This window comes from Muscardinus avellanarius (genome assembly GCF_963383645.1).
Source record: "Muscardinus avellanarius genome assembly, chromosome: 21".
NCBI classification, from domain to species: domain Eukaryota; kingdom Metazoa; phylum Chordata; class Mammalia; order Rodentia; family Gliridae; genus Muscardinus; species Muscardinus avellanarius.
In genome coordinates this window covers 22,147,890-22,287,852 of record NC_137807.1, presented here as the reverse complement: position 1 = coordinate 22,287,852, position 139,963 = coordinate 22,147,890, and the positions used below count along the sequence as shown (strand labels likewise).

Genomic DNA, 139,963 nt, shown 5'->3' with positions numbered 1-139,963 from the left:
AGAATGAGGGGCCTTGTTTGGGCAGGACGCTGCTGCTGTGTGCGTGGGTGTGTGGGGCGCTGTGTCCTCTCCTGGGCGAGGTTGCCTTTAGTGTTTGGGTTATGTAACTATTAATTACTTATGTTTAGATTAACATTGCTTGGGCGTTCGATCTCCCAAAAAAATGACCATTCTGAGCTATATAATCACAGGACTTTTAAAATTTATTTTTTGTGTGTGTGTGAGTCTGGGGATAGAACCCAGGGGCATTCTACCTCCAAGCTACACCCCTTGCCCTATTTTTTATTCTTTATTTTGAAACAGGGTCTCACTTAGGTGCACAAAGGGCCTCACTAAGTAGCTGAGGCTGGCTGCAAACCATGATCCTCCTGTCTCGGCCTCCCAAATGCTGGGATTACAAGCGTGCGCCACCACGCCCGACTCTATAATCATAGAATTTTATACCTTGCAATGAGATAGTACTACTTTCTGAAGTTACAGGGCACTCAAGGAAACTGTGTGTGTGTGTGTGTGTGTGTGTGTGTGTGTGTGTGTGTGTGTGTGTGTTACTGGGAGTGTTACTGGGAGTGTTACTGGGAGTGGAACCCAGGGACTTTTCTACCTCCAGGCTATACTCCCAGACCTATTTTATACTTTATTAGGAAACAGGGTCTCACTAAGTTGCTGAGAGCCTCACTCAGTAGCTGAGGCTGGCCTCGAACCTGTGTGATCCTCTTGTCTCAGCCTCCCAAGCGCTGGGATGACAAGCGTGCGCCACCACGCCCAGGAAACTGATGTTTCTTAATTAGAAAAACCTCATTTGTCGCCACTCTCTGGTGGTCTGGTGCAGCATGGCTGGGCGGGGAGCGGACCCTTGTGATACTACGAGCGCTCACTTGCTGGGCGGAGTTTGCAGCTGAGCGTTTGGCTGAGGTGTGGACTTTTTGCTCTGACTCTGACCTCACTTCTCGGCTCGGGAGTAAAGAGAGCCCTTGGAAGGAGGTTGAGACCGGCCCTTCAGAGGGCATGCCAAAGAGGCTATTCTTCAAGGAAAAGAAACGTGTGATATTTTCGGCAGGCCTCTTTTGAGGATGGAAAGGTCAGCCTGGGCAGCCGGGCTCCCGAGAGTCCTCGAGTCCGACAGGAGGGACACCCACGTGAACCGGAAGTCTCGGCGAACATTAAACACGCCTGTCTCTGATTCCTTGTAGGGTGACAGCAGTATCCGCTACTTCGAGATCACGGACGAATCTCCATACGTCCATTACCTCAACACGTTCAGCAGCAAGGAGCCGCAGAGGGGGATGGGCTACATGCCCAAGAGGGGGCTGGACGTCAACAAGTGCGAGATCGCCAGGTAGGCGCGGCGGGGCCCACCCGTGGCCTTCCCCACGGCGGGCGGGCTTCTGTGCGTCCTCCTCCTTCCCCGCGTGTGGTGTGGAACCAGTTGCTGTCCTGTTTCCTGCCACGCTGGAAGCCTAGCGGTCAGCAGCTAAGCTGACGTGTGCACACGCCTGGGGCGGTGCGCTTCCTCGGTGGGCGAGCGCTGGGGGCCGGCCCCGGGTGGGAAAGCTGGGTGCTGCCCTGGGCTGCGGCTCCGCCGGTCCTCGAGAAGCCGAAGGTCCTTCAGCGCGGGGGCTTAGCTGGACGTAGGGGTTCGACAGTCTTCCACAATGCTTGCTGCTTTCCCCTGCTGACGAATTTAAGTTCTTCCCTGCAAAGCTGGCGGCTCGCCAGGGGCAGGCTTGGTCCCACCCCGGGCAGCAGGAGGTGCTCATTGAGACTCAGGCCCGCACTGCCCAGGCTAGATCGCACCGCTGCTGGGGACGGCGTCTAGCGGACGTGAAGAGGCTCACAGCTCAGCCCCAGCACCCCAAAACCAGCACGAGAGAGCAGTGTCTGCTGCTCTGCTCCCAGGATGAGAATTGAGACGCAGAGCCCGGCGCGGTGACTGAGCCAAGAGGGGCACAGGGCTGAGAGGTAGAATGCCCCGTGGTCCATGCCCAGTACTACCAAAAAAAATTGATACCTAAATCTTTAAAAATCATAGGAAAAGAATTTTTATAAACCCCTTTTGATATTAACCGTCATTTCTAATAGCTGGAGTGATGGAAGAACACGGCCACAGAGCATTTTAAATCGTGGTTGGTCCAGCCTCATCAGAATATGGTCACAGTAGATTGAACTTAGAGTGGTATCCAGTATTTAAGAACATTTATCTGACTGTCATCCGTTGAAAAGCTCGTGAGCGCAGCTGTTCGGGGCGCCTCCTGTTTCTCATTCACTACCTACTGGGCGCCGTGCTCAACACCCGGGTTGACCCTTGTGCTCCTAACAACCCGCGTGGCAGCGTTGTTTATCCCCTTTGTGGGTGAGAGACTGAGGCTGAGCGCGCTGCGCCCCCAGAAATCAGGCCCGGCCCCGCCTTCACCACAGTGCTGCCCGCAGGGGTTTGTTAAGTCTTTGAAAATTAAGTCTTTGAAAGCGGGTTTGCTTTGTCTGTGGCCCTTTTCTGCTGAAAGAGTAAACGGCTGGGCTTGCCGTCAGGATCTCAAAGGATGGCGGTGGATTCACAAATGCTCTGCCGCCCTGGCACGCGGGCTCTGGCTGCCGCAGTGCTGACACCTGCTGGGCCCTCCCGCACCCGGCGCTCCGGGGCGTCCTCGCGCGGGTACCTTTCCTGCCAAGACCTGCAGAAGGAACCTTGCTGAGCCCCATCCTGGCTGGGAGAAAACTATTGGCTTCCTCAGCGCTTTCAAGACAAATGTTTCTGGTTTTGTTTGTTGTAAGATGTGAGGAAAGTCCTGTGCCCTTTTGCCCAGGTAGAAGCTCTTGCGTCTCCACGGGTGCCAAGCCGCTTCACTTTCCCACTCTTCCCACATCTTGGACGACTTCACATTTTACTTGATGTGGTTTGTTTGAATGGGAAAATCGTTCTTCCTAGGATTGTTTTACTTTTCATTTGGTTTTATTTTTATTTAATTTATTTATTTTTGTGGTACTGGGGCTGGAACCCAGGAGCATTCGACCTCCGAGCTACACCCCCTGCCCTATTTTTTATTCTTTATTTTGAAGCCAGGTCTCACTGAGTTGCAGAGGGCCTCACTAAGTAGCTGAGGCTGTCCGCAAACTGCCATCCTCCTGTCTCAGCCTCCCAAATGCTGGGATTACAAGCGTGCGCCACCAGGCCCAGCTCTGTTTTCCATTTTAAAATCCTATTTATATTTAATAAATGTTCGGCCACTTCAAGCTGGAAGCAGTTCTGGCACTCTCGGGGCGTAGGCACCAACGAGTGGGCGTCCACTTCTGTGTGGGAGCGCGCAGACTTCTCCCGAGTGAGCCGCTGTCGGCGTGGCACTCTCCACTGCAGACCGCCGCTTGGGGCTCTCTTCTCCAGCCTGCGTTGTCTGGCAGAGACACCTGGGGCCCTGGTATTTTCTCCTGGTTCCTGTCACCAGGATGGCTCAAGAGGTGCCTGATCCAGATGGCGGGGAGGCAGGGCGCTGTTGATGCTGCTGTCCAGACACACCTTCACCTTGTGCGCCTGTCTTCCGTCCCGTGCAGGTTCTTTAAGCTCCATGAGAGGAAGTGTGAGCCGATCATCATGACTGTCCCCAGGAAGGTGAGTGTCCCGCTCCCGCACCTGTGTGTCCAACTCGAGGCTTCCTCCTCACGGACGCGCCCCCCAAATGCCTCTTGCAGTCTGACCTCTTCCAAGACGACCTGTACCCTGACACCGCCGGGCCGGACGCCGCTCTGGAGGCGGAAGAGTGGTTTGAAGGGAAGGACGCCGACCCGATCCTCATCTCCTTGAAGCACGGCTATGTCCCAGGCAAGAACAGGGACCTCAAGGTGGTCCGGAAGAACATTCTAGACAGCAAGCCCGCTGCAAGCAAGAAGTGCGACCCCAGCGTCCCCAGGACAGCCACAGGCGGGGCCGGCGGGGTGAGCAGCCCCGGTGGAGGGCGGCGGGAGGTCCAGAGCGCCGTTGAGGCCGCCCCAACTGTGGCCATGTTGACTGCAAAATGAGAAAGCCCTTGGGCCCTCGGCTGGAGAGGGTTATGGTCACACGGCTCCCAACCTCAGCCTCGGGGATGCCTGGGGCAGGTGTTGGGCTTAGGACCTCTGCGGGGTTTTCTTGACTGATTCACCCCAGATCCATCTGCTTCGGGAGTGTGGGGTCACGGGACCCAGTAAGAGGAGGCCTCTGGAGAGAGTGTGCTGGTGCTTTGAGTGGCCTGGCCGTGTGTGTGTGTGTGTGTGTGTGTGTGTGTGTGTGTGTGTGTGTGTGTGTAGCTAGCAACGGGCCACCTTGGCAGAGCCCCGGGGGCCATTCTGCCGCTGCCGGAGCACTGCCATCCCCACCTCTGCTGCAGGGAGCCAGGGCCTGGGAGGAGAGGGGCAGTGTGTGGCAGTGTGTGGGCTGTGGAATGGAGTCCCAGGCCAGACGGGAAAGAGGGAATTGTCGCTGAGCAGGTAAGGGGAACGAAGAGGCAGGGTGCCTTGGAGGACCAGCACGCCCAAGCGTGTGCCCCATCGGCAGAAGGAAAGGTCCTTTGTGGAAAGCGAGGGCTTTCCCTCAGAGACCTTCCAGAGGGCCAGGAGCTAGAGACCTCGCCCTGGAGGGATGGGGTGCGGAGTGCCTGGAGGACCCCCTCGCCCTCCTGTGTGCCGGCCGTGTCCTCGGCAGGCCCGGGGCCTATGGCTCCTCTGTACAGTTTGGCGTCTGTATGGCCTGCCATTTGCAAAGTCTGAAATGACATCTTAAGTGCTAAGTGAATTGTGCTGGCTTATCTAATGCTTTCTAAGCACTGCCTCCTTTTGTTTGACTTTTGTTTTTAGCAAAATGAAGCCAAGTTGGATGAAATTTTGAAAGAGATCAAATCTATAAAAGACACGATCTGCAGTCAAGACGAGCGCATCTCCAAGCTAGAACAGCAGGTGGCTAAGATGGCAGCCTGAAGGTCCCGCCCACCGGCCAGGGACCCGGGAGGAGGGCGGAGGGCGAGAGCGGCAGCCCAGATGGCGCAGGTTTGCCCGCAGGACGTGGGCCACGTTCCAGTCGGGACTCAATTCGTCTCCCACATTTGCAAAAAAGAAAAGAAAACAGAAAAAGCTGAGCTTTTTATCAGAAAGCCTTTTGGAGTCCTAAGTGTTATGTGACTTGTTGAACTCTTGAAGACAAGAGTGCTACTTTTAAAATCCCAGATATTCTGAATTTTAGAAAACAAACCAATTCTGATTCAGTGTCATGCCCAAGTATCTTTTTTTTTTATCGAATAGGGACCAATGCCACATTGCTTTTTATATTTCTTTCTTTTTTAATGTTGCCAAAACCCAAAGTAGCTTTTTTCCTTTGTATTTTGCTACTTTGCAGTATTTGTGTGTGGTTTTTTTTCCCCTTAATTTGAAAGGGACAGCACTGTGTATGTTTATAAACTAAATGAAGATATTATTTTGTATAAACATTCATCGAAGAACAATCAGAGCAGCGGCCCGGGTGCTGGCTCGCGGCACAGCCTGGTCGCGGTCGTGCACGCGGGGCGCGCGGCCCCGTGCCACTGAGCCTCCTGACGGAGGCGCCCGCTCGGATCGCGTCCTTTCTCTCCTCTCTCTCTTCTAGAAGTTGGGTGGTGGTGCCAGAATGGAATCTTGCTTCTTGGTCCTGTGCTTCAGACGATTATACTCCAACCCAAACTAGCACGCGCTTCTGCGGTCCTGTTACACGCGCAGTGTCACCATCGTCACTTAAATGCCGTGGTCCAGGCTGCGGCCAGCCCCCGACGGGGCCTGGGGCAGGAGGACGCTGCCGTGAGGGGCCGAGAGCAGAACCTGGAGGGGAGTCTGCTCGCGGGGGCTCGCTGTCCGAGCCCTCCGTCCTGTGCTGTCCGTACACCCACAGAGCTGCCCTTCCCGCCTCTGCTCGGCTCGGTCCCTCCCAGGTCCCCGGCCAGCTCTGCCCCGCTTTCCATCACACCTGCAAGGTGAGCTCAGACAGTGCTGCCGGCCGCGGCCGCAAGGCTGAGGGGAGTGTCTAGAAGGAAGCGGGGATGGGACAGCGCGGGGGTGGGGGGCCCCTGCTCCCCTGCAGCTTACCTGGCCAGAGCGGGCCAGAGGCCCTGCTGGCCACCTGTCCGTGCTTAGGTTGGCTGGGCCGCGTTCCTCTTGCATTTCTCACAGTGCGTGTTCGCAGAGCCAGACCTGAAGAGCCCGCTCTGACGTGGGAGCCCGGGGGGCCACGCGGGCTCGTGCTGTGGGGAGCCGGCTGCGGGCTGGGGGTGTGGGGCAGGGAGCGGGAAGGAGGCGGGTTGTGGCCGCAGCCCGCGGGAACGCACCACCTCGCAGGGCTGCCAAGGAGGAAGGGCACACGCTCTTTACCAACCAGGTTGGGGTTGCTGTCCCCGCAATTTCAGGGCAACTGAATGTTTGGTTTGGTTTTGTGTGGGGTGTATGTGTGTGTTTTTAATATTGCTGTGGATAATGAGATGTAAAGAAAATAATTACAGCGGCTTACAGTCAAGCCTACATTGTTTCTTTTTATCAATGTAATCTGCTGAGAACCTTTGTAAGACTCAGAAATGTTTGAAGGTTCTGATGTCAAATTAAACAGAATTGCATGGTCTGCAGGATACCACCCGGAACCTGGACCAGAGGAGAGGGAGGCCAAGGAGGAGTACTGGGACTTAGTGGGTAGCTTCTGAGTATGTAATGAGCGGATGCCCGGCAGGCTGGAGTAGGTGCCTGACGCTTGTAGACTATTTTTCCTGTTTTGTCATCTTCTTCTTTTCAAAGCCATGCCATCTGGAGGAGAACAGTGGATCGCTCCTAGATCCGCTCTTATAGAGCGGCCATTGTGTTCTGTCAAAACACTGCTTCCATTTTCAAAGATAAAAGTCATTGGTTACAAATTGGTGTCCCGTGTCTCTTTCGCACCTCAGCCGTCGTCTGTCTCAGAGGCAGCCTACCTACCCCTCAGTGCCCGACACAGCTTCTCTGAGCTCCGAACCAGCCAGGTGGCCGTCCTCTCTGAGCGCGGGCTGGGGCGTGGGGCGGCGGCTGAGCCGGGAGATGCGGTGGGGTCTCTCAGAAGGCAAGCTTGCCGGGTGTGGCTGCACACGCTCGTCATCCCAGCATTTGTGAGGCTGAGACAGGAGGACCATGGTTCGTGGACAGCCTCAGCTACTTAGGCCCTTTGCAACTTAGCGAAACCCTGTTTCAAAATAAGCAATAAAAAAAATAGGGCTGGGGGTGTTCTTCGAGGTCAAATGCCCCTGGGTTCCACCCCCAGACCCACAAAACAGAAAGAGAAGGTAAGTGCGCCCTCAGAGCCCTCCAGCCCCGTGTCCCTGGCCAGCGCCCCTCCTTGCGTGTTTTTCTTACCTTGGAGGAATACTGCCTATGTCCGCCACGAAGCCGCCACGGCCACCACAAGCCGCGGGCTGGAGAGCGCGTGTCCTCAGAAGCTTCTCCTGGCTCGGCTGTGGCTTGTGTCCCAGCAGCAGGTTCTTGGGGGCAGCTGGATTGCACAACCCTCTGCCTTCCCTGTGTACATGCTGCCATTGTCTCCTGGCATTTCAGGGTTTCTAGCAAAGGATTTCCCACCGTTTACCTTTTCTAAGTCTTTGTATGTTTGTTTGTTTGTTTGTTTGTTTTGCAGTACTAGGGAACTCAGGGGCTTTCTACCTCCGAGCTACACCCCAGCCCTATTTTTTATTTATTTTGAAACAGGATCTCACTGAGTTGCAAAGGGCCTCACTAAGGAGCTGAGGCTGGAACCACAGCCCTCCTGTCTCAGCCTCCCCATGCTGGGGTTACAAGTGAGCGCCGCCACGCCCAGCTCCTTCTAAGTGTTTGAGTGGGATGGAGAATTAACAGAAAAGCCCCTCCTTGGGCGCCTGATCCTGAAGTTGCCTTGGTCTGCGAGCGGGACAGCGGCCAGTTTCTTGGTCAGCCCCAGGCTGCAGGAAGGAGAAGCTGGCAGACGCTGTGCAGACCATGGTCAGCAGGGAGACGCATGGAGGCCCGGCCTTCTGGCCTCGGCCGCCTTGATTCTCTGCCAGGAGACCTAAGGACCATCGTGTTATCCCCAGACGACCAGCGCAACCTTGTCTGGAGAGAACTTCCATTTTTTAAAGGTTACTTCCCTTGCTGTGCTTAGCGTTCTGTGTCCAAAAAAACTTTGTTGGTGCTTAAGAAGCTGTTAACTCTAAGTGGCCCTGGCATGCGAAAACGTCCTAAAGTCATAACTGGCTCACAGGCGTGGGTCACGGAACACCCTGCCTTCAGGTGGGCAGGCCGGGTGCCCAAGCTGGATTGTGTCCCACACACAAGCCTTTGCCTTCAAGAGAACGCTGGGTGGTGGGTCCTCTTCTCCAGGGCCGGAGGGCTGGTGTGCGACATGGTACTGCCTCTCTGGAGGGCAGCAGGACAGGTGTATTCAGAGTCTTAAGAGTGCTGGGCATGGTGGCGCACACTTATAATCCCAGTACTTGGGAAGCTGAAACAGGAGGATCCAGGCTCACAGCCAGCCTCAGCTACTTGGGGCCTCTGCAACTTAGACCCTGTTTCAAAATAAGGAATAAAAAATGGGGCTGGAGATGTAGCTTGGAGGTAGAATGCCCTGGGTTCGACCTCCAGTACCACAAAAAATAAAAGAAAGAAAGAAAAAGAAAAAAAGAGTGTTTTTTTTTTTTTTTTTTTTTTTGTGGTACTGAGGATGGAACCCAGGGGCATTCTACCTCCAAGCTACATCCCCAGTCCTTTTTTTATTCTTTATTTTGAAACAGGGTTTCATTGAGTTGCAAAGGCCGTCCTCGTATCGCAATTCTCCTGTTTCAGCCTCACGAATGCTGGGATTTCAAGCATACACCACCACACCTGGCAAAAAGAGAGATTTAAAAAAAAAAAGTCTTAAGTGCTTTTACCTTTGGCCCAAGATTTGTTCACCTCTGAGAATTTTGACCTGAGAAACCAGTAGAAGATTCCGGAAATTAAGGAGTGAGACGTTCTGTAGACAGGAGGTGGAGTTACTGGTTACGTTCAGATAATACTGTGTGGTTATTTAAAATCACTTAAAAAGAATATCGAATAGGAAATGTGGAAAAATAGATGGTCAAATACAGTGAATTCTAACTTTTGTTTTAAATACATATCTGGTTTGGCCAAAGGATGAAAGCATATCCTTTCTGGGTGTTGATGTCCACCACCAACTGTTTGGGGGTATCCGGAAGTCTCCCACCGTAAGCTATATTACTGATGTCATTAGAAAAAATTAATTTTGTGTTTAAAAATTCTCACCAGTCGTCTCTCCTATGAAGACACTTTGCAGCCAATGGCCTTGGCTAGCTTATCTGCTCCAACTCGGAGTGGAGAAGGGTGTGCTCTTCTTGAGGTGGTATGAGGCCACAAGAGCCCCGGCCTCTCAGGCAGGCGACAGTGCGCCCAGGAGGGCTGTTTTGGGCAAAACCCTTTAAGGACGTTTGCAGGTGTCATGGATATTTCGAATTTTCTGAATTTTTAGATTTCCTATACATTTCTTCAGTCCCAGAAAGGAATTGTTAAATTAATGGGTTAGAGCGGGGCTTGGTGGCCCACGTTTGTGATCCCAGTACTGGGGAGGCTGAGACAGGAGGAGGCAGGTTCACAGCTAGCCTCTACTAGGGAGACCCTGTTTTAAAATAAAGAATAGAAAATAAGGCTCAGAGGTAGAATGTCCCTGGGTTCAACCCCCAGTACCACCACCACCAAAAAAAAAAGGCAAATTAATAAAGTAATTCTTAAAATGAGCATCGTTAAGTCACTGGAAACGTGTGAAATAAACGGTGCCAAGACGTTACGTTACCTGGGGCAAGAGTTTAAACCCCAAGGCATAGTCCAGTGGTAGGGCGTGGCCAAGGCTTTGGGTGTTTATATGGGGGACATATTGAAAATGGCACATTCGGACTCTGCTTGGTACCCTCCCCCGACTTCCCCTTCCCAGCACTGCGTGTCCAGGTTGACCAAGCTACATTGATACTTTTACACATATTCGAATCTAGCTCCTCTATTAATCAACCTCAGCCTTCTTCCTCTCCTACCCCTCCTTTCTGGCTTTGCTGAGGCTTCCCTCCATTATCTGGAGTCCCTCTGGTATCCCCAATGCTCCCTAGTTTGGGCACATTAGAGGAAACATGTCCCTTCTCTTTCTGTGCTCGGCTGATCTCACTTAACAATGTTCTCCAGGTCTTTCCATCTTCTTGCGAATGACATGACTTTGTTCTTCTTTATTGCTGAGTAGAATTCCATTGTGTGTATTTCCTATAATTTTGCAATCCGTTCATCTATTGATGGAGACCTAGGTTGGTTCCATACTTTGGCTATTACGAATTGTGCAGCTGTGAACACGGGCATGCATGTGTTACTGTGGTTCTCTGATTTAAACCCCTTTGGGAAGATACCAAGGAGTGGTAGAGCTGGATCAAATGGTGGATCTGTTCCCAGTTTTCTAAGGAATCTCCACACTGATCTCCACAGCGGCTGAACTAGTTTGCACTCCCACCAACAGTGTAAAAGAGTTTATTAGGAAACTTAAAAAAAATGCCTTGTACTAATTTAAGCTTGAATAAAACTTCATGTTTTAGATGAAAAATTATACGTGCATGCGTTATGCTCTATTTGACATATAAAATATATCCAGGCACAGTTCCAGGCAAGTCTAAGCAAATTATCACAACTCTCAGCAACTTAGCGAGACCGTTTTCCAAAAAGGGGTCCAGGGGAAGACTGGAGGTAGAATGTACTTGGATTCAGTCCCCAGTACTAAAATAAGATAATGTAAAATTAAAAAATGAAATATAGCCTAAGAAAGTAAACCCCAAAGCAAGGAAATCAGAAGTCACATGACAATTATATCCGACCAGTATTGGGAAAGGGCTTCAAAATGTATTTAAAAATAGCTTTGGTATTGCTGGGCGTGATAGCGCACGCTTGTAATCCCCGCGCTTGGGAGGCTGAGACAGGAGGATCGTGCAGGTTCAAAGCCAGCCTCAGCTACTTAGTGAGGCTCTCAGCACCTTAGTGAGACCCTGTTTCCAAATGTTTCTAAATAAAGTATAAGATAGGTCTGGGAGTATAGCCCGGAGGTAGAAAGCCCCCTGGGTTCTACCCCCAGTACCACACACACACACACACACACACACACACACACACACAAATAGCTTTGGTATTAATGTGCCGGTATTGGGAAATGGCTTCCAAATGTATTTGAAAATAGCTTTGGTATCAGGCAACCAGAGCGTGGGTGCAGCAGCACCCAGACAGGGAAGGGACCCTGCAGAGTCCAGGCACCAAGGGTGGCCAGCAAGAAAATAAGAAAATAGAGGGAGCCCAGGGCCTTTTACATTTCTAAGACAAGAAACATTCCCAAGGATGTGGGGCGGGGGGGTGCCACAGCCTCCAGGAGATCCCAGACTCTGATAACACATTTTGGGGCGGAACCAAAGGCTTGGCGTCTGTCCTGGACAGGGCAGGCCTACAGGAAGGAATCCCCACATCAAAAGACCTGTTCTGGGGAAGGGGTGGAGCCAGCCGGGTCACAAGACTATTGGTATTAAACTGTTCTGTATCCAGAAACCTTCAATGGCTTCTCTTCAAGTCGCCCCACTGTGTCACCCTCTATGGCACAGTGCTTCAATCTAAGTTATGTCCTTTCCATCTTTGTTATAATAAAATCCCTTAGCTTATAGGAGTTCTGGCTAGCTAGTGTTTTCTACACATAGCTAAGAGCAAGAACCTGCATCACAGGTCTCACTGTTACAGATTCGGAGCCCGACAGGGCCCCGTAACCGTCTCCCACCATTACGTATATGACTGGGCTGGGCGTGGAGGCTAAGACGGGAGGATCACAGGTTGGAGAACAGCCTCGGCAGTTTACCAGACTCGGCCACTTAGCAAGACCCTTTTTCTGAACAAAAATAAGAAAAATAAGGCTGGGGATGTAGCTTGGCGGTAGAATGCCTCTGGGTTCAAGCCCAGTGTGTACACACACACGCACACACATGGGCGTCCCAACTAAAGCTTCAAACCCTGAGGGCTGAGGATCAACCCAGGATTTCAGCAGCAACAAAACCCAAGCGTTTGGTCCGCGGTGACGAGAGCTGGGAGGTTGTTGCCCGTAACAGGAAGTTGTTGCAGGTCCGTTTCCGTGCCGAGATGCTGTTTGGGTTGGAGAAGGAAAACTGGTCTCATCGTCTGCAAGCCCCAGGCTGCTGTAGCCCGCCAGACACAGTCCCCGGAGCAGCACGCGGGCTGTTAATGCCCTTGCCCGGTTTCTTCCAGCAGCAGGGGCTCAGAATGTCCCCAAAGGCAGCACGGTGGAGGTTGACGTGGGCACCCGGGCACCTGCCTGTCACACCCGCAGAGAAGCCAGGCTGTAGCATCTGAGCCTCGTGCTGGTTTCTCTACCTCTTATTGGTTTCCCTATTTTTGCTTGCAGAATGATGTTTTTTTAGAACAAAATCTGTCAAGGTCTCCGAAGAAGAAACATTTCCTCTTGTCTAGGGGAAGAAATCCACACTTAACAATCTTTGGCGTAAAACCTGGGCACCCGTTGCCCAATCACGTTGATAGACAAGCCTGTGGTTTTCTAGCCAAGAACGCCCTCCTTGCTTCAGCGTGTGGAAGCCGGGCCAGGCTGACAGGTGTGAAGGTGGGCCAGGTGTGGCGCACATCTGTAGCCCCAGTAGTTGGGAGGCTGAGTGAAACGGGTGGCCTCCTCAGATAGAAAGCCCCTGGTCCAGTCCCCAGTAACACACACACACACACACACACACACACACACACACACACACACACACACGATTGGTCAAATGACTGAGTCCTTGAGAATTGAGACTGTGTTTGGGACAGGGCACCTGTTGCACTGTCTGTTCAGCAGGGCTTTGCTTCCAGAACACCACCCTCTCTGGCCAAGTCAGCCCCAGGCCGGGTGGCGAGCCCCTCAGCCCACCTCCAGGGAGCCTGCCTTTGCAGGGCCTAGGAGTTGGAGGCGCCAGGGACTGCAGCAGGGCAGCTGTACAGTCATGGGCAGGAAGGGCATCTGGGTCCCGTGGGCTCCCTAAGTTTGTGCTTGAAGTAAAGCTACATTTCCTTTTTTTTTTTTTTTTTTTGGTGGTACTGGAAGCCCTTCTACCTCCGGGCTACACTCCCAGACCTGTTTTTACATTTTTATTTGGAAACAGGGTCTCCTAAGCCAGCGCGCGCGGCTGGCTTCGAACCTGCGCGATCCTCCTGTCTCCGCCTCCCAAGAGTGGGGATTACAAGCGTGTGCCACCACGCCCGGCTCTGGACTGTTTTAAGAATTATTTATTTTGAAACTGGATCCTGCTGAATTGTTGGGGGTCTCAAGTTGTTGAAGACACCACGCCCGGCAGTAAAGCTACATTTCTGACCGAAAGTTCTGTGAGATACCCCAGGATTCCTGTTGCCCCTCAAGCCGCTTTGAGTGCGTTTGCAGCCAAGACTCCTTCTCTTGCATCCTGTGAAAAGTCTGTCCCCTCCCTGGGGCCCGTGCGCCCTTGGTGGCCTGAGGTCTGCAGGTCTCTGGGTCTGGGCTGCCAAGTGCCACCACCACACAGCACGACTCAAGCCAGGATTCCTCCCACAGCCATCCTCGGGGACAGTCAGAGTGGAACACGTTTCTCCGTTTCTTTGCCCTGTGGTCTTCTAGGTCTGGTCCAGCCTGGTGCTGGCCGCCCTTTGGTGCCTGGGCTGCCCAGTGAGTCGGGGGACCCTTGGCCCTTTCATCCCCAAGGAATAGCTTTCCACACTAGTCTCCAACCCCGACACCAGCTCCTGGTGCTGCCCAGATGGGCTGCCAGATCTGGGGCTGAAAGTGAACCCCTGAAATCGATCTGTTCCTGTTTGAGGAGGGGAAATGAATCCTAGTCAGGACGGTCCCCAAGTATACATTTCCTCTTTGGATGGCTCAAATCAGCAAGCCCCCGCCAGCCCCTTATAAAGGACAAGGCTGGTGGGGCGGCAGGCAGTTGGACCTCTTTCTCCCTTCCCTCCCAGGCCTGGGCCTTTGCAAACAGAGCAGTTCTGTTTCCCTTACTCTATGAGACCTTTGTTTTCTTTTTTTTTGGGGGGGGGGTGTCTGGGGATGGAACCCAGGGGCATTCGACCTCCGAGCTATACCCACTGCCCTTTTTTTTTTTTTTTTTTTTTTTTTGGTGGTACTGGGGTTCCTGGAAGCCCTTCTACCTCCGGGCTACACTCCCAGACCTGTTTTTACATTTTTATTTGGAAACAGGGTCTCCTAAGCCAGTGCGCGCGGCTGGCTTCGAACCTGCGCGATCCTCCTGTCTCTGCCTCCCAAGCGCGGGGATTACAAGCGTGCGCCACCACGCCCGGCTATTTTTTATTCTTTAATCTTGAAATAGGGCCTCACAAAGTAGCCGAGGCTGTCCGTGAACTGTGATCCTCCGGTTTCAGCCCCCCGACTGCTGGGATTACAAGCGTGCGCCACCTCGCCTGGCTGGGACCTTTTCTTTCATTTGAACGCAGGATTCTACAGCGGGTTATTTAACAATAACTACAAGGCTGCTTTGTAGCCCAGGAGGAAGCTGTGGGCCTTAGGTCCAGCTGACCTGGTCTCAGGTCCACCTGCTCCCTTCCCAGAGACTCTGCTTTCTCGGAGAGGTAGCGACCGCTTGGGAAGGCAGGCGGCATTCTCTTCACCCAAGATCGGGGTCCGAAGAGAAAGCAGACCTGGCCCACACACGTACTTCCAGAATGGCACCGATGTTCAATGTCCTAATTTTCTTTAACAGCTGACACACGGTTGGCCATCGTAAGCCGGGGTTGGGGGTACAGGTTGAGCTGAGCTTTACTGATTGTGCCCGCACCATGCTGCCTCGGTCCGGCAGTCCAATTGGGTTTTTATTAGAGCCCCGCCTGTCACTGACGTGAACAGTTGGCCACTCCAGTTGCCACCTAGAAATAAGCGGAGCCATCGCAGACAGCTGGACCACTTGTACAAAAGCAGCCGTGTGGGCTGGAGGGACGCCCTCGGGGACGCGGTGCCCACTGCTTGGCTGTAGGCATTGCAGCTAAATAAGGAACCTGGGTTTAGTACCGGGACAGTCAGAACTGTAGGTGGTTGAAAAGCGAGCTTATGCGGGTTCCACTTGTAGAGAGACCCAATGAGAACCCTTCGTTGTAGGACAAGGCTGTTCCCCAAAGTTCAGGCCTTTAGTTAACACCTAGGAACACATTTTCCCCAGAAGGCTTCTATGCAACCCTTGGCTCCCAAGCTAGCCCACTACTGAAGTCCTGGCCCAGGCCTTGGAATTATTCTTAGTTAGAAACCTAGAAATAGCCGGACGTGGTGGCGCACGCTTGTAATCCCCGCGCTTGGGAGGCAGAGACAGGAGGATCGCGCAGGTTCGAAGCGAGCCGTGCGCGCTGGCTTAGGAGACCCTGTTTCCAAATAAAAACATAAATAGGTCTGGGAGTGTAGCCCGGAGGTAGAAGGGCTTCCAGGAACCCCAGTACTACCAAAAAAAAAAAAAAAAAAAAAAAAAAGAAAAGAAAAAAAAGAAAGCTAGAAATAGATGGAAAGAATTCCTCCACAGCCCCACAGCCCTCCCTCCGCCCCCTTCGTCGTTAGGGCCCTCTGTGAGATTAGACACAAGACATAGAGATAATCCACAAGTTAACATCCATTTCTGTCTTTGCATCCTGTTTGCCCTAGGTGCAGTAAATCTTGAGATTACCTCTCCCCTTCCCCTCCACAATTAAGTGAACAAATGTACCAGAAAGTTGGAGCATCTCTGTTCAGGGCTCAAACCCGAAGCTGTCGTTTTCTGAGCCTTCGCTAGCTGTAAAGAAGCCTGCTCTTCCCGCTCCGGGAGCAGCATCCGGCAGCGCTCACAGCCATCGGCTTTGAGGATTGCAAGTCCTGCTTACACCCCAACTAGCTCGCACCCTTCACACACCAGACCCAGGAGGACGGTGCGGGCTCCGTCATGGGTGCCCTGGGGTCAGATCCTGCCGGAGCCGCTTACAGGCTGGGTCTCTCCATGCGAATTACTTATAACCCCTCTGGGTGTTAGTTTTGTTTTTCAGTCTATTAAGTATTGATACTAATAGTACCTACTTTGTGAGGCAGCTGTGATGATCAGATTAGTATACGTCACAGAGCTGGTGGCCCCCGCCTGCAATTTCAGTACTTGGGAGGCTGAGACAGGAGGATCACAGGTTCAAGGACAAGCCTCAGCAAGTAGTGACACTCTATTAACCTAGCAAGACCCTGTTTCGAAATAAAAATATAAGCCGGGCGTGGTGACGCACGCTTGCGATCCCAACATCTGGGAGACTGAGACAGGAGGATCGCAGTTTGTGGCCAGCCTTAGGTACTTAGTGAGGCCCTTTGCAACTCGGTGAGACCCTGTTTCAAAATAAAGAATAAAATAGGGGCCGGGGATGTAGCTTGGAGGTAGAATGCTGCTGGGTTCCATCCCTAGTACCACAAAATAAATAAATAAATAAATAAATAAATAAATAAATAAATAAATAGCTGGGCGTGGTGGCGCACACTTGTAATCCCAGCATTCGGGAGGCTGAGACCGGAGGATCACGGTTCGCAGACAGCCTCGGCTACTTAGGCCCTCTGCAACTTAGTGAGACCCTGTTTCAAAATAAAGAACAAAAAATAGGACAGGGGTGTAGCTCAGAGGTCAAATGCCCCTGGGTTCCATCCCCAAACCCAGAAAGAGAGAAAGAGAGAAAGAAAGAAAGAAGGAAGGAAGGAAGGAAGGAAGGAAGGAAGGAAATAAAAAATAGGGCTGGGGTTATATAGCTCAGAGGTAGAATGCTCCTGGGTTCAATCCTCAGAGAAAAGCGTTTTTGACTGGAGACAGACTCAGGGAGTGGGAGGGGAGGCCGTTGGGCTGGGGCCGCATCTGCAGCCCAACCTACTCTCAGCTCTCAGATCTCTACTTGGTTTCTTGGGCTGTTTCTTCACGCTGAGAATTCCAAGCTTTAGGCTCCAGATAACGCAAGCTCAGAGAACGCAGGTGAACCCCCCAAGGTCACACAGCTCAAAGCAAGGACCTGGGACGACTGAACACACCGGTCCACGTGCAGCAGCCTCGCTGTGGCTTCTGGCCCGCTAGTGCGAGTCTCTACCAGGGCAGGGCGGCGTCGGCCGAGTGTGTGTCTCATCCTACTCCGTGCGCCGGTCAGGGCTCAGGAGACGTGTGCTGTCCCAAGAAGTCCGGAGATGTGACCTGGAGCCGCTACGCATGTTGTATCCTGGGCAGGCTCGGAGAGAAAGCAAAAGAAAGATTATGTGATTAGTTATGGTTCCTAGTTACAGGTTTCTCGGCTGCCTCAGCTGAGCTCCAGTTCTGTTTTTCTTATTCCAGGCATTTTCAAGCAGTAAGTTTTGCTTGCATTTGCAAGTCAGCCAAGGCAGAGGTTGCTCAGGAAGCCCAGCTGCTCTGGGCTGTTCAGGAATTTTGCAGTCCGGGTCTCCATTCTAATTGGCTTTAAAAACATCAAGATGCAGCCGGGCGTGGTGGCCCCGCTCTCGGGAGGGAGGCTGAGACAGGAGGATCGCGCAGGTTCGAAGCCAGCCTCCGCTGCTTAGTGAGGCTCTCAGCAACTTAGTGAGACCCTGTTTCCAAATAAAGTATAAAAAATAGGTCCGGGCTGTAGCCCAGAGGTGGAAGGCCCCTGGGTTCCATCCCCAGTACCACATACACACACACACACACACACACACAAAACATACTTTTTTTTTTTTTTGGTGGTACTTGGGTTCCTGGAAGCCCTTCTACCTCTGAGCTATACTCCCAGACCTATTTTATTTTTGGAAACAGGGTCTCTTACGCCAGCGCGGCTGGCTTCGAACCTGCACGGTCCTCCTGTCTCCGCCTCCCAAGCGCGGGGATTACAAGCGTGCGCCACCACCCCTGGCACAAACAAAACGTAATTTTTATGCCTGCAACATATTCCATCAAGGGACAAAGTTGCATAGTATGGGACTTCTGGGGTTTTCCTCAATATTTCTCTTATTTTTAAATATCATTGCTTTGGTGGGTCTGGTGGCCTGTGCTTGTAATCCTAGTACCTGGGAGGCTGAGACAGGAGGATTGCAGGTTTGAGGCCAGCCTTAGCAACTTAGTGAGACCCTGTTTCAAAATAGAAAGTATCAGGGGTGGAAATCAGCAGTAGAATGTCCCTGGGTTCAATCCCCAGTACCAAAAATGGAAAAAAAAAAAAAAAAAAAAAAAGGCCAGGCGTGGTGGCCCGCACCTGTAATCCCAGTACTTGGGAGACTGAGACAGGAGGCTCGCAGGTTCGCAGCCAGCCTCAGTGACTTAGTGAGACTCTGTTTCAAAATAAAAATAAAATAGGGCTGGGGGTGTAGCTCAGGGATCGAATGCCCCTGGGTTGTATCCCCAGTAACACACACACACACACACACACACACACACACACACACACACACACACTGGTCTTACCTTGAAACGGCTGGCTGTGCGTACAGAGCTGGTAACCAGAGCGCTACCAGCTGGGACTAAGATCCAGGACTTTGTGCTGCCTCTGGGATCTGAGCGGCATCGGCTGCTTACTCTTTGTGACTCTGGACAAGGCAGATCCTTTTCTGCCTGCCTCAGTTTCCTCATCTCATTCTCGAAGGATTATACAAACTGGTACGGGCAAAGCCCTCGCGCCCGCTCTCGGCTGCGGCAGTGTGAAATGTGTATTTTAAAGTGTGAGTTTTAAAGACTCGATTCTGCTCCTGTGGCCTGAAAGCGGCCACAGATAACACTCACAGAACCTTATCAAAACTGAACACTAGCCGGGCGTGGGGGCGCACAACCGTAATCCCAACTGCTCCGGAGGCTGAGGCCGGAGGATTGGAAGCTGGAGGCCAGGCTCGGCAGTTTAGCGAGATCCTGTTTCAAACTGAAATAAAAAAAGGGGTGGGGAGCCGGGAGTGGTGGCGCACGCTTGTCATCCCAGCATTCGGGAGGCTGAGACAGGAGGATCACGGTTCGCAGGCAGCCTCAGCTACTTAGTGAGGCCCTCTGCAACTTAGTGAGACCTGGTTTCAAAATAAAGAATTAAAAAATAGGGCAGGGGGTGTAGCTCGGAGGTTGAATGACCCTGGGTTCCATCCCCAGACCCACAAATAAATAAATAAATAAATTAAGCCGGGCGTGGTGGCGCACGCTTGTAATCCCCGCGCTTGGGAGGCAGAGACAGGAGGATCGCGCAGGTTCGAAGCCAGCTGCGCATGCTGGCTTAGGAGACCCTGTTTCCAAATAAAAATGTAAAAATAGGTCTGGGAGTGTAGCCCGGAGGTAGAAGGGCTTCCAGGAACCCCAGTACCACACAAAAAAAAAATAATAATAAATAAATAAATTAATTAATTAAAAAGGGGTGGGGATACGGCTCAAAGCTAAAGCACGCTGGGGTCCAATCCCCGGGGCTGAAAAGCAGCAACGGCAAAAACCCAAACCTTGAATTTCACAAAGTGTTTGTGTCACAAAACATCCTCCAGCCATTTAAAAAGGAAAAGCCGTTTTTAGCTTGGGGGTGGCACAAAGCCAGGCGGCGGATCGAAGGCAGCCTGCCACCCGTCCCTCTGCCGGCCGAGGGCGTCCAGAGCGTCTCGGTTACTCAAGGGCCCATCTTTCTTTTCCTTCCTTCTTTCCTTCCTCCCTTGTACTGAGGATCGAACCCTCAGGCATTCTGTCGCGGAGCTATACCCCTAGCCCTATTTTATTATTCCCGTTTTGAAACAGGGTCTTGCCACGTTGCTGAAAATTCTTGCTAAGTTGCTGAGGCTGACCTTGAACCTATGATCCTCCCGTCTCAGTACTGGGATTACGGGCTGGTGCCACAACACCCAGCTAATGGCTGGCAATTTCTTTCTTTCTTTCTTTTTCTTTTCTTTTCTTTTCTTTTTTTTTTTTCTTCTTTTCTGGTGGTACTGGGAATGGAACCCAGGGTCCTTGTACCTCTGGGCTACACTCCCAGACCTATTTTTTTGTTTGTTTTTGTGGGTTTGGGGATGGAGCCCAGAGGCATTTGACTTCCAAGATACTCCCCCTGCCCAATTTCTTATTCTTTATTTTGAAACCGGGTCTCACTGAGTAGCTGAGGCTGGCCGAGAAGGTCTCAGCCTCCCAAATGCTGGAATTACAAGTGTGCGCCACCACGCCCATCCATGGCTGGCAATTTCTAAACTTGCTGGGGAGAGTGAGAGCCTGTCTCAACCCCCACTTTGGGGCCTCAGTTTCCCTGTCTTTCCAGGTGAGGTGGGTTTGAGGCCTCTCCACCTGTTAAGATTCGGTCATTGGAGCCGGGCATGGAGCATACGCTTGTAATCCCAGCATTCGGGAGGCTGAGACCGGAGGATCGCGGTTTGCGGACAGCCTCCGTGACTTAGTGAGGCCCTCTGTAACTCAGTGAGATCCTGTTTCAAAATAAAGAATAAAAAATAGGGCAGGAGGTGTAGCTCAGAGGTCAAATGCACCTGGGTTCCATCCCCAAAACCCCGCAAAAATAAATAAATAAATAAATAAATAAAAATAAAAATAGGGCCAGAGATGTAGAATGACTCTGGGTTTCATCCCCAGAGGCTTTCTACCTCTGGGCTATACTCCCAGACCTATTTTATATTTTTATTTGGAAACAGGGTCTCACTAAGTTGCTGAGAGCCTCACTAAGTAGCTGAGGCTGGCTTCGAACCTGTGCGATCCTCCTGTCTCAGCCTCCCAAGCGTGGGGATTACAAGCGTGAGCCACCGCGCCCGGCTACTTTTTTTTTTTTTTTTAATGCAGTACTGGGAACTGAACCCAGGCCACTCTATCACTTAGCTACATGCCCTGCTATTTTATTTTATTCTTTTTCTTTTTTTTTTTTTTTTTTTGCAGGTCTGGGGATGGAACCCAGGAGCATTCGACCTCTGAGCTACACCTCCTGCCCTATTTTGTATTCTTTAAGCTGTGGAGCGCCTTACTAAGTAGCTGAGGCTGTCTGCAAACCGTGATCCTCCCGCCTCAGCCTCCCGAATGCTGGGATTTACAAGCATCCACCACCATGCCTGGCAATTTTATTTTATCTTGAGACAGGGTCTTGCTAAGTTGCCCAGGCTGGTCTCCAACTTGCAATCCTCCTGCCTCAGCCTCCTGAGCAAGCTGGGACCACCACACCCAGACAGTGTCTGAATTTTTTTTTTTTTTTTAACCAGGGATGGAACCCAAGGGCATTGTACCTCTGAGCTACACCCCCAGTCCTATTTTTTTAGTACTTTTATTTTTTGAAACCGGGTCTCATTGAGTTGCGAAGGGCCTCGCTAAGTAGCTGAGGCTGTCCACAAACCACAATCCTCCTGTCTCTGCCTTCTGAATGCCGGGATTACCAGTGTTTGCTGCCACGCCCGGCTCAGTGTTTGAATCTTGAAGAAAGAAATGAGCCGGGTGTGGTGGCACAGGCTTGTAATCCCAGTACTTGGGAGGCTGAGACAGGAGGATCGTGGTTTGTGGACAGCCTCAGCTACTTAGCGAGGCCCTTCGCAACTCAGTGAGACCCGGTTTCAAACCAAAGAATAAAAAATAGGGCTGGAGGTGTGCCCAGAGGTAGATGCCCTGGGTGCCTTCCCTGGTACCACAAAAAAAAAAAAAGAAAAGAAAAGAAAAAAGGAAGGAAGGAAGGAAAAGGAAGGAAGGAAGGAAGGGAGGGAGGGACACTCTACCATTGAGCTACCTCCCCAGCTATTTATTTTATTTTCAGACAAGGTCTTACTAAATAACTCAGACTGGCTTTCAACTTGCCATCCTCCTGCCCCAGCCTTCTGAGCAAGCTGGGACCACACCCACCCAGTATTTGAATCTTGAAAGAAGAAAGGCAAACCCGTAGGATCTATATTCTGTTCCTCCTTTGCCCCAGGTAAGACCCAAGAGTGGCCCTCCATTTCATCCATCCGGCTACGCCCTTCGGGACGGACACCCTCTTGTACCCACCCATCACCCATAGCTCAGGATGGGTCCTGGGTCCCTGTCCTACCCCCACCCCAACACGGGGCTTTGGAGTGCTCGCGGTTATGGAAATCTGCGGCCTGATATCTGGCGCAGCAGGTGCCTGTCGCTGCCCACCCCGTCCTGATCAGCCCTGTCACCCAAGCTGGTACAAACAAGGGGGTGTGGGCGGTCACGTGGCGCGGCCGGTAACCACATTTTCGCTTCCTTCTTCCACGGTCTGTTGTTGGGGGTTGGCGGGGCCCTGGACCGAGGCGGGGGAGCCCGGCAGAGCCCGGCAGTGTGGGCCTGGGCGTCGTCACTTAAGCAGAGAAGTCACTTCTGAGCCCACAGAGCGGCTGTCCCATGCTCTGCTGAGCGCGGTAAGTGTCGGGTCGAAAAACCACAGGGAGTGGCCTAGGGGGCCCAGGGGGCAGACGGCCTGGCAGGCCCAAAGCCAGGGCCTCCGAGCCCTTCCTGAGCTGGGGAGGGCAGGCCAAGGCCCAGTGGACCGGGACGGGGTCTTCCTGCAGTCTGTGGCCCTGTCTCCTCCGTGCCTGTCCCGCTAACTTCTAACCCTCTCTCAGCCAGCAGTGCTTGTAGCCGCTGCCCCTGGGACGGTCAGGGTGGGTGGAGCACGACTCTAATCTCAGTACTTGGGAGGCTGCTTGGGGCAGGAGGATCACGGGTTTGAGGCCGGCCTCAGCTGCTTAGTGAGGCCCTCTGCAACTTCACAAGACTCTGTTTCAAAATTTAAAAAAAATAAAATAGGGCTGGGGTGGGGAATGTAGCTCAGAGGTAGAATGTCCCTGGGTGGTTGGTACCACTAAAAAAGAAAAAAAAAATTTCGAGAGACCATTGGCCTTTTCCTGGAAGGTCTCCAACCCCCTTTCTGGGTGGGAAACTGCAGTCCAGAAGGAGGGGAATTTGCCTGGGAGCAGAGATGAGGTCTGGAAGATTTTGGAAAGCAGGAAGGGAGTGTGGGATTCTCTTGAAGTTAGGAAGCTGCTCAAATGTTGTTCTACATTTTTAAAAATTTTTTATCGGTGCACTGTAGTCATAATCTTAACGGAGCACAAGATGTTAGAGGCACACATCACTCAGCCCTTCCCCAATTCCCACCCCATCTTCTACGTCTTTTATAGGATTGAGAAAATGGCACTCACTGGCGGCCAACTACTAAAATACTAAAATTCCGCACTTGGGAGGCTGAGACAGGAGGATCGCGCGGGTTCGAAGCCAGCCTCGGCTACTTAGTGAGGCTCTCAGCAACTTAGTGAGACCCTGTTTCCAAATAAAATAGAAAATAGGTCTGGGAGTATAGCCCGGAGGTAGAAGGCCCCTGGGTTCCGCCCCCAGTACCACCAAAAAATAAATAAATACAAAACAAAAATAATAATAAAATAAAATATTAAAATTTGAACACTATTGCTAATAAAAGAAAAAAAAAAACCCAGCCCAAATCCTAATTAGAATATTCTTAACTAATTTGTAGTTGGGGTACATCTTTTGTGGTACTGAGGACTGAACCCAGTACATATTTCATTGTATTTATTTCTTTTGTTTTGAAACAAGTTCTCACTAAGCTGTTGAGGGCCTTGATAAGTTGCTGGCGGCTGGGCCTCGAACCTGCAATCCTCCTGTCTCAGCCTCCTACGTATTAAGATGACAGGCGTGTGCCACGAGCCCAGCTTGTATTTGGGGGTACTTTGGGAGCATCAAAGGAGACTGTTAAGGCCTGAGAGCCTGAGCGGAGATCCCCTACACACGCACGCGCACACACGCACGCGCACATACACTGATCAGGAATCCTGTTGCCTGTGATTCTGTTTTCTCTCTGGACTTCAGTCCTGGGTCTGAACCATGGGTGGGTGTTCTGCCACTGAGCTCCCTCTCACACACCCAGGCCTGGCTGCCTGCTGTGGCCCGCGGGTCCCTTCGCAGGGGCTGGGAATCAGCCCGGTCACCCGGGCAGGTGGGCAGGGCCTCCTTTTACAGCTGAGAAAGTTGAGCTCAGAGCAGAGAAGTCACTCCCGGCAGCGGTGTGGCAAGTGTACCAGTATTGGGAAATGGCCTCAGAATGTATTTGAAAACAGCTCGTGGTATGAATGTGCCAGTACTGGAAAATAACTTTGATATTCATGTTTTGGAAAATAAATTTGGTAGTACGGAAACTTGGTTTCAAATGTAAAAAGCAAGCCGGGCGTGGTGGCGCACGCTTGTAATCCCCGCGCTTGGGAGGCAGAGACAGGAGGATCGCGCAGGTTCAAAGCCAGCCGCGCGCGCTGGCTTAGGAGACCCTGTTTCCAAATAAAAATGTAAAAATAGGTCTGGGAGTGTAGCCCGGAGGTAGAAGGGCTTCCAGGAACCCCAGTACCACCAAAAAAATAAAAAAAAAGTAAAAAGCGGGGCCTGGTTACTGCCAGGCACTCAGGCAGCTGTTATAATGCAGAGTCCCAACATTAAAAGTAATGAATTAGCAAGTAGATAGAAGAGATACCCCAACAATAGGTTTACATAATAAATGACATTTAGGTGGGGTGTGGTGGTGCACCTTGGTAATCCCGAGGCTGAGACATAAGGATCCGGTTCGAAGCCACCCTCAGCTACTTAGTGAGGCTCTCAGCAACTTAGTGAGACCCTGTTTCTAAATAAAATATATAAAAAAAATAGTTCTGAGAGTATAGCCCAGAGGAAGAAAGCCCCTGGGTTCCACCCCCAGTACCACCAAAAAATTTTTTAATTAAAAATAAATAAATAAATAAATGACATCTAGCAGAAGAGCTAAGAATTCCCCAAGAGGAGGGTGCAGAGGGTGGGAGGAGGGTGCTGGCCTCTGTGAAAGGGGAGCAGATACCACGTGGCCCCTGACTTTGCTAATCATTCTGGTCCTAACAAAGAAACCTAGGCTTAGCCGGGCGTGGTGGCGCACGCTTGTAACCCCTGCACTTGGGAGGCTGAGACGGGAGGATCGCACAGGTTCGAAGCCAGCCTCAGCTACTTAGTGAGGCTCTCAGCAACTTAGTGAGATCCTGTTCCCAAATAAAGTATAAAATAGGTCTGGGAGTACAGCCCGGAGGTAGAAAGCCTCTGGGTTCCACCCCCAGTACCACCAAAATAAATAAATAAATAAAAATAAAGAATCAAAAATAGGGCTGGGGGTGTAGCTCGGAGGTAGAATGCCCCCTGGGTTCCATCTCCAGTACACAAAAAAGAAAAAGAAAGAAAGAAAGAAAAAAAGAAAGAAAGAAAGACCTAGCCTTACACCTGCAGTAAGGCAGGAAGGTGTTTTTTTTTGGCTGAGCTGGAAATCCCCATAATAATAATCCCCATAATCATAAAAAGGGGCTTGCACAGAGTTAATGGGCAGACTTACACTGAGGTCAGAAGACTACTTGGTAGAGTAAGATGAAGGACTGTGTAGCTATAAAATGCTCTAGATAAAAACATGTTGTTGGGTGACTTCTTCTCAAGTCACCCCCATACTACCTCTGGTGCAGGGCTTTATTAAATCTGTCCTAGCTTTCTGTCTTTGTTTAATAAAACTGTTTAAAGCTTATAGGAGTTTGGGTTATTGTTTTCTACACACAGCTGAGAACAAGAATCCGTGGTTACATACCTCATGGTAACAGTTCAGGAGCCCAACAGGGTCCCCAAAGCAGTTTCCTTCCTGTAACAGCAAGGAGGTGGCAGAGCCCAGACTTTCCCTTCTAGGCCTGCGGGTCCCTGGGAGCCCACGGGGCCAGGCCCGGGTCTCGGTGCCCTCTGGGGCCTGGAGCAAGAGTCTGGCGGAGGTTGGTGGGGGTGTGGGCAGCGTGTTGGGAGCTAGGAGGGCTGGGATGTGTGCATGGGCACGCACAAGTGTGTGCGTCCCTCCGTCTGTCTACACCAGCATCTTCAGAAAACTGTCACGTGTTAAATGCTACAGCGAGAGGTGTTACGGGGCCCCGTTGGGCTCCCGAACTGTGACAGTGGTCCCTCATTACAAAGGCGCCAAAACTGTAACAGGGAGATGTCGCGGCGGGTTCTTGTTCTCAGCTGTGTGTAGAAAACACTAGCCAGAACCCCTCTATTTTGCTGTAAGCTTAAGCGATTTTATTATTACAAAGATGGAAAGATTGCCGGGCGTGGTGGCGCACGCTGAAACCGGAGGATCACAGTTCACGGACAGCCTCGGCTACTTTGTGAGGCCCTGTTTCAAGATAAAGAATAAAAAATAGCCGGGCGTGGTGGCGCAGGCTCGCAATCCCCGCGCTTGGGAGGCGGAGACAGGAGGATCGCGCAGGTTCGAAGCCAGCCGCGCGCGCTGGCTTAGGAGACCCTGTTTCCAAACATAAAGTATAAAATAGGTCTGGGAGTGTAGCCCGGAGGTAGAAGGGCTTCCAGGAACCCCAGTGCCACACACACACACACACACAAAGATGGAAAGATAGAGACAGATATTAAAGTCCTACACCCAAAAGGGGGGTGTAGAGGAGTGACTTGAAACTAAGTCACTGAACTCTCTGGATTCAGAACAGTTTTATACCGAGAGTCTTGTGACCCAGCTAGCTCCACCCCTTCTGGGGCAGATCTTTATTTATTTATTTAGGTGGTACTGGGGGTGGAACCCAGAGGCTTTCTACCTCTGGGCTATACTCCCAGATATATATATATATATATTTGGAAACAGGGTCTCACTAAGTTGCTGAGAGCCTCACTAAGTAGCTGAGGCTGGCTTCGAACCCGTGCGATCCTCCTGTCTCAGCCTCCCAAGCGCAGGGATTACAAGTGTGCGCCACCACGCCCGGCAGGGGCAGGTCTTTTGATGTGGGGATTCCTTCCTGTAGGCCTGCCCTGTCCAGGACAGACCCCAAGCCTTTTGTTCCACCCCAAAATGTGTTATCAGAGTCTGGGATCTCCTGGAGGCTGTGGCACCCCCCCCCCACATCCTTGGGAATGTTTCTTGTCTTAGAAATGTAAAAGGCCCTGGGCTCCCTCTATTTTCTTATTTTCTTGCTGGCCACCCTTGGTGCCTGGACTCTGCAGGGTCCCTTCCCTGTCTGGGTCCTGCTGTACCCAAGCTCTGGTTGCCTAATACCAAAGCTATTTTTTTTTTTTTTTTGGTGGTACTGGGGATGGAACCCAGGGGCCTTCTACCTCCGGGCTACACTCCCAGACCTATTTTATATTTTATTTGGAAACAGGGTCTCTTAAACCAGCTGAAGCTGGCTTCGAACCTGCGCGATCCTCCTGCCTCAGCCTCCCAAGCACGAGGATTACAAGCGTGCGCCACCACGCCCGGCTACCAAAGCTATTTTTAAATACATTTTTCAGCCATTCCCCAATACCGGCACATTAATACCAAAGCTACTTTTTTTGTGTGTGGGTCTGGGGATGGAACCCAGGGGCATTCGACCTCCAAGCTACACTCCCTGCCCTACTTTTTTTTTATTTCTTTATTTGGAAACAGAGTCACACTAAATTGTGGAGGGCCTCACTAAGTAACTGAGGCTTGGTTTCAGCCTCCCAAGCGCGGGGATTACAAGCGTGTGCCACCACGCCCGGCTCAAAGCTATTTTTAAATACATTTTGAAGCACTTTCCCAATACCAACACATTAAAGTAAAATGAAATGCATGTCTTATCGAATTCATGTGTGCGCCGGGCTAGCACACTGGAACTCCAACAAATAGAATGGTTTCTTGGGGAGAAGGGCATCCCCCCCAGAGTCTCCTAATGCTGCCGTCTGTGGCCTTGCAGAGGGTCCCTGGACGGGATGAAGGCCCACAGCGTATCTGAGGCATTAAATATCATTGGGGGCGGGGACCGGGGAACAATGGGAATCCCGGATAGGGTGGAGCTCGTGATGAAAGCCAGTCAGCAAGCGTCAGCCGTCACGGGAATTCTGCCCTGATCCACCGGGGTGACGTGCCCACACCAGCCACAGGTGAAGGCTGCGGGGTCCAGCAGGGTAGCTCGGGGCTGATAGCCACAGCGCCGCCCATTAGTAGACATTAGAAAAAGCTTAAACAATGGAAGAGGACCCCCGTTCCTGCCTTCTTTGGCTAAAGAGGTCAGAGTATGTCGGAGGGGTACGGTGAGGGGTTTTCCCAGAACAAGGCGATGATAAACAGAGAGCGCCTTTTCTAAATGCAAAGACACAGCTGGCCAGGCGTGGTGCTGTATGCTTGTAATCCCAGCATTCGGGAGGCTGAGACTAGAGGATCCAGGGTTCGTGGACAGCCTCAGCTACTTGGCGAGGCCCTTCACAACTCAGTGAGACCCCGTTTCAAAAATAAAATGACTAAAAACTAGGGCTGGGGGTGTAGCTTGGAGGTACAGTGCCCTTGGGTTCCATCCCTGGTACCGCCAAAAAAAAAAAAAAAAAAAAAAAAAAAAGACACAGTGGCCCTTGAACCAGATTTGGGGGTTTAATAGCCAAGCTACACTCTAGCCATTTTTATTTTAAAACAGAGTCGCACCAAGTTGCTGAGAGTTCCCTAAGTTGCCAGAGCTGGCCTCGAACCCGGATCCTACTGTCTCTGCCTCCCAAGTACTGGGATTACAGGTGTGCGCCACCATGCCCAACTTCAATATATTTTTTCAGTTGTGATATTTTCAGTTTAGGTTTTAGGGGGATGTAACCCCATTGTAAATCAGGGGAATGTGTATTCTTGATGAGATATCGTGGCTCAGAGAGGGGAGCTGAGTTGCCCGAGGTCACACCGTGGTCCGCATCTGCACCTGGAGAGGCTGCTATCACCTCATTCCTGACAGGGGCTGCCCTGCCCACCAGCACTTAGACCTGCAGTGGGGCCTGGGGGACCCGCACCTTGGTCCAACCTACTGTGGCTGTTGTTTACTCGAACCAAGGTAAGCAGAGGCCTCTGGGGCCCAAGCTTCTAAGCTCTTGTGTGCTGGGACGCAGAAAAGGACATTCCAGGCTTCTCCAAATCTTTGTCACATCTTTCCTTTCTCTTTCTTTCTTTCTTTCTTTCTTTCTTTCTTTCTTTCTCTCTCTCTTTCTTTCTCTCCCTCTTTCTTTCTTTCTTTCTTTCTTTCTTTCTTTCTTTCTTTCTTTCTTTCTTTCTTTCTTTCTTTCTTTCTTTCTTTCTTTCGCAGTACTGGGGATGGGACCTGGAGAATTCTACACCGAGCTACACCTCCAGCCCTAGTATTTATTTATTTATTTATTTATTTATTTATTTATTTACTTACTTACTTACTTATTTATTTTTGCAGTACTGAGGATGAAACTCAGGGGCATTTTACCTCTCAGCTACACCCCCAGCCCTATTTTTTATTCTTTATTTGGAAACAGGGTTTCACGGAGTTGCAAAGCGCCCCACTAAGTAGTAGCTGAGGCTGTCCACGAACCACGATCCTCCTGTCTCAGCCTCTCAAGTGCTGGGATCACAAGCGTGTGCCACCACGCCTGGCTCCAGCCCTAGTTTTTTTTTTTTTTTTTAATTGTTTGTTTGTTTATTTTCAGTAGTACTGGGGGTGGAACCCAGGGGCTTTTCTACCTCTGGGCTATATTCCCAGACCTATTTTATACTTTATTTGGAAACAGGGTCTCACTAAGTTGCTGAGAGCCTCACTAAGTAGCTGAGGCTGGCTTTGAACCTGTGCTATCTGTTACAGTTTTGTAACTGTTACGGTCTGGGGGTGGGGGAACTGTCCCCGGGGACCTCTGTTAGGCTCCTGGAGACTGTTCCCGTAGCCACAGGCCCTTGTCCAGAACTAGGATCAATGTAACACTAGTCGGGACTCTTGCTGAAAACTTACATGAGTTTATTATTGCAAAGATAGAAATACAGGAGGCAGGTACAGCCCCAGACTATCTAGGAATAGTTTTGCAGAGTGACCTGAAACAAAGTCACTGACAATTTTGTTACGGTTGTAACTGTTATGATGCCATTAGAAAGAGGAAAAGCTGGAGCTTAGAGTAAAGCACTATGCCACAGAGTGACACAGTGGGATGACCCGAAAGGAAGTCACCCACGATTCCTGGATACAGAGTATTTTATAACCAGGCTTCTGACCCAACTAGATCTGTCATTTCTCTGGGGGCAGGTCTTTTGATGTGTAGACTACCTGCTCTGTCTCCAGCCCAGACCTCAAGCCTTTTGTTGCACTCCAAAATGTGTTAAGTTGCTTGTCGGGAGTCTGGGATTTCCCCCACATCCTTGAGGAAGTGGGCTTCTCTTAGAAATGTAAAAAGACCCTAGACTTTTGGGTTCCTTCTATTCTCTTGCTAATTACCCTTGGTGCCTGGAAATCTGCAGCCCTTTCCTTGAAGCTCCTGGCTTTTTTCTTTTTCTTTTTCTTTACTACCAAAGATATATTTTGAAAATTGAAAATTTTCCCCAATACTGGTACATTAATACATTTTGATGCCTCTTCCCAATACTGGTACACCATCCTCTTATCTCAGCCTCCCAAGCGCTGGCATTACAAGTGTGTGCCACCAAGCCAAGCTCTAGCCCTATTTTTTATTCTTTATTTTGAAACGGGGTCTCACTGAGTTGCAAAGGGCCTCACTAAGTAGCTGAGGCTGCCCGCAAACTGCGATCCTCCAGTTTCAGCCTCCTGAATGCTGGGATTACAAGCATGCGCCACCATACCTGGATCCATGGGCATCTTTCCCATGTGGCCCAGGGCGGCCACATGGCTTGGCCTCCAGAGCTGGGGTGTGGCTCTCCCGAAGACAGTTCCTGCACACGGGCTGGGTGGGGCTGCGGCAGAAACAACTGGGTTTTGGGTGAAAGACAGGAAACGGGCGTTCTCTGACCTGCTCTGGGGTGTGATGAATAGGATGTGGCCTGTCCAGCCCCATCACAGAGCCCCGCCTGCCCTGCTCTGCTTTTTTGGCGAGAGGAGGCTGAGGTGGAGCTGGAGGAGACCCTGAGCCTCGCTTTCTCATCCGTGTTTAGGGCAGTGAGGGAATGAAGTCACCCAGGAACGAGACACGAAATCATCTACCCACAGTGGGGACTTTATAACCCACCATTTCCATTCTAATACAACTATGCTCTGATTTAGGAGATACCAGTTAGTTTCCTTCCTGGTCGGTGCAGTCATCTCTGTACCTCTCCTCCAGTCTAGCTGTGTGGTTGCCATGGAGACAGCATCTTGTGGAGCCCTGCAAGGTTTTCCTTCCTGTCCAATGGGCTGATGCTGCCCACCTGTAATTCCCGTACTTGGGAGGCTGAGAGAGGAGGCTCGCAGGTTCAAAGCCAGCCTCACCAACTGAACAAAGCCCTTAGCGACTTAGTGAGGCCCGGTTTCCAAATGAAAACACGAAATAGGGCTAGGTTTGTAGCTCAGAGGTGGAAAGCTCCTGGGTTCAATCCCCAGCACCAGAAAACATAACAATCAGGGGGCTGATTTGCCACTGTGATGTCCCAGCTTCTCAGATTTCTTCCTCTTTTTTGTTTGTTTATTGCTACTGGGGATTGAACCCAGGGGCATCTGCCTAGAGGTATACTCTCAGCCCTTTTACTTTATTTATTTATTTATTTATTTATTTATTTATTTATTTTTGTGTGTGGTACTAGGGATGGAACCCAGAGGCATTCTACTTCCGAGCTACACTCTCAGCCCTATTTTTCATTCTTTATTTTATTTTATTTTTTTTGCGGGTCAGGGGATGGAACCCCAGGGGCATTTGACCTCCGAGTTACACCCCCTGCCCTATTTTTTTTTTATTCTTTATTTTGAAACCGGGTCTCACTGAGTTGCGGAGGGCCTCACTAAGTAGCTGAGGCTGTCCGCAAACTGCGATCCTCCAGGTCTCAGCCTCCCAAATGCTGGGATTACAAGCATGTGCCACCATGCCCAGCTCATTCTTTATTTTGAAACAGGGTCTCACTGAGTTGCAGAGGGCCTTACTAAGTAGTAGCTGAGGCTGTCTGCGAACCGCGATCCTCCGGCCTCAGCCTCCCAAATGCTGGGATTACAAGTGTGCACCACCACGCCCGGCTCTAATTTTTTTTTTTTTTTTTTTTGGTGGTACTGGGGTTCCTGGAAGCCCTTCTACCTCCGGGCTACACTCCCAGACCTATTTTTACATTTTTATTTGGAAACAGGGTCTCCTAAGCCAGCGCGCGCGGCTGGCTTCGAACCTGCACGATCCTCCTGTCTGCCTCCCAAGCGCGGGGATTACAAGCGTGCGCCACCACGCCCGGCTCTAATTTTTTTTAAAATTTATTTTGAAACAGGGTCTCAGTAAGTAGCTGAGGCTGGCCTCAAACCTGTGATCCTCCTATCTCCACCTCCCAAATACTGAGATACAGGCCTGCGCCACCCTGCCCGGATGGGTCCCTTCCTCTCGAAGCCCACGAGGTGGTGGCAGGGGCCAAAGCTGGGGTTGACAAGTGGCCCTGGTTGGTCTGAAACTCAAGGCTTTCTGGGAACAAGGACTTCCAGTCCTAACACTGTGAATAGACAGGCCCTGGTCATCCTAACACTGTGAATAGACAGGCCCTGGCCAGAGAGAGCTGGGCTTTCCCAGCCTCACATCTGATCTCAACCAAGGAGGTCTCTGCCTTTACAGGGCCTCCTCCACCTGCCTGTGGTGGAGGTGGTGAGGTTGCATCTCTGTGCCCTCCCTTTCCCCTCTTCCGTGGCCGGCAGCCCCAATAAAATCTGCAGCCCCAGATAAAATACCCCCTGCAGAGGGTAGCTGGTGTGACTGTCCATCCCGAAGACCCACCTGGCCCCTTCAGCCTTGCTGGGATCTCTGAGTTGCAGAGAGCTGGGGCCCAGAGTCTCCGGGGGCCTCTCCCACCCAGGAGCTGGGGGCCGAGCCTGGCGGGCCCGCCCCTCTCTCTCTGCTTCTAGGAAGCAGCTGAAGCCCCCCCCCCCTGGTTGTGGCAGAGAATTTGGCAGTGTTAGGGGTGGTGTCTTCTTGTTTTGTTTTTGTTTTTTGCGGTACTGTGGGTGGAACCTGTTGCGGAGTGAAAATGTGCGTGGTGTGTGTGTGTGTGAGAAGTAATCCCCCCCCCACCACACAAACAGGCAAACAGAAAAAACCGTGGATTCTTGTCCTAAGCTAAGAATAAGTATTCATCGCTTGGACAGCTGCTGATTTAAAGAAGTTTATTAAAAAGATAGAAATATAGAGATAGTTACAGCCCTGTGCCGGAGCGGGGCACAGGGGGGCAATTCGAATGAAAATGCCATAGAACCCCAGTATGCTGAGTTCTTATCCTAAGTCCGGCAGGTCCTTTGATCTGGAGATAATGCTACCCCTTATCTCCAGCCCCTGCTTCTGTTATCTCTCTAGCAGGATTTGGGGCGGGAGGGGGGAGCAGTCCTGTCTCCAAACACAGGCCTCTACCTTTTGTCTTATCCCCCAGAATGTGTGAAATTGTAAAGAAACCTTCTTTCCTGGCTCCAGCCTTCTTTCCTTTAAAATGTAAATTACAAGTCCCCTTCTTCCTGCTAGCTAGCCCTAGCTTTCTTAGTAAAGAAGATATATTTTTAAAATTGGAAATCTTTCCCAATACTGATACATTAATACATTTTAAAACCTCTTCCCAATACTAGTGCAGAACCCAGGGGCATTCTACCTCCGAGCTACGCCCCCAGCCCTATTTTTTATTCTTTATTTTGAAACAGGGTCTCACTGAGTTGCAAAGGGCCTCACTAAGTAGCTGAGGTTGTCCACAAACCGCAATCCTCTTGTCTCAGCCTCCCAAATGCTGGGATTACAGGCGCGGGCCACCACACCCAGCTAATTTTTACAAAGTTGAAACAGAGTCTTGCTGAGTTGCTAAGGCTGGCCCCAAACCTGCGATCCTCCTATCTCAGCCTCAGAAGTTGTGGAATTATAGGTGTGTATCACTGTGCCTGGTTGAGGCAAATAAGTATTCTCTGTGCCTTGTGGGAAGAGGTGAGGGCCCCTGGATGGTTTTATTCCTGTTACTGAACAATGGTAACAGCTGCTACCTGTGGACTGTCTGCTCTGTCCTGGGTGTGTGCTGAGGCCACAGAGCCTGCCCCAAGCTAGACCAGGGACAGGGATGTGTAAGGTGTAATTCAGGCGTGCACAGTGCAAAAGTGCGGGGGTCCAATGTGAATGCTATCAACCTTTATTAACACGGCCCCTCCCCGGGTATGGAGCTGAAGAGTTCCAGGGGCCGCGCCCATCCGAGGCTAGGAGAGGTGGGCTCTTCCTTTAAGGTATGCGTCTCGGGGGAGGGGTTTACTCGTGGGAAGCACAATTTTCGCAGGTACGTCTTGGGAGGCAGGCTCTTCCTGCCTCTGGGCTTCTGGCCCCTCCCCCGGCACTCTCCACAGGACCTCGATTTATCAGGATGGGTCTTGATGTCCCTCCTCTGTCTGTCTCCCCAGGTACCATGCCGCTGCACCTCCTCTTGCTGCTAATCCTCCTGGGCCCTGGCAGCAGCCTCCAGCTATGGGGTGCCTGGGAGGATGGGGCCAAAGGAGCCCCAGTTTCCCCCCTTGCCCGGGGACGAAGACAGGCGGCTACGGATGACGACCTTGATGAAGATTATGTCCCTGAAGGCACAGACCCTCCAGAAATACTTGAAAATAACACCAAGGTTGTTGCGTTTCTGACCACGGAGGACATGTTGGGACGGAGAGCTTCTATGGGACCTGGAGCCCTCTCTATGGGGGCTACCACGAGGGCTGCTGCTGGCCTGGAGGCGGGAGGGACAGCTTTGGGAGAGCCGAGCACAGGCCTGGCCTCACAGTGGCCACCGGCCACCATGGAGCTGGCCACCAGGGAAGCTCCACCCGCAGAGAAGCCGCTGTCCATAGGGCTGGCCACCACCCAGGCCCTGTCTCTAGGGCCAGTAGCCACAGAGGCGGAGGCCACGCCCCCAGCGGCCACAGAGGCGGAGACCACGCCCCCAGCGACCACAGAGGCGGAGACAACATCCCCAGTGGCTACAGAGGCGGAGACCACGCCCCCAGCGACCACAGAGGCGGAGACCACGCCCCCAGCGGCCACAGAGGCGGAGACAACATCCCCAGTGGCTACAGAGGCGGAGACCACGCCCCCAGCGGCCACAGAAGCAGAGACCACGCCCCCAGTGGCCACAGAGACGGAGACCACGCCCCCAGGCCCCACAAAAGAGGCCTCGCCACCAGCGGCCACGGAAGAGGCGGCCACGGAGGCTCTGCCCATGGGTCCCAGGGCCACAGTGGCCCTGTCCATCATACCTACGACCGTCGCGGACTTTCTTGTCTCCTCTGTTACTTACAAGGATGCCACTGGGACAGCCAGCAACTTAGCAGATATCGGTGCAAAGAAAGGACAGCTTGTCCCCACAGGGGGCTCCGTGAGCCCCAGCCCCACGGGCGTCCCAGACAGCATCCCCGTGAGGCAGTGCCTGCTGGCCATCCTCATCCTGGCCCTGGTGGCCACCATCTTCCTCGTGTGCACCGTGGTGCTGGCCGTCCGCCTCTCCCGCAAAAGCCACATGTACCCAGTGCGGAACTACTCCCCCACGGAGATGGTCTGCATCTCAGCCCTGCTGCCCGATGGGGGCGAGGGGGCCCCCGGCACGGCCAACGGGGGCCTGCCCAAGCACCAGGGCCCCAAGGCCGAGCCCGGGGACCACCATGACGGGGACGACCTCACCCTGCACAGCTTCCTTCCTTAGACGCCGCCATCGCCGAGCAAGGCCCCAGCCCCGTGTGTCCTCTGAGAAGTCACAGGCGGACTTCCCGGGACCCCTGGCCATTGGGGTCTTTAGGGAAGAGACCTTGGCTGCTCCGTAGGACAACCAAGGGAACCAGCCCTTCTTCCCTTCCTCCTGGGAGGAGCCAGGCTGCCTCCTGGCCAAAATCAAGACTGGCGGCCATTTGGCCACCTCTGTGTCCTTCGTCCATTCTGGGACCCCCAAACGCCTCCGCCTTCTCTCCTCCTTAGCCACTGAAGTCTCCTCCTCTCCTACCCAAGGAATACCAGCCCCTGGCATGTTCTCTCGGTGCCGGGGACATTTCAAAAAGGGTTACTGAAGAAACCCCACGAGGACCAGCTTGGGTTTCCTCGAGCATCTTTCTGGGGAAACCAGGGTGAGCTCCCAGCCTGAGGGCTGGGGAGGGTGTGGGACTGTGTGGACCCTTGAGTCTGGTGACAGGGTAACCCTTCTCTGCCCCTGTTGCCTCCCCCTGTGGTCACTTTTTCGAGGGGGCATCTGTCTCATCAACTACAGTATCCTGCGCCCAGCTCAGGCTCTGGGTACTCAATAAACGTGTAAGAAACGAGTGTGAGCTGATTCCTCCCGGCATCATGGCCACCGCCTTCAGCAAGCCCTGCCTGCGTCCCCATCACTCAGCACCAGTGGCTGCTGGTCCTCTGTTTGCCTTGGGACCAGGTCCTCGAGGAAGCCCCTTCCTGGGCTCTTGGGTTGACCTCTGTATCCGCTCCTGGGCAGTGGGGGACCCTTGGTACATCCATGTCCAGTCTCAGGCCGTGTATCCACCAGCTTTCTCTCTTTCTTTCTTTCTTTCTTTCTTTCTTTTTTTTAAGTACTGGGGATAGAACCCCAGGGGCATTGTACGTCCGAGCTACACCCCCAGCCCTATTTTTTTTAGTGTATATATATTTATTATTATTCTAAAACAAGGTCTTACTGAGTTGCAAAGGGTCTCACTAAGTAGCTGAGGCTATCCACGAACCGCCATCCTCCGGTCTCAGCCTCACAAATGCTGGGATGACAAGTGTGCGCCACCACGCCCGGCTCACATCTCTGTTTTCTAAGAGAGTAAAACTTCACCTTAGGGGAGAATTGGTGTTCTCCTAGAAAATATTAGCCGGGCGTGGTGGCGCATGCTTGTAATCCCAGCTTTCGGGAGGCTGAGACAGGGGGATCGGGGTTCGAGACAGTCTCAGCTACTTAGCGAGGCCCTCTGCAACTCAGTGAGACCCTGTTTCAAAATAAAGAATAAAAAATAGGGCAGGGGGTGTAGCTCGGAGGTAGAATGCCCCTGGGTTCTATCCCCAGACCTGCAAAAAAAATAAAAATAAAAATAGAAAATATTCAGAAATCTCTTTGGGAGTGAAGGATCTGTCAGCTCTGCCCTACCACGGGGTGTAGCCCATGATATGGAGTTTATTTATTTATTATTTTTTTTGGTGGTACTGGGGGTGGAACCCAGAGGCTTTCTACCTCCGGGCTATACTCCCAGACCTGTTTTATACTTTCTTTGGAAAAAGGGTCTCACTAAGTTGCTGAGAGCCTCACTAAGTAGCTGAGGCTGGCTTCGCACCTGTGCGATCCTCCTGTCTCAGCCTCCCAAGCGCGAGGATTGCAGGTGTGCGCCACCAGCCCGGCGTGATATGGGGTTTAAAGAGGTAGGGCATAGGAGAGTTGGCTGCCGCTTAGGAGAAAGGGGTGGGGAGGAGCAGGGCCAGGGATGGCGGAGTCTAAGGAGGGAAGTGCCCGGGCGTGTCTGCCCCCTCCCTGAAAGAGTCTGAGAGACACAGAAGACCCGTCCTCGGTGCTCTGGGCTGCTGCAGGCAGGGACTGGGGTCTCTGCCTCGAGCCAGGGCTGTGGCCCCAGAAAGGCAGTGATTCGCCTCTGCTCTTTCAATCGAGAAAAGCTTCAGGCTGTACACCACGGAGCACAGACTCCGGGGCTAAGGACTTGGGGGCATCTGAGCGGTGCCCCAGGGGTCTTGCCACTGCGTCCTCCTGGGGCCTTCGAGAAGGCTGTGGCTTGAGGGTGCCCGCTTCCGCACAGGTTTGGAGAGCCAGTGTCCGCAGTTCCCGCCCAAGGTGCGGGATTTAATTCAGCTTCGCCAACGACGGGTGCACAGAGCAGCCACCAGGGGGCGCGCGCTGCCCGCTCCTGCAGCCTGACCTAGGATGAGGGACCCGTGCCCCGCCAGGCGGGGGCTCCAAGCGCTGGTCAATGTTTAGCAACTGGCTTCTTCCAGGAGAAAAAAAGCAAAAAAAAAAAAGCAAAAAAAAAAAAAAAAAAAAAAGCCCCGATTCGCAGCACTGGCCGTTCCCCTCTGTGCAAACACCCTCACAGCCCATTTTGCTATTGGGTGGTAACAATGGATGTAAAACCCTCCAGTGCAGCCGGGCGTGGTGGCGCACGCTTGTAATCCCCGCGTTTGGGAGGCGGAGACAGGAGGATGGCACAGGTTCAAAGCCAGCCTCAGCTACTTAGTGAGGCTCTCAGCAACTTAGTGAGACCCTGTTTCCAAATAAAATATAAAATAGGTCTGGGAGTATAGCCCGGAGGTAGAAAGCCCCTGGGCTCCACCCCAGTACCACAAAAAATAAAAACATAAAAACCCTCCAGCACATAGCTAACAGTGGGATGTAGTGAAATGACTGGAAATGGTGAGGGTGTTTTCGTGTGTGTGTGTGTGTGTGTGTGTGTGTGTGTGTGTGTGTGTGTGTGTGAGTCTAGGGATGGAACCCAGGGGCATTTGACCTCTGAGCTACAAGCCCTGCCCTATTTTTGATTCTTTATTTTGAAACAGGGTCTCACTAAGTTTAAGAGGACCTTGCTAAGTAGCTGAGGCTGGCCACAAACCTGCGATCCTCCTGTCTTAGGCTCCCAAGTTTTTTATAACTAGGATTACAAGTGTGAGCCACCACACCCTGCTTGATGTTATTATAATTTTTTTTTTTTTTGCGGGTCTGGGGATGGAACGCAGGGGCATTCTACCTCCGAGCTACACCCCCTGCCCTATTTTTTATTCTTTATTTTGAAACCAGGTCTCACTGAGTTGCAGAGGGCCTCACTAAGTAGCTGAGGCTGTCCATGAACCGCGATCCTCCAGGTCTCGGCCTCCGGAATGCCGGGATTACAAGTGTGTGTCACCACGCCCGGCTTTTATAATGTATTTATTAAACAACTGACTCTGGAAACTGAAACCTGGCTCTTGGATAGATACAGGCTGTCTCTGTACACTGCAGAGCCCTTCCTCTGTATGACTGCCCTGTGCCACTGGACATCTTCAGTGTGAATAGATGATCCAGCCTCAGTCACTCGGTCCGTCCATTCCACAGTAGACCCTGAACCCGCAGCCATCTGCAACTATCTCCATGGACCCCTCAGACAGCCTTTGAAGGGCATACTCAGATTGTCTGCTTTTTATAGAAGAGGAGACTGAAAGCCGGGCGTGGTGGCGCACGCTTGTAATCCCAGCATTCGGGAGGCTGAGACCAGAGGATTGTAGTTTGCGGACAGCCTCAGCTACTTAGTGAGGCCCTCTGCAACTTAGCAAGACCCAGTTTCAAAATAAAGAATAAAAAATAGGGCAGGGGCTGCAGCTCCGAGGTCGAATGCCCCTGGGTTCCATCTCCAGACCTGCAAAAAAAAAAAAAAAAAAAAAAAAAAGGAAAAAAAAGAGGAGACCGAGGGTTCAGGCAGGCTTGTAATCCCAAGACTTGGGAGGCTGAGACGGGAAAATTGCAGGTTCAAAGCCAGCCTCAGCAACTCAGTGAGGCTCTCTACAACTTAGCAAGACCCTGTTTCCAAATAAAAAATAAAAAAGGTCTGGGGGTGTGTTCTGGTGGTAGAAAGCCCCTGGGTTTTATCCCCAGTGCCACGAAGAAGAAGAAGAAGGAGAAGGAGAAGGAGAAGGAGAAGGAGAAGGAGAAGGAAAAGGAAAAGGAGGAGGAGGAGGAGAAGGAGAAGAAGAAGGAGGAGGAGGAGGAGGAGGAAGGAGGAGGAGGAGGAGGAAGGGAGGGGGAGGGGAGGGGAGGGGAGGAGACTGAGGGTCAAGAAGTCAGTGTCTTCAGGTCATGTCTGAGGATCTGGGATAGGAACTCAAACCTGAAAGCCGGGTCCTTGCTGCAGGGTTCTACCATCCTTGGGATCACAGTGGGGTTCTGGGGGAATCCCAAGCCCCAAAGCCTTGCCCCTGCTGGCCTGCCCTGGGCCCTGGAAGTCCCCTCTGCGTCGCCTTTGGTAGCCCCTTGAGGCTGAGAGAAGCCACTGTTCCCTGGGAGAGTGACAGAGTCAGGCCCAGCCCCTTTGCCAAGAACAGGACACAACAAGGCTGGCACTTACTGAGCACTGACTGTATACTCAGCCCCTCACAAACACTCCATCTCTCGCACGATCTCAGGCAAGTCTTACAATGACGCCCCAGCCTGGGGTGCAGCGACAAGCCCCTGCCATTGCTGGGGAAAATGGAGGCTGGGCGAGTGGAGCCCCTTGCTCCAGAGGGCCATGCTACCAGCAAACCTGACCCTGCTGACCACCGCTCCCCAGGGCAGGAAGGAAGCGCCGTGGGCCAGGAGCGGCCGTGGTGGGCGGGCTAAGTTTACTCCACGCCATCCGGCTGAGGATCTGGGTGGGGGTCCCGGGTTGCTTCTCCTCGACCCTGTCCCCGTCTGTGAGTTGGCCCTGGGGTGCTATGTTAGCAGGGCGGGCCTAGAGATGCCCTTGGGGGTGGAGGAAGGCGCAGCCCACTGAGGGATCGCCCAGGATCCGGGAGAGATGCAGGGGGCTTGAGCACGGGCAATGGCCCCAGACCTGGCTGAGGCCTGGAGGTCGCTGGGTTGTTGGCTTCGGAGGAAAATGTGTTCCGGGCACCAGGCGGGGAAGGCGGCTGGAAGAAGTAGCGTGGAGGGAGGGAGGAACCGAGGCTGTTGTGTAAGGACCAGGGGTTCCTGGACTGGAGCAAGGGCATAAATCAGCAGAGAGACCTCAGGGGTGAAGGAAGGGGCGGCGATAAGAGGGCAAGATGGGAGGAGGAGGTGAAGGCTCAGAGCAGGCGACTTGGGCAGCTGTCCTGGGGTGAGGGAGGCTGGTGGACAGGGCAGGTCCGGGTGGGGTGCAGAGATGGCTTCGGCCATGTGTGGTGTCCAGGGTCTGGTCGGCCTCCAGGTGGGTGTCCCGAGGGCTGATGCAAAAGCCGCTCAACAGCCGGGCGTGGTGGCGCACGCTTGAAATCCCCGCGCTTGGGAGGCTGAGACAGGACGGTCGCGCAGGTTCGAAGCCAGCCTCAGCTACTAGGTGAGGCTCTGGGCAACTTAGTGAGAACCTGTTTCCAAATAAAGTATAAAATGGGTCTGGGAGTATAGCCCGGAGGTAGAAAAGCTCCTGGGTTCCACCCCCAGTACCACCAAAAAAAAAAAAAAAAAAAAACCTCAATATCATTGCTATTGGGGAAATGCAAAGAAAACCACAATGAGATGCCCCACTGCACCCACTAGAAAGATGGCAATTAGAAACACTGAGGCTGGCCGGGGGCAGAGGAACGGTGCTGCTGCATAGAAAGCAGCTGGCTGGCAAAACTTAGACGCAAGGCCGGGCACGGTGGCGCACGCCTGTCATCCCAGTACTGGGGAGGCTGCGAGAGGAGGATCGCGGGTTCGAGGACAGCCTCAGCAAGTAATGAGACTCTCATCAACCTAGTGAGACCCTGTTTCAAATAAAAAATAAAGTAGGGCTGGGGGTGTAGCTCGGAGGTACGGAGGTAGGATGCCTCTGGGTTCAATTCCCACTACTACACACACACACACACACGCACACACACACACACACACACACACACACACACACAAGCCGGGCGTGGTGGCACACACTTGTAATCCCAGCATTTGGGAGGCTGAGACAGGAGGACCTCGCTTCAAGGACAGCCCCAGCTACTTAGCAAGGCTGTTTGCAACTCAGTGAGACCCTGTTTCAAAATAAAGAATACAAATAGGGCTCAAAGGTAGAATGGCCCTGGTGCCCCTGGTTCCGTTCCCAGTACTGAAAAAAAAAAAAAGTTAGACATAAGGTTCCCTGGCAGCTCAAAAACCACACTCCTGGGTTTTTCCCAAGAAAATGAAAACATGCCCTGATGCCCGATGTTTTATTGTTTTTGTACATGTGTGGATTTGTCGTTTCCAGAAGCCATAGGAAGGAAACCGAAGTCCGTCTGGTTCTCGGTCTCTGCCTGCCCCGTGCCTCTCAGAGCTCACCTCTAACTCGGTGTGGCCACAGGGGCCAGGGCGCCGGCAGCAATGGGGCTCCATTCTCCTTGATGAGCACAGGAATGGTCACAGGTGCACCTCGCCCTCCAGCGCCAGGCACGGCCCACTGTGCTCAGTTCACTGTTGGTCCTTCTTTAACCCACTTCTTTGATGAGCAAACTGAGGGTCGAGAGAGTTTCAGAGTCAGTGTAGGCTCGTAATCCCTGTACTTGGGAGGCCGAGACAGGAGGATGGCAGGTTTGAGGACAGCCTCAGCAACTAGTGAGACTCTCATCAACCCAGAGAGATCCTGTTTCAAAGTAAAAATAAAATAGGGCTGGCATATAGCTCAGAGGCAGAATACCCCTGGGTTTAATCCCCAGGGCCACACATACACACAAAAAGAGAGGTTTGGAGATTTACCTAAAACTACACATATTTTTTTTTTTTTTTGCAGTACTGTTGATGGAATCCAAGGGTGTTCTGCCTTTGCGATAAACCCCCAGCTCTATTTTTTATTCTTTATTTTGAAATAGGGTCTCACTGAGTTGCAAAGGGCCTCACAAAGTAGCTGAGGCTGTCCGCGAACCGCGATCCTCCTGTCTCGGCCTCCTGAATTCTGGGATGACAAGCGTGCGCCACCGCGCCCAGTAAAAAAATTACACATCTTGAACGTTACAGATCCGGGATTAAACGGTTCATTTCTCCTTTCTCTCCCTCCCTTCCTTTCATACTAGGGATTGAACCCAGGGGAATTTTACCTCTGACCAACACCCTCCACCGTATTTTACTTTTTTATTTGGAAACAGGGTCTCAGTTACTGAAGGTTGCACTAAGTTGCTTAGCCTGGCCTCAAATTTGCCATCCTCCACATACTGGGGTAACAGGTGCACGCCACTGCAGCCCAGCTTAAACTCTTCATTTCTGGGGTCAACAGCAACCAGAGCCTGGCCCTCTGAGGAGCAGCTGGGAACCCCCCAAATCTCCAAGCCGGCCAGGCCCTGGGCCTGACTTCCCATCCGCTGCAGAGTTCTTCCCCAGAGGCCGCTCTGAGCTCACGCCCTCACCATCGGGGGTGGGAGGCAGCTACTGGGCACTGCCCGTCTCTGGCGCCCCCATGGTCAGAGCACAGGTGGGCCAGAGGGAGCCGAGGGGACATTTAATCCCGCAGGCCCTGAGCATGGGCATGCAGCCACCTTCCATTAAATGGGATTCTTCTCATCGGATGCCTCCTGGAGGGACAGCTCCAGGGAGCAGGAAACAGATCTGAGGGTTGTGGACCGGGTTGACATGGTGGGCTGTGATCTCAGGAGACAGCAGTCTGGGAGAGCAAGAAGGCCTGGAGGTGGGACCTGCAGCTGTACGGAGGGGGATTGCCCAGAAGGCGTGAGCCGCTGCAGTTTCAGTGTGTCCCCCAAAGCCCATGTGTTAGGAATAGTCCCTAGATTCAACATGCACCACTCAGAGAAAAGATAGAGATTTAATTTTTTTTTTTTTTTTTTTTGGTCCTAGGGATGGAACCCAGGGCCATTCTACCTTCCAGCTACATACACAGCCCTATTTTTTATTCTTTATTTTGAAACAAGTTCTCACTGAGTTGCAAAGGGCCTCGTTAAGGAGCTGAAGCTGTCCACGAACTGCAATCCTCCTGTCTCAGCCTCTCGAATGCTGGGATTATAAGTGTGTGCCACCACGCCCGGCTTGAGGTTTAATTTTAAGAACAGTAAAGACACACATTCCGGAGAAATGCGGGCCATCGAGAGAGAGAGAGAGAGAGAGAGAGAGAGAGAGAGAGAGAGAGGGAGAGAGAGTCTGGAATCTTTCAATCTGTTGTGTTTTTTTTTTTTTGTTTGTTTGTTTTTGGTGGTACTGGGGATTGAACTCAGAGGCTTTCTACCTCCAGGCTATACTCCCAGACCTAATTTTTATTCTTTATTTTGAAACCGGGTCTCACTAAGTTGCAGAGGGCCTTGCTAAGTAGCTGAGGCTGGCCGCGAACCACGATCCTCGGGTCTCAGCCTCCCGAATGCTGGGATGACAAGCGTGAGCCATCGCGCTCATTCAGGCCTCGCCTTGAACGTGGCCCTCTCAGAGGCCGCTCTGCTCCGGAGCGCTGCCCCCGGGGGTTTATGGGGCATCCCCCAATTCACTGTCTGGAATGGCGTCATGGGAGGGCGAGACCTCTGTCCCCATACGCAATTTCCTTCTATCATGGCGGGTGCGTGGCACACAGTTGGAAGGCAGGAAACACCTGTGGGACGGAGGAACCAGCAGAGGACGTATTGCAAATGGTTTGGGACCCAGACTGAGACCCGGGAGCCTGATCCTTCTGGCTTGGGGTTGGGCCAACCTGGTTCGAATCCCAGTGTGGTCGCTCAGGAGAGTCACAGTGCCGGGCGCTCCCTGGCCCCCGGGCGCCTCCCCTCCTCACCTGTGAAATGGGGGTGCATGTCTTTCTCTTCCTGGGACTGAGGGAGGGAGTTGTCACCAAGTAGCACCCTTCGAGAGAGAGAGAGAGAGAGAGAGAGAGAGTGTCCCCAGCTGCGGGGACCGTCCGAGGGGCACCGCGGAGCCTCCGTCCTCGGGCCCTGCCTCTGCGGCTAGGGAGCGAGCCCCCGCCCTGCTGCGTGCTCCTATTCTGGCCTAAAATTAGCGCGCACATTCCTTGGCTGCCTGGCCTGGTGCTTCCAGCGACAATTCAAACCAGATGTTTCCAGCTGTCGGGGGCCCATCCCCCTTGGCCAGCGCCCCACGTGTGGCCCTGTTCACAGAGGTCGGATTGAACCCCAGGGAGGTCAGGCCGCCACGCGCGCGAGCCAGGCGGGAGCTGCCGGGCTACCTAGGAGTCTGGGGGCTGCTTGCCTGGCCGGCCTTCCCGTGCCCCAGGCTCCTGGAGCGCCTGCCGGGGCCAAGTCTACTCAGCTGCTGCCTGGATGGTGTAGGGGGTCCGGGCTTCCGGTGTCTTTAGTAGGTGCCAGGTGCCCGGGGCTCATTCTGTTCTCGTAAGAACTCACAGGCATGGCGTGGTTACTACCCTTGTTTATAGACAAGAACCTGAGGTCCGGAGTGGTCGGCTGACTTAGCCCCTGGAGGCTCGAAAAGATGTAGGGAAGAAGTAAGTAGAAAGAAGACAGATAGGAAGGAGAAGTAAAGTATAACTTGAAGCCGGGTGTGGGGGCGCACACCTGGCATCCCAGCACTTGGGAGGCTGAGACAGGAGGACTGCAGGTCGAGGCCAGCTTCAGCAAGCAGTGAGACTCTCATCAACTTAGCAAGACCCTGTTTCCAAATAAGTAAAATCGGGCTGAGGATGTAGCTTGAAGGTAGTGTGCCTCTGGGTTCAGTCCTTAGAACCACACGAATATATATATATATATATATATATATGGATAGACGGATAGATGATAGATATAACTTTTTTTTTTTTCAGTACTGAGGATGGAACCCAGGGGCATTCTACCTCCGAGCTACATCGCCAGCCCTATTTTTTCTTTATTTTGAAACAGGGTCTCATTGAGTTGCAAAGGGCCTCACTAAGGAACTGAGGCTGGCTGCAAACCTCCTGTCTCAGCTTCACAAGTACTGGTATTACAAGGGTGGGCCACCACGCCCAGTGCCCTTTTTATTTTTTATTTTGAGACGGGGTCTCGCTAAGTTGCCCAGGCTAGCCTCAAACCTGTGATTCCCCTGCCTCGGCCTCCCAAGTCCCTGGAGTCACAGGTGTGCACCAGCATCCCTGGCTTGCTAGTGGGTCTTTTTAATGGTCTGTGACTTCCTGTGGGAAAGTGAGCGCCACGCAGAGGGACGCCTTTATCTGTGTCATGCTCTGCTGTGGCCCCGTACATGCGGTGTCTCATACATGCAGTGACTCATGCATGCAGTGGGCACCGTACAGAGAGAGGGGGAGAAGGAGAGGAGGAGGAGGAGGAGGAGGAGGAGGAGGCCAGGAAGGAGGGACGAGAAGACAGTGGGTCCCAGTGGAGAGCAGGCTTTGCTCAGGACCCGGTGACCAGGCCCAAGCCTACCCACTTCTCTCTTTCACCAGCTCCCCCTGCAAGCCCCTGCCCCTGGTCTCCCCCAGGGCTGTCTGTGCCTTTGGAGGCACCTTCTCAATCCATTCCTGGGGGCTGGAGGCCTAAGGGCCATGGGCAGAGTGGGAAACTGAGGCCAGGCACATTCCTGCGAGCTCAGCCGGCAGCCACATGGCCCCGGGAATGTAAATATTTAGCAGGCAGCGCAGCTGGGCCACCGCCGCACCACCACCACCGACCTCGGTAAACCTCTAAGAGTCCCAGCCTGCGCGGACTCGGTGTCTGGAGCGGCCTCCACGTCCCACGGTGGCCCTGGCTAGGAAGCACGGCCTCAGCTCCAGCGCCCTGAGGGCAGCGGATCCCTGACTGCCGACCCCAGAGCCGGGCCCCACAGCCTCATCTCCTCTTGTGGCGAAAGTGACAGGTGTGGACGAACCCCGGCCCCTGAGCTAAAGACTGCGCTCTGGGCCGTTTGTTTTCGTGAGGTTCTGGGCTGTGGCTTCCCGGGCGGGCACCTGCCCTCTGTCTCCTCCTCCTCCTTTCCTCGGCAGCAGGTCACAGCTCAGGGCGCTCTTCCCTATTGGCTGGTTGACTTATTTCCCATCTGCCTCCCCTGCCAGGAGCTCTCTGAGGCAGGGCCTGGCATCTCATCCTTCTGTACCCCAGTGTCTGTGCCAAAGCCGGGCAGAGCAGGTGCCTGGGACATACTTGTCACGAGCTTAATAATGACACATGTCCCAGTCAGTCCTGTCTCCCCCAGGAAACAGTTCCTTATTCATTTATTTATTTACTTATTTATTTAGTGATAGTAAGGATGGAACCAGGGGCCTTTTACCTCTGGACTACACCCCCAGGCCTATTTTATTTATCCTGTGGAAAGAGGGTCTCACCAAGCTGCCGAGGGCCTCACTAAACGGCCGAGGCTGGCTGCGAACCTGCGATCCTCCTATCTCAAGTACTGGGATCACAAGCGTGTGCCACTACGCCCAGGCTCAGTTCCTCAGTCAGCACGTGGGCTGCCCCGGGGTCATTCACCCAGTGGCCAGGCATTTATTAGCACCTACTGTGTCCTAAGCACAGACAAAAACGGGCCATGACGGCCCAGCATGCTCGGAACTTAAGTGGGAAGCCCAGGAGGTATGGAGCAGAGAAGAGGCCGCCCGTCCCCGCCCTGGAGGCCGGGTGCAGGCAGGGCTTCCTGGAGGTGCTGTGAGGTGTGGAGGAAATGTCCAGGCCAGGGCGTCCTGGGGGACGGGAGGGGCAGCCACGTCGGTGTCTGGGCCATTCCCACCTGCGTAGGTAAACAGAGCCAGGCATGAGCGCTGTTGTTTATGGAGGGGGAAACTGAGGCCCGGGAGGTTTCATGGCCCAGGGCTCTGGTCTGTCTGTACGCGGCATCCTGCCTCCTCGGTCCCCAGGCTCCCTCTGAGGCGGTCCTGGGCCTCTCCAGCCACATGAAAGTCTCAGGCTATTTTTGCCCAGAGGGACGGTCCAGCGGCCTCGGGCTGTGTGATTAGGAATGGCTCTGGACCCATTAAAGCTCGGAGCTTGGGCGCTGTGGCTGCCACCCCGGGCTCAGCTAGGGAGGGCCGTGGCGGAGACCCAACCTCGGCCACGGCCGCCCAGCGAGGCGGGGTCTTGGCGGCTAATTGCAGTGTGTACAGGGCGGGGCTGCCAGGTGCTGCCAGGCCAGGCAGAGGGCCTGGCGCGGCTCCAGGCCTCGGAAATTACAGGTTGCGAGTGGGCGGCCCGGGCGGCTCCGTGCCATGGGCCTGCAGCCGTTGGAGCCATGGCGGTGCAAGCCCCGGGGACCGGGCTGGGCTCATACACTCCAGCTGTGGGCCGTGGACAAGGAAACCCTTGGACCAGACGAGGCCTGGCTCGAGTGAACTCTCAGCACTAACTGGTCAAATCTAAAGGGCAGAATAGACGTCCGCGTCACGCAGCGCGTTTCTAGGTTCCAGGCATATTGTCCAGGCTGGATTTGGGGTGGTTCACACAACAGCCAAAGCCCCTGGTCCTTACAGACCTAGCTCGTTAAGGCATTTACATTGTATCACATATTATAAACAATTCAGAGGTGATTTAAATGCTCAGGACACTCTGCAGAGCTTCTATGCAAACATGGCACCATTTTATTTTATTTTATTTTTATTTTGATACAGAGGGTTTGATTCCAGGGGCATCCAAGCTTTGAACCACACCCCCTAGGCCTTTTTTATTTTTATTTTTATTTTATTTTTTGTGGGTCTGGGGATGGAACCCAGGGGCATTCAACCTCCAGCTACACCCCCTGTCCTATTTTTTTTATTATTCTTTATTTTGAAACCAGGTCTCACTGAGTTGCAGAGGGCCTCACTTAGTAGCTGAGGCTGTCCGCGAACCGCGATCCTCCAGTCTCAGCCTCCCAAATGCTGGGATTACAAGCGTGTGCCACCACGCCCGGCTCAGGCCTTTTTATTTTGAAACAGGGTCTTGCTAAGTTGCTGAGGCCGGCCTTGAACCTGCAGTCCTCCCGACTCAGCCTCCCAAGGACTGGATTTACAGGCGCATGATATTACACCATTTTATATAAAGGACATTGAGCATCCATGGAATTTTGCTATCCTTGGAGGGTTCCAGAACCAATCTCCTGAGGGTCAACCATTCCACCCTGGCGTGGGAGGCAGAAAAATGTGACGCCTGCCAGAGAATCACTACGCGCACTTCCTAATCCCTGGAAACGTAGGTGCGTCGCCGCCTCTCACAGCCGGAGGGGTCTGCAGATGCGGCTTGGGATCTGAGCTGAGGAGGCCATCTGGATCCTCCAGGTGGCCCAGCGTCATCGCCAGGGGCTTTAAAAGTGGGAATGGAGGAGAGTGCTCAGGAGAGGGAGCCTGAGAAGGACCTGGAGCCAAGAAATGCCCGAGGCTTCTAGAAGCGCAAAGAGGCAGAGACACCGTAGGGTTCTCCTCCCAGAGCTCAAGTGCACGCAAAACCCAGGACACCTTCACTTTCACCACGAAACCCTTTTCAGATGCCGGACAGCAAAACCCATAGTTGCATCTGACCTCTGGTTTGCGGTACCTTGTTGGAGCAGCGTGGACCTGTTGGTTTCCCCATCTCCCCAGGTTCCAGTGAGCTAGGGCTTCTGTATCCCCAGATGAGGGTTCAGATCCTCCCTCTAGGCCCAGGGCTCTGTGGTGGGGAGGGGGGCTCAGAGGGGCCTCTGGCCGGAGCCAGGGGCCTGCCTGTGTGTCTGCGTTGGTCCTGGGCAGCCAGGCAGTGGGATGGATGGAGCGTCTGTCCGCTGGCGGAGGGCTCTGGCCAAGGACTGGTCTAAGATCAGGAAACGTTGGGCTCTTCCCTGTCGCCTTGAGGTGGGTGTGGCTGCTGGGTGCTCATGGGCCACCCCTTGAATCCAGGACAGTGTGTGTGTCCACCGGTGGATGGCGCCCTGTCCCTCCGGAATCCTGAGACATTCACCTGACACCTGCCGACGCCCGCGGCCCGAGGCACCTGTCCCTCCTTCCCGCTACATCCAGCTTCATCATCTGTGATTGTGGACCACTGCGCTCACCCGCCTGGCCACCCCCAGGGTCTCCCTGCTCCCGGGATGGCCTCCCTGCCCTTGGTCTGGTCTCTCACTGTTGCAGACCCTGTTTAGTTGTTTTTTTGTTTTTTTGTTTTTTTTTCCTGGTGGTATTGGGGATTGAACCCAGGGGCATTCTACCTCTGAGTTACACCCACAGCCTGATTTTATTTTTATTTTGTTTTTTTCTTTTTTAAATTGTTACATTCAATTATTTTGACCTTTATTTTTTTCTCTTGAATTATTATTTTTAATTTATTTTTATTGGTGCATTGTAATCATACATCACATTGGAACACAAGACTTGAGAGGATATACAAGCACACATCATCCAATTAGCCCTCATCCAGCCCCCATCCCATTCCCTCCCCCTCCCTCGATCCCATGCTTGTTTGGTGATTAACTTTGACACATTTGTTTATGTACCTCCTGAGTTTTAAAGAGGCTCCATCCTCCCCTATTCTATACCTTCTGATTGGTCACCTTAATTGCTTCACTATAGGGCCCTTTCTATAGCTCGACCACTTCCTGTTGCCCCTTTCCTCCTAGTTATTGCTGATTAGGGGAAGCATCTGGTTTTTATCTTCTGCGATATTTCTCTGTGCATGCCGCGGTGCAAGTACCAATCCCACTCTTGATGGCCCCAGTAGTGGCCTGGCTACCCGGTGGACTGATCCAGACCTCGCTGGCTCAAGCAGCGGCCTTGCCTCATGGGAGGCCCCGGTTCTGGCCTTGCTGGCCCCGACACAGGCCTAACCCCTCGGCTGGCTCCGATCCCGGCCTTGGTGGCCCCAGCACCGGCCTAGCCTCAAGGTGGGCTCCGTCCCAGCCTCGCTGGCCCCGGCACCGGCCTAACCCCTCGACAGATTCCTATCCTGGCTTCGGAGGCACCAGCACTGGCCTTGTCTCATGGCAAGCTCCGATCCCGGCCTCGCTGGCCCCAGCACCGGCCTAACCCCTCAGCAGGCTCTGATCCCGGCCTCGGAGGCCTCAGTAGCGGCCTTGCCTCATGGAAGGCTCGGATGCCAGCTGCTGGCCCCAGCAGCAGCCTAACCCCTTGGCAGGCTCCAATTCTGGCCTCGGAGGCCCCAGCACCGGCTGTGCCTCACAGCAGGCTCCCATCCCAGCCTCGCTGGCCCGGGCATAGGCCTAACCCCTCGGCAGGCTCCGATCCCGGCCTCGCTGGCCCTCGCACTGGCCTAACCCCTTGGCAGGTTCCGATCCCGGCATCGGAGGCCCCAGCACCGGCCTTGCCTCACAGCAGGCTCCGATGCCGGCCGCTGGCCCCCACACCGGCCTAACCCCTTGGCAGGCTCCGATCCTGGCCTCGGAAGCCCCAGTTCTGGCCTTGCCTCACAGCAGGCTCCGATCCCGGCCTCGCTGGCCCCGGCACCGGTCTAACCCCTCGGCAGGCTCTGATCCCGGCTTCGGAGGCCCCAGCACCAGCCTTGCCTCACGGCAGGCTCTGATCCTGGCCTCGCTGGCCCCAGCACTTGGCTAACCCCTCGGCAGGCACTGATCACAGCCTCGGAGGCTCCAGCACTGGCCTTGCCTCACGGCAGGCTCCAATCCCAGCTTTGCTGTCTCCGTCGCTGGCCTCACCCCTCAGCAGGCTCCAATCCAAGCACCGTCTTCACGCGGCCTGTTGTCCCACATTCTCGAGGGTGCATGGTGGTGGTAACATTCTGCCTCTGGGGTTATTATTTCAAAGGTTTCAGGTGTAATGCATCAGATCTCTGCCTCCCCTGAGTACTGGCCACTGCCATTGCCACTGCCTCCACCATTTCAAATATTCCCCAAGCTCTTTTTCCACTCTGAATGTTGTCCAGTGTTCCTAAGCATGCGCGACGGTAGCATTCGACATTTGGTGTAATTTCTCCAAAAAATAATGTTGGTAGGATCAGATTTCTGCCTCTCCTGAATACAAGTCTCCACCGTCATAGCGGAGACCGCTTCCAACACCGCCTTCCTCCTAGGTCTCTGCTAAAATCTCTCCTTACAGGTGATGTCCAAGATTTTTAAGAATGTGGAGAAGAAGCAGTCCTCCTTCGTGGGGAATTTTTCCAAAAGTTCCAGTTTATTTGGATAAGTTTTGTCTGCATCTCCAGTGTCCTGGCATCCGCCACGGCCTTCTTGACCCCTCTCCGATATTTTCCTTTTTTCTTTTTCTTTTCCCCCGGCTCTTCTGGGATCCGGCGTGCCCCGCCTGACCCCTCCCGGGGCCCAGGGCCTTGCGACCGGGCCCCGGTTTCTCCAGGGGTCTGGTGTGCTCCGTGCAATCCTGCCCGGGGCCCAGAGTCCCACGACCCGGGCCCGGCTCTTCTGGGGTCTGGTGTGCCCCTCCTGACCCCCGCCCAGGGCCCAGGGCCTTGCAACTGGGCACCAGTTTCTCCAGGGGTCTGGTGTGCTCCACGTGATCCCACCGGGGGCCCAGAGTCCTGTGACCCGGGCCCCGGCTCCTTTATTTTTATTTTGAAACAGGGTCTCACTGAGTTGCTGAGAGTCTCACTACTTGCTGAGGCTGTCCTCAAATCTGCAATCCTCCTGTCTTCAGCCTCCCAAGGACTGAGATTACAAGTGTGCACCATGATGCCTGGCTTGACTCTGTTTAGCTTTGTTAAAAGAAGAAGGAGGAGGAGGAGGAGGAGGAGGAGGAGGAGGAGGAGGAGGAGGCAGACAATCCACACACAGATGTCCTCTGAGTGGAAGGCTATGATCTCAGGGCTGGGCTGGTTCCTCACCTCTGGCACGTCGCACCAAGCACTTGCTGGATGCACAGGTGTGGGTCAGCAAGGGCCGCAGTCCACCGAACACCCCAGGTCGGCCAGACCTCCCGACTCCAGGCCCACCACAATTCACTTCCAGACCATTGGAATTTCCCCGCCCTCGATTTCCCCCTCTGTGAAATGGGCCTGTAACTCCTGCTCCGTCTGTCCCATTTGGGGCTGCGTAAGGTCACAGATCCCAGAATGTGGGCACCAGGGGGAGCACAGCAAGCTTCTCCTCCACCCCTACGCATGGGGAAACTGAGGCCCTGCGAGGGGAAGGGCGGGGCCGGAGCAGGTGCCCGCAGGCTGCTCCCTGTCTGAGGCTGGACCTTCTCTCTCTCCGTTCAGCATATCCCGCTCCCACTGTATCCTGAGCCTGGAAAACCTGAGTCACAGCTGGACCGCAGATGAGAAATGTTCTGCTCATTTCTAGTCCCCCCAGCCTCCCTGACCTCAGGCCTCTTTGCAGCCTTTGGGGGGCAGGCAGAACCACAGCTCGTGTTTCTGGGTCCAAGTCAGCCCCACATCTGTCTTTGGGTCTCCGCCTGCCCCAGGGCCGAGGTCTGGCCTTCCCCAGAGCGAGCGGAGGGTGGGTGGGATTGTGTGTGGCCAGCACAGCCCCGCCTCTCCCCTGTCCCCACCCCAAACCCTCTTAATGAAATCAAGCTGGCCCCACAGCCCAGCCGGGGAGGGAGAAGGAGGAGGGACAGGAGGCCTGAGCTAGCAGCAGAGGCACCAGCGAGGACCCCCGGCAGCCCGGCGCCCCACTCTCCCCGCCCCGTCTGCTGAGCACCGTGAGTCTGGGGCCCTCTCCTGAGAGCCTGGGGCTGGCCTGGATGGAGTTCAGGGACTGAGGACCGTCAAGTCCTTGGCGGGCACCTCTAAGTGTGTGTGTGTGTGTGTGTGTGTGTGTGTGTGTGTGTTCTGTGTGCACACGCGTGCCTCCTGGGCACCTGGCTGTGTGTGTGCTGGGGTGGGTGCGCGGGGGTGCGCATGGGTGCTCTGGACTCTGGGTTGGGGCGCCAGGCTGTTGCTTGCGGAGTCGGGGTGAGGGTGGTGTGTATGGGGATTGTCCTGCGCCTGGGTGTCCCCGTGCCTCAGGACGCTAGTCCCATCTTGCAGGACCCTGCGTGTGGGAGCTGGGGCCGGGGGAGCTGTCCTGAGTGTCTGTGTTGGGTCCGAGTGGGTGTGTGGGAATTGTCCTTCCTGCCATTGCAGGGGGGCCCTCGGGAACCCCTTCCCATCCAGGCCTCTGTCCTCCGCTGGCCTTGGGCACTGGACGTGGTACTTCAGCTCTCCCCCTCCCCCCAAGGCCACTAATTGAAGCCAGGCTTCCGTGGGCAGCCCCTCCCCCTTGGCCGCCAGTCTCGGGTGGGGGTGGGGCAGCGCCTCTGCCTCTGGTCTTGGGGTACCCGGGCCTCAGGGAGGGATCTACGCCAGTGGCCACAAGTTGGGGCCGCTTCATTTTAGAAGAGGAAACTCCGAGCCGGCCGTGGGGGCGCACGCTTGTCATCCCAGCATTCAGGAGGCAGAGACCAGAGATTCGAGGTTTGCGGACAGCCTCAGCTACTTAGCGAGGCCCTTTGCAACTCAGTGAGACCCTGTTTCAAAAATATAAAAACACTAAAAAATAGGGCTGGGGGTGTAGCTTGGAGGGACAATGCCCCTGGGTTCCATCCCCAGTACCCTCCCCCCCAAAAAGAGCAAACCCTGAGTGAGACGGAGGGGTGGTCCGGGTTGGGGGCTCCTGGACTCTTACCCCGGAAACGGACATGGAAACTGAAGCTTGGGGGATCACGCAGCAGGGCAGTGACTCCTGGATGGTCCGAACCGCCTCTATCCAGGGCTGGCCCGGCCTCTGCTCCGGCTCACTGTACCACCCAGGCCTCGGCTCTGGGCCCGAGTTTCCTCTTGAGTGAAAGAGAGCGGAGGAGACGGGCCTGACTCCAGATCCTATTGGCCCGAAATTCCAAAGTCCTCCAACAAGCAGGACCCAGGACACGGCGCCCAGCTTCCAGAGGATGTGAGGGGTACCCGCCAGGCAGATGAATCATTTCAGAGCCGTCCAGGCCAGTCCTTCCATTCCACAGATGGAGGACCGAGGCCCAGAGAAGGCAGGGCCCCAGGGTCACACAGCCATCTCTGCAAGGCCCGGCTGGCTCCGTGTGGAACTCGTCCTCATAGTGTTGCCAGGTTCCTCAGGGAAGCCAGCGGGGGCTGGAGAAAGTGGGGGACTCTGAGAATTGGGGTCTCCATCCTTTAAGAGCCGATTACAGGTGGTGCACAGCTGTAATCTCAGTACTTGGGAGGCTGAAACAGGAGGATTGCAGGCTTGAAGCCAGCCTCAGCAGCTTGGTGAGACCCTGTTTCAAATAAAAAATAAAATAGGACTGGGGTGTAGATCAGAGTTAAAACACACGCGCACACACACACACACACACACACACACACACACACACACACACACGAGCCAGTGATAAGCTGGGCGTGGTGACACATACCTGTAATCTCAGTCCTTGGGAGGCTGAGACAGGAGGAGCACAGATTAAAGGCCAGTAGCACGTAGTAATTTAGTGAGATCCTGTTTCAAACTGAAAAATAAAATAGGGTTGGGGGTGTAGCTCAGAGGTAGAGTGTCCCTGGGCTCAGTCCCTAGTACCCCCCAGAGCCGGTGATGGTTTCTATGGCCTCTTCCTTTCTTGTCCTCTGGCCCTGACTTCAGGGGTGCAGGGGAGAGGATCCTTTGCTCTGTCTGCTCACTGTTGCGTGCACATGTGTGTGTGTGTGTGTGTGTGTGTGTGTGTGTGTGTGTGTGTGTACACATGCACATACCTGCATGTGAATGCATCTGTGATTTTGGTCTTGCCTTCCTTTGTGGACAGAACTGGGGAGATCTTACTCAATGAATTAAAAAAAAAAAGCTCCCTTTCCTTGCGGACAGTGGAGCAGCACACGCATGGGGCGAGGACTAGCATCTGAGGCGGAGGGGGTGCCGGCTCCTCCAGGGCTTTCTGCTCCTGCATCCCACCTCTCGGGGTGAGCAGCCCCCTGTGCTGGGCAACTTAAGAATCATATCTCATTTGATCCTAACAGCGCCTCGCGCCTCGGTCTGTGGTTGCTCCCCGTGGTCACCCATTTATAGATGGGGAGAGGACGCCGGGTGTGGCGGCGCACGCTTGTAATCCCCGCGCTTGGGAGGCGGAGACAGGAGGATCGCGCAGGTTCAAAGCCAGCTGCGCTGGCTTAAGAGACCCTGTTTCCAAATAAAATATAAAAAAATAGGTCTGGGAGTGTAGTCTGGAGGTAGAAGGGTTCCATTCTCAGTGCCACCAAAAAGAAAAAATAATAATAGATGGGGCCAGGTGTGGTGGCGCACGCTTGTAATCCCCACGCTTGGGAGGCGGAGACAGGAGGATTGCGCAGGTTTGAAGCCAGCTGCGCTGGCTTAAGAGACCCTGTTTCAAAAATATAAAATAGGTCTGGGAGTGTAGCCTGGAGGTAGAAGGGTTTCCAGGAACCCCAGTACCACACACACACACACACACACACACACACACACACACACAAATAATAATAATAAAACAAATAAATAAAATAGATGGGGAGAGGACCGGAGGAGTCGGAGTCAGGATGGAGGCCCCAAAGCTCCTGCTGTGCGGCCACCTCCTGGCTCCTGGCAAGGGTGGCAGCCGGGCTCCAGGCAGGGCACCTGGCATCCCTACTCACTGCAGCCGAGAGGCAGTGGCTCAAGGCAGAGCTGGGTGATGGCGTGGATGGTGCGTGGCGTGCGTGTGCGCGTGGACTCCCAAGGTCAGGCGGGGGAACGGTCAAGTCCCAGCTGGGCCACGCACCATCTGTGTGTCCCTGGTCAAGTCACGGTCCTCTGATCCTAATGATGTGGTGTCTGTAGGGTGGAACCCAGGACGGCAGCCTGGGGTAGCCGGCTCGCTGGACACCAGCCCCGAGGCCCGGGGTGTGGTTCAGCGGGGAGAGTTTTTGCCCAGCTCGAGGCCCTGCGACCCAGCCCCAGCACTGGGGTGGGGGTGGGGAAGTACAATGTTCCCCTGTGTAATTTTCCTTTTTATGTCCTGGAGTTATGTTTTGGCTCTTGCCATCGAAGCTTGTTTGGCTGAATTTATGTCCGTAGAGTTGACTCTCCGTGTCTTCCTCTTTCCTAGCTGCGGATTCAACCAACTGCAGATAGAAAATATTCAGAAATGAAGAAGAAATCATCAGCCTCAGCTGCTACTCAGCGAGGCCCTTTGCAAATCAATGAGACCCTGTTTCAAAATAAAGAATAAAAAACAGGGCTGGGGGTGTAGCTTGGAGGTAGAATAACCCTGGGTTCCATTCCAGTACCGCAAAGAAAAAAATTTAAAAAAAGAAACAACCAAAGCAATGCAATAAAAAAATACACGATATTACATTTTGCATATTACATTTTGCATAACATTTACATTGTATCTGGCACTATCAATAATCTAGAGGCAATTTAAAGTGTTTGGGAGGATGCAGGGGGGCTCCAGGCAAACACAGTGCCATATTATTATTATTATTATTATTATTATTGTTGTTGTTGTTATTAATTATTATTTGCGGTATTGGGGATGGAACCCAGGGGCATTCTACCTCCGAGCTGCACCCCCCAGCCCTATTTTTTATTCTTTATTTTGAAACAGGGTCTCACTGAGTTGCAGAGGGCCTCACTAGGTAGCTGAGGCTGCCCGCGAACCGCGATCCTCCTGTCTCAGCCTCCCAAGTACTGGGATGACAAGCGTGCGCCACCACGCCCGGCTCCCATTTCATTATTCTGATTATGTTTTATAGTGCTGGGGATTGAACCCAGGGCCATTCTCTGCATAACACCCCCTGCCCTTTTTAATTTTTATTTCCTGTAATGGATTTTGGTATCCATGGAGTGGGCAGCCCAGGAACCAGTTCCCTGAACTGAGGAACTATGAATCAGCCGTGCTGTCTGGGCCAATGGGGCCCGGGTTCATGTGGAGCAGCCTTCCAGCCGGGAGGCGCGGGCTCATCTGGTTCCTGTCTAGTGGTGGGGCGGGGCGGGACAGGGTCCTGCCTCCAGCTTTGTCTGGGGCTCAAGGGGCTCCCCAGGCCCTCCTGCTCCTGCTTGAAGCCTAGAGGTCAGAGGCGGCCTGTGGGCAACACCCTCAACCCAGTCCAGATGCCCAGGCCCCCTGCAGAGTGCAGAGACTCCGAGGCTTCTAAAGAATCTTCTAGAGAAGTAGGAGGAGCCTCCGACTTTGCTGCTGGGTTGTGACTGTGGCCCGCCCAGCCATTTCTAACCTGGGGACAGGGCCAAGGGGAGTCGGCTATGAAGGGGCTGGGGGCCGCAGGGGGAGCCCCTGGGGGAGCTGTCATTAGGGCCTCTGTCACACACTCGGGGTCTTGCTGACTCAGTCCCTTCTCTAGCACCTTGTGTACCTGGATCCAATCCCAGCTCTTCCTCCACGACTCCCTCCATCCCTCTGAGCCTCGGGACCCTCTTCAGGAAAACAGGGAAAATCAGGTGCCTCCACCACCGGCCAGTGTCCGGATTCTGTGAGAAATTTCATGCGAGTGTAGTGGTGTAATTCCAGTACTCGGGAGGCTGAGACAGGAGGATCGTGGTTCACGGACAGCCTCAGCTACTTAGCGAGGCCCTTGGCAACTCAGTGAGACCCTGTTTCAAAAATAAAAGACTAAAAAATAGGGCTGGGAGTTTATCTCAGAGGTGCAATGCCCCTGGGTTCCATCCCCAGTACCAGAAAAAGAAAGAAAGAAAGAAAGAAAGAAAGAAAGAAAGAAAGAAAGAAGGAAAGAAACTTTATGAATTGAATGTAGGAAACGGAACAGTTGCGTGTCACGTGGACAGCCAGGAAAGTGTAAGTTCCCGCTGTCCATTCAGCAGTGAGTCCAGATACATTTATTGAGTGCCGACTGTATACCAGGGGTGGTGCAAAAGCTCTGAGGATGCTGAGATAAGTCAGATCCTGCGCCCATGGCAAGGAAAGTGGCGTGCTGGGGTCTGTTCCGTGTTCCGCAGCCCTCAGCGCACGGGGTTCCCAGACCCTGGACTTCCACGCTGACTCTTTCCGCCCTCCTCCCCTGTAGGTCTTGGGGGGCATCATGGCCTCCATCGTGGCCCCCAGCCTTCTCCTCTCTCTGCTGTTTCTCCTGAGACCTGTACCTGTGGCGGCCCACTCCGTGTCCCTGCAGGCCGCCTTCCTGGAGGACCTGGGGGGCAGCGGGGAGGCCGAGGGCTCGTCAGCCTCCTCCCCGAGCCTCCCGCCGCCCTGGACCCCGGCCCTCAGCCCCACGTCGCTGGGACCCCAGCCCACGCCCCTGGAGGGCCCCTCGCCCCCCACCAACTTCCTGGACGGGATTGTGGACTTCCTCCGTCAGTACGTGATGCTGATTGCCGTGGTGGGCTCCCTCACCTTCCTGCTGATGTTCATTGTCTGCGCCGCCCTCATCACCCACCAGAAGCACACGGCCAGCGCCTACTACCCGTCCTCCTTCCCCAAGAAGAAGTACGTGGACCAGCGGGACCGGGCCGGGGGGCCCCGGGTCTTCAGCGAGGTCCCTGACAGGCCTCCCGACAGCCGGCCCGAGGAGGCCCTGGATTCCTCTCAGCAGCTCCAGGCCGACATCCTGACAGCCACCCAGAACCTCAAGTCCCCTGCCAGGGCCGCCCCGGGCAGCGGGGAGGGAGCCAGGCTGGTGGAGGGCAGGCCGGAGGAAGAGGCCCACGGTGCCCCGGGGCAGGCGCCTGAGCTCCGGGAAGAGTCGTGCTCCGTGGCCGTGACCGAGGGCTCCCTGGCAGCCGGGAAGGGCCCGGGGGAGCCGGAAGGGCCATCCTCCTTAGCCCAGGAAGCCCAGGGGCCAGAGGGCCCCCCTGAAGGCCCCTGTGCTTGCGACGGTGTCTCCCCCAGCTTCTAAAAGGCTCCAGAACTGCTTGGCCTGGACTTTTACCTCTTTGGGCGTAAAAAGGCCTTCAGCTCTGCTTGCTTTTTGACACCCCGTCGGCCACTTCTTGGTGTCAAGCTCAGCTTGTGCCGCCCTGTGGTGGCGGAGGGGCTGGTCTCCGGCCCACAGTTATGACCACTGCCGCCGTAAGGGGTTCTATTCCCGAATGGCGGATGGACTTGTCCCCACTAGAACCAGGGGAGAAGCCACTTGGGCGGGAAACACAGGCCAGGGGAGCTGGACAAACAAAGGGTTTTGGAAGCGGTTGGATGGGCCCGGCCGGGGAGCCCACGGCCCTTGGCCCGCAGTCTAGGCTGGCACAGGCTTCTGTTCCTCGACTCCCCGGCCCTGAGTATTTTAGTGTCCCCTGGCCACGGCCCAGCGCAGAAGCTGAGCTCGGGAGCTTCTGGGGGGAGCTCCTACATATTATCATATCCAAGCCCCGAGGGGGCATGTCCAGATAGGGTTCCCTGAGGTCCTCCTTGGACACAGGATCTCAAGACCAAATGAGTTGTAGGGTATAGGGATTCAGGTCCCCTCATATGTTGCCAGGCAACCCCTCCTCGGGGGTGCTTTTCATCCCGCAGCAGCTGCTGGGATGGGCTATATGCCTCAACCCTTCCCATCAACCTGGAATCTGGGGGGCTGCATTGAGGGGATCCCTATTCTGGTTTCTGATGCCCAGCCCGCAGCAGGGCGGGGTCTCAGCACCGGTCCTGAGCTCACACACACAGTCTGGCAGTCTGTCTCCGCAGCGTTCTGCAATCCTTGACAGGGAGCCTGGGGTCCGTCCCATTTTGGGGGAGTCTTGGGAGCCCCCTCCCTCCCCCCTCGTCAGGGGCTCCCCATCCTCTGCACAGCTCTCGGGGTGCTGAGATACATACAGCACACCAGTGCAATAAATAAACCTTCATCCTGGCCATGTGTCGCATTGGTTTCCTGGGGTGGGGAGGCGTGCAGGGTGGCGGTCCATGGTCTGGGGACAACTCTGGGGGACAAGGGTGGGGGTGGGGGCAGCAGCCAGGTCCTAGAGGCCAGAGGGGCAGATTGGTGTGGGAAGGAGAGGGGAAGCTGGGTACCCCCTGGGGAAGGGAGGACACGCAGGCCAGGTCCCGGGCCTGGCTCTGCTATGGACTTGGGGCAGTTCCTACCTCCCCACCTCCCCTGGCAGTACTGACTGCCAGCTGCCCATGCTCCGCGGGATGGCTGGGCTGTGGACGGCGCTGCCCACACTGTGCCCTTGGCGGCCCTTGGGGCTGAGCAGCCTCTGTCCCCCCTGCCTCCCGGCTGGCTCAGTTCCTGCAGGGGCGACGGCTCCCCCTCCCCTCCCCTCCCCTCCCCTGTGAGCTGACAGCTGGGTTCCAGATGTGACTGGGCTGGGGGCTTGTGCAGCCGAGGCCTGGTGGGGGAAGGGGGGCTGTGTCCCGCAACCCTGCCCCTCCCCTCTAGGGACCCCGCATCCCACAGGAGGGGCCTGGGCTCAGTTTCATAACACACAATGGCCTCTGTCTTACTCAGTAGGGAAGGGCCCTCCCTCTCAGCCCAGCCCAGAACATCAGGAGGGGGAAACATGAGCACCGTGGCCCCCACCCTCACCCTGGTGCTGGGTGGCTCCCGCCCAGGCACCCAGCCTCTCTGTGAGCTCCTGTGCGGCCTCCCGCGCTGGGCACTGGGACGTGGCCGGGATGGGCATTAAGCATCCCTGTGAGCCCCCAGACCCGCCCAGGTGAAGACAGAAGCTGACATGGAGCGTTCTGGGTGGGGGCAGGCGGGGTGGGTTCAGTCCCTGTGAGTGCCCCCTGCCCCCCAAGCTGGTGCGGGTGGGGACGAAGGCAGCAGGGCACCAGCGCATCTCTGACCTCACCGGGACACCCTGAGCCCTACCCTCCCCCGGCGTCGCGCCCCTGCACCTGGCTTCCTCCTGACAGTCCCCACCCGGCCGCCACCTCCACTGTCCCCTGGGCTGGGCTGGACTGGGCAGGGCCCCAGTGCACAGGCCCCGGCTGTAGCTAATCAAGCCCTGGGCACGCCTAGCTCACGGCCCTCCAGGGGGCGCTGCTCCTATGCCCATGTCCCAAAGGGGAACCCGAGGCCCAGACAGTACTGTCAGGTGCCTGATCACACAGCCAGGATATTAGCTCAGCAGCTGACCCTAGCGTCTGCCTCCTCCGATGGGCCCTGCTTCTTCTTTGAGGAATGAATGAATGAATGAATGAATGAACAAATGAACAAATGAAGGGAGGAATGTCATCTTGGGGAGGGCCAGAGGACTCCACTTCTTTTTCCAGCGCCTCTGATCTGCTCACAGGTCGGCCACGGGGCTTTTTGCGGGAGCCCAGGAGGGCGGCGTGGGTTGCAGTGTGTGCTGTCCTGACTGGGAGGCGGAGCTGGGTTGAAAGTGGGGGTGATGGCTCCCCTCCTCCAGGGGCCAGGACAGACCCACGCTGCCCGGTGTCCCCGGGGAGGAGCAGGGCCAGCCATACTCTGCAAGACCGAGCCCTAGCTCAGGGGATTGCAAAGACCACAGGTGGGAAGCGGGGCCTCCCAGCCCCGGGCAGGGGCACTCACTGGCTGGGCTGTGCTCAGGGGATGAGCCCGAGGAGGTAGACCAGAGTCAGGCACCATGATGAGCTCGCCTATACGATTTGGGAGGCTGAGATGGGAGGATTGCCGGTTCAAGGCCAGTCTCCGTAAGTTAGGGAGGCTCTCAGCAATTGAGTGGCATAATTATTTTCAAAATAAAAATAAGATAGGGCTGGAGGTATAGCTCAGAGGTAGAGCACCCCTGGGTTGTTCCCCAACCCCCAACACACACACACACACACACACACACACACACACACACACACACACACGAAGTGGGGAGGAATGCACATCGACCCTGAGTGTTTGTAGTTTGGGGTCCTGGGGTCTGACTGTCTGAGTTCAGTCCCGTTCCCCTCGCTCTTGTGTGTAGCCTTGGGAAAGTCACCTCAGCCCTTTGGGCCTTTGTTTCTTTGTGTGCAAAGAGGGGATGAAGCCCGGCGTGGCGGCGCACGCTTGTAATCCCAGTACTTGGGAGGCTGAGACAGGAGGATCGCGGTTTCTGGCCAGCCTCAGCTACTCAGTGAGGCCCTCCGCAACTCAGCGAGACCCTGTTTCAAAATAAAGAACAAAAAATAGGGCTGGGGGTGTAGCTCGGAGGTAGAATGCCCCTGGGTTCCATCCCCAGGACTGAAAAAAAAAAATAACAGGAATAACTGCCACTTTTGAATTGACTATGGCGGATGTGTCTGGTGTTATTTTTTACAGTTTGACAGGGTCATACCAAATCCAGAGCAAAACGCACGTGTTTCAAGTTACACTTGGACGATTATTGGCATATGTGTGATCCTTAAAACCCTCGCAACCAAGATGGCCATCGCTGTCCCCCGCCAGGCATTTTTGGGGCGCCTCTTTCTCCTGCAGCCCCTCCTCCAGGCCCCGGGCTTCTGTTCCTCTCTCTCGCTAAGATTCATTTCCAGTTTCTGAGTTTTTGTCTAAATAGAACCATACGGTGTACATGTCTGTTTTTTGCTGGGCTTCTCTTGTGCCACGTAAATTTTTGTTTTCTGGAGGTTGAACCCAGGGGCATTCTACCTCCGAGCTACACATCCAGCCTGTTTTTAAATCTTTTTCTTTTTTTTTGTGTGTGTGTGGTGTTGGGGAAGGCACCCAGGGGCATTCCACCTCTGAACTGTACCCCTAGCCCTATTTTTTTTTTTATTCTTTATTTTGAAACAGGGTCTCACTGAGTTGCAGTGCTGAGGCTGTCTGCAAACCGCGATCCTCCTGTTTCAGCCTCCCAAATGCTGGGATTACAAGCGTGCTCCACCACGCCTGGCTTTATTTTTCATTTTGAAACAAGGTCTCACTAAGTTGTGAAGGACCTCGCTATGTACCTGTGAGGCTGACCGCGAACCTCGGTCCTCCTGTCTCAGCCTCCCCAAGCACCGGGATTACAAGCGTGCACCACCACGCCTGGCTACGTGAAAATACTTTGATGTTAAGGTTTCATTTTATTGTATTGGGGTATTCCACTCCTTTTTATGGCTTAGTAGTATTTTGTTCTTTTTTTTTCTTTTTTCTTTTTTTTTTTTTTGGTGGTACTGGGGGTGGAACCCAGAGGCTTTTCTACTTCCGGGCTATCCTCCCAGACCTTTTTTCTATTTTATTTGGAAACAGTGTCTCACTAAGTTGCTGAGAGCCTCACTAAGTAGCTGAGGCTGGCTTCGAACCCGCGCGATCCTCCTGTCTCCTCCTCCCAAGCGCGGGGATTACAAGTGTGCCCACCACGCCCGGCTGTCTATAGGTGATTCTGAAGTGCATCAAAGTCAGAGACCCCTGCTCTTGATCTCCAATCCTTGGGCACACGAGTATGGCCAGGAGTGGGCCGTGCTGGGCTGGGCGGGCCTGGGGCCCCCGTCGGCGGTCCCTGCACCATCAACCCCGCTCTGCTTTGTCCTGGGCTCTTCGTGTGGGGGCAAGGACAGACCAGTGTGGAGCAGGACAGGGATTTGCCATTTTGCCTAGAGTTTTTAATTTCAAGATTCCACTGGCCGCCTAGAAATAGCAGGAGGGATTTGGCGCTGGCTCCAGGGCTTGGAGGGTCCTCCACAGCTGTTCCCTCTTCCCTGGGAGGCCCGAGGTTTATGGTGGCAGCTGCAAAGTAAAAAAAAAAATAGCCCTTCTTACAAATCTCCAGGAAGAAAAAAATTTACTAGGAACCCTGATGCCAGAGAGTCCGGCGGTGCCCACCACCCACGGGGCACTGGCTGTGGGTCTTGGCCTGTGGGTGTCTATATGAGGTTTCTCTCTTAGGACCTGGGGACCCAGAGGTTCTGTCGGGGGGAGGAGGAAGCCTGGGGTTGAGGGCTGGGGACAGGAAAGGGCAGCGGGAGGTAATGGACACCATCCACAGCGCTCTCCTTCCCACCCTAGCCCCAGAACACTGTGAGGCCCTAACCACTGCTCCATACCGGCTACAATCCCATAGGTAAATGCATCAGTGCATTGAGGAGGGACCCAGACCCCACGCGTCCAAACTTCTGCAGACACACGGTGCAGTTGGCGGCAGCCGGTGTCTGCACCCGCCGTGCCCCGTCTGTCTCCTGTGGTCCGCAGGGAGGAAGGACTGTGGAGAGGCTTTGATTGCGACCAGCTGCCGGGTTGGATGGGGCCCTTCCTGTCTGTCCTCCGATGGTGCCTGTTGCCTGCTCCCAACCCAGAGGGGGCCCATGTGGGGGAGCACGCAGCCACCAAGTGCCCTGCACGGTCCATCCCATGGAGCAGCGAAGCACCCTTTCCGGGTGGCTGGTGAGTTCCCAGCGATCCGTTGGACTCCAGCGCCCTCGCTCCTGCCCATGATGCTGTGCAGGGTCCACACTGAGGATCTGTGGGTTCTGGAGTCTGGGCTCACCGCGTGGGGCTCTCTGGGAATGTAAACATAATGGTGGGGCTCTTGGGGGGTGGGATTCCTGGAAGTCACCTGTCTGGAGGGACAAGGGCAAGCTCACTGTAGGGACCCCGAGGGCTCAGCAGGGCAGTTTGTAAACAGTCAGTCTAGTCCTATCATTCAATAAAGAAATGGAGCCTGAAATCACCCAGCAAGGTGGTTTCAAGACAAGACAAGGTCAAGGAAGGTCTACAGCCAAGACAGGTCTGTAGCCCAGATTGCCCGGCCCTGCCCTGTGCCTGTTCAGGAACGAACTGTAAGCCGAAAGTGGCGGTGCACGCCGCTAATCCCAGTCCTTGGGAGGCAGAGACAGGAGGATCTGAGGTTCAAGGCCGATCTCAGCAACTTTGTGAGACCCTCCTGCAAAATAAAAAATAAAAAGGGCCAGGGGTTCAATCCCCAGTAACACACATGCATGCACATATGCATGTACTCACACACATACACTCACACCCCCCACCCACCCGGGGGACTGTTTCATCGCTTCCTTTCCTAGCCCTTCACTTTATTTTGTGTGGGTCTCAGTGCAATCGCTGGAACGTCTCATTTGATACTGAGTGCTGTTTGTGGTGGTGATGTGGAGGTGGTGGTGGAGAAAGCAATGGTGATGGTGATAGTGGTAATGGAGGTGGGGGTGGTACAGGTGGCAGAGGTGACGATGGCAGAGGAGGCAATAGCGATGGAAGTGGTGGTGCAAGAGGGGGTGACGGTGGCAGAGGAGGTGATGGTGGTAGAAGAGATGGCAGTGGTGGTAGAGGTGGTGGTGGTGGTAGTGGAAGCGGTGATTTGAAGGTGGTGGTGGTAGAGGTAGTAGTAGTAATGGTGGTGATGGTGATGATGGTGGTGATGGTGATGGTGGTGATGGTGGTGATGATGGTGGTGATGATGGTGATGGTGGTGGTGATGGTGATGGTGATGATGGTGATGGTGGTGATGATGGTGATGGTGATGGTGGTGATGATGGTGATGGTGGTGGTGATGGTGATGGTGATGATGGTGATGGTGATGGTGGTGATGATGGTGATGGTGATGATGGTGATGGTGATGGTGGTGATGATGGTGGTGATGCTGGTGATGGTGATGAAGGTGATGGTGGTGATGATGGTGATGATGATGATGGTGGTGGTGATGGTGATGATGGTGGTGTGATGATGGTGATGGTGATGATGGTGGTGATGGTGATGATTGTGATGGTGATGAGTGTGATTATGGTGATGAGTGTGATTATGGTGATGGTGGTGATGGTGATGGTGGTGATGAAGGTGATGATGGTGGTGATGGTGATGGTGGTGATGAAGGTGATGATGGTGGTGATGATGGTGGTGATGATGATGGTGGTGATAGTGATGGTGGTGATGGTGATGATGATGGTGGTGATGGTGATGGTGGTGATGGTGATGGTGATGAGTGTGATTATGGTGATAATTGTGATTATGGTGATGGTGATGGTGGTGATGAGTGTGATTATGGTGATGGTGATGGTGGTGATGAGTGTGATTATGGTGATGGTGGTGATGAAGGTGGTGATGATGATGATGATGGTGGTGATGGTGGAGAGATGATGTTGGTGATTGTGGTGGTTGTGGAGGGAGCGGGGGAGGTGACAGTAGCGGTGATGGTGGTGGTGATCATGGTGGTTATGGAGGAGCAGGACAAGTGGAGGGGAAGGTCACAGGTCTTCATAATGTGCTGGTCATGGGTATCCTTACCTTGATCCTGATGATCTTTGATCCTCATTAACATCATTTTTATTTTTATTTTCGGGGTGGGGTTCTGGGGATTGAACCCAGGGCCATTCTACCTCCAAGCTACACCCCCAGCCCTTTTTATATTTTCATTTGAAATAGGGTCTTGCTAAATTACTTAGGCTGGGCTCAAACCTGCGATTCACCTGTTTCAGCCTCCTAAGTACTGCGATTACAGGTGTGTTCTGCCACACCTGGCTCTCATTAACACTCTCAAAAAGAAAGTTCCCAAAGTTTTGCCCAAGGCAAGATGTTTGCTGTAGACTTTTTTGCACATGTCCTTCATTAAGATAAGGGAAATTTCTTTCTATTTTAAGATCGCCAATATTTTGTGTCACCAATGGGCATTGACGCTCATCAGGTATGTTCTAGTATCTTCTCTTTTGTGTGTGGTACTAAGGATTGAACCCGGGGGCATTCTATCTCCGAGCCACAACCCCACCCTATTTTATTATTTTTGCTTTAAACAGGGTCTCAGTAGGTTGATGAGAGTCTCACTACTTGCTGAGGCTGGCCTCGAACCTGGGATGCTTCTGTCTCAGCTTCCAAGTGCTGGGATTACATGCATGCACCACCACACCTGGCTAGTATCTTCTGTCTTTCCAGAATGAAGCTGTGGGGAGCAAGCCCTCGGGCAAAGCTGGATGAGTCAGTTTTGCCTCAAGCATGGAGCTGCTCTCTCTCTCTCTCTCTCTCTCTCTCTCTCTCTCTCTCTCTCCTCCCTCCTCCCTCCTCCCTCCTCCCTCCCTCTCCTCCTTTTTCTCCCCTGCTAAGATGCAGACACTGCTAAGAGCAGGCCTGGGGGAGCCTGGCAAAGAGACGGTGAGACACTGGAGAAGGCTCTCCTCTCCCATGCTGGGTCAGCGCTTCCCCGGCCGGCCGTCTTCAGCTGCTGTTTCCGGTACCAGTCCCAGGGGGGGACACCGCTTTCCCCCAGTTGTTCCAGACAGAGCCGGAGACATTCTGAGGCTGGCTTCAAATGCCGGCGGCAGACAGTCAGGAGGGCTGGAAGCCTCACATTCTCCGCCGGCTGGCTGGGGTGCGCCTGTGGGGCAGAGGAGGAATTTTCCTGGGGGTGGGGGAAGAGTTGGTTCAGGAGAGGGGAGAGGGCCAGTTGCTAGGTAGACTCAGCAGAGATGAATCATGCTCTGGCGTGACCTGGGTATTGGCTAAAAAGAGTTATCCAAGTCTGTGGAATCTTTTTGTTTGCGCTGGAAGGGAATATGGCTCATCGGATCCAATCCCCTCATTTTGCAGATAGATTGTAAGGAGAGAGAGAAAGAGAGAGAGAGAGATTTTTGATTGACTGATTGACTTGTCTGGGGGCTTTTTGTAGGGCCCTGACCCATGGCCCTGGTAACAGCTCCTATATTGTCATTAGCAAGCCAGACTTCAGAGATTTTTTAAAATTAATTAATTTTTTTTACTTTTTTTTTTTGGTGGTACTGGGGTTCCTGGAAGCCCTTCTACCTCCGGGCTGCACTCCCAGACCTATTTTATGCTTTTTATTTGGAAACAGGGTCTCTTAAGCCAGCGAGGCTGGCTCCGAACCTGCGCGATCCTCCCGTCTCTGCCTCCCGAGCGCGGGGATGACGAGCGTGCCCACCACGCCCGGCTTATTTTTTTTATTTTTTATTTTTTTTACTTTGAAACAAGGTCTCATTGAGTTGCTGAGAGTCTCAGCTACCTGCTGAGGCTGGCCTTGAACCTTCCATCCTCCTGTCTCAGTCTCCCAAGAATGGGGATTACAGGCACGTGGCTCAGGCTTCAGATGCACAGTGGCGAGGCCTCCAACGCTCTCCCTGAGCAAGAGAGAGCCCGAGGGCTGCGTGCTGGGAGGCAAGCGCGGTGTGCCGGTGTGGTGACCAAGCAGGTGTGTCACCTCAGCTCTAGTGGTTGGGGAGCTGGTCTTAGGACTCGACAGGAGCGGGTGGCAGCTTTGTGATGCTCTAGGAAAGAGCTGGAAGCAGTGGGACCAGCAAGAGCCAAAGCCCCAAGGTAGCAACGAGCTGGGTGAGTCCGAGGGGCGTCGGGGAGGCTGGTGGGACAGGAGTGGCCTCAGTGAGGCCGGAGGTGGGCAGAGCCTGGATGAGGTCGGACCTTGAGGCCGGAGAGAGAGGTTGGACAGAAGCTATTCTCACAAGGCTCGGGCTGAGCCCTCTCCTGACTCCTTCCCCTGCCTGGCGTCCAGGGCCTGTCCCGTAGAGGAACAAACATTGAGTAGGCACCTGCTGTGTACTCGGCTGTGCTGGGCACTTTCTCCATGGGATTTTATCAAGTCCTGCCGACAACGCCTCTGGGGCTGTCCAAGTAGGGGAGCGAGTAGAGAGGCCCACGGTTCCCTCATGGTCACTCAGCGCGGCCTCCGTGACCCAGGCTGTCTCCCTCCATGTTCTTGGCGCAGGAACTGGTTTACCACACTCGTGGATTGGCCTCCGTTTTGGCTCCCTTGAAAGCAGAGTGGGAGAGTTCGAGAGGAGACTCAGATCTCGGCGGCGGCCCAGCCAGGCTTTGCCAGGAAGCTGTGCTGTGCTGCTGTCTGGAGCCTTTTGGGGTCGAGCGGTTGAGCACCCTCTTGTTGGGAGATGGTCCCCGCGGGCCGCGCCGTGTGGGAAAATGAGCCCGATTCTGGGGTCGAAGGACCGATGGGACAGTGTGAGCCGCTCCAGTGAAGCCCTTTGCTCCCAGCCCCCAAGCCCAATGGATGCCTGAGATTCCAGGGATGCAGTCATTGGTGGGAACCATTACCCTCACTCCTGCCCTTGGCAACTGCAAATCTCCTTGGGAAAAGGAGAAAGGGAGAGAAGTCCCAAACCCAACAATATGATGATGTTTATAGATTGCAAGGGCTGGAGGTCCTGATGCAGGACATCTGGGAGCGGTGTCAGATTTAGAGCGCCCCCCTCTGGTGGACTCAGACCTTTGTTGGGCAATGGCTCTGCCCAATCCTGGTTTTTTTTTTTTTTTTTTTTTTTTTTTTTTTTTTTTTTTGTGGTGGTGGAGATGGAACCCAGAGGCATTCTTCCTCTAAGCTCCATCCCCAGCCCTAATTTTTATTCTTTATTTTGAAACAGGGTCTCAGTAAGTTGCAGAGGGCCTCACTAAGTAGCTGAGGCTGGCCATGGTCCTGTGATTCTCCTGTCTCGGCCTCCCAAGTACTGGGGTTACAAGCATGGGCCACCACGCCCGGACCCAATCCCGCTTTCTTAACCCCCTTCCCCAGGTGTGGATCCCAGAAATGCTGTCAAGTGAATACCCTGTGTGCTCATCCGCATCCCAGGGGAGGCTTCCTGGGGAATCTGACCCATAGGTGATCATGATGGAAATGAAGAGGAGGAGGAAGAAGAGGAGGATGGTCCTCATAGGAATGGTGGTGATGGTGATGGTGGTGATGATAGTCATGGTGATGATAATGATGGTGATGGTGTTGGTGATAATAATGATGGTGATGGTGGTGATGATGGTGGTAACGATGGTGATGGTGATAGTGATGGTGAAGATAATGATGGTGATGATAATGATAATGGTGATGGTGGTGATGGTGACGATGATGATGGTGATGATAGTGATGATGATGATGGTGGTGGTGATGATGATGGTGATGGTGATAGTGATGGTGATGATGGTGATGATGGTGATAGTGATAATGAGATGGTGATGGTGTTGGTGATAATAATGATGGTGATGGTGGTGATGGTGATGATGATGGTGATGATAGTGATGATGATAGTGATGGTGGTGATGATGGTGATGGTGATGGTGGTGATGGTGATGATGATGGTGGTGAGGATGATGATGGTGGTGATGGTGATGATGATGGTGGTGAGGATGATGGTGGTGGTGATGGTGATGATGATGGTGGTGATGGTGATGATGGTGGTGATGGTGATGGTGATAGTGATGGTGATGATGATGGTGATGATGATGATGGTGATGATAGTGATGATGATAGTGATGATGGTGATGATGGTGATGGTGATAGTGATGGTGATGATGATGATGATGATGATGGTGATGATAGTGATGATGAAAGTGATGGTGGTGATGATGGTGATGGTGGTGGTGATGATGATGATGGTGATGGTGGTGATGATGATGATGGTGGTGATGATGGTGATGATGGTGATGGTGATGATAGTGATGATGAAAGTGATGGTGATGGTAATGGTGATGGTGGGTGATAATGGTGATGATGATGGTGGTGATGATGATGATGGTGGCGATGATGGTGATGATGGTGATGGTGATGGTGATGATGATGATGGTGATGATAGTGATGGTGGTGATGATGATGGTGATGGTGGTGATGATGGTGATGGTGATAGTGATGGTGATGATGATGATGATGATGGTGATGGTGATGATAGTGATGATGATAGTGATGGTGGTGATGGTGATGATGATGGTGGTGATGATGATGATGGTGGTGATGGTGATGATGATGGTGGTGATGATGATGATGGTGGTGATGATAGTGATGATGGTGATGATAGTGATGATGGTGATGATAGTGATGGTGGTGATGATGGTGATGGTGATGATAGTGATGATGAAAGTGATGGTGATGGTAATGGTGATGGTGGGTGATAATGGTGATGATGATGGTGGTGATGATGATGATGGTGGCGATGATGGTGATGGTGATGGTGATGATGATGATGGTGATGATAGTGATGGTGGTGATGATGATGGTGATGGTGGTGATGATGGTGATGGTGATAGTGATGGTGATGATGATGATGATGATGGTGATGGTGATGATAGTGATGATGATAGTGATGGTGGTGATGGTGATGATGATGGTGGTGATGATGATGATGGTGGTGATGGTGATGATGATGGTGGTGATGATGATGATGGTGGTGATGATAGTGATGATGGTGATGATAGTGATGATGGTGATGATAGTGATGGTGGTGATGATGATGGTGATGGTGGTGATGATGGTGATGGTGATGGTGATAGTGATGGTGATGATGATGATGATGATGATGGTGATGATAGTGATGGTGGTGATGATGATGGTGATGGTGGTGATGATGGTGATGGTGATGGTGATAGTGATGGTGATGATGATGATGATGATGATGGTGATGATAGTGATGATGATAGTGATGGTGCTGATGATGGTGATGGTGATGATGGTGATAGTGATAATGAGATGATGATGGTGATGGTAATGGTGATGGTGGGTGATAATGGTGATGATGATGATGGTAGAAGTGATGATAGTAATTGTATTAGTATTCAGGCTGCCGAACAAAATAATGAAGATGACATGGTTCACACAATAGAGGTTTATTCCTACAGTTCTAGAGGGTGGAAAATTGTGTAGATGGCTTTTTTGTCCTCACGTGGCCTTCCCTGTAAGTGTGCACCTAGAGACCCTCTCCTCCTCCTCCTCCTTTTTTGGGGGGGTAGGTCTGGGGATGGAACCCAGAGGCATTCAACCTCCAAGCTACACCCCCGGCCCTATTTTTACTCTTTCTTTCTTTCTTTCTTTCTTTCTTTCTTTCTTTCTTTCTTTCTTCCTTCCTTCCTTCCTTTCTTTCTTTCTTTCTTTCTTTCTTTCTTTCTTTCTTTTTTCTTTCCTTTTTTTTGCAGGTCTGGGGATGGAACCCAGGGGCATTTGACCTCTGAGCTACACCCCCTGCCCTATTTTTTATACTTTATTTGAAACTGGGTCTCACTGAGTTGCAGAGGGCCTCACTAATTAGCTGAGGCTGTCCGTGAACTGCGATCCTCCAGTCTCAGCCCCCTGAATGCTGGGATTACAAGCCTGCGCCACCACGCCCGGCTCTCTCCTCCTTTTTCTTGTGATACTAGGGATTGAATCTAGGGGCATTCGGCCTATTTTATTTATTTACTTTTTTTGTGTGTGGTACTGGGGTGGAACCCAGGGGCTTTTCTACTTCCGGGCTATACTCCCAGACCTATTTTATACTTTATTTGGAAACAGGGTCTCACTAAGTTATTGAGAGGCTCACTCAGTAACTGAGGCTGGCTTTGAACCTGTGCGATCCTCCTGTCTCAGCCTCCCAAGTACTGGGATTACACGTGTGTGCCACCACGCCCAGCTGAGGGATCCCTTCTTATAAGATCACTTGACCTGTTGTACTAGGGCCCCACTTTTGTGGCATCATTTAACCTTAATTACCTGGGAGCCCGGGACTCAACACACACATTTTCGGGGAATGTGTTCAGTGTGCAGCGGTGACTGTGGGTAACAGTGAACCCCGCAGCAGTGTGTGGCTGGTGCTGGGGATGACAGAGGAGGTGATGGCTATGAAGGTGGTGGTGGCACTCATGATGGTGGTGACAGCTAACAATTACTAGTACTTACTATATGCCCAGCGCTGAGCTTTGCCCACTATACTTGGGAAAACTAATGTAATCCTCACAACGGTCCTATAATTTGAGAACGAGTGCTATTCTGGTTTTTTAGAAGGGGATACTATACTGAGGCTCAGAGAGTTTAAGTACTTGCTTACGTATCTATCATGGTGGACAGATCATGGCAGAACTGGGTTCCGAGCTTGAACCTCCAAGTCCTCACCAAAGCACCCAAAGGTCCTATGGACCTGCTCAAAGGGACCAGTGTAAAGAGTGCTTGGGAGGGGCTGCGTCGGAAAGGGGAGGGTCTGGCTCAGTTTCCCCACTTGGGCACAGGGGGTGCTGGAGACTGTCCTGCACCAGCAGCTCCGGGGCAGTGAGGACCGTCCCCACCTGGGGCTGAAGCGTCTACCAGGACATTGTGGAGCTCGCTGGGTGATGGTGGTGGTACTCAAGCCTGGCCAGGGGAACACCTGTGCCCCGTGGATGACCAAATACAGTGAGCAAGCTTGCCTGCCAGTCCCCTGTGACAGAAGTCACATCAGCGTGTCTCCTGGTATAGTCAGGCCATAGCTTTGCATAATTTTGGAGGCCTTACAGCGAACACTGGGTCCACGTTAGACACTCCAGGGTGGAAACCTGGAGATTATTGCATTTAGAGACAGCAGGAAGCCGGGCGTGGTGGCGCACATTTGTCATCCCAGCACTTGGGAGGCTGAGACCTGAGGATCGGTCTCATTGAGTTGCAGAGGGCCTCACTAAGTAGCTGAGGCTGTCTGTGAACCGTGATCCTCCTGCCTCAGCCTCCCAAGTGCTGGGATTACAAGTGTGCCCCCGCGCCTGGCTTCCCATCCATTGCCCTCTACCCCCACAAATCCACCCAGCCCCTCGGGTGCTCAGGCCCTGTTCCCTAGCACCAGATTTAATTGGAACCCTGGCTGAGCAAGCCTCAGCAGGGCGGTGTGTGTGTGTGTGTGTGTGTGTGTGTGTGTGTGTGTGTGTGCCAGCTCACACTGGTTGGTTTGCGTTTTCCATGTGAATGTCAGGGCCTGGCGAGCTTGCCGTGAGAGCCCATGGTGAGTGGGGCAGAAGCAGGGATTTAGGTTACTTGGACTCTTAAGCCAACATCCTTGGTTCAAAATAATGTTCACCTTGGAGGGAAAGAAGAATTAAGGGTGAGTGGACGTGTAAGGGCTGTGCGGGGAGCCTGGGTGCTTGATAGATATTCAATTTATCTGTCCACACCCTCCATGGAAGAGTTTACTTGGAGATCCAAGAATCCCGACTTGAGTTCGGTGAAGGGCACGCAGGGCCCCCGTGTGGCTAAAACTAGACTCGTCTGGGGAAATGAGTATCTTATTTAGAAGACTCACTTCTTTTAGCCACCAAGCCTGGTAATATTGTTTCAGCTGTTTAAGGGCCCCTTCTGATCTTGAGTTCAGTCTCAACTTTCAGAGGATGTTAGCTGGGACAGAAATGTCTCATTTAAAAAAATCACAAAGAGGTGGAGAGTTGTGGTGTCGCCACATGTAACGAAGGGAGAGACAAGCCCAGCTCCCAGGGCCAGTGAATTACACGGCAGAACATGCCACACGGGACAATTTTACATGGCTCCACCCAGGGCTCTAATTTGAGATTCTTAGGAGGCCCTGGTCTGTGGTCTCCACACTGTGGAGGGAACGGCCTTTGAAGTTTTGCGCTCTCCACCAGAACCCAGAGCATTAAAAAGTATACTTTTATTTTTTTTTAAGAGAAAGGAGGTATATTTACGAAGCAGTCAGTCTCTGCCTGAACAAAAAAGCAATCACCAGAAAGTCAAACATATCTTACTTTAGAAGTTTACTATGGTAACTTTCCAATACCATTGTGTGTATTGGCATTAGACCTCCAAGCCATACCCCTATCCCTATTTTCATTTTGAAGCTGGATCTCATGAATTCGCCGAGGCTGGCTTCGAACCTGGGGTTCTTCTATTTCAGCGTCCCAAGTACTGGGATTACAGGCATGTACCATCACACATCATGGCTCAAATCATGTTTTACACTAAAAAACTGGGCTTCTTTTGAGATTTTGACCGTGGGTAGCTCGGAATGGAGGGGGCTCGGGTAGGGGGACAGGGAAGAGAATGTTTTCCACGCCCAAGCCAGCGACAGTTGTAAACAACTTGAGAGGTACCACACAGGCAGGGGGTTCAGAACGAAGCATCACATGCGCCCCGATGGAGGGCTGCTGGAAGTTTCTTTTCCGTGGCTTGGCATGCGTGCCACCACTCAGGACCCAGGATGCTCTCAGGGTGGGGCATCAGAATCGCCCGCCCAGCCCGTCGGCCCCTGGGCTTGGAGGTCTGCGTTTCAGATCTTTCCACAAGACTGTGAACTTGGTTCCAAGTTCACGGCCTCGCCTAGCTGCTGCTTCTCAGGTTTCAGGGGTGAGATTACAAAGAGCCCTGGAGGCTCAGCACGGGAGCATGAAGCGCGGCACTCTGGACAGTCTGCTTGTGGCTTTTCTTGTCCGGTTTGCTGGAAGGCTGCACGCGTCATACTGTAGCCTTGGGAGACCAGGGGGGCTTTCGAGAGACCCGGGAGACAAGACTTGCAGCGAAGACCTCCGTCTAACATGCTTTATTTATTATAATATACATATGCAGATCTGTTCTATATACAATAGTTTCTATCAAATGATCAGACCAAGGCATTCTACTGGTAAATGTTCCCCAAAATAGATTTCGGTAAAATTATATATTTGTGCACATTATGGGCTAACAAGACTTAAGTCTTCATTACTGATTTCAGTTCTGAGGCCATACATAGAATCCGAGACATACTTTAACCGTGTTAAGGCGACAGAAATGAGCTGAAAGAAACCACAGGATTCAGAACAACTAAACAGTGTATTTTGCTTGCTTAGCCGCGAGGTGAATGGCAAATATTGTGCGCACAGCTTCCCCACGCAGCGGAGGCTCCGGCACATCTGAGGCCGGCACGGCAGCGGGCTGACAGCTGGCGGGACCTGCCCGGCTCGGCGGGGCGCTCATTTCTTCTCTGCGTCTCCCTTCTTGGGCTCTTGCTTCAGTTTGTAATCGGCCAGGGCGGCCTTGATGGCATCTTCTGCCAGCACTACATGGAAAGGAAAGAAAGGACATTGAAGGATTGTCTTTATGTGCTGGGAGGGCCTTGGCGGTCACCCAGCCAGGCCCGGAAGCTGGCCAGCTGCGCCACGAGCCCCATGGCTCCTGCGGTGGCCTTGTGGACACACGTGGGGACTCTAGGCTAGCTCCTTAGCCTCTTGGAAGCCGCTGCAAAGCTGATGTGAAGCTGGGGCTGCCATGCTTTTCCTGCGGGGACAGGGTGGGACTTACAGAAAGTGCCCGGCGCTTAGGGACACACAGTTAGTTCTTGCCGGCTTCCTTGGAAGTCTGGGCTGAATGGGCTGTGAGCTGGCTGGCCAACTCAAGCCCCATGGAGGTGCTGACGGGATGGCGTCTACACCATCCTCTTGTGACTCCAAGCTTGGAAACTTGTATTTAGGACTCAGTATTAAAACTGAGGCTATGGGGGCGGGGGGGGGATAAAAGTTAAGAGAGCTGGCATGCGGCAGAAAGCTACCAGAAAGGCCAAGGCTTTGCGGAAGTCCGTGAAGACGGTGACCTTCGTGGGTACTTAACATTCCAGCTCAAGAGGCAAGAGCTCAGGTTGGGTCCACGGCCAGTGGTGCTGGGTCCTCGCCCCAGCCCCCGGCTCTTCTCCTGGGAGCCCTACCCTGGCAGGAGGCCTGCTCGCTCTGCTGATCTTTAACTCATTTGGTCAGTAGACCTCCACAAGTTGGGTGAGGTGGCGCAGGCCAGCAATCCTAATACTTGGGAGGCTGAGACAGGAGGCTCACAGGTTCAAGGTCAGCCCCAGCAATTTAGCAAGACCCTCAGAAACTAAGTGAGATCCTGTTTCAAAATAAAAAATAAAACAAGACTAGGGGTATAGCTCAGAGGCAAAATGCCCCTGAGTCTAATCCCAACTACCACAAAACAAAACAAAACAACCTCCACCAATATGCCCTCTTTCCCTGAGCAGGTTGAGGACAGAAACAGGACCGGATCTGATGTACCAACTGAGCCGGTCCGAGCCTAGTGTGAAGGCGCGCGGCCTTCTCTAGGACTGTGGACAGGACGCGGTGAATCCAGCAGGAGCAGGGTGACGGCAGAGCCGAGGGCGGGCCCCAAGCCTGTCACAACAGGGGACCAGCCGACCCTATCAGAGATCAGGGCTTAAACTGGGGCTTCCCGTCTGTAGGAGGGGAGCGATCGAGGCTGCCAGAGCTTTGGAAAGGAGGCCAGTGGCTCCCAGCATGCACCACCCGGCTCAGAGCCCCTAGCGGGGAGTCGTCGGGCTCGACCCCTGAGACCACCATAAAGACAGTGTGCCTGGGCTCCGCGTGAGGGCTGTACGGAGTCCCTCCGGCTGAGCCCCGCATGCCCGCTGGCTGCTGCCGGCAGGGACTTACTGGAGCAGTGCAGCTTCACGGGGGGCAGGCAGAGCTCCTTGGCGATGTCAGTGTTCTTGATGGTCAAGGCTTCTTCCACCTGGGAGGCGCAGGGGAAGACGCAACTTCAGCGAGGCTTGGCCTCCCGAGGGCCATGCGATTAGGAAGGCCCAGGAGGCCTCAGGAAAGGCCGGCGGGGGCTCCCCTTGCTAACTCAAAGCGGAGGTGGAGGCTTCTCAGGATTCCCCACTGCGCATGCGCGTGACAGAGCTCGGCTGGGCTTCTCAAGTGCGAGGTGCATACACAGGTACCGCAGGCTGGGTGGGCCTGAGAGCCACGGTACCTCTGCCAGCCACACAGACCCCGCTGGGGGCCTGGAGCAGTCCCAGGGAGCCGCTGCAGGCCAGCAGCCTGGCTTTTAAATGCAGTGGCGTCCCATGCTGTGCTTTTGAAGGTCTTGGGCTGAGAGCTCTACTGGGACTCATCCTCTGTCTAAAGCAGACTCTTCTCCAGACAGGACAGGCTGAAGAGACGCCTGGGTCTGAGTGAGGGCCCTGGGGAAGGTGCCACACAGAGGCCCACTGCAGGAAGGCACACCAGATCCCCAACAGCGCGGGCGGGAGGATCTCAAGGTTAAAGAAAGGCCTCTCTGGCCTTCTGATCCCAGCTCAGAGCCCCTCGCGGCCAGGTCCCGGGAGCGGCCAGGTCCTGGGAGCGTAGGCGCCTCATTTCCCCTTGTGCCAGGCAGCTCTTGCCCGTCACTGTGGGGCTGCTTCCGGCCAGAACGGGCCAGGCCTGTGCTTCTGCAGGAGCTGCCAGCTGAAGGCCCGCCCGGAGTCACAGGAGCACAGGCTGCTCTGCTGGAGCACAGGCCGGCCCTCCAAGCACACTCCTCCCGACTCCGCTCCCTGAACCGGGTCCCCAGGGGTTGTAAGGAGGGCCCTGCAGGCTGGCTTTACACAGTTTTAATGGCAACTGGGTTTTAGAAAGTCTAGTTATTCACAGACCTCCTACTTTTGAAGCTGCTGGGGAAAGGGGGTTTGGTAGAGGAAGGGATGGAGAAGAGAAAATGCTCCGCCCGTTCTCCTCTTCATCGCAAGAGCTGCTGACCCGCCACCCGGGTCACTGCCCTGTTGTTTACACCACGCTCATCCATCTGTGTTTGCAATTCTTTAATACCTCTTTTAGTACAGGCGAGTTTATCTCAACAGTCTGTGAAAGCCACCTGGACTCCTTCCTGAAACAGGATGCGGGGAAATAAACAGAGCACCCCACCCTGGGCTCCTAAGAAACTTGAGACAGTCAGCAACCTTAGGGAAGGCGAAGGTTTCTTTTCATTTCTATTTTGTTGGAGGAACAAGTGAGGAGTTTTTTTTTTTCTTCCCCTATGTAATTAGCAAATCAATACCTGCACCCTCAAATAAACAAAAATGATCAACAAAACCCCCCAATGGCACCTAACGAATTGGCCCATAACGTAAGGAATGTAATCAACATCTGGGCAGGAAAAAACAACCTGAATTGTAGTTTGCAGAAATCACAGGTGCTTTTTGTTTGTTCCTGACCCAGTGACTCACGAGACCCTCTGAAAGCCAGACTGTAGAGGCCTGATTTAAGGCTAACGAATCCGCGAGCAGGCTCACCGTCTTCCCTTTCACCCATTCGGTGGCTAAGGAGCTGGAAGCAATCGCAGAGCCGCAGCCAAATGTTTTAAACCTGGCATCCACAATCTTCCCTTTTTCGTCCACTTGAATCTAGACAAAAGAGACAGGAATTGAGCAGTGGTTCCTGTGGCCACTCCTAATGCCCAGGAGCCTGGTACCGAGGAGGGCTCATGGCGTGGGCCATGAGCTCCAGGCTTCCTGCCCATCCTGGAAGTTACGCTATTAATGAGTGACTTTGCTTTGTTTCCAAGAGCTCGGTGATGGGAAATGAAACTTGGGGATCACTACGTAGGTCTCGCTGCTAAAGATCGGCTGGAAAATGAAGCCCCTCCACCCTTGTTTCGTTTGGTCTCTGAGCCCAGTCTGGGCTATGAAGTCCTGGGTGGGGACGTCTGCTCAGGTGCTCAGGGGACTCCGCCTCTTTAAACACCAGGAGACTCTGCAGCCCAGGTGTGGAGTTGATGCTTTTATTTCTGGGCACCAAACTGTACTTACTCTCTTGCTTTGTTTGTGTTTCCCAAGAGAGGTGTGAAGGCCTTGGACAAGCTGTCCACTTGGCACGGAGGAGGAGAGTACGGATAAAGCTATGATTTGCCCAAAGCGCAACCCACTACCTTTACGTCCCTTCCAATTTGGGGAGACAGTTGGGTTACTGCATTTCTCATCGGGATGGCTAGCTCTCAAGACTTTTCCCTTGATTAGTAAAATTGACAAAATATTTCATTTAGCTGCAGGTGGAATGTAAGCTGATACAGTGATGCAGAAAGTAAAATCAGTTTTCTACTTCAGGAAAGGTCTGAATAGCATGCTAGCAGGAGAACGAGGACTGAGGCCCTGCTCTAATCATGTACAACATTGACTCATCCCAGCTCATTCGAATAAAGACAGACATCGAACAAATTGCTCTATGTAGAAGTCATTTGTCAACCATGAAGCAACCTGTAAGCAAAGGGACTACTGTCATCGCCATTAAAGATGGACTGGCTGGTACCTGTAACTTCATTACGTCACCGCATGCTGGCGCACCCACCAATCCAGTTCCAACATTTTTAGATGTCTTGTCAAGGGACCCCACATTTCTAGGATTTTCATAATGATCCACAACCTGAAATGACAGGGGTAAGAAGACTCGAGACCAGTCTTCTGGTACTGGTCTCCTCTGATGTCAGCAACACTAACTTGGCAGAATATGAAGGTATGAAGGCCAACATCCGCATCAGTGAGAGCCGATTGTTACCCAAATGACTTTTTGTATTTCCTCTCCAGCTACATGCAGAGATTGGAGATATGGGGGTTGGGGGGAGGGAAGCAAAATTACGTTTTAGCTCCGTAGAGTCTTCAACCACAAATAGTCACCTGATTTACATACCCACATTTCCTAGGTTTGGGCTCAAACGGCATTTATATTATGTACAAGTAAAATCCATTCTCAAAGGATGATGATTACTTAAAAATCCCCAAATAACGATGGCCTAGGAAGGCAAGACTTTCTCAGAAGCAGCAAGGTGACCGTTACAGAAAGAACAATGCTACACGATGACTCTGTTTGTGTCCATTAAAATGAAAAACAGTGACGCTGCTATATTTAAGGGCCCCGAAGTCGTCCTGGTGCAGCGGCGCACCCTGGTGCTGAAAGGCTGTCAGCCCAAGTTTCTTCCGCGGAGAATGTCAACAACTCCCCTCCCTCCAGCGGGGGAGGAGCGAAGCCCTTGGCAAAAGTGAAGTCAAAACAAAAATAAACCGCCATTCAAACCAGCAGAAACAAGTCTTTAATAACCTTGAGGTTTACCAGCTAGCAAAAAGTACCCCGGTCTTCTAAGTGCCTCCCACTTCCCAGCCGACTGCGGATTTTGACTCCAAGGACCTACAAAACAGTATCTCATCTGGACATGTTGCATCACGTGGATGCACAGCGGCCTTCGGTTGTTTCCCGAATGAACATCGTAAGGGGACTTTTTGCGCCCAGACCGCAAGGGGCTGCAAAGGACGCGCCTATCCCTCCTGCCTCCCACCAGATAGCAAAAGCAAAGCAAAACTGTTTTCTGGTAACCTGCCAGACTCCCTTCGTAGGCTGCTCGCTCCTAAAACAACAGCCTCACCCTAAGTGGCCAAGCACCACGCGGACGAGTCCACACCCATCACCGCTCGCGGGGGGCTGCCGCCCCCCACCCCATCCACGTCTGGGGAGAGGGGTCCGCAGAGGGGCGGGCTGGCCCTGGGTCACTCGGCCCGGGCGGTGGCCTCGCTGAAGCCGGACCTTGCGCTGGCGTGCGGGCGTGTGTGGTCTTGGGCTCAGATGTCCAGTCCCAACAGGACCTTCCCTGCCGGGCTAGGGGCAAACTTAATAAAAGCTGGGGTGCACAACATCCCGGACAGCGGCGGAGCCCGCTGGAAGTTGCGATCATCTCCGTACCTTCTTGTGATAAAGCCGAGCCGGAGCTGACAGCTCCCGGGCAGGCAGGCGCGGGCTCCGAAGCAGCAGGGCAGACGCAGCCCGCCGTAGACGGCCAGCTCCAGCCGCCGCCATCTTGACGGCTTGCGCTAGCGCAGGCGCAGAGCGACGTCGACCTGAGGGGCGCGCCCGCGAGTCGCTGACGTCACCGCGCCGCCGCGCCTGCGCGCTGCAGCTCCGCGCTGGCGTCCGCTTAGGTGCCCGGCGTTGACCACGCCCCCTGGGGGCGGGGACGGGTAGCGGGACCGGAAGGTCTGAAGTTGCGGGAAGGCTTGTCCTGGGTGCGGGATTCTGCAGGTGGATTCTCAGGCTGCCGGAGTCACGGGCGATAGCTGACGTTTTAAAAGCTCACCGCTCGAACGCGGGCGCAATCAGCCACGCAGCCCAGCTTTATCAATCCACTTGTGTAGCGAAGGCAGTTGGAATTTAGAGCTGTTACGTGTCCAAGGTCGCTCAGCGTTGGATTCATTGGGATTCGAACTTGAGTAATCTTAGGTTAGAATCCTGCTGTGTGTCAGGGAGCACTACTAGACCCTGGAGAGTCCCACGGAAAGCAATTTCTGCTCCAAAAAGTTTGACAGCGAGGGAGAAAGGCAGGAAATGGGAAGTTTAAGAAAGGACACCAATACCTTGATTCTTAAAAACGTGTTAATATCTCTATAAAGTAACAGCAACCAGCCACAATTCCTATGACTGTGCATAGCAATTAGCAGTTTATAAAGCAATGCTTTTTAATGTAATTTAATAACGTTGGCTTGCAGAATATGAGCTTATAAAACCGGAAACTTCACACGTGTATTAAACGCCTACTAGGTATGTTATTACATAAAGCGGAGCGATGCCTTTTGGAAATAGATCTTTTTTTCATGACTCGTGCGATAGATCCTTCACCGAGAACTTAGGGTTTTCTCTGTAAGTGAGGCTCAGCTGCTGGGAGACTGCACCAAGCTCCACGGCTGTAGGAGTTTGAGGCATTTATTCCGATAAATCATTCTGACCTTCTCAAAATGGCTCCAAACCCTTAACTACGAGCATCACGCTCATTCCCTGACTTCCTCTCTGGCTTCCAGGGCAGGTCCAAAGACCCAACTTCTGCTCGAGGTTGTGCCTGAACAAAAATTATGTTAATTATTTAATCTTCTGACCGTATACTTCAGAGAAATATAAAAATAATAGGGATTAATTCTACTTAGCGATCGTTTAATCATCTAAGACTCGCGGTTTCCTTTTAGGTGGCAAGAAAGCAGGATTTATAATCAGGCGCGCGCCTTGGACAGCTACTCTTGCAGCGGGTCTTCGGCTGCCGAGGAAAGACCCAAGAGTCACTGGCAACGCAAGATGGCGACGGCGGCCGCCACCTCGGTTTCGGAGCCGGAGCCGGAGCCGGAGGCTGAGCCCCAGGCCGGGCCCCAGGCGGAGGGAGAGAAAGATGAAGCCAAGGCGGCGAGGACGCGGAGGAAAGCGTTATCGCGGGCCGTGGCCGCTGCGACGTACAAGAGCATCGGGCCGCAGTGGATTCAGCGCGTGCGAGGTGTGAGCGAGAGCGATGGGGAGGAGGAGTACGCCATGGCTTCCTCCGCCGAGAGCTCCCCCGGGGAGTACGAGTGGGAGTCCGACGACGACGAAGAGGAGGAGGAGGAGGAGGAGGAGGAGGAGGAGGAGGAGGAGGAGGAGGATAAGAACCAGCTGGAGATCGAGCGGCTGGAGGAGCAGGTGGGCCGGGGTGGGCCTCCTGGGTCCTGAGCCGCCCTCCCCCGCGGGCTGCAGCCCCGCTCTGTACCGCCGAGGGCAGCCACCTTGAGCGCCCAGCGCTCCCCGGGCGGGCCTTGTCCCCCCACTGCGTGAGCGCGGTAGGGTTAGCCCGGGTTTGCGGGAGGAAATTGGGGTTCGGGAGTCTCTCTTGTAATTACCTGTGCTTTTTTTTTTTCTTTTTTCTTTTTGCGGTACCAGGGATGGAACCTAGGGACATTCTACTTCCGAGCTACACCCCCCAGCCTTATTTTTTATTCTTTATTTTGAAACAGGGTCTCGCTGATTTGCAAAGGGCCTCACTGAATAGTAGCTGAGGCTGTCCGCGAACCTTGATCCTCCTGTCTCAGCCTCCCAAATGCTGGGATTACAAGCGGGCGCCACCCACACCCGTTTACCTGTGCTTTTAAACTAACTCCAGAGCCTCCCCCCACCTTTTTTTTTTTTTTTTTTTTTTTTTTTTAGCCACAGAGTTAAGCGACGGCTGGACAGTCGAAATAATAAAGCTTATGCTTTGACAGATTTGTTTTCCTGCAGGGATGACGACCATGATGTACACATGGTGTGGAAGGGAAGGTATTGACTGAGACGACAATAGAAATGGGGAAGGTTTCGTGTGTGGAAGGTTAAGTTGTAGCTGTCTTTTTCCTGTGTGTCCTTGGACTTCTCAGAGCCTCAACTTCCTCTTCTATAGAATGGGAGATCATTGTTGTAATAATGGGCCAGGACCAGGCTCCTCCTGTTAGTACTGCGGCCTCTGATCTGTGACCTTATGAAGGAGTGATTGTATGTTCCAGGGCCCTAGGAGGAAATAGGCGACAAATTCAAAAGAGCAGTAAAGGGCAGACTGTTTATAAAGGCCTGGGCAGGGACATGAGGAACAAAGGTTTAGGACCTCGTGTCCACATTTAGGCCTGACAGGGTGAATCGGCTACCTGAGTAGTTGAGTGTAGAAGGCCCCTGAGAACTGCTGACACCTTTGGAAGAAAGACTGTGACCTTCCTGCTTACCTCCTTCCAGCTTTCCGTTGGTGTCTCCTGTTGGGCAAACCCATCGGGTAGCCTGGAAGCCCAAAATGTGTTGTGGGCTGTAGGGCACAGCGCAGGGAGGGGAGGGCCGTTGTGGATTTGCAGGTGTGGCACCCCAAAGAGGATGGACACTCTCTCATTCCACAGATGAGGAACCGAGGGCTCATAGCAAATAATGAACTGATTGCCTTAAAGTCACGCATAGTGGGCTAAAAGTTACCTGGACCAGACGCCAAGCCGAATGTGCAGTCACTCGCGAGAAGTTGCGACTAAGCTGGTTTCTCACTTAACCTTGCCGAGTGTCGGTTTCCTTATGGTGTTCCCGTGACACTGGTATGTTTATGTATCGTCCATTGGTATACTTTGCCCCGGTTGTCGTGACACAGGACAGTGGGGCAGCAGGCGGTTACCACGTACTGACTGTAAATATGCCTAAGTTCACATAGTCGTATTCATTCAGCGAGTACCAGCCCAGGATTATTAGGCATGTACCCCCTTACAGTGGGCCTCCGTGTTTTGCAGTACAGGGGATGGAACCCAGGGGCATTCTACCTCTGAACGCCTCCCCCAGCCCCTTTTTTATTATTTATTTTTTATTTTAAAACAGGGTCTCACTAAGTTGTGGAAGGCCTCACTAAGTAGCTGAGGCTGTCCGCGAACCGTGATCCTCCTGTCTCAGCCTCCCAAGGACTGGGATTACAGGTGTGCGCCACCATGCTCGCTCTCACCAGGTTAAACAGGTGCTTTTGCCGGGCGTGGTGGCGCACGTTTGTAATCCCCGCGCTTGGGAGGCAGAGACAGGAGGATCGCGCAGGTTCGAAGCCAGCTGCGTGCGCTGGCTTAGGAGACCCTGTTTCCAAATAAAAATATAAATAGGTCTGGGAGTGTAGCCCGGAGGTTCAAGGGCTTCCAGGAACCCCAGTACCACCAAATAAATAAATAAATAAATAAATAAAAAATAAACAGGTGCTTTTCTGTTTCTGCTTTGCTAATGTTTGAAATTTCAATCACGATTGGGTATTTTTATCAAATGCTTTCTCTGCCTTGAGGTCACTGTAGTTTTCCCCCTCAAATCTGCTAGCGTGAAAGATGACAGTAACTGCTTTTCCGATGCAAAATCATCTTGCCATTCAAGAATGATATGTGACAGGATCATACCCGTGTGAAGCCTTTTGGGATTCCTGTCTTTACTCGTTATTCGCCCGAGTGGCGTGTTGGGCTCCCTTTTATGTCTGAGTAGTATTCCATGCTGTGGGTGCGTTCACCTTTGAAAGCTGTGGGTTCTGTCCAGTTCAGGCCGTCAGGAATCAAGCTGCTGTGGACACTCGTGTAGGGCTGTCGTGGGAACATCCTCTTCATTCTCTGAGGAAGGACCACGAGTGCGTTTGTTGGCTGATCCTGGGCGTATGTTGAGTTCTATGAGAAGCCGATTAGTTCGTCCCCACATTACCTTCTACAAGCCGCGTATGAGCTATGAGCGATACAGAGTTGGGGACATCTTTGCCAGCATTTGGTGTTATCTCTGTTTCTTATTTGAGCCATTCTCAGCATAAGTCTGTAATGATCTTAGAGTTTCAATTTGCATCTTCTTGATGGCTAGTGGTGTTGCGCCTCATTCGTGTGTGCCTAACTGTTGAGTTTGGAGTGATATCTTTTAGATATTAGTCCTTAGCTGGTGTGCACTGTTTTTTTTTTTTCCCCCCACTTTGTAGCTTATCAGGCCTTTTATAGAGGAAATGTTTTAATTTTGAAGAGGTCCAGATGATCAGTTTTTTCTTTTATGAGTTATGCTTTTGGTATTAGTATAGGAACTCTGCCTCACTGTGCGTGCTTTTTAAACATTATACAGTTTGTGGGTTTTTTTTTTTTTTTGGTGGTACTGGGGTTCCTGGAAGCCCTTCTACTTCCGGGCTACACTCCCAGACCTATTTTTTTATTTTTGGAAACAGGGTCTCTTAAGCCAGCACAGCTGGCTTCGAACCTGTGCAATCCTCCTGTCTCTGCCTCCCAAGTGTGGGGATTACAAGTGTGCGCCACCACGCCCGGCGATGTGTTTGTTTGTTTGTTTATTTATTTATTTGCGGGTCTGGGGATGGAACCCAGGGGCATTCTATCTCTGAGCTACACCCCCTGCCCTATTTTTTATTCTTTTTTTTTTTTTTGAAACAGGGTCTCACTAAGTTGCAGACGGCCTCACTAAATAGCTGAGGCTGTCCGCGAACCGCCATCCTCCTGTTGCAATCCTCCTGTCTCAGCCTCCCGAATGCTGGGATAACAAGCGTGCGCCACCACACCCGGCTCATACAGTTTGTGTTTTGCATTTAAGTCTGGTCCAGTTGAGTTAATTTTTTTATAGGTGTGAGATTTAGGCTAAGATTTGTTTTTTTTTTTTGCCTATAAATAGTCTGGTTGCTCCAGCATCATTTGTTTCAAAGGTCATTTTAGCCAGGTGTGGTGGCGCACGCTTGTGATTCGGGAGGCTGAGACAGGAGGATTGCGGTTTGAGGACAGCTTCAGCTACTTAGCGAGGCAACTCAGTGAGACCCTGTTTCAAAGTGAAGAATAAAAAATAGGGCTGGGGGTGTAGCTTGGAGGTTCCAGCCCCCCCCCCCCAAAAAGACACTTTTTCTCCATTGAACTGTTTTTGCATCTTTGCCAAGATTTATTTGGAAATATTTTTGTGGGTTTGTTTCAAGGTTCTGTTTCCAGGATTTCAGTGTTATTTGCCATTCTCAGCTGCCTGGAACATTGCAACCGCATGGCAGAACTAAGTAGCAGAACTTAGTATTCAGTAGAATGACTCCTTTTTTGCCCCAAAACAGTAGCTACTCTGAGACCTGTGCCCTTCCATATATTTAGAATAAACTTGTCTATGTGTATAAGAAAACCTTGTTGGAATTCTGACAAGAGTCTCATTAAATCTCCAAGTTAGTTTGCGGGAGTTCACTGATGGCCTCCTTTGAGTCTTTAGTCTATGAATCAAATATTTCTCTGTTTTTTTTGGTCATTGATTTTTTTCATCAACAGTTTATACTTTTAGCATGTAGATTCTGTACATGTGTTAAGTTTATACTTGATGTTTAATTTTTTGGAGTGACTATAAATGGTGCAGTATTTTTATCTTTATTTTATTTTATTTTTTGGTGGTACTGGGGTTCCTGGAAACCCTTCTACCTCTGGGCTACACTCCCAGACCTATTTTATACTTTTTATTTGGAAACAGGGTCTCTTAAGCCAGCGTGGCTGGCTTTGAACCTGCGCGATCCTCCTGTCTCTGCCTCCCAAGCTCGGGGATTACAAGCGTGCACCACCATGCCTGGCTGGCGCAGTATTTTTAATATTGGTTTGTAAATGTTCATTATTCTTATTCTTATTATTTTTTTTTTGGTGTATATGTGTGTGTTTATCTTGTATTCCAGCCTTTTTTTCTTTTTCTTTTTTTTTTTTTTTTTTTTTTTTGGTACTGGGGATGGAACCCAGGGGCTTTCTACCTCTGAGTGACACCCACAGCCCTATTTTTCTTTCTTTCTTTCTTTCTTTCTTTCTTTCTTTCTTTCTTTCTTTCTTTTTTTTTTTGTGTAGTACTTGGGGTGAAACCTAGGGGCCTTCTACCTTCGGGCTCCACTCCCAGACCTATTTTATATTTTTATTTGGAAACAGGGTCTCACTAAGTTGTTGAAAAAGCCTCACTAAGTAGCTGAGGCTGGCTTCGAACCTGCATGGTCCTCCTGTCTCAGCCTCCCAAGTGCAGGGATTACAAGCGTGGCCACCACCCCTGGCTTATTCTTTTTTTGGAACTAGAGTCTCACTGAGTTGTAAAGGGCCTCACTACATAGTAGCTGAGGCTGTCTGGGAACTGTGATCCTCCTTTCTCAGCCTCCCAGCTGTTGGGATTACCAGTGTGGCCACCATGCCCGGCTCAGGTTCCTTTTTTTTTATCATTTCCTTTCTGTTTGAGGAAATTCCTTGGCTCTTCTTTGAGGGCAGGTCTACTTAATGACACTGTAAGCCGTTATGTGCCTATCGTCAGCTTCATCAGTTACCAGCTGCCGAAGGAAAACCTGGCCCTGGGATGTAAGAGCTGGCTGCTAAAAGTAGAAGGGACCATGAAATTGAAGAAACAGGTAGACAGGTACAGGATTGCATGAAATGCAATTGGGGGGGGGGATTAAGGGTCAGAAGAACGTCTCAGGCTGCGGTATGGCAGGAGGGCCTGCACCCCAATGCAGGGGAAGGGTTATATGTTAACTTAGGCACAGGTGGACTGTGGCCAACCAGAATGTTCCTGGCTTTTCCCAAAAACTGTTAACGTGTGACATCAGAAACAGTGCGGACCTCTGGCTGGCACAGTGCGCTCTGCTGGTGACCGGAACAACTTTGTCTCTAGGGGTTAGCTGGCAGTAGAGGAAGGCGGTAGCTACTTTGGATTCCCTACACCAACCCATTACCATTTTGATCGCTTTAATAGGGCTTTCCATTTTCTTTTTTTAGCAAAATGAAATAATCCACTGTGCAGCTGTCCCGTGCTGAAGCGTCTTTTAAAATTTTTACAAGAGCCGGGCGTGGTGGCGTATGCTTGTAATCCCCACACTTGGGAGGCGGAGACAGGAGGATTGTGCTGGTCCTTGCTGGCTTGAGACCCTGTTTCCAAATAAAAATATAAAATAGGTCTGGGAGTGTAGCCTGGAGGTAGAAGGGTTTCCAGGAACCCCATTACCACCAAAAAAAAAAAAAATTTTTTTTTTCACAAGAGCCTCTGAGCTAGAAACCAGTGGTACCCCACTTAGAGATGAGGAAAGAGAGGCTCAGAAACACTAAGAACTGCCGGGCGTGGTGGCGCACGCTTGTAATCCCCGCGCTTGGGAGGCGGAGACAGGAGGATCGCGCAGGTTTTGAAACCAGCTGCGCTGGCGTAAGAGACCCTGTTTCAAAAATATAAAATAGGTCTGGGAGTGTAGCCAGGAGGTAGAAGGGCTTCCAGGAACCCCAGTACCACCAAAAAAAAAAAAAAAAAAAAAAAGGAAACACTAAGGAACACAGCTCTGGTGGTCTCAGTGGCTCCTTCATTGCAGAGACCGAGTGTCTTTTACAGGAACCGTGAGCATCGCGGGGCTTCGTGTAATGCGGAGCGCCTCTTCCTGAGGGTCTCTTTCTGTGGCTCTCACCGGTAGCGTATTTATTTTGCTTGTGGCCAGTCCGCGCACGGTCACCAGCAGTGACCTTGCAAGGCGAGGCGTTTTGAGGGGAGCCTCTTCACGCCCTCCTCGCGCCCCTTTCTTTCAGCTGTCCATCAACGTCTATGACTACAACTGCCACGTGGAGCTGATCAGGCTGCTGCGGCTGGAAGGAGAGCTTAGCAAAGTGAGGGCGGCCCGCCAGAAGATGAGCGAGCTCTTCCCCTTGACCGAAGGTGCTGTCTGGTGGGACTGCCGTTGGGAACGCAGAGGACTGAGGCGGGATGCATCTTTTTTTTTTTGTTCCAGTGCTGAAATTGGGACATTTAGGTTATTTCTGCACATCTGCTTGTTAGAGACATAATTACATTGAGCAGCGTTAGAGTTAACGCTTTTTGAATGTCCACAAGGGGTCTTAGGGCATCGTCAGAAAACCCTGGCCCTGGCTCCGGCTCCGTCGTCCCCGTGTCCCTCCTGCCCGGCATACCTGCTGAGTCCAGGCGCCGAAATTGCTCTGTCCAGATTCATTTCTCTCTAGACCTCTTACTGTGAGATCTTGAGCAAGTCACGTAAGCAGTCTTCAGACTTGGGTTCCTTGCAGTAGAATGCGGGTTGCAGCGGTTGGTTTCTGTCCTGTGGTTCCCGATAGGACGGAATGGTAGGGTCGGGTGGGAGGAGCACACTTAGCACAGGCCCGGCATCCTTGGGTGGATGTCATTACTTTTATCATCGTGTGTGTGGTCCGGTCGTGGGATCCCAAGTCTTGCTGCTATGAGGGAGGTGGTCACGCGGTGCTCCTGTCTCACAGAGCTCTGGATGGAGTGGCTTCGCGACGACACGGCCGCGGACACGGCCGCGGACGCCCTGGACCGGGAGCGTGCTTACGAACTCTTTGAGAAGGCCGTGCAGGACTACATCTGTGAGTGTCTCGGGTTGTCCAGGGCTGGAGCGTCTCCATCGGCCTCTGCCGTCCTGGCTCGTGTCCTGAGCTGCTGCTGCCCATAAAGAGCGTTAATCTGTCAACCAGAAAGATCTAAGTTTGCTTTTCTTTGTCTTTGTCTTTGTTGAGGCTATTTGATTTTAAAATAAGAGTGAAAGAAATATTTGTAGTAAAGGGGAGTCAGTTACTCACACTTAGCAGTTGGCCGGCAGGGATAACTGGTGTCCAAGGGTTTTGGACAAAATGCCTTTTTAAAGAATACTAAAACATTAAAAATGTTTCGGAATGATTATAGATCCCACGGAAGTTACAGAACAGTGCAGAGACGTCCTCTGTACGTCCCACACTTCGTTTCTCTCGGTATCTCACAGCTTTAGTACAGAGTCAAAAGCAGGGACTTGGCTCTGGTGCAGTGTGGTCCTGCCTCATTGTACCAGTGTGGACGTGTGGCCCCTCTGTAGTCCAGAGAATTGGCCCATCCCTGTAGAGATCTTGTTTTGGTACTGAAGGCTGAACCTGGGGCTTTCTACCCCTCTGAGCTACATCCCCAGCCCTATTTTATTTTTTATTTTTTTTATTTTTTTGGTGGTACTGGGGTTCCTGGAAGCCCTTCTACCTCCGGGCTACACTCCCAGACCTATTTTTATATTTTTATTTGGAAACAAGGTCTCAAGCCAGCACGGCTGGCTCCAAACCGGCGCGATCCTCCTGTCTCCGCCTCCCAAGCGCGGGGATTACAAGCGTGCGCCACCACGCCCGGCTTTATTTTTTATTTTTAAACAGGGTCTTGCTAAGTTGCTGAGCCTGGCCTTGAATCTGAGATCTTCCTGTCTCAGCCTCCTAAATACTAGGATCGCAGCGGTCGCGCTGCCCCTGCCCCTGTGGAGTTTGCCCTCGCCTGCATTTCACCAGAGTAAGTGAGGTGTAGAGGCCTGAGCTGCCTGGAGGTTCCTTAGCCTCCTCTGTTGTCCTGTGGCTGTCTTTAGTACTTCTGCATGCCTTGAGGACCATATCAGACAGTGCTATGGACAGAATGTATTTAAAAAGCATTTATAAATATTTCCCCTTTTAATTAAAGGACCTTTTTCCTTTCTTTTCTTTCTTTTTCTTTCTTTTTTTTTTTGTGGTACTGGGGGTGGAACCCAGGGGCTTTCTACCTCTGGGCTATACTCCCAGACCTATTTTATATTTTATTTGAAAACAGGGTCTCACTAAGTTGCTGAGAGCCTCACTAAGAGTAGCTGAGGCTACCTTCGAACCTGTGTGATCCTCCTGTCTCTGCCTCCCAAGCACTGGGATTACAAGTTTGTGACACCACGCCTGGCTATTTATTTATTTATTTATTGCGGTACTGGGAATGAAACCCAGGGCATTCTACCTTCGAGCTACACCCCCTGCCCTATTTTTTATTCTTTATTTTGAAACGGGGTTTCACTAAGTAGTTGAGGCTGGCCGCAATCCACGATCCTTCTGCCTCAATCTCCCAAATGCTGGGATTACTAGTGTGTGCCACCAAACTAGTGCCTGGCTATTTTTTTATTTTGAAACAGGGTTTCACTGAGTTGCCTAGGGCCTAAGTGGCTGAGGCTGGTCTTGAACCTGTAATCCTCCTGTGTAAGCCTCCCACTTAACTGAGATTACAAACGTGTGCCACCATGCTTGGCTAGCAGTCTAGTCTTAAAGGCACGGGAGTGAGTATGTAAGAAGGTTAAAAAGAAAGTGAAAGAAAGATGACAATCAGGTCATTTGTTTAGACATCATTAAAACTAGAGGCTAAAGCCGGGCATGTTGGGCACACTTGTAATCCCAGCATTTGAGAGGCTGAGACCTGAGGATTGATCGCAGTTCGCGGACAGCCTCAGCTACTTAGTGAGGCCCTCTGCAACTTAGTGAGACCCTGTTTGAAAAAATAAAAAAGAATAAAAAATAGGGCAGGGTGGTGTGGTGTAGCTCATAGTTAGAATGCCCCTGGGTTTCATCTCCAGACCCGCAAAAAAAAAAAAAAAAAAAAGAGGCTTAAAGTACAGATTTTTAGTAATAAGATTAGACCTTTTAATTTTATTCTTTTACTTTGACCAAAAGACTTAAGAATGAATCAGGATTCAAAAGTTGAAAAATTTTTAGGCTTTGCAGTTTTTCTGGAGATTGACTAGGATTCATGACTATTTTCACTGAAATCCATTTCCAGGTTCTCACAGTTTTAATACGTGAGCTTTGTAAGAACAATCGCTTACACATTTCCACTTGACTCATCCTGTTTACTAAGTAAATTTTCAATGACTATTCTTAGGAAGACATTCTAAGGTGACTTTTCAAGCTGCAGTGTTAGGGTAGGTAAGTTGAGGACACTCTTGCTTCGTTCCGTGGATGAGTCCTTTTTTGATGGGCACATTTCTTTTGTTACGTGCCAGACTTAGTGTTTTGGGCATTTTACGTCTTAAACTAATCGGCCGCTGCGTTTCACTTTTAGGTCCTAAGATTTGGCTGGAGTACGGCCAGTACTCAATGGGCGGCATTGGCCAGCAAGGCGGCCTTGAGAAAGTTCGCTCTGTGTTTGAGAGGGCGCTGTCCTCTGTCGGTTTGCACGTGACCAAAGGGCTGGCCATCTGGGAAGCCTACCGCGAGTTTGAGAGCGCCATCGTGGAGGCTGCTCGGGTGAGTGCGCGGCCGCGGCTGTGCGTGCTGCTTCGGAGATCTGGCTGCCCTGCATCTGGAGGTGCTGTTCTGAATCAACCTCCAGGACGAGTCTGAGAGTTTAACACAGTCAGCAAAAGAGTCTTTGCCAGCCTGTTAAGCGAATGGGCAGTAAAATGAATAAAACATCTTTAGAGCCGGGCGTGGCGGCGCACGCTTGTAATCCTAGCATTTGGGAGGCTGAGACAGGAGGATCGCCATTTGTGGCCAGCCTCAGCTGCTTAATCCCTCTGCAACTCAGTGAGACCCAGTTTCAAAATAAAGTATAAAAAATAGGGCAGGAGATGTAGCTCGGAGGTAGAATGCCCCTGGGTTCCATCCCCAGACCTGCAAACAAAACAAAACAAAACAAAAAAAACAAGTGTATGGAAGAGCAAGAATGATTTCTTGGGCTTAAAAGCAGGTGGCCACTCTTTTTCTAGTATTTCAAAACAAAAGCGTTTGCTTTTGTTTGTTCGGTACTGGGGATTAAACTAAGGTGCCTTCTACCTCTGATCTACCTTCTAGCCCTGTTTTATTTTTAAATCCGCGATTATTTCGTTTTAGCTTTCCCAGCACTGGGATCACGGCATGTGCTGGCACGCTTGTACTACTGCTTTCCTTACCTGATTCTAGGTGAACATACAAGAAAGCCATGCCACTTTAACCCAGAGGCAGTCTACCTCCAGGATGTACCCTCAGCCTGATTTTATTTCTTATTTGGAAACAACTTTGAAGTGTGTACCACCATGCCCAGCTGTCATGCCACTTTGAAAAAAGAAAAAGGAAAAATACATGTTGAATTGTAACTGAGGAGAGATTTGACCCCTCATAATAGCATTTTTATTTTTATTTTTATTTATTTATTTTTTTTGGTGGTACTGGGTGTGGAACCCAGAGGCTTTCTACCTCCGGGCTATACTCCCAGACCTGTTTTTATATTTTATTTGGAAACAGGGTTTCACTGAGTTGCTGAAAGCCTCACTAAGTAGCTGAGGCTGGCTTCGAACCCGTGTGATCCTCCTGTCTCCGCCTCCCAAGCGCGGGGGTTACAAGTGTGTGCCACCATGCCAGGCTATAATAGCATTTTTATAAGTAAAAGAATTTTGTAACTGTGTCCCGCCTACCTGGTGTATGTGTACAGTTAGTGTTGATCTGTAGTGGGGCCCTCTAGTGGGTAGATCACTTAATGTTGAGTATCCCTACTTGGAACTATGAAAATACTCTAAAATTAAACATTTTGAGTTCTGACATGATGTTGCAAGTAGAAAATTCCGCACCTGACCTCATAAGAAAGTGGGTCACCAGCAAAATGCAGTTGCAATAAAAATATTTTATAAAATATTTTAAACTGGGCGTGGTGGTGCGCGCTTGTAATCCCAGTATTTGAGAGGCTGAGACAGGAGGATTGCAGGTTCAAAGCCAGGCTCAGCAACTTAGTGGGGCTCTCTGCAACTTAGTGAGGCCCTGTTTCCAAACAAAAAACAAAGTATATCTGGGGGTACATCCTCTAGATAGAAGGCCCTTGGGTTCCACCTCTAGTACTGCAAAAAAAAAAAAAAAAAAAAGTTTTATTTAATTAACTTTTATATGAAAAAACCTGAAATTCAAAGTACTTCTGGTCCCAGCTCAACCTGTCTGGTTAAAGTAGCCCCAGGGGCTTCTGGATCCTTACCTGCTGAAAAGTCTACAGCGGAGGCTTCAGCGCGGGCTGAATGAGGCATGGGGTGCACCACCCTGCTGTCAGATGCCCTCCTCGGGTGGACTCCTCTCTTGTCTCCTGGACGTCTTTGCACTTCTGGCCCCTGGGCTCGTACTGAGCTAGAAGTCGTTGGCCTGCACACGCTTCCCAGGCGCCCGCTCCTCCGGGAGTTTTTCCTCCCTCCCTCCTGATAATGACAGCTCACCCTTAAAAGTGCACGGTGAGCAAGCCCCGCGAGGCTTCACCCTCAGCGCCTGAACCATACTTGGGTCCTGTGCGCTGCGGTCCCGTGGGTACCTGTCTTGTATTCTTGGTTTCCCTGTCATAAACACTCAGAGGCAAAGGGAATGTTGGTTTTTGTACCCCTTCTGGCATCTGGCATGATACCTCTGTTTCCTCGTGGAAACTTCTTTTAGTTGGAACTGAAAATTTGTTGAGATGTTCTTTGACGTGGAAAGAACCCAGGTTTATCATTTACCACTGATTTGTCTTTAGCCCATAGCTGGCTTCCTTTCCCCTTTTGACCGGGAACAAACCTTTGATTCACAGCTTGAGAAAGTCCACAGTCTCTTCCGGCGGCAGTTGGCGATCCCGCTCTATGGTAAGAGAAGCTGGCTCCTCAGCAGCCAGCCCTGCGCGGGTTAGACGCGGCTGAGGACGTGCTGTGACTAGCCCCGTCCCAGCGTCCCGTGAGGCAGGTAGGGCTGGTCTTCTCATTCTCCGCTGAGGTGCTTAGTAAAAATACCCACCGTGAATCGAGTCTGCCCAAGATGGTCGCCGGGGTCAGAGTCAGGATGAGAAGCCAGACTCTCAGAGCCCCAGCTGAGATCTCCTTCCTGCTTTTACATAGGATTGGGAAGGTGGAGATGAGGTCTCTGGAAGAAATAGGGAGATGGAGCCCTGTGTTTCCCGCAGAACCTACTGAATGAGTTTGGTTGTGAGCATTTTCTCCAACCCCAGTTGAGCAGGGGGAGCTGCAGTGGCCACGGCTGGGGGCGGTGGCACGAGAGTCTGGCTTGGTCTTTATCTGGGTTGATAAAACCCAATGGCAAGACCCACTGGGCCGAATCCCTCTTTTGATAGATATGGAAGCCACGTTTGCAGAGTATGAAGAATGGTCTGAAGACCCGATACCGGAGTCGGTGATTCAGAGCTATAACAAAGCCCTTCAGCAGCTGGAGAGATACAAGCCCTACGAGGAGGCGCTGGTGAGTGGGCGCCCGCACAGTAGGTTCCTCTGCAGACGTTTCCCTCGTCACTAGTTGCAAGTAGAACAATATCTGTAAAGTTTGTTTTATTGTGAAGTTATATAGAGTGTATAAATGTCTACACACAGTTTCCATCCAGATAATAAAGTGAACCCACCACCCAGGTTAAGAAACAGAGCATTGCCTGTACCCGAGAAGTCCCCTATGTGCCCCTCTCCGATCGCCGCCTCCTCCCTCTCCCGAGAGGTAACCATTTCCTGACCTTTGATAATCATTCCCTGGCTTTTCTTTGTAGTTTTACAACCTACAAAGATCTCCTTAATTAGTATGTTGTTTAATTTTGCTTGTTTAAAGACTTGTGCGTAGTAGACTCATGCTGCGTATATCTTCTTTCATTCAGCACGCTCTCGGGTCTTACTCAAGTTAATAAGCCAAGTTTGTCTTCACTGTTCTAAGCCATGCAGGCCACATCCCTTATCCCTGTGGAGACTGGGTCGTTTCCAGTTTCTGCAGCGGGGGACAGCGTTGTCCTGAGCATTCTTGTGTCTCCTGGTACAGGTGACACAGAGAGCTCATTCTCAGAGGGAGGTTGCTGGATCGTAGGGTGACTCCCAAATGTTCAGCAGGCGGTCAGTTTGCATCCCTGACGGCCAGATCCGAGAGCTCGCGTTCCCTGTGCTGACCCTGTATACTGACCGAAACCTGGCCAGACTCTAGTGAGGTTGACACTGTGCTTTGAATTTGCAGTTCTCCCATGACAGATGAAGTTGACTATCTTTTCACGTTGTTGGCCATTGGGGTTTTCTTTTATCGTGAAGCGCCTTAAAGTCTTTGCCCCTCCTCTTTAAATTTATCTTTTTTTCTGATTGATTTTTGGGAAGACTGTGGCCTTAATCCTTGCTTTTGGTGGTGTGGATTGCAAACATTTGCCCCCTGTTTGAGGCTTGTCTGTTTACTTTCCATTTCAGTGGTGTCTTTGACAAACGCTGCTTAGTTTTACTGTGAGTAGATTTATCGCTCCTTCCCTAGGAGTCTGTGCTTAGTTGGGCTTACTTGGAACGCTTCCACACTCCGGTCTTTAGTAAACTTGCGTCTGTTTTCTTGCAGCTCTATTGTCTTTATTTCGCGCGTAGGTTCTTACCTGCCTGGAATTGGTTTTGTCCGTGGCCTGGGGCAGGGGCCAGTTTCAGTTTCCCCTGTGGGGAACCCTGACTCCGATGACGCCCCGCGGTGTGGAGGCCACAGCTCTCCAGGTCGCCGTCCGCCTTGTGCTGGTCCTCCGGCCTCCGCCGGCCCTGCTCGTGCGTCTCGCTGTCTTACTCTGTCCCGGCAGCCGCTGTCGTCTGAGGTTTTAATCTTGGGTTGGATGAATCCTGTCCGCCTTCTTCCTCTTCTAGAGGTCTGGCTTTCTCTAACCAGTGATGTTTCCATTGAACTTAGAAACTGCTTTTTAAATTTGTGGAAGTTTTGATGGGAACTGCATTGAATCTGCAGGTCATTTTGAGGAAGAATTTACTGTGGACATTTAATAGGTCTCTGCCCTTTAGGTCTTGTTCTTCTGCAAAACTTTCTAAATATTATACAAATTTATCCAGGGTCTTAAAATTTTTTTAAAATATATTTTTAGGTGGTTTTTAATGCACTTGTGTTTTTGTTTGTTTGTTTGTTTTTGGTGGTCCTGGGAGTGGAACCCAGGGAGTTTCTACCTCCGGGCTATACTCCCAGACCTATTTTATATTTTTATTTGGAAACAGGGTCTCTAAGTTGCTGAGAGCCTCACTGAGTAGCTGAGGCTGGCTTCGAACCTGTGCGATCCTCCTGCCTTAGCTTCCCAAGTGCTGGGATTACAAGTGTGCACTACCATGCTCAGCTGTAAGTGGTATTTTAAAAAATATTTTTATTTTCTAGTTGTTTCTGGTATACTAAATGTCATTGGTATTTTAGTTTTTTTTAAAAAAATCTAACTTACTAGATTCTTTTTTTGGAGTACTAGGGGTTAAACCCAGGGACGTTCTACATCCCCAACCCATTTTTATTTTTTGTTTTTGAAATAGGGTCTTACTATGTTGCTGAGAATCTTATTGAATTGCTGAGGCTTTCCTTGAACCTGCAATCCTCCTGTCTCAGTCTCCTAAGTACTGGGATTACAGCTGTATGTCACCGTACCTGGCTGAGTTTTTATTATTGATTTATAGGTTCTTTTTTGTTATTCTGTGTCGACAGTATTATTTGAGATTTTTTTTTCTTTACTTACTCTTAAAACACTTCTAACTTTGCTTATTACACTGCAGACTTGTGCTTTGGGGTTTTTTTGTGGCACTGAGGACTGAACCTAGGGATATTTTATCTCTGAGCAACATCACTATTTCTTTTTTTTTTTTTTAATTTTATTATTTCAAAGCAGGGTCTCACTCTTGTTTTCTTAAATGTATTTTTTTTTTCCCCCGGGTCTGGGGATGGAACCCAGGGGCATTCAACCTCCGAACTACAGCCCTTGCCACATTTTTATTCTTAATTTTTTGAAACATGTTTTATTCTTTTTTTTTTTTTTTTTTGTGGAACTGGGGTTCCTGGAAGCCCTTCTACTTCCGGGCTACACTCCCAGACCTATTTTTATATTTTTATTTGGAAACAGGGTCACTTAAGCCTGGCTTCGAACCAGCGTGATCCTCCTGTCTCCGCCTCCCAAGCACGGGGACTACAAGCGTGCGCCACCATGCCCAGCTTCTTTATGTTTTTAAACAGGGTCTCACTAAGTAGCTGAGGCTGTCTGCGAACCGCGATCCTCTGGTCTCAGCCTCCTGAATGCTGGGATTCCAAGCGTGCGCCACCACGCCTGGTTTGTGTCTTGGCTTTTAGTTGGACCCGCGGGCATCCTAACACTGCATTGGACCCTCCCAGGTTGTTTAAAGTTACATCGTTTCTGCTTTCTTGGCCCTTCCTTCCCGCTTGTATCCACCTTCCTTCATTCATTGCAACTCACTTTTCTTTGGCTTGAAAGAGAGATGGTAGCATCCCCTGCACTGGGGTTGGTAATAGGTGCCCTTTGGTTTTGTTGGTCTGAAAGGCTGCGTCTTTGCTTTCGTGGGGTGGTTGTCTCTGGTTGTAGAAGTCCACACTGCGGCTGCGTCCGAGTTGAACACGGCTCGCCGTGTCTTGGCGTCTGTTACTGCTGAGAAGTGAGCTGTGTCTCCTCCTTGCCTCAGTGAAGGTCTCACTGGTCTTCTGCGGGCTGACTTTAAGGTCTCATGTTGGGTTGATGTCGCTCGTCACTGTCCGTCAAGGGCTGAGTATCTTTTTTACCCTCTTTGAGGTCTGATAGGCTTCTTGACTCTGGCTTAATGTCTTTCTTGGCAGACTTGAGACTGAACCCTGGCCCTGCCACCTGCTAACTCGGACTCCAGCTGGTATTTAACCAGCCCTCACCCCTCAGCTTCCCTGACCGAGACGCGGGCATCAGGAGACCTGCCTCCCGTGACTGCTACGAGGATGGGTTGTGCGGGGACGCTGAGCCTTTTCTAGTATCCCGTCCTCACTTAGGCTTGAGCCTTGGGTTTTCCTGTTCCCTTGCTGTTTTCCTTGATTTCAGAGGCGCGGTGTGTGTGAGTGACCAGTTGCCCGTCATTGCTGGCGCCAAGGCTCTGGCCTCACGCTCTGTGGGCACAGCATCTGTGCCCCGTCCCTGTCGTGTGTGAATGTCGCGGTATTGGGTTCCACAAAGCCTCGTCATTGACGGCCCCGGCCGCTCGGTTTTGCCGAGGCCGTCAGCAGAGTGTGGCTGGAGGGAAACAAGCAGGAGGCTCCTGCCTCGAGGGAGCTGTGGCCGAGCGTGGGCAGGTGAGCGCGCCCATCGCCCCTCCATCTCTTGCCCATGCTGTGCCCTCCTGGGCGCTGGTGTTTGGACCCGCCAGCTGGCCTGCACTATGCCCTGGATTCCTGCGGCTGGGTGCCCTCTCTCCACACGGTGAGTGCTGTTTGGAAGCACTTGGAAGGCTGCTTAGCAGTGGTCCTTGGCTGGAGCTTGCTTTTTCATTGTGTTCCTGACTGGTGGCCATTAAATTCCCTGTGGTCTAGAAATGGGACTAGAAGACGGCTTTGGCTGCTTCGTAGCTGTCTTCAGAAGAGAGCTCTTTGGAGCACACCCAGCGATTCATGTAGTACTTACTCGACAAGCTGTAGACTCTTGTCTTGGAGTAGTTCTGAGAGGGAGGATTGGGGGTTTTGCTGTAGCCACCCTCGCAAAGTTATTTTATTTGGAGTTGCTTTGTGTTTCCTGACACACAGCAACGACATTTAATGTCAGTGAAATGCTCCTGTGTTGCAGTTGCAGGCAGAGGCCCCGAGGCTGGCAGAATATCAAGCGTACATCGACTTCGAGATGAAGCTGGGCGATCCTGCGCGCATTCAGCTGATCTTCGAGCGCGCCCTGGTGGAAAACTGCCTCGTCCCAGACTTATGGATCCGTTACAGTCAGTACCTAGTAAGATGACTGTTCTGGTTTTGCTTTTCCCAGTCTAGATTCTGTGTGAGGGAAATCAGTGAGAGTACGAGGGGTCCTTTGCATGCTCTCTCTGCTCTTTCTCTTCTATCCTCCTTTTCTCCTTTTTGCTAACTTGCTTAGGAATTTCTCTTCATGTGGAAGTTATTTTAAACTCATCTAGCTGTCTAAAAATTTGCTTGCACACACCTGACTATTTGAGGATTTAATAACAGATTTTTTTCCCCTTAACTCTTTATTATGAAAAAATGTAAACATAGCCTGGCATACTTGGGAGGCTGAGACAGGAGGATCACGGGTTCGAGGACAGCCTCAGCAAGTAGGAAGACTTTCAACCTAGTGAGACCTTGTTTCGAAAATAAAATAGAGCTGGGGGTATAGCTTGGAGGTAGAATGTCCCTGGGCTCAATCCCCAGTACCACTAAAAAAATAAAAGTAGATTAGTGAACTAAAGCTTCAGATACCCACCATCCAACCTTCAACAGCAATGAACAGTTATGGCTCTATTCTGGTTTCATCTGTACATTTCCTTACCGGCTTCCCGGAGCAAATCTAGAAGTGATGTTTTATTGGTAAATATTTCAGTTCGTGTACATCCTCTCGTGTATAAAAGGATCCAGATAAGGTTCATACGTTAGGATGGGTCGATGTCTCTGAAGGCCCTCTCCCCGTCCTCTCCTATTTGAGATGGGAGCTGCCATGAGTTGGGCCAGGACCTTACTTTAGTTCTTGGAGAATGAAAGAATTCGACTCAGGAGATGTGGAAGTTAGAACTCTGCATCTAACAGTAAACGGGCTGGGCGTGTTGGCGCACGCTTGTAATCCCAGCATTTGGGAGGCCGAGACAAGAGGATTGTGGTTTGCGGGCAGCCTCAGCTACTTAGCGAGGCCCTTTGCAACTCAGTGAGAACCTGTTTCAAAAACAGTTAAAAAAAAAATCGGAGCTGGGCGTGGTGGCCATGCTTGTAATCCCCGCGCTTGGGAGGCTGAGACCGGAGGAACGCGCAGGTTCGAAGCCAGCTGTGCTGGCTTAAGGGACCCTGTTTCCAAAAAAAAAAGAAAAAAAAAAGTATAAAAATAGGTCTGGGAGTGTAACCTGGAGGTAGAAGGGTTTCCAGGAACCCCAGTACCACACAAAAAAAAAAAAACCGAGTGTGGTGGCGCACACTTGTAATCCCCGCGCTTGGGAGGCGGAGACAGGAGGATTGCGCAAGTTCGAAGCCAGCCGCGCTGGCGTAAGAGACCCTGTTTCAAAAAATATAAAATAGGTCTGGGAGTGTAGCCCGGAGGAAGAAGGGCTTCCAGGAACCCCACTACCACCCAAAAAAAAAAAAAAAAAATAGAGTTGAGGGTGTATCTTGGAGGTAGAATGCCCCTGGGTTCCATCCCCAGTACTGCAAAAACAGAAACAAAAACAAAATAAAATAGTGAACAGGGAAGACCAGCAAAGCCCCCACGCAGGGGAAGGGGCTGCAGAGGGTCGCTGCACCGGCCCGCATGGAAGCGCCCTGGCACCCGTGTCCAGCACTGAGCAGGCTGCGGGTGGAAGCGCTGGGCCGGGTCGCGCGCGACGTCTTAGCACAGGTTTCTTTTGTCACTTGCTTGAGCCGGCAGTGTCTTGACCTCCTAACAAGAGCCTTTATCTTCTCACCTCGAACTTCTTTACCTTAGGATCGGCAGCTCAAAGTGAAGGACTTGGTTTTGTCTGTGCACAGCCGCGCCGTTAGGAATTGCCCCTGGACGGTCGCCCTGTGGAGGCGGTACCTCTTGGCCATGGAGCGGCACGATGTGGATCATCGAGAGATTGCCGGTGCGGATGCCCCTATGGCCAGCTTCGTAGGTGTTTTGTCCCACGTGAGCAGAACGGTGATGAGGTCATCCAGTCAGTATTCTCAGGGTTTTCTGTGGGATACTGAGTAATCGTGACAGAACAGACTCCAAGCAGAAGATAACCTGACTGTGGCTTCTCAGCTGTGTAATTCGCTGAGCCGCACTCTGCCTCTCTAAGGCGCTGTGGTCTCTTCTCCGCGCTTACTTGGGCTGGGACTCCTTGCAGGGCGTCTTGTAGAGTGAGCTCCTTCTAGGACACGGTTCCCACGGTGCTGTGGGAGCCTTCACCTTCTTGGACCCGGATGTTACAGCTTTTTAGAGTGACGTAGTACTTTCTAGTTGGCAGAGTTTTTAATGAGCTTCTTTTTGAACTGGCAATGAACCTCGACCTTTTCTCCAACTCCAGAGACCTTTGAGAAAGCTTTGAACGCTGGCTTCATCCAGGCCACTGATTATGTGGAGATCTGGCAGGCCTACCTTGATTACCTGAGGAGAAGGGTCGACTTCAAACAAGGTATCGAAGTGATGTCTTTTCCTCAGCACCGAGCCTTTCCTTACCACGCCTTTGAAATGTCTCAGTTCCCCAGGTGTGCTGTGGCTGGGGAGGTGATATAGACCAGCTATTGGTATTTTTTTTCTCCCAAAAGTTTTGGTGATTTATGGTGTCAGCAAGTCAGGCTCCGGCCTAGAAAGGAAGATGTTGACCCTTGAGTTTTATGTTCCTCCTGCCAGCTTCTGTAGCCTTGTCTCATTTTCCACTTCTGTCTCTTTGAAAAATCCCAAATTATTTTTAAAATAGGCTTATAGTGGGGCGTGGTGGTACACGCCTATAATCCCAGCCTTTGGGAGGCTGAGACAGGAGGATCGCAGGTTCAGGCCAGCCTCAGCTACTTAGTGAGACCCTGTTTCAAGGGGGAAAAAAAAAAAAAGGGAGTTATAGGTGTAGCTCAGAGGTAGAATGCCCTTGTGTTCAATGTCCTGTATCCACCCCCCCCCCCAAGTAGAATTAATATTTGTTGCCCACAAAAAACCAGAGGCACAACTCAGACTTGCGCCTGCCCACCGTGTCAGCCACTGCTCTGGTGAGCGCCTCCAGCCATCCTGTGATGGCCGGCCCTCCGCTGCGGTCCTCCACAGCCCTAGCCCCGTCCCCCAGCTTCATTCCGTTCGCGCATGCTGGGTGTTCTTCCCCTTCTGTCTCCCCTGCCATCGGGTGAGGCAGCCACTGAGAGCTTAGTCCTGTGTCTTCCGTATTGTGCCGTGGGAACGGTGGGGCTCCAGGAGTTTCAGCGTAGGGTTAGAGAACAGTGCAGCCCCGCGGCCGGTTAATCTCTCGCTGTTCCCAACAGACTCCAGCAAGGAGCTGGAGGAGCTGCGGGCCGCCTTCGCTCGCGCGCTGGAGTACCTGCAGCAGGAGGTGGAGGAGCGTAAGTGTGTCCCCGGCCCCCGCCCGCCCCCTGCTCCGCCGAGGAGCCTGCGCCTCGGAATTGCCTTCTGAATCTCGCCAATCCCCTTCTCCAAGGTTTCAGCGAGAGCGGCGATCCGAGCTGCATGATCATGCAGAACTGGGCCCGGATCGAGGTGAGCCAGCTTTGACAGCCCGAGTTTCCATCCTTGAAGGACCTTTGTGTACTGTCTCCTATGAAACGTTAGTGAAAATTGGGTCTGAACCCCAGGAAGAAGCTTGGGCTTTGTAAGGATCTTTGTAAGTTATTTACTTAGCTTCGTGCTGCAAGCCGGCCACAGTGCCGACCTGCTGGTAAGCACTTGTGGACTCGTGCGCCCCGCTCGTGGCTGCGTCCGTGGTGCCAGCGCTCCGTCAGGTGCTAGGGAACCGGCTGGGCACCGTCTCAGAGCTCGCGCTGGCGTGGAAGAGGATGGGCTGGCCAGATGACTAGAAGGGGATAGTGGTTGAAGATTTTTACTTAGACCTGGACTCCAAACGTGAGCGCAACGTGGAATCCGCTCGTGATCATCTGTGGAGTCCGAGTCTGGCTTTGTTTCAGATGGCATCAGGACTAGGCCAGTCTTTGCGTTGCTCTCAGATTAATAGAGTGCAGCTTGATGAAAGTAGATGAGAAACGGCTGTACTGCGTGGGAAGTGACTGCTGGTTCCCGCCCTCCACGACCCCTTCTGAGGGCGACCTGCAGAGGGCAGAGCGGTGGGTGTGGGAGGAGCTTGGGGTGCAGGGGCCACCTGCCCACGTTTGTTCCAGGGAGCTCTGCGCTGGGCGCGGGTGTCAGAAGGTTCTGGTCCTTCCCTAACTGAGCTCACCCTGTGTTTTAGGCTCGCCTGTGCAATAACATGCAGAAAGCTCGGGAGCTGTGGGACAGCATCATGACCAAAGGCAACGCCAAGTACGCCAACATGTGGCTGGAGTACTACAACCTGGAAAGGTAAGTACCCCGCCCTCCCGGCAGGCCGCAGCACGAGGCAGTACGCTGTACTCTGAGAGCCATGGGTTTCTTTTACTTTGTTTTTACATTTTGTTTTGATTTTTGGACATGAATGTTGCCTTCGACTTTTTGGGGGCTATTTATTTTTTATTATATTTGCTTGTACAGCAAAGTAGAAGATACCAAAAAGCAAAGCAAAGAACTCAAATTACCTGAAAGCACCAGCCCAGACTTATCTATTGTTAATGGTTTGGGGTATATTTTTTGAGACTTTTTGATGCTTATATTTCTTTCAACTGAAAATACAATTGTAGCACATATGTTATTAATCTTTAAAACTGTTTGAATTTGCCGGGCGTGGTGGCACGCGCTTGTAATACCTGTGCCTTGGAGGCGGAGAAAGGAAGATTGCGCAGGTTTGAAGCCAGCCGCGCTGGCTTAAGAGACCCTGTTTCCAAATAAAAATATAAAATAGGTGTCTGGGAGTGTAGCCCAGAGGTAGAAGGGTTTCCAGGAACCTAGTACCACACACACACAAAAAAAAAATGGTTTGAATTTAATAAGATATTTATACATGGGGAAAATTGTAAAGAAAATGACTCACTTTTCTATTTAGTGTATCTTGAAGTTGCGTGTCAGGTATATTTCTGTTGCTGATGGTGGAAGCAAGCTCATCCTTGTAATCCCAGCACTTGGGGGGACTGGAACAGGAGAGTCACAGATTCAAGGCCAGCCTCAGCAGCCCAGTGAAAAACCCTATTTCAAAATAAAAAATGAAAAGCTTAGGGGTGTCGCTCGGTGGTAGAACACCCTTGGGTTCAATCCCCTGCACTGCTCTTTTTGTTTTTTGAATATTTTATTTTCCCCCTATTTAAAAAATACTGTGTGCTCAAATTAAAATGAACAAACCACTTCGAAAACCATATGCTAGAAAAGTGATGGTGCTTTCGAAGCCCCGCTCCAGAGGTGCAGGCTTGTTGACTGATTCTCCAAATTGGCGGTTTGCGCGCTTTGCAGCCCGGGGCCCTCTTGGACCCTCTTGGACTCTTTTTCTTTTTTCTTTTTTTTTCTTTTTTTTTTTTTGCGGTACTGGGGATGGAACCCAGGGGCATTCTACCTCTGAGTTTTACCCCCTGCCCTAATTTTTATTTTTTATTTTGAAACCGGGTCTCACTAAGTTGCAGAGGGCCTCACTAAGTAGCTGAAGCTGTCCGCGAACCGTGATCCTCCTGTCTCAGCCTCCCGAATGCTGGGATGACAAGCGTGCGCCACCATACCCGGCTCCCTCTTGTACTCTCAAAGGCAGTATCCCAAAGAGCTTTGTTTATATGGTTTATATCAGTATTTAGCCTCTTAGAAAATAAGACTGAGAAAATTAAAAATCTGCTTACAACGTCACATAAATAACACTTTTAGGAGAGGTGACTGTTTTCCAAATCCCAGAATCACTTAGTGAGGCTCGAGCACCATCTCGTTTTGGGGCGCATCTCCGGTCTGGCCTTGTAGAAGGTAGCTGAATCTTGCCGCCCCTTTCCACGTCAGGCCGTCATGATGTGTTTTCACTGAAGGGTATGGAGAGAATTTGTCTGGACACACAGGAGGGCAGGAGAGAGAGGCGTTTCCGTAGCTGTTCAGGCGATCGGGGCTTTCTGCTTCCACCCTGCAGCCCACGTGCTAGGTTCCAGGTGGGCGGGAGCGCGCCCTGAAACCTGCCCTGCGCCACTCTCGTTTTGATGGACCTTCCGCCGGATGCTGTGATTTTAAGACGACAGGTGTTGTTCAGGCGCAGAGTCCTCGTCATCACGTGGCTCTTCCACGTGTTGGCACGTTTTATTCTCTGATCTAAAAGTCGTGCTTCTCCATCTCCTCTCTGATCTGGGAGAAAAGCCTTCCAGGCAGGAAGGCGTCACACTTGGAGTGGAAAATCGAGAGTCCCCACGGTTCTCAGTTCAGGCTTTATCTCTTGCAACAAACAAAACCAGTGGCTTTCCCTGGAGTGTCAGACCAGCTTCATTACTTTTCAGAAGTGTCTGCCCAGTGAAGGTCGGCGTGGCCGTGGTTTGTCACTCAGCTCTTCAAGTAGAGATGGCACTTTCTGAATAAAGGGACGAATTCTGCTTGCAGCGCAGACAGCGGCTCTCCCACACCGCTGGCCTTGGCAGGCGGAGGGCGCTTAGTGTCCCCCCATCCCGTCAGGTGGAATAGTGAGGTGCGCACCGCCCCGCTCACAGCCACCGTGCGGAGCTCCAGAGATACTTTGGTGTTACTAGGAAAGCAGTTCTCAGTTTGTGACTCCCTGAAAGGGTCTGGGAGCCAAGGGTCACGGGTACATGGATTATATCTTGGGAACCACTCTGAATTTTTTCTGAGTATCTTAATATATATTTACAATATATTTTCTTATTTTTATGGTACTGGGGATGGAACCCGAGGGCATTCTACCTCTGAGCGATACCTCCAACCCTATTTTTTATTTCTTCTAATTTTGAAACAGGGTCTTACTGAATTGCGTAGGGCCTTGCTTAGTAGCTGAGGCTGTCTGCGAACCGCGATCCTTGTCTCAGTGCCCCGAGTGCTGGGATGACAAGTGTGTGCCACCATGCCCGGTGTAGTTACACTATTCATGTACATGTATACTTGAAAAACAAAGAAAGAGAACGCAGTTGCGCAGCTGATGCACAGACTGTTCCTTACAGGCCACGATCAGTGGTCATCTTTCCCCGCCCCAGGCCTGCAGCCTGGCCACTGCCCGGGCTCAGGAGTCTGCCTTCCGCAGGACCGCATGGGTCCTGTCACATGACCTGGACTTACTGGACCCCGTGGGTGCTAGAGGCAGGCGGCGTACGGGTGCATACCCAGGAGCCCTGCCTGGCCGTGGAGACCGGAAGGGTGGCGTGGTCATTCTGGAGGCTGAGAGCCCACCTGTGAGGGCAGCCCCGGCCTGGCCCTGTCCCGTGGCCGCAGCTGTTGGCTTCTGTCCTAGGGCGCACGGTGACACGCAGCACTGCCGGAAGGCCCTGCACCGCGCCGTGCAGTGCACCAGCGACTACCCCGAGCACGTCTGCGAGGTGCTGCTTGCCATGGAGAGGACGGAAGGTGGGACCGACTGGTCATGTGCAGCCCCTGTGGCGCTGTGCCATGGGACAGCGGGGCGGGAGGGCGGGCAGGCGGCTGCGGGAGGACCGGCCCAGGCCGGTGGCGGGCTCTCCCCACACCTGGGGCATTTAGCTGCACTCCTGGCTTCCAGTGTTAGATGCCACTGGGGCTTCCCACCCCAGCCAAACCCGACGACCAAAATGTCCCTCGTTGGGAGACCCCCAGGGGAGAGCCCCTGCTCCCAGCCCATCTGTGCAGGGCGGAAGGGCATGGTGGGCAGCGGGCTCAGCACCCCTCTCCACCCCACCCCCGCCTGCTGCCCATGTGGATTCGGCCTGCAGTGTAGACCTAGAACCAACAGGGAGGAGTGTGGGTGTGTCCATGAGAACTGACCTGGAGATCAGACCCCAAAGCACAACAGAAACACCTCAATATTTGAGTAGCTCTGAACGTCCTTCAGTCTTAAGTCAGCCTTGTACCCTTGGCATTAAGGGTGTTTTCATAGTCTGTCATTGAGAGCCCATAAAAGGTCATATTCTGGTTTTCCTCTTTCTTTTTAATTTTTTTCGGTACTGGGAATTGAACCCAGAGGCATTCTATCTCTGAGTTACACCCTCAACTGTATATGTGTGTGTATGTGTATATATATATATATATATATATATATATATATATATATATATATATTTTTTTTTTTTTTTTTTTTTTTTTTGTGGTACTGGGGGTGGAACCCAGGGGCTTTTCTACCTCCGGGCTATACTCCCAGACCTATTTTATACTTGATTTGGAAACAGGGTCTCACTAAGTTGCTGAGAGCCTCACTAAGTAGCTGAGGCTGGCTTCGAACCCATGCGATCCTCCTGTCTCAGCCTCCCAAGCGCGGGGATTACAAGCGTGCGCCACCATGCCCGGCAGCCCTACTTTTTAATTCTTTGCCTGAAAGGTCTCACTAAGTTGTGGAGGGCCTCCCAGTAGCCGAGGCTGGATGCGAACCTGTGACCCTCCTGTCTTGGCCTCCCATGTACTGGGATGACAAGCGCGCACCACCACGCCCGGCTCCAAGTTCTGCTTTTTCATTTTTCTTTTCTGAAGGAAAAGGTGCACTTTAAACACACCAGGGACTGTAAGAAATCAAGCCCACACGAGGGACGTTTTCTTAAAATGAGATGCCCGCCGTCCAGCTCTGCCTGTCGTGAGGGAGAGACCTGGAGGTGTGGGAAAGGAAGAAGGATTTGTTACTGTGTTCCCCGGAAACCCAAGGAGTGAGAGTTTTGCTTGTTTTTCATTCAAGGTACTCTAGAAGACTGGGACATAGCTGTTCAGAAAACTGAGACCCGACTGGCTCGCGTGAATGAGCAGAGAATGAAGGTAGCGGTGTTGCTGGCTTTTATGGTACACTCTCGTCGGTGCAGGGCAGTCTCGGGCCATGGTGGAGCGCGCCACGGCCCCCTGCCGCTTCCCCCTCCCTCACGCCGAGGCTGGCATGGTGATCTCACACGCGTAGGCGCACAGTGAGAGTGCGCCCTTCACTGACCCTCACACGCTCCGCTGCTCCCTGGGGTCCCCCTCAGTTATCCGAAGTCCCTCTTTTAGCCGACTGCCCCAGGCTCCCACGTGAGAGGAAAGCCGAGGACCCTGGCTGCCGTGACCGGCTGCTCTCACTAACGTGTCCCCAGGCCCATCACTGATCCTCAGACAGTGCCGTTTGTTCTTTATGGCTGAGTAGAATTCCCCTGCGCCTTTAGCCCGCGTTTTGTAATCTGCTCATCTGCTCGGGACACCTGGGTTGGCTCCATGATTTTGCTGTTGGGAATTGTGTGCTTTGTTTGCGTCTGTGGAACCTCTCGCAGCTCTTTGGACTTGCTAGGTGTGAGTGTTTCTTGTTGAGCCTTGGAGGTCTTCATAAGCTCTATGTTTTACTGAGTAGTAATTATGGACTACTTGAATCAGTATTCAAATTCATGCTTTTTTAGACTTAACTATTTTAGCTATTAAGAATAATAGCTCTTTTATTTAATGGGAGAGTTTGGGCCCTAACATTTAGGTAGAAGAGAATAAAAAGGAGCTTTAGTTGGTCTTAGAGTGGAAGGTGAGCCTGCCCGGCTCCCTTAGGGCCCCGGTGTGATGGGTTGAGTCCAGACTGCGGGCACACCTGGGGACAGCGGGGCGCGCGCCCCTGGCCCTTCTCCTGGCCGCTTCTGTTCATCTGGGCCACAGGTCCTCCCCACGCTACCGGCTCACTGCCCCCTCTCAGGAAACACAAAAACAGACAAAAGCCCCAACACCACCCTGTGCCCCCGGTGCTGCCACTGCCCCTCACTGCTCTTCACGTTCCCCTCCCCTGCGCAGTAGGGCCCAACTCCGGGCCGAGATGGGTGGTGCGCTCCCGCCCTCCCCTCCTGCTCACCCCTCGCACCCAGGCAGGAGGTTGGACCAGGGCACATAGCGGCGCCTCTTCTGTCTCCAGGCTGCAGAGAAGGAAGCGGCTCTTGTGCAGCAGGAAGAGGAGAAGGCCGAGCAGCGAAAGCGGGTGCGGGCCGAGAAGAAAGCCTTGAAGAAGAAGAAGCCCAGAGGCGCAGACGCACCCAGAGCAGACGGAGAGGGCGAGAAGGAGTGGGGCCAGGACGGAGCAGGTAGAGAGCTAGCTTTAAAGGTTTGACTTGGAAACATCTCGCACTTAGAGAAACTCAAAAGCAGTGGCACGGGAGCACAGCCTGCCGGCCTCTTGCCGCCCTTGGACAACCCTCAGGGTCTTTCGCCGCCTGCCCTCGGCGCCCTGGCTCCCGTGGACTGGAAGGACCCAGTGCAGGACTGAGCGTCAGCTCAGCCGGCGTCCCCTTCAGTCTGGACGGTTCTCGGTCTCCTGCGGTCTCGGCCGCCATTCTGTAGAACGTCCCTTGTGCGAGGTCACGTGTCTTTGGCAGGAGCAGTACTGGATGCTGGGTTCTCCTTGCTGAGCCACAGCACCAGGCGGCGCGCGGTTCTCTTTGCCCCTCTGCTGGAAATGCTCTCTCTGGCCATGTGACCGCGGCGGCGGCCGCCTGGCTGCTCACTGTGGTTACTTTCCCCTGGTGATTACTAAGCATTTACCTGGTGCTCTGAGGTTAGGTGGAAACCTGTTCTCATCCACTTCCAAATTGTGCATTGGTCTGTGGCGTAGGATCGTGGGTCCTTTTCTCTTCCCCTTCTGATCTGTTAGTAGTGTTCTTCACCTTGCTGCTCGTGCCCGTTCAGCCGGCAGTGCTCCCTGCGCGGGCCTTGCGCTCACTGGCCTGTCCCTGGTGCTGGGCCGCGTCCTTCCTCCAGCCGTGAGGTGCCGCAGGGTCCCCTGTACTCCTGGGACTCGGGAGCCACCGTCTCCAGGTCCCTGAGCGGCGCAGCAGGGAGCTGGTGCTGCCAGCCCCTCCGAGAGCCAGAGGGGCAGTGTGTTTCCACCCTTGCCGGAGGCACTGGAAGCCAGGAGCTGAGATTGAGCCCAGGGGCAGTCTTTCTCTGAGCCACACCCAGTCCTGTTTAAAGTAATTAATTCTTAATTAATTTTGAAACAGGGTCTTGGCTAGTTTGATGAGAGTCTCACTACTTGCTGAGGCTGGCCTTGTGTGTGTGTGGTACCAGAATAGAGCCCAGGGGCACTCTCCCTCTGAGCTACACTCCTTTATTCTCTTATTTTGAAACAGGGTCTCACTAAGGTGCAGAGGGCTTCACTAAGTACCCGAGGCTAGCTGTGAACCTGCGATCCTCCTGTTTCAGCCTCCCAAGTACTGGGATTACAAGCATGTGCCACCATGCCCAGCTTGCCGAGGCTGTCCTTGAACCTGTGACCTTCCTGTCTTAGCCTCCCCAGAAGTGGGGTCATGGCGTGTGCCAGCATGCCTTTGCTGTCCTTTGCATTTCAGCTGGAACCGTAGGGGTTGCTCTAATTTTCTCCCTGCTACAGGCCCTGCTGTGACTTTGGGAACCTCGCTCCCCTTCTCCCTGGTGTGTCCACGAATGCCATCAGCTAGTGTAGCTTCAGTGGTGGGCAGGGCTGGGCTGGATTTGCCTCATGTCAGTCTGGGTGAGGAATTGTCTGGAGCGTTGAAGGGCTCTGTTTCCTAGCGCAGTGTTGGCCTGGGGAGCCTCCAGCCTTCCTTGCATACCTTGTTGGCCTTGAGAAATGACTGAGGGTGGCCCTCTGGCCCTCAGGGTCCCAGGTGAGCCGGGTAAGACAGATGGGGCTCGGGACCACCATGGCGCGGAATCAGGTGTAGGAGATGTGGTGAGTTTGGCGGAGTGCAAAGAAGGCACAAGGACATCTCCACGCCGGGGGCTTTGAGAGGCAGGGGTGAGGACGGCCGTGCTGCTGGAGCAGGGGGCACACGGGCTGGCTTTGAGCTCGGACGCCCGGCAGGGGCACCGAGGCCGCGGGGCAGGCCAGTGGGCTCAGCGCAGGAGCTCTTGCAGGCCCATGCTGCGCCGGGAGGCCTGTTTGCAGGAGGCTGGCCCACGCCCTGGCCGTCTGGGCTGTGAAAGGCATCGGAGAGGACCTGTGGCGTGGGAGGTGCAGCAGGCAGGCCCCGGTGCGTCCCACGTGTGGTGTGGGGCAGGTCTGTCCTCCCCGGTGGGTTTCCACGGCTCACCCGGGCTGCTCGCTGTGACCATTGAGAGGATGCCCTGCACAGGGCAGCCGCCTCCCGCCATGACCGGCTAGTCGCACACGCGCACCCATGCGCGCTGTGCCCTCGCGTACCCTCAGTGTGGGCAGTAGGGGTTTAGGTTACTCTCCACTTGTCACGGCCACTTCTGGAGTGTAGGTCGGACCCGGAAGGTCATGGGCAGGTCAGGAGGGTTGGGGAGACTTCCTGGGGTGCATGGGTACAGATGCGTGTGTCTGCGGCTGCCGCGACTGGCCAGTCATGGCGGGAAGAAGGCTCCCGCCACACACCCATGTGAAGGGGCAGTCGGAGAGGCGCGTGGTTGACTTGCTGTTTCTTTCCTGACCCCGCAGAGCAGCCTCCCAAACGCAGAAGGCTGGAGAACAGCGTGTCCCCGGCGGGAGCGCCGTGGGGCCAGGAAGCGGACACTGGGCCTGCCGGGTTGCCTGCGCCTGTAGACGCCGGCCCCCCAGCGAAGCAGAAGGAGAAGGCGGTCTCCCTGAAGCGGGACCTGCCCAAGGTGCCCCACGACAGCAGCAAGGACGGCGTCACGGTGTTCGTCAGCAACCTGCCCTACGGCATGGCGGAGCCGGAGGCCACGCTCAGGCCGCTTTTTGAGGCCTGCGGGGAGGTGGTACAGATCCGGCCCGTCTTCAGCAACCGGGGGGATTTCCGAGGCTACTGCTACGTGGAATTTCAAGAAGAGAAGTCCGCCCTCCAGGCGCTGGCGCTGGACCGGAGGAGTGTGGAAGGGAGGCCGATGTTCGTTTCCCCCTGTGTGGATAAGAGCAAAAACCCAGATTTTAAGGTATGCTAATGGTCACAGAATGGTCAGAGAAGGCCTTTGACGTGAGGTCGGTGCTCGCACTGGCCACTTAGACGGAGCCCTCGTGCCACGTAGGACTGAGCGCGCCAGGGACCCGAGACTCCTGAGCCTCACCATGTGACGCGACGTGGGAGTCGCCACAATGCCCGGGCGGTGGCTGCTTCCCACCGGGTGACCCGGCGGGAGGAGGCTCAGCGTGTCCCACGTCGGCCCGGGCTCCACCCGGTTCTGCGCGTGGCTGGCTGCTGGGCAGCGAGGCCCGGGCAGACTTCGTGACTCGCCCTGGAGACTGTCAAGTGTCTCAGAGCCAGCTGGGCATGGCGAGGCTTGCCTGTAATCCTAGTACGTGGGAGGCTGAGACAGGAGGATCGCAGGTTCAAGACCAGCCTTGGCGACTTAGTGAGACTGGCAGTATCCTAGCAAGAACCGGTTTCTAAAACAAAAAGAGGGCTGAGGGTATAGTTCAGCTCTCAGTACCCCTCTGCACCCCCACTCCCATGTGTCTCTGAGCCCAGGGCCTGCTTTGGACCGCTGGCCATGTGTGCCCCTCGTAGGGGCTGCGGCGGGCCCCACCGTGGCGCCATCTCCCTGTCTTCTCCCTGCAGGTGTTCAGGTATAGCACCGCGCTGGAGAAACACAAGCTGTTCATCTCAGGCCTGCCCTTTTCCTGCACCAGAGAGGAGCTGGAGGACATCTGCAAAGCACACGGCACGGTCAAGGACCTCAGGCTGGTCACCAACCGCGCCGGCAAGCCCAAGGTCAGTGTTGGCCAGTGTGGGCCTCGGTCCTCCGAGGCGAGAGCACATGATAGTTTAATGAAAACAAACATGCCTGGCCACGTGTGCTCAGATCAGGTCACTGTTTTTTGTTTTTGTGGTGCTGGGGGTTGGACCCAAAGAGCTACCTTCGAGCTGCCCACTTGGACTGTTGGGAGCGGAATCTTGCTGAGTTCCTGAGACTCACCAAGTTGTTGAGGCTGGCCTCCAATTTGCAGTCTCTTGTCTCAGCCTCCCAAACACTGATTATGCCAGGCCAGATAGATAACTCTTATGTAGCTAAATATATCAAAAATGCATAAAGCATTTGGAAGACAAGTTCCAGCGTCACAGGGCCCGCCCGCAGCATGGGTCTCTTCCTGTGGGCGCAGCACCACGGCCAGAGGTGTGTGGTGCTGAGGGTGCCCTCGCTGTGGTCCTCAGCGCGGCCCAGGCTCCATGCTGGGCTCCTGGCAGGCTTCCGGCTCTCCACCTGACTCTGCTCCCTCCCCTCCACTGCCTCACGCCCCTCCGTGTCCTCTTAGTCTCTCTGCACCGTATACTCATAAGGTACATGTTTGTATTTTGAGGTGGCTTGGCTACATTGCCCAGGCTGGTCTTGAATTCCTGGGCTCGGTGATCTTTCTGCCTCTGTCTCAGTGCCACTGCAATTGAGTAGTGCACGGCACTACAATTTGAGTAGTGCTGTGAGCATGATTTTGGATTCTTTTTAAAACCCACCTCGTCCAGGTTGATGGAAGGTTGAAGAATGTAGAGTAAGGGAGGGGCCAAAGGGACAGAGATCAGGGCCCTGGCTGCTCTGCGTCCATCCTTGTTTTTTGCTGGATCAGTCTTACAGGGATCAGTCTTATCTCCTGACATTCTGGAGTAAGCACCAGGTGTGCTGAACCGGACAGGTATTGTGACTTTAAGATCAGTCACAGCCAGAGCGAGGCAGAGTGGGCCGGCACCTAAACTGGCCCCCGTGGAGGAGGCGCTGGGGAGGCCGTGCTTCTCCACCGCGTGTGGGCGCTGCATCCTGGGTCCCGCTCTGACCTGGCTCTGGGCCTCTCCTTTCAGGGCCTGGCCTACGTGGAGTATGAGAACGAATCCCAGGCCTCACAGGCCGTGATGAAGATGGACGGCATGACCGTGAAGGGGAACGTCATCAAAGTGGCCATCAGTAATCCCCCCCAGAGGAAAGCCCCCGAGAGGCCCGAGGCCAGGAAGGGCCCGGCCAGCCCCATGGTGCCCCGGCAGATGTACGGAGCGTAAGTGTCGGTGTGAGGCTGGCCGCGTCTGTGCTGGCCAGCCCTGCCTGTGGGGCTGGCGAGGGCTGGGTAGCTTCCTGCCAGCAGTGAGTTAGGAAGAGGAGCCAGACTCTGCTGCTCAGGCCCACTGGCTCTGCCGCCCACGAGGCGGCGCCTGCGTGTTCCCGTTGCACTCACCTTGCATGTAAAGTCAGGTTTCTTAAGGAAGTTCCTATTTTAAAGTCCCCTTTGCCTGCTGTCTCTAGCTGTAGCTGTGATCGCTAGGAAAGCTGTGCGCCCCTCTTGGGAGGGGGACGGCAGTGAGACGAGGTGGGGTCTGAGGGTGGTGGCCATTTTTGTCCGCCCTCTGTTGCATGGGGCTGGTCCTGGCCGAGTGGGACCCAAGCAGCTTGTTGAAGGGCTGCACACTTCTAGCAGAATTAAGGACATGGGGCCTGTCTTATTGTCCCTCTTTTCAGTTTTTTATCCCAACTTTGGGAAATTTAAAACTACCTGGGCTTATTTTTCACAGTGACATCAGGGACCCCAAACCCTTGTGTGGAAAGGTTCATTCAGTGTTTGCTCTTGCAGGCGAGGGAAGGGAAGGACCCAGCTCTCCCTGCTGCCTCGCGCCCTGCACCGCCCGAGTGCCGCAGCTCAGGCCGAGAACGGCCCCACTCCGAGTCCCGCCGCCGCCGCGGAGGCGCCCAAGATGTCCAATGCTGACTTTGCCAAGTTGCTTCTGAGAAAGTGAACGGGACCTGGGAGAGTCAGGAAATGCCTTACGTACCCTGGCCAGGCAGACCCCCCTCCACTCAGGCGGCACCGTGAGCCCCAGACTGCTGCGGCGAGGCGGACAGGGCGAGCATTGTGCTCCCAGCGAAGGCGCCCAGTGCTCCCTCACATTGAGGGCGTGGGAGGTGAGCGTCCCCCGGCGGCTGGAGCATGGTGAGACCCGGCGAGACCCGCTTGTCCCGATGCTTGGGCCTCCCCGGCCCCTTTGTAAGATGTCTCACCCCGCACAGCACATGTGGCCCTCCCTCACTTAATTTTTAAAAGAAGAAATAGCAGACACTGGCGACTCACCAGAACCGCCTGTTTTAGTAAGGGGGAGGGACGGATGTCACGCAGAAAACATTTGCCGGGCGTTTGTTCAGGAGGGCTGTTTTTCTACGGTGTATTTGTAAATGACATGTCAGCTGTTTTACGTTTCCTAAGAGCAGATTATTTGTCGTGACGTTTGTTTCATTTGGGAGTTCTGTGTAGACCATGTTCTTTGCCAAGCGACTCGTGTTCTTTGTTTAAAACACTGCGTTTCGGCCCTATGGCTTTTTGTTTAAATACCATGTCAAGCACAAACTTAAGTTCTCCCTCTTTAGCTTTGTTTATTAAACTGAAGTTTTCTTGAAAATGTCTTGTCCAAAGGTACTCAGAAGTGTGCTCACAAATGGGTGTTTTGAATTGGGTGCACCTTACCTAATAGAAGTGTAAATAGAACTTTTGTAACTCACAGCCTCGTGTCACTTGATTGCCGTTCTTCCGCAGTGATGCCTCTTCAGCTTTGAGCCTGAGTCTGTGCAGCCCGACACCTCACCTCAGCCTCCTTCGGCTTTGCCTCGAGGCAGCACCGCCGGTTCAGCGGGGAAGCTGCCTTTAAAGGCACCTTGGAGAAAAACAGGGAGTCCTTTCACATGAATGGAAATCCACCCCTGGCTCACTTGCTTTGTGAATTTAAGTTTCTGTGCCAGGCTTCCATACATTTTTAAATGGTGAATTCGGAACAAGTGAGGAAGTAGAGCCGTGAAGTAACCACCAGGGGCTCTCAGCACCCTGTGCCCCCTGCACCTGTCCACCCCGCTTCCTTCCTCTGTGGTCACAGGCGCCCGATGGCAGCACACTCCTCGACACCCTTGCAGGTGCCAGCAGTCATGTCTTCATGTCACCAACTACCCGAGTTTCAGAGTTCCTGTGTTCTAATAAATGTCATTTTCTCTCCCTGCAAATGATCTTTGGTTGACAAGCCTTGTAAGTTTGAAATGTAGGTTTCTGTCCTGCTTTGCACAAAAGTACATTGTAGGCACTGCCCTCTGCATAAGCTCCAGCGGGGCGGTGGGAGCCCGCCCGCTTCCTCCTGGGTGCCCTTGGAGGGCAGAGTGCATTGGCTCGCTGGGAGGCCTGACCGGGAAGACTGGGTGTGTCCCCCTTGGCTAGTCCCGGGCCCTTGCTGCCACCTCACAGGCGCTGGCTGCTCGCTCAGCTGTTCTCAACCTGACTTCAGGCTCCTGGGCTTAGGCTGCAGTGCAGACTCAGGCAGGACCTATTCAAGGTGGGTGTTGATGGTCTAGAAATGGGGGGTTATTTTCCACAGAAAATCAAGGACCGATGGTTAAAAAAAGAACATGAAAAAGCATCTGAATCTTAGTAAAAACCACCAGTAACCCCTCCCGTCTTTCAAGTAGGCGGCGAACGTTCTGTTTAGCTTACCTGTTGATGTTGCCATCTTGGATCTGTTTCCCTAGAACGCAGAGGAGGGTGGGTTTAGCGTTCCCCCCTCCATAATGAACAGAAACGCCTCATGAATAAGGAAGCAGAGTCTCAAAATTTATGTAATAAAATACTTTATTAGAACCAGTAATTTGTTAAAATAATATTTTCCACATGAAGCTAAAGTGCAAATTCTCCCACTAAAGAACAAAGCACGCACTCTTGGTAGGCCTCCGTGGTGTGCTTAGGAAAGCAAAGCAACAGCCAGGTTCCTTTACGGCGGCACATGCGCGTGGAAGCGCCCTTTAAGGCTTAAGAGCTCTCACTTGGAGCCATTTCATACAGCTGTTTATTTCTCTAACCTTTCAGAGAAAACTTTTCTGAATGTGTCATTTACACAAGCAGATAACTATAAACACCTCGCTCCATCCGCGCAGTGACCTGGTGGCTGAGGAACTGAATCCTCCCGAGTGAGAGGCGCTGTGTCCACGCACCGTCCTTGCGGTACGGGGCGAGAGGTCGAGGCTCCGTCCCCGCGAAAGGGACCTACTGATTCCTGGCCGTGCTGACTCTAGATAGCAGCAGTCAAATTGGCACTTGTGCCTTAGACGATTGAGAGAGAAGATTCTCCTTCCATTAAGATGACAGCTTGGAAACAGCCCATACTGTATGTGACACTGTCACTTTACAAGTGGCTAGAAAAATAAGGCCACCCAGGCACTCTGCCTCCCCGAGGGGACGCTGGGCAGTACAAGGGCCCCTCGAGGTGAGGGCCAGGCCAGAAAGTGGACACGACTCCACAGGGACACATCCTGGCCGTGGTCAGGTGTGCCCCTGATATGACTTCAGCCATCATTAGTGCTCACTTGGGTGGATGTGGCAGCCTTCTCAGATCCATTATGACACTGACCACAGGGCCCCTCTGCGGTGTGGTGCAGTTGAGTGACAGGTCCAGACAGCCTTGGGACTAAAAGACATCTGAGCTGGGCGTGGTGGCGCATACCTGTAATCCCAGAACTTGGGAGGCTGAGACAAGAGGAATGCAGGTTCAAAGCCAGCCTCAGCAACTTGGTGAGACCCTGTTTCAAAATCTAAAAAAAAAAAAAAAAGTGCTGAAGGTGTGTAGTTTGAAGGTACACTCAGTCCCTAGTACCAGAAAACAAAAACAAAACAGCAAAACCTTGCTACAAATTTAGTACAGGAGAAACGATACACAAAACCAAGCTGCCCATCCTCTCCTTAATTAGAAAAATAGTCTCAGTATGAAAAATAGCCTCTGGCACTCAGGTTTGCAAATGAACTATGGCTCAGAGAGCCGAGCAAGGCATCTAACTAGAAACGCCTTTATGCATCTCGTATGTCCAAAGCTTGTTCTACCAATAAAAGCCGCCACACTGATCTCTTGGTAGGGAAGCAAAACCCGGAGGAAGCAGCCTTCAGGCATTTCTCAGAATTAGGACTGGTTCTCCCCAGGAGCGCTGACCTCCCAGTTAAAGTCACAGGACCTCTCGTGGCCGGCTTCAGAGGAAGACCTGGACTCCCGCCTCCTATGGCTCGGCTTCCTCAGGCGCTCCTCCTCGACCCTAGTGCAAATTCCGCTCCACAGCACGGGGACATCGCTGCCCCTCACGGGTGCTGGGACCGCCACTCAAAGAGCGGTCACCAAACACCACTGCTAGCTTGCTCAAAAGAAGAAAAATAAATAATCTCTGAATTATAAATTATCTTACAGGGACAAGGCTTAATAATTTAGATACTTTTTTCTTTTTTAAACAACAAAAAGCATTTGAAGGTCAAAGCAGTTGCTTTTGGAGAGAACTAGGTTTCTGGAAATGCTAAGTGTCTTTGATCTCCCCAGCCCCCCTGGCTTCCCTTGCTGCCAAGGAGAAGAGACAGGGTCAGGGCTTCACAGGAAGCGTCTCCTTGAAGCCAGAGCGGTTGGGTTTGGCTTCCGGCAAGGCCACCGAGTACTCGGTGGTGGCAAAAAGCAGGGTGTCCAGGGTGGTCTCGGTGCACTTGGCGATGAAGCGGATGAAGGGCCGCACGTCGCCCTCGTTGGCCACCTCCAGCACGTGGTAGTACTCGGACCTCTGCTCCTTGCGGATGGTGATGGGGGGGTAGCCCGCCTGCATCAGGATGAGGTTCATGAGCAGGCGTGAGGTCCTCCCGTTGCCGTCGACGAAGGGGTGAATGTAGACGAGTTTGTAATGGGCCAGGGCCGCAAACTCAACCGGGTGCAGGCTCATGGCATCCTCGGAGTTGAGCCACTGGAGGAACTCCTGCATGTGCTTTTCTACGTCCCGAGGAGGCGGAGGGATGTGGTGTCCGACGAGGACCTGGGTGGTCCGGAACCTGCCGGCTTCCACGGGATCCACGTAGCCCAGCACCCGCCGGTGGATCTCCAGCACGTCGCTGACGGTGACTGACCCTACGCGAGAGACCAGGGTGGTGTTGACGTACTTCATGGCCGCGTGCATGCCGATGACCTCGTTCTGCTCCTCCAGGCTCTTCCCCGGCACGGCGTAGCGCGTCTCCAGGATGTGCCTGATCTCCGAGAGGGTCAGGGTGTTGCCCTCGATGGCGACCGTGTGGTAGATGTGGTGGTAGTACGTCTCCTCCATGACCCTGCGCAGCGCCGAGCTGCCCTTGGGGATGGACATGACCTTCTTCACTTTGCTGTCGATGATGCTGAAGTACCTCTGGTCAATCTCTTCCACCAGCGGCAGCGTCCGGTCCCGGCTGACTAGCGCCTTCTCGTGGAAGGGCGAGATGGTCAGAGCCCTGGTGTACAAGTAATCTGCCTGGATGATGTCCTTCTCCTCCTCCGAGAAGATGCCGAACTCGGTGAGCGCATCCGCAAACTCCGGGTCCATCTTGAGGGCGTGCAGGAAGAGCTTGTGGGCCTTTTCTCGCTTGCCCTGGCGCTTCATCTCCAGGGCTTGGTTCAAAGCTGCTTTGGCTTCCTGCCTACCTGCTGGAGGAGAGCCAAAGAGACCTGGTCAGGAAGGGCAGGCTGCAGAGGCTACCTGGGGAAGCCGGCCCTGGGCATGCCTCTCAGGGGAACTAGGATCAGCCCGCGGCCCCAGCCTCAGGCACTGGTCCCAGCCATGGTCTTTGCGTTCATCGTGCCTGTTACCCCTGTACCCATAGTCCTGTGGGTGGGATGCCGGTTGTCGTCTACACAGGCTAAGCCATGCTTCACACACTGGACGGTGCCAGCGAGGCTGTCTCCGTCAACAGTCTCACTGCCATAACCCCAAATAACTGACCACACGACTTAAAGGAAGAATTATTTGCTCACAGTTTTTGGAGATTCTGGGGTTTAGTCCCCGTGAGGCCAGGTCTGTGGAGCTCAGGGTACGGCAGCAGGAAGCAGAGACAGGGAGAGCAAGGGCTCTGCTCTCACATCACGGAGGCCAGAATTAAGAGAGCGAGCGAGCGAGGGGATCCAGAGACACAGCAGTTCCCAAGGCCACACCCACTCGACCAGGTCACCACCCAGTAGATCCACTACAAGGCTGTATCCACCGATGGCAGTAACCCTCATCACTCAGTCACATCGACTCTTAATATTTAGTTTTTATTTTGGTGGTACTGCAGTTCCTGGAAACCCTTCTACTTCCGGGCTACACTCCCAGACCTATTTTTATACTTTTATTTGGAAACAGGGTCTCTTAAGCCAGCGCGATCTTCCTGTCTCTGCCTCCCAAGCACGGAGATTACTAGCGTGCGCCACCATGCCTGGCGACTCTGAATATTAATACATGACCTCTTCAAGGGACATCTGATTTCTAACCATAACAGGCTCCTTTTCTCCCCGCCTTTCGCCTGGGCTTTCTCTGCTGTGCTTCTGTCCTAGGTCACCTGACAGGCGGCCTCCAGCTCACTGAGCTGTGATGTGGGTCCTTGCCCCTGCCTCAGGGCTGGGGTGTTAACGGCTCCCCTACTGGAGCCTCACCCATCCCTGTGCTACTTTTCTTTTAACCCAGTGTTGAGTTTTGCACTCCAGGGAACACTGGCAGTGTCTGCAGGCAGTGCGGCCACCGCAGCTAGCGGGTGCGTGTGCTGCTGGCATCTGGTGGCTGAGGCAGGGATGATGTCCCAGTGCACACACATCCAGGACCCCGCAGGACGGGGGAGCAGTGCTCTGCACGGGCCCTCTGTTCCCAGCCTTGTCTTGACATCAAACATCAGCTACACACAATCAACTCTGAGTCCCTCAAGTGTCCGCAGGTTCTCTTATCCCTGGTCTCTGCCCACTCACCACTGGATTGGCTCAGGTGCTACCTCCTGCAGGGGGCTTCCAGGCGCGCTCCTCTGGCCCTCTGTGCTTCCTCAGAAGCGGTACTATCTCAGTTGCCTGTCAGCTTGTCTAGGCAGAGAGCTCAGGGCTAACTTGTTCACCCTAATACCCCTAGGCCCTGCACACAGGACACAGTGGCAGTCTATAAATGTCTATAAGTATCTGTTCAGTTAACGAGCACTGTGGAGAGACAGTCCGTCCTACCTGGAGATGCTCTGGTCTTGACCACAAGCAGCCCCGCGTCCTCGGAGGTGACGCTGAGCTCTGTGGACGGACTGCTGCACTTGCTGACGGCATGCTGTGCCTTGTCCAGTTTGCTCCTGAGCAGGTAGAAGCCTTTGAGCACAGCCAAGCACTGTTCTTCCACAGCCCCCAGCGGCAGCAGCAGGGCCAGCAGCGACCCCAGCGCCATGCTCAGCAGCGTCACCCACAGGAAGCGGCTCCACACTGAGGCCCATTTCGGTTCGGTCACTGCCATCACTGAAGCCATGGGCATGAGTGTCATCTGGACCCAGGGGTGGGCCCCGTGCGCATGTCCACAGTCGGCGGAGGGAGAGTGGGATCTGCAAAGAACTGAGAGTTATGGGCGATGAGGCACGTGGTGGACCGGTTCTGGAGACAGTCTTGGAGACGCCCACCTAACTTGTTAGGGACCAGGGGGCGGAGGAGAACATGGTGCTCACTGTGGGAACAGCCAGCCAGGGGTGCCTAAGGCCTTCTCCAGGACAGTGAGACCGAAAAGTCCTGGGTCTGCCTCACATTTATGGAGCACATACTATGTACCAGGCCCTGCGCTAAGCACCCTGGGCATACTATCTTCTGCAATCTTCCAACAGCAACCCAAGGAGCTGACGCATTCAGCCCACTGTCCAGGTGAGGAAGTGGAGAGTCACAGAGGTGAAGTCTCCCATCCACAGTCACTCAGAAAGAGACGGTCTCAGTGCCTGAACTCAGGACCCCACAGCGAGCTCTAAAGGGCACCCCCCTTCACCCCACATCTCTGTGGCCTCTCAGCACCCGGCGTCTGGGACGTACACGCAGACAAGATTGGCCATGGCGGTCCTGAGGCCTTCTCTGATAAGCACGATCGGCTGGTGGCCCAATTTACTACCACAAAGGTGGCCACTTCTTCCTGTCCTCATCCTCACCTACAATGCCCAGAATCCTGCTGCCCCCACTCCGGCCTTCCTTTCCTGGATTGTCCAGCATGGATCCCACCAAAGGCTCGGGCACCCCAGTGTCTCAAAAGAAACACAGTCCCGGGCGGGCGTGGTGGCGCACGCTTGTAATCCCTGCGCTTGGGAGGCGGAGACAGGAGGATCGCGCAGGTTCAAAGCCAGCCGCGCTGGCTTAACAGACCCTGTTTCAAAAATATAAAAAATAGGTCTGGGAGTGTAGCCTGGAGGTAGAAGGGCTTCCAGGAACCCCAGTACCACAAAAAAAAAAAAAAAAGAAAGAAACGCAGTCCCTAGGCCAGAGTGGGGGACACACCTGTGACTACAGGCATATGGTTAGTTGGCAGTGGGGATCAAGGGACCAGGTGTGCGAGTACCATTAGGCTAAGAATAGATATATAATTTTATTTTGGTACTGAGGATGGAACCCAGGGGCATTCTACCTGAATTATACCCCCAGCCCTTTTAATTTTTTTGGTTCTTAAATTTCGAAACAGGGTCTCACTAAGTTGTGGAGGGCCTCACTAAGTCGCTGAGGCTGGCCAGGAACCCGCGATCCTCCTGTCTCAGCCTCCCAAGTACTGGGATTACAAGCGTGCGCCACCACGCCCGGCAACAATAAACATTTATTGAACAACTATGGGGCTGGGCACTGCGCTGGAGACCACCTGGCATTATCTCATTTAATCCTCACACCCTCCTATAGGGAGAGCCTCCTGTAGCTCCGTTTTACAGGAGAGGGAAACCAAGTCAACCTAAGTTCCAGAAGGACCACAGGGGTGAACAGGCATCAGGAACGAAACCCCGGGGGGCGAGTCCAGAGTCCCTCGGTCTCGACTCGGGGCCTGTGCACCTGCTCTGGCCCAGGGATGCTTGACCGACGGCGGGTAGGGCTCGGGGTGGTCTTTGGGGAGGGGGTAAATCGCGGCCACTGGCATACGGAGTGGCTTGTGTGCCTGTACGGATACAGGAGGTCTGGGTGGGCTTCCCCCCAGGCAGGAGGGGGTCTTCGGCCGAGCTGTTAAGGCAAAGAGGAGTTGTGGGGTGCGAGAGAAGGAATGCGTTCCGGGAGGCTCATCGAGAGGGGAAACTGAGGCCCGGAGCGGCAAAGGGGCTGCTGTCAGGTCACTCTGCAGAAGGGGCCCTTTGCGAACCCCACCCTGGGCTCGCGGCCCCGCCGCACCCTCCAGAACCTCGCGGGCCTGCCCCCTCCTCACCAGGCGCGGCAGCCGGGCCTTCCCGCCGCTCTCAGACTCCGGGCGCCCGGCTCCAGCGACTGCTCTCGCCGCCGGGCTCTGGCTCCGCCTCCGGAGGCTCGCTATTGGACGGCTCCCCGCCCTCTTCGCGGCGGATTGGCTTTCCCCGCTTGTCCATCCCTCGCATTTCCGGGTTCCAGCGTCGGCGTCGGCTTCCCGGGGAAAGGCGCGCCGTGGGCCACTCCCATTGGCTGGCGCTTGTTTTGCTCTCTCGCTGACAGCCTCCAATGAGCAGCGGAGGGGGCGGAGCCTAGGTCACAGGCGGGAGGAGAGTGTGCTGAAAACTGGGCGGGGATGGAAACTCTTTTGCCCAGTTTTCCTCGTCCCGGGTCCGCCGTCGTTGTCTGTTTCTCCAGGTGTAAACGGAGGCTGACCTCCGCCGCGCCTCTGTTGGTCTGGACTCAGCAGCCTCTGTTTTTAGCTCCCAACCTCTGCAGCTGGGCTTGCTGGGTTTTTCTCTTTCCTTTCTCCCTCCCGCCTCCCGCCCACCCCGGTCTCTTTTCCTCCCCGACCTTGATTTGCCTTTGCTTGAGAAGGGTCTGGCTGTTCTTTGGAGAGACGGATTTTTTCCCCACATGCAGCACAGAGCCAAAGCCTTCCTCTTAACCCACAAATACTGAAATCACACATCTGGGGACGTGGCCCAGAAAAACTAGTTAAGATGTTAGCAATGAATCGGGCGTGGTGGCGCGCGCCTGTCATCCCAGTACTTGGGAGGCTGAGACAGGAGGATCTCAGGTTTGAAGCCAGCTTTAGCTACTTAGCGAGGCTCTCCTCAACTTAGCGAGACCCTGTTTCCAAATAAAAAATAAAATCGGTCTGGACGGTGTAGCTGGGAGGTAGAAGCCCCTGGGTTTAACCTCCAGCTCACTCCACACTCTTAAAAAACACCTTGGCATGGATTCACACTTGCTCTTACTCTCTGTGTGACCTCCAAGCCGCAGTTTCCCCATCTGAAAAACGGGGACAAACAGCCTTTTGCCCTCAAGCTTAGGATTTGTGGCAGGATTGATGCTTTTAAAATCCTCCCACCCCAGAATCCCTATGGAGGCAGCAGCGGAGGGTGACTGTGGGTGTCACCCTTGGGGTCACGCAGCCTTGGGTTCCAATCTGGCACTTAGGAGCCGAACTGCCTTCGTCCGGAGATCTGACCTTGCAGGTCTCACATCTGTTCTCCTGTTCCCGGACACTGGTGACAGTGCCTCTTTACGGGAGTTTGTGTGAAATTCCATGGCCCTGGCACAGAGCAAATGCTTGCTCTGTATCAGCGATCACAATAATTTCTAGAAAAACGCACCAAGTCCTTGCCAGTTCTTAAACCACGGAGGAGCCTTCTAGAGATCCAGCCACTGTTTCTGTGTGGGTTTCATGCTGACTCTAGTGTAGGGACAGTACTGACCCACAGCACAAGACGAAGTGTCCAGGCCCAGGCTTGACTTGGGACGGATGACCTTCATGTTATCATGAAGGCCAGCAGGGGAGGCGTGGACAAGTGGGGGACCCGGCAGTGTCCGCCCTTGCCTGTTGGGCTCTCTGTTTAGATTTTGTAACGGCTCCCCCCAAATCGCTCATCTCCCAGTGCTCAACATGGAGTATGACACCTACTGGATGCACCTCAAACTTTGTCAAATTGGATTTGAAACCCCTGAAGCTGTGGCTCCTCCTCGTCCTCCTCCTTCTCCTCCTCCTAGTCCTCCTCCTCCTCCTTCTTGTCCTCGTCGTCCTCCTCTTCCTCTTCCTCCTCCTCCTCCTCCTCCTCGTCCTTCTCCCGTCTACTCCTCTTCTTTCTCTTCTTTCTCCTCCTCCTCCCCCCTCCTCCTCCTCTTCTTCTTCTTTTCTTCTTCTTCTTCTTCTTCTTCTTCTTCTTCTTCTTCTTCTTCTTCTTCTTCTTCATACTACTGGAACATTCTACTTCAGAACTACACTGCCAGCTCTATTTTATTTTTTATTTTATTTTGAAACAAAATCTTAACTAGGTTGTTGAGAGTTTCAGGTTGATGGTTATTTTGGTGGCTTTTTTTTTTTTTTGGTGGTACTGGGGTTCCTGGAAGCCCGTCTACCTCCGGGCTACACTCTCAGACCTATTTTATATTTTTATTTGGAAACAGGGTCTCTTAAACCAGCACGGCTGGCTTCAAACTTGCGTGATCCTCCTGTCTCCGCCTCCCAAGCGCGGGGATTACAAGTGTACGCCACCACGCCCGGCTGGTGGCTTCTTTTTTTTAAACCTGTGTGTGTGTGTGTGTGTGTGTGTGTGTGTGTGTGTGTGTGTTGCTGGGGATTGAATCCAGAGGCATTCTACCTTCCAGCTATACCCCCCCAGTCCTATTTTATATTTTATTTGGAAACAGGGTCTCACTAAGTTGCTGAGAGCCTCACTAAGTAGCTGAGGCTGGCTTTGAACCTGAGTGACCCTCCTGTCTCAGCCTCCCAAGTTCTGGGATTACAGGCGTGCGTCACCCGGTGTTTTAAACCTTTTGATCATAGACACTGGGCGTGGTGGCGCACGCTTGTCATCCCCGCGCTGGGGAGGCTGAGACAGGAGGATCGCACGGGTTCGAAGCCAGCCTCAGCTACTGAGTGAGGCTCTCAGCAACTTAGTGAGACCCCATTTCCAAATAAAATATAAAATAGGTCTGGGAGTATCGCCCGGAGGTAGAAAAGACCCTGGGTTCTAACCCCAGTACCACCAAAAAATAAATAAATAGACCTTTTGTTCTCCAGCATTCTCTTGGAGTGTTCTAAATTTCATTTTTGATGAAACTAAGTAGTAGTATTATTGTAAAAACCTTCCTTCGACGAGGGTCTGCTGTGCAGCCAGTTATGGGATAGTGCTGGTGTAGTAGAGAAACGGCAGCGGGCTCTGGGGTCATGCGGGTGTTCGTTAATATGCAAGGCCCCTCTGCCTTGAAAAGCCACCCTCATGGAGCTGGGTGGAGTGCGGCTCCTTTTACACCTACATAAAGTGATAAAATAACCACTTTATAAAGCTCCCTCCTCTCTCCATTCCTTCGTAACACTCCAGCGTGACCTTTTAAACCATTTTGTTCCTTTACCTCAGATGTGGAACACTTGTAAAAACTTAAATATAGTATATAATATATAATGTAGGCTGGCGATGGTGCATGCCCGTGATTCCAGTACTGGGGAGGCCGAGACAGGAGGTTCGTAAGTGTGAGGCCAGCCTCAGCAACTTAGCGAGCCCCTCAGCAAGTTAGTGAGATCTTATTTTGAAATTAAAAAAAAAATAGGGCTGGGGATGTAAGCTCGGAGGCCAAGTGACCCTGGGTTCTATCCCCAGTACCCAAAAATTAAAAGAAATGTATATGATGTCATTGCTTAAGAGTATAATTATACCATAATATAATTATGCTCATTAATGTTACTTAACATATCCTAAAATACGTGTAAACACTAGGTTATGGTTTCCAACTTAACACACACGTGTCAATTTCATTGCAATATGTGCAGAATTGAAAACTTGGGAGAAGTTATGTGGGCGCTACGGCAGAGCAAAACGGTGTGAGACAGTAGGGAGAGGTGGGGATTGCGGTGAACTGAGAACACGCGCCTCACCTCAAACAGACAGCACCTTTCCTCTGCTGTGGACCACAGTCATTATTCTGGGGTCTCTATAGTCCACCTGTTGACAGATGTTCCAACTTCTTACAAGATTCTTGAGCCAAAAGTCCAGAGTTTTAAAAAGGAGGCGTGTCTGTCTGCTGGTTCCCCGGGCAGCTAGGTTGCAATCCTAGATTTAGGCTTTTGAAATGGGCAGAAAAAGGTGGCAGAAATAGCAGGAAGGACCACAGGAGCGGCCCTCCGCCGAGCCGCGCACTGCCGCGGGCGGACGCCAGGGGGCAGCAGCAGCCCGGTCGGCGCTTCCGGGTCACGTGACCGCACGCCCTTTTCTTCCCCTGACTTGGTTCAGCTGTTGTCGAATGCTTTGGGCAGAGTCAGTGATCTTGAAGAGCTGGCTTTCTCCTTCTGAAGCATTCTGTTCCAGGCAGAAACACAGAGGCTCGTGGAGGAGTCCGCTGAAAGCTGTAAAGACAACCGCGGAGGAAAAGTGTGTCCAGTAGGCGAAAGAGAAAACCAAACAGGATGGCCTCCCACATCTTTAAGATAAAGAGCCGCGTCTTGCTAGCAAAGGCGGATCCTATGACTTAGGAAAGACAAAACTCCCCGCTCGAGGCTACCTTGCATTGGGTTGGCTCCAAAATGTCTTGGCTTCATCGAAAAGAAAATAAACCCTATCTGTTCATACTCCTGACTTTCAGCTTCTCATTCCTAGCTTGCCTGGGTTTCCCCCCTCCTTCTGATTTAATGCTACCGACCCCAGCTCCTTCCTGACTCCTGATTAACTCTCCTTATACCCGCTGGGGTCAGACCCAGTTTGCCAGGCATCCCCAAGCGCCAGGGTTTTGGGGACCCAATCTGAGTGCCGGTGCTCCGGCCTCCGAAGGTCTGTCAGGTCACAGGTGTCAAATTTATTTTCACCACTATTAGCGCGAATTCAGACATGCAAGTAAGTTTTGTTTCCAGAGCTAGTCGTGAAGGAAATGGTACTTCTTCCTTTAAAAAGTTACCAGGAGCCGGGCGTGGTGGCGCACGCTTGTCATCCCAGTACTTAGGAGGAGGAGACAGGAGGATTGTGGTTAGCTGACAGCCTCAGCTACTTAGTGAGGCCCTTTGCAACTCAGTGAGAACCTGTTTCAAAATAAAGAATAAAAAAATAGGGCTGGAGCATAGTCAGAGGTAAAAGTGCCCCTGGGTTCCAGACCTAGTACTACCAAAAAATAAAGTTACACGAGTGCCTCTTTCTTCCTTCTTTTCTTTCTTTCTTCCTTCCTTCCTTCCTTTCTTTTTCTTTCTTTCTTTCTCTCTTTCTGTTCTTCGTCCCTCTCTTTCTTCTTCCTTGTTTTCTTCTTTCTTCTTTTTGTGGTACTGGGAATTGAAGCTTTGAGCTATCCCCCAAGCCCTATTTTATTTTATATTTTGAAATAAGGTCTCAGTAAGTTGCTGAGGCTGGCCTTGAGCCTGCAATCCTCCTATCTCAGCCTCCCGAGTCCTGGGATTACAAGTGTGTGTCACCGTACCTGCCCCCCCCCTTTTTGTTGTTGTTTGTTAAATAACCTACTGTTTGCCAGGTGTTGTGGCACACACTTGTAATCCCAGCATTTGGGAGGCTGAAATGGGAGGATCCGGGTTGGTAGCCATTCTTAACTGCTTAGTGAGGCCCTTTGCAACTCAGTGAGACATCGTTTCAAAATAATAGATAAAAAAATAAGGCTGGGGGTGTAGCTTGGAGGTAGAATGCCCCTGGGTTCCATCCCCAGTACCGCAAACAAACAAACAAACAAATAAACAAAAAACCCGACTGCTTTATTTCTTAATGAAACAGCAAGATTGGATCATTGGGGATATACTAGAACACCACAAACACATGCACACACATAAGAATAAACACACAAAACAAGAATAAACTGGGTGTGATGTGGACTAAACCCATGAAATTTCCAGAACTGTGAGCAAATAAAATCTCCTTCCTCTAAGTTGTGTGGCCAGTTGTTTTGGACCACAGCAGTGACAATGCTGATTGACACAAAGGATTTCTTGGGGCCCCAGCCCACAGGGTCCCCTTCCCTCTCAGTCCCAGCAGCTCTGCCTAAGGCCTAGCAGCGTGCCCGCAGCCCCCCGGGCCTCCTCACCTAGTATCTGCAGGTGGCAGGCTCCTCTGTGAGAGCGGCGGACTGCCCTTTACCAGCCGTGCCACGATGCTCCCCTGCCCTGCCAGTCTGATTGGCCCAAGAAGCTACCCACTTCTTCCTAAAAATATGGTCCTGTTGACCTGGAGACCGACACAGGAGCTCAACACGTTTGGATCACGGCCTCCAAGAGATGTGATTAATACTTTCTTCTCCTTCCACAAGGAGGCAGTGACTTGTGTTGGCCCCTATCTCCCCTGGGCCAGGATGAAGTGTGGTCCCACAGGGGCCACTGCTCACCTCCAGGGGGCTGCTGAGTAGAGGGGCTGCATAACTCCCTGGGTCCAGACTGCTGTTCCTTGTGCCAAATCTCGAAAGCGCTGGGTGGAAGCTCTCGTTGTCATGGCAACGCAGAGCTGGGGAAATTAGCATGGGTATCTGGCTGGCCAAGAAAGCCAAGCTTTTATTACTCAGTCCTCTCTTTTAAAGAGATAAGGATTCCTCGCAGAAGTGTAAGAAAAACTAGAACCGAAGCAAGAAAATTGATGTGATCCTGTGGTGTGTACTTGGAGTTTTTATCATTTTTTTCATGATAGAAAAAATATGGTGTTTTTTCTATCATTTATCATTTTTTCACAAAGAGCCTCGGTCATTATGTTTGTTGAAATGATTGGGGTGGGAGTCTCAGTTTCGGGCTTCTGAGTCCCGGAATTCTCTACCAAAATGTGCACTTGGAAACAAAACAAAACAAAACATAAGCTTGTAAACCTGAATTCTTGGAATATGTGTATTTCGGGATTCCAATGTGTTTTAGTAATGAAGCTTGGAAATTGTGTTTAAAGTACCAAGCATACATTCTTCTTCTTCTACAATTTATGCCACCCAGTATTCTCTACAAAACAATAAGTGCGATTTTTAAAGATAAACTAAAAGAAGAAGGAATGAAACCTCTCTTTTACCAAGGTCTCTCTACCAAGTTTCTACCTTTTTAAGAAAAAGTGCTTAGGAAATAATGTTAGGTTGAAAAAGTCTGCCTGTATTATCCTTTTTAACGTGTGTGTGTGTGTGTGTGTGTGTGTGTGTTGCTGGGGGTTGAACCCAGCCATGTTTTAAAATTTTATTTATTTATTTATTTTGGGGGTACTGGGGATTGAACCCAGGGGAATTCTACCTCCCAGCTACACCCTCAGCCTTATTTTATTCTTTATTTTGGAACAGGGTCTCACTAAGTTGCAGAGGGCCTTGCAAGTTGCTGAGGCTGGCTGCAAACCTGTGATCCTCCTGTCTAAGATTCCAAAGTACTGGGCTTATAAGTGTGCTCTACCATGCACGGCTTATATTTTATTTTATTTATTTATTTTGATGGTACTGGGGTTCCTGGAAGCCCTGCTACCTCCGGGCTATACTCCCAGACCTATTTTATACCTTTTATTTGGAAACAGGGTCTCTTAAGCCAGTTGAGGCTGGCTTCGAACCTGCGTGATCCTCCTGTCTCCGCCTCCCAAGTGCGGGGATTATAAGCGTGGACCACCACGCCCGGCTTAAATTTTATTTTTGAAACAGGGTCTCGCTAAGTTGCGGAGGACCTCACTAAGTTGCTGAGACTGGCCAAGAACACTCAGCCTTTTTTTTTTTTCTTTTTTTTTGGCCACTGTATTCAGTAAAAATAAAAATGTGGAATTGTAGAAAAATATAACATTGTGAGCTAGTATGCTGGAGTTATTGGAAGGTGTCTAAACTGAAATTATGACATATTTCAGTAAAGAGATCGGGAGATTACATCTGTGTAACATACCGGGCATGAATATTTTCCTTGGTTTCTCAGGTTTAATTCTCCGTAAGCCAATAGGCACAATGGTAAGTAAAACTAAAGAGGAAGCATGGAAATGCATGTAATAGTAAGGTGGATAACTCAAGTTCCTCTCATTTTTTTTCATAAAGAGCCTCAGTAATTATGTGTGTTAAAATGACGAGGGTTGGATTTCTTTTTTCAAAAAGGCTTCTGATTCCGAGAATTCTCTACCTACCCAAATGTATGATCAGAAGAAAAAGTAAAACACAAGAAAAGCTGGGAAAGCCGAATCATTGGCAGGTGTGTATCTGGGGATTCTAATGTGCTCTGGTTAAGAAGCTTGGGAATTGCATTTGTTTAAAATATCGAACATATATTCTTCTTGTAGCTTCTGCCACCCCATGTTCTCTCTAAACCAATATGCACCATTTTAAGATAAACTAAAGCAAAAGTAGTGAAACATATTTTATACTAAGATGGAGAACCAGAGTGTCTGCCTTTTTTTTTTTTTATAAAGGGCTTAGAGAATTATGATTGCTTGAAGAAGCAAGCTTGGATTTTTTTTTTTTTTTAGCTTCTTGGCCACAATATTCAATTTAAACCAATCTGTGGAATATTGTAAGAAAGACTAGTGCACACAAACTTGTAAACGGGTGTTATTGGGCGTCGTATAATCCGGATTATATCATGTTTTGGTAAAAGAGGAAATGTGTTTGTGTAATGTACCAGGCATGGATGTTTCTCTTGGTGATTCAAGCTCCAATGATTCTCCATAAACCAATATGCACAAATGTAAACAAAACAAAAAAAAAAACAAAGCAAAGCCCAGAAATGTATGCTACGGTAAGGTGTATAACTAGAGTTTCTATCTTTTTTTTTTTTTTCATAAAGAGACTAATATTTTGTTGAAGCACCACCGGGCTTGGATTTTTCATCATTAGATCTTGTTCTCCATATTTGTTAGAAACTCTGCAGTGTTATTTGGAAACAAACACCGGGAGCCTGGAATCCTGAGATGGATTAACCTGAGCTTCTAATGTGCGATTGTAGTTGAAGAGCCTGGTTTGGGGCTCTCACTTTCTTTTATGAAAAACAAGCTCAGGAGAAAATGTTTTCTTTCCTGTGGATTTTAGGTAGTCGAAGGTACCGTGGTCTGAGGCGCGGGGTTGGGCTGGTGGGAACCGTGTGTCATTTTTATGTCATCCTGTTTATTTTTGTGCCCCCGGCAAGTCCTCTATCAATACCCTTTGTCCTGTAACTCTTAGTTTCTTTCCCATCCTGGCGCTGGGCATGACCCTGGGATGTGCTGTAAAATTTAGCAAACGTGATGCAAGCAGAGACTAGAACGCACGCATATTTTCACTTACTTTCTCGGAAACCTGCAGGCCCTAGGAGAACATGCCTGGACTAGTTGGAAAACATGTCCAGATGACCTTTCTGGGGGGGAATATAAAAAACACACACATTTGGATTGGAGCCTGCCTTGCGGCGAGGACGGTCCTGGGGCCAACAAGGCCGGGATTGGTGCCTGCCTTAAGGCAAGGCATGTGCTGGGGCCTCCGAGGCCAGGATGGAGCCCGCCATGAGGCAAGGCCAGTACTGGAGCCAGCGAGGCCGGGATTAGAGTCTGCCGGGCGGCCAGGCTAGTGCCGGGGCCTTCAAGAGTGGGATCAGAATTTGCAATGTGGCATACACAGAGAAATATCACAGAAAACAAAAACAAAAACAAAAATCCGATGCTTTCCCTAATATGCAAAAACTAGGAAGAAATGGGTAATAGGAGGAAATCTGATTGAAGACGGGGCCCCATGGAGGAGCAGTTATGGTGACCAATCAGAGAGAATGGGATGGGGGAAGATGGGATCTCTTTACAATACATGATGAATATAAACAAATATATATCAAAGTTAATCACTAAATCAAGTATGGGATTGAGGGGCGGGGAGGGAGTGGGATGGGGATTGGATAAGGGCCAATTGGATGATGTGTGTGTGTAAACCCTCACAAGTCTTGACTACAATGCACCAATAAAAATATATTTAAAAAAAGACACAGATTTGAGAGAGAGGCAGGAGGGAGCAAGTCCTGTTGTCCCACTGAGGACAGCCAGCCTGAAGATCTGTGGGCAACATGAAAAGAGATGTTTTAGATCGTTGAGTTTGGGGGTGTTTGTTACGCAGCAATACTGTGGAGGTAGATAACAGATACATTTATGTTCCGTACAACCTCCTTCAGTCCTCCTTGCGCTCCTCTATTTTTCTTTTTCTTGTTCATTTCCTTTCCTTCCCCTCTTTCTCCTTCGATCCATATTTACTGAGCACCCACTAGGTGTCGGGGATACAGTGCTGCATAAAACTTGATATTGTCCCTGCCTTTAGGTTTCTTACAAGATTGTTCCTAGCACCATCATGTACCTTGAAAAAAAGCGGAACAAGGAGGTGACTAATTTCATGGTTAGAACAACACACACTACTCTAGCCTGATCTGGAGTGGGTTTCTTTCCCTTGGAGTCTTCTGTTCCAATTTCTCCGGTTCCCATTTTAATTGTTCCTTTAGCCACTGGGGGAAAAATGCCACTGGTAAAAAACAGCTCTTCCTAGTAACGGAAATCCTTTCAAAGTGATGTGTGAACCTGGAATGTCCTTAAGTAATTTATGTAAAGAGGGAGCAATTCTTTCTCTGTTTTTATAAGGTAGAGAGAGCTTTATGTACTATAAAGCTTGATGTATTGTTATAAATTATGCTTTGGTCTCAGGCTTAGGCAAAAAAAAAAGCAGCACAGTATTTCTCTGAGTTCTGGGAAACATACTATAAATAAAACTGGTTGTTTATTTCTTAGCTGGGCATCCTTTCTAATAATGTAAAGTGGTGTCAACACCCATGTCTTTGTGTGCGTGTGTGTATGTGTGTGTGTGTGTGTGTGTGTGTGTGTGTGTGTGTGTGGTACTGGGGATTGAACCCAGGGGCAATCTACCTCTGAGCTACACCCCCAGCCATTTTTTTAAACTTTTTTTTTGAAACAAGATCTTGCTAGGTTGCTGAAGAGTCTTGCCACATTACTGAGGCTGGCCGTGAACCTGCGATCCTCCTGTCTCAGCCTCCCAGGTCCTGTGATTACAGGTGTGTGCCACCATCCCCAGGACCACCCATAACTTAAGGACAGAATATGAGCTTCACTCCATTCCGTGGGAGAAGCACGAGTAGAGCTTGCCAGATTCTCTCAATCTCCCAGGAAGCTGGCCTGGTTTCGGGCCTGGGTCCTGGAGGTTCTGAATACTCTGGTGTTCCTAGATGGCCCGAGTGTAGGAGAACCAGAGGCGCCAGCACCACTGGACTCCTGGCTCCTCCTCTTCCTTTGACTCTAATTCCCAAAGGCACGTGTCTGCATCAGGGTGCTGTAACAAAACACCAGAGGCCAGGTGGCTTATCAGCAACAGAAATTTATTGCTCGTATTCTTGGAGGCCGGGGTGGGAAGTCCAAGTCCTAGGTGCCAGTAGACACAGTTTCTGATGAGGGCTCATTCATAGGTAGATTCATAGATGACATTTCTTAGCCCTGTTGTCACATGATAGAAAGAATCAGGCCTCTCTCTCAGTTCCTTTTTAAAATCTTATTGCAAGCCGGGCGTGGTGGTGCACACTGTAATCCCTGCGCTTGGGAGGCTGAGACAGGAGGATCGTGCAGGTTCGAAGCCAGCCTCAGCTGGCTTAAGGGACCTTGTCTCCAAATAAAATATAAAATAGGTCTGGGAGTGTAGCCCAGAGGTAGAGGGCCCCTGGGTTCCACCCCCAGTACCACCAAAAAAAACCCAAAAAATGTTATTGCATCCCAGCATTTGAGAGGCTGAGACAGGAGGATCTCCTCAGCTACTTAGTGAGGCCCTTTGCAACTCAGTGAGACCTTGTTTTAAAATAAAGAATAAAAATAGGGTTGGGGGGTATAGCTCGGAAGTAGAATGCCCCTGGGTTCCATCCCCAGACCTGCAAATTAATAAATAATTGGATATTCATTAAGCAAAATAACAGGTTTAATTTTGGTGTATTTGCACATGCACGTAACACACTTTGATCAGACTCATGCTCTGTTGACCTTCTTTACCCTCCCCTTCTCCGGTCTCCTTTTGGGTCTAAAGGCCTCCTTTTGTAGGCCCCCCCCCCCCCACACACACACTGGATTCCACGTATGAGAGAAACATGTAGTGCTTGTCTTTCTTTTTTTAAATTTTTTAAATTTTTTATTTTTGGTGGTACTGGGGTTCCTGGAAGCCCTTCTTCCTCTGGGCTACACTCCCAGACCTATTTTATATTTTTGAAACAGGGTCTCTTACGCCAGCACGGCTGGCTTCGAACCTGCGCGATCCTCCTGTCTCCGCCTCCCAAGCGCGGGGATTACAAGCGTGCACCACCACGCCCGGCTAGTGCTTGTCTTTCTGAGTCTGGCTTATTTCACTTAACACGATGCTGCCCGGGTCCATTATTTTCCTACAAAGGACCTGACTTTATTCTTCTTTACGGCTGAACAATCCTCTCTTCTGTATTTGTACTATAGGTACCACTTTTCTTTAAGCTACCCATTGATGGGCACCTAGGCTGACTCTGTAACTCGGCTTATGTGAATTGTGCTGTGCTATACATGGCGATGCATGTGCTGCTATCGTAGGCTGATTTTAATTCCTTTGGGTCTACACCAAGGAGTGGTCTAGATGGATCATATGGTAGTTTTATTTTTAGTTTTGTTTTTTTTTGAGGAACTTTCCTACTGGCTTTTATAGTAGCTGTACTCATTTACAATTCCACTAACAGAGCATAAGGATTTCTCCCCCACAACCTAGCCACCATTTTTTTTTTTTTTGCAATCTTTGTGTGTGTGTGTTGGTGTGGGGTACTGGGGATTGAACCCAGGGGTATTCTACCTCTGAGCTACACCCCTATCCCTGTTTTATTTTTGTTATTTTTAAAATTTGGAAACAGGGTCTCACTAAGTTGTTGAGAGCCTCACTAAGTTGCTGAAGCTGTCCCTGAACCTGCGTGCCTCACAAGTACTGGGATTACAAGTGTGTACCACCATGCCCGGCTGGAATATTTCTTACTATAATTATTGACCATTTGAACTTATTTTTCGAGAGGTGTTTGTTTGGTTCATTTGCCCATTGATGAATTGAGTTTTTTTTTTTTTTTTTGCATTTTCTTTCTTCTTTTTTGGTGTTAAGATTTGTTTAACTTCTTTATATATTGTGGATACTAATCCTCCCTCAGAAGAATAGCTAGCAACTCTTTTGTCCCATCCTCAGGGAGCCTTTTCACTCTGATAACTGCTTCCTTGGCTGTGCAGAGCCTTTTTGTTTGGCTTGTCGATTCTTGGCAATTATTTCCTGAGTTGTGCCCAGGAAATCTCAGCCTCTGCCTGTGTCTTGAAAGGGTTCTCCTGTGTTTTCTTTTAGCAGTTTCAAAGTTTCAGGTCTTACATTTAGGTTTTTGATCTCTTTTTGAGTTGATTTTGGAAGGGGGTGAGAGGTGGGGGATCTAGCTTCATTCTCCTAACATATAGAGACCCAATTTTCCACGTCACCACTTGTTAGTGCGGTTATTGTCTAAGGTATGTGTTAAGACGGGTCCCTCCCCCACGTGATCTCAGCAGCAGAACAGGAAGCGGAACCCTGGGAGCTAGAAGCGGAGATATAGCGAGACTCCAGGTGCCTCGAGACTCCAAACATCGCAAGACTACAGATGTCGCGAGAGAATCGTCGTGCCCATAAAACAACGGGTGCCTCTGATCCACCACACGTGGCCCAGTGGTCCCTTTCCCCACAGCCGGCTGACTCTCCGGAGGGTGCCAGGTCCAAATAAAACAGCGGTTTCTGATAACCCGTTTGGTGTTTTTACCTCCCTCCTAAACCCCCAACTCTATTTTCAACCTAACAGTATGCTCCAGACACTTTTATTGAGAATCAGATGGCTGTGCCTGAGCGGTATTATTTCCAGGTGCTCCGTCCTGTTTCATCAGCCTAGGTGTCTAGCTCTAATTATATTCACGAGGGCTCTTCCTTCATAGCTGAACAATTTCCCAAATGCCGGGCATCCCAATCCCATCACCTCGGGGGCAAGGACTTCAGCATATCAATTTGGGAGTAACATAAAACAAACAACAGTGGCGTGTCCGCTTGGATTTCAGGCTGCTGCAGACAAATCTCTCTGAGAAAGCAGAGACCCCCATCATGTTCCTTTCATGGCCTCCGTTTCTCCATCTGCTAAGTTGCCCAATGATAATTCACAACCACCGTCACTGGGTAAATCTACCAACGAGCTTAAACAGTCAGTTCCTTCCCGGGTTTTAGGGAACACGATGCCCCATGGTGACTGGAGATGGTAAGGCCGGCGTCTCTCAGGGAGGCACTTCAGTGGGGGCAGGGCTGGCCATTTTGGTCTAGCGAGCATGTGGAGTCTAGCGAGCATGGGGAGTGCTGTTTGACGTCTCTTCAGTGAGAGACACACCTGGATGTGCTTGCTACCTGCAGGTCAAGAGAGGAACTTGCAAGCCGGGCGCGGTGGCGCACACTTGTCATCCCAGCATTCGGGAGGCTGAGACAGGAGGACGGCGGTTCGAGGACAGCCTCAGCTACTTAGTGAGGCCCTTTGCAACTCAGTGAGACCCGGTTTCAAAATAAACAATGAAAAATAGGGCTGGGGGTGTAGCTCAGAGATAGAATGCACCTGGGTTCCATCCCCAGTGCCACAAAAAAGTTAAAAAAAATAAAAAAGGAACTTGCAGCAGTCATAGGAGAGTCTGGACTCAAGTTGTTTGGTCTCTGTTTCCACATTGGTACAAAAAGGAGTTCCGATCAGCCCTGACATTCTGGAACATACTAAAAACAATAATAAGTGTGCCAATGTGTCTGAGCTGGAAGGGATTTTCTTCAAATCCCTCTCCTCATTTAAGAGATAGGATCCAGAGTTGATGAGTAAAAAAAATAATTTTTTTTTTTTGTGGTACTGGGGATGGAACCCAGGGGCTTTTCTACCTCCAGGCTAAACTCCCAGACCTTTTTTAATATTTTATTTGGAAACAGGGTCTCACTAAGTTGCTGAGAGCCTCACTCAGTAGCTGAGGCTGGCTTCGAACCTGTGCAATACTTCTGTCTCAGCCTCCCAAGCGCGGGGATTATAGGCATGCGCCACCAAGCCCGGCTGAGTCCAAAAGTTTTTTGATCGAAAGCCCCAGAGACTCAGCTCCAATTGGCTGAAGTTAAGTTAATTTTATGGCCCAGGGAACTGAAAGTCAGAGGACTGGCTTCAGGCCTGGCTGACTCCAGGTGCCCATCAGATGCCATTGCCACCCGGTGTCTGTATCTTTCATCTCCACCGTTCTCTCGGTTGACCCGCACCCTCAGGCTGCTTCTCCCCAGGGAGTGGGGATGGTGATCGCCGGGAGAACCAGACCTTTGTCCTATCAGGTTCACGGTTAGGGATGCTGTCAGGAAGGGAGAGACTTTCCCATAGATATTCTAGCAAAAATACCATGACTAAATTTCATTGGCTAAGCTTGAGTCACATGCTCACCTCTGACCCGCGGAGATTGGCTAGGCCAAGGTCATGTGCTCACCAAGGAGCTGGGGGCGGAGTCAGCCCCACACAAACACGGCAGACAGCCAAGTGGAGTGTCCTCAAAGGAAACCCGGCCCTGAAGCCAGAGGACTTGGGAGGGGATGCTGAGCTGCGCACAGAGAGTGCTCACCTCCAGGGCCAGCCTGGGATCTTACAGTTGGCTCTTGTGAAGTAGCTATTTGCATTTTATCTTCCTGAAATCCTGGGCTCTCAGGGCAACATAAAAGCTCAAGTACTATGTGGCTTATTCCCTTCATTACAACCCTGCATTTATATATGTGTGTGTGTGTGTGTGTGTGTGTGTGTGTGTGTGTGTGTGTGGTGCTGGAGATTGAACCTAGGAACATTCTACCTCCAAGCGACACACCCCCAGACCTGTTTTATTTTTATTTTGAAACAGAGTCTCGCAAGCTTGATGAGAGTCTCACTACTTACCGAGGCTGTCCTCGAACCTGCGATCCTCCTGTCTCAGCCTTCCGAGTACTAGGATTACAGGCGTGCGCCATCAGGAC

The 139,963-nt window shown here is 52.2% G+C and overlaps 6 protein-coding genes across 6 annotated transcripts in view; 4 read left to right on the top strand and 2 right to left on the bottom strand.

Moving 5' to 3' along the window:
* Nucleotides 1-4,941, top strand: part of CORO1C (coronin 1C) — a gene marked incomplete at both ends in the record, with an annotated part of 46,616 nt that extends 41,675 nt beyond the window's left edge. Inside the window, 4 exons of the mRNA XM_080717742.1 lie at nt 1,191-1,336; nt 3,544-3,601; nt 3,682-3,924; nt 4,822-4,941. Coding sequence (XP_080573868.1) covers nt 1,191-1,336; nt 3,544-3,601; nt 3,682-3,924; nt 4,822-4,941 — 567 coding nt within the window. The remainder of the gene's footprint in view (nt 1-1,190; nt 1,337-3,543; nt 3,602-3,681; nt 3,925-4,821) is intronic.
* A 29,400-nt stretch (nt 4,942-34,341) lies between these two features.
* Nucleotides 34,342-35,616, top strand: SELPLG (selectin P ligand; the record flags this gene model as incomplete). The annotated part of the gene is made up of 1 exon (XM_080717809.1): nt 34,342-35,616. One exon carries the CDS (start codon nt 34,342-34,344, stop codon nt 35,614-35,616), a length of 1,275 nt encoding a protein of 424 aa, XP_080573935.1.
* Nucleotides 35,617-58,388: 22,772 nt separating this feature from the next.
* Nucleotides 58,389-59,201, top strand: TMEM119 (transmembrane protein 119; the record flags this gene model as incomplete). Its single annotated transcript, XM_080717808.1, has 1 exon — nt 58,389-59,201. The coding sequence occupies one exon, from the start codon at nt 58,389-58,391 to the stop codon at nt 59,199-59,201; it is 813 nt and encodes a 270-aa protein (XP_080573934.1).
* A 16,564-nt stretch (nt 59,202-75,765) lies between these two features.
* On the bottom strand, nt 75,766-81,452 carry ISCU (iron-sulfur cluster assembly enzyme). The gene is made up of 5 exons (XM_080717705.1): nt 81,333-81,452; nt 79,911-80,024; nt 78,899-79,009; nt 77,277-77,355; nt 75,766-75,895 (listed from the first exon to the last, which is right to left on the bottom strand). The coding sequence occupies exons 1-5, from the start codon at nt 81,444-81,446 to the stop codon at nt 75,810-75,812; spliced, it is 504 nt and encodes a 167-aa protein (XP_080573831.1). The 5' UTR covers nt 81,447-81,452; the 3' UTR covers nt 75,766-75,809.
* Nucleotides 81,453-82,709: 1,257 nt separating this feature from the next.
* SART3 (spliceosome associated factor 3, U4/U6 recycling protein) lies at nt 82,710-115,885 on the top strand (the record flags this gene model as incomplete). Its single annotated transcript, XM_080717807.1, has 20 exons — nt 82,710-82,991; nt 83,034-83,084; nt 89,432-89,558; nt 90,131-90,241; nt 92,733-92,917; nt 95,187-95,238; nt 95,721-95,845; nt 100,170-100,325; nt 102,015-102,153; nt 102,580-102,687; nt 103,523-103,600; nt 103,696-103,754; nt 104,461-104,570; nt 107,554-107,666; nt 108,958-109,034; nt 110,134-110,299; nt 112,654-113,108; nt 113,732-113,884; nt 114,962-115,152; nt 115,723-115,885. The coding sequence occupies 20 exons, from the start codon at nt 82,710-82,712 to the stop codon at nt 115,883-115,885; spliced, it is 2,901 nt and encodes a 966-aa protein (XP_080573933.1).
* A 3,628-nt stretch (nt 115,886-119,513) lies between these two features.
* Nucleotides 119,514-122,423, bottom strand: FICD (FIC domain protein adenylyltransferase; the record flags this gene model as incomplete). The annotated part of the gene is made up of 2 exons (XM_080717444.1): nt 119,514-120,589; nt 122,123-122,423. The coding sequence occupies 2 exons, from the start codon at nt 122,421-122,423 to the stop codon at nt 119,514-119,516; spliced, it is 1,377 nt and encodes a 458-aa protein (XP_080573570.1).
* Between the last annotated feature and the right edge of the window lie 17,540 nt (nt 122,424-139,963).

Bases quoted from the DNA above. Each gene is read 5' to 3' on its own strand.
- ISCU (XM_080717705.1), bottom strand. From the start codon at position 81,446: ATGGCGGCGGCTGGAGCTGGCCGTCTACGGCGGGCTGCGTCTGCCCTG. The intron at 80,025-81,332 runs GTACGGAGATGA...CTGTCATTTCAG, and splicing joins CTCGGCTTTATCACAAGAAG to GTTGTGGATCATTATGAAAA. The intron at 77,356-78,898 runs GTGAGCCTGCTC...TGCGCCTCCCAG, and splicing joins AATGGGTGAAAGGGAAGACG to GTGGAAGAAGCCTTGACCAT.